Below are 144,179 nucleotides of genomic sequence, written 5' to 3' on the forward strand. Positions count from 1 at the left end.
GGTCAGGGACAGATATACAGTATGTGGATTGAAAGTTTGTATTTTATATGTATGTAACAGTATATTCCTCTTCATGGATTACTGCCTTGTCGTGGTGAAGGGGCTTGCGTAATTCAATGAAGCTATGAGCTATGCCGTGCAGGGCCACCCAAGACAGAAAGGTCATAGCAGAGAGTTCTGACAAAACGTGATCCACTGGAGAAGGAAATGGCAAACCAGTATCTTTGCCATGAAAACCCCATGGACAGTATCCAAAGGCAAAATGATATGACGCTGGAAGATGAGCCCCTCAGGTCGGAAGGCATCCAATATGCTACTGGGGAAGAGCAGAGGGCTAGTACTAGTAGCGCCAGAAAGAATGAAGCAACTGGGCCAAAGCCAAAAGGACGCTCAGCTGTGGATGTGTCTGGTGGTGAAAGGAAAGTCCGACGCTGTAAAGATTTTTTCTCCATAGGAACCTGGAATGTAAGATCCATGAATCAAGGAAAGCTGGACGTGGTCAAACAAGAGATGACAAGACTGAACATCGACATCTTAGGTATCAGCAAACTAAAATGGACAGGAATGGGTGAATTTAATTCAGATGACCATCAGGTATATTACTGCAGGCAAGAATCCCTCAGAAGAAATGGAGTAGCCTTCATAGTCAACAAAAGAGTACGAAAAGCAATACTGGGATACAATCCTCAAAATGACAGAATGATTTCAGTTCGAATCCAAGGCAAACCATTCAATATCACAGTAGTCCAAGTCTATGCCCCAACCACCTGTGCTGAAGAGGATGAAATTGACCGGTTCTATGAAGCCCTACAGCACCTTATAGAGCTAACACCAAAAAATGATGTTCTTATCATCATGGGGGATTGGAATTTATTTATTTATTATTTATTTATTTATTGGGACTTATATGCCGCCCTATCTCCCGAAGGACTCAGGGCGGCTAACAACAATAACATACAATAATACAGAAGTTAAAAGAAAATTAAATTAATGGCCCTGTAGAATAAATTAAAATTAAAATTAAAATAAGTTAAAAATTAAAGTTAAAAATTAAAAACATAATTAAAATCCCTGTCAGTCCAGGTCAGCCTGGTGGAAAAGGAGTGTTTTGAGGCCGCGGCGAAAGGACTGGAGATCTGGAGCCATCCAAAGCTCAGGGGGGAGCTGGTTCCATAGGGCTGGCGCTCCCACAGAGAAGGCCCTCCCCCTGGGGTCGCCAGCTGACATTGTCTAGCCGACGGTACCCTGAGGAGGCCTTCTCTGTGTGAGAGCACTGGGCGATGGGAAGTCGTTGCCGGCAGCAGATGGTCCTGCAAGTATCCCGGGCCTAAGCCATGTAGGGCTTTAAAGGTAAGTACCAGCACCTTAAATCTCGCCCGGAAGACAACTGGTAGCCAATGCAGCTCACGCAGGAGGGGTGTAATATGGTTTCCGTGGGGATGTGTTTGGGAGCAACTGCAAAATTAAATCCTTTAGACAGGACGTTGGTTTCGGATTTGGTGAGAATCCTATCTGAGATGTTGTGCACAGTTTGTTTCATGTGTTGCTGTGAGAGGGGAGGGGTTTGTTTCTGGCATTCTTTTAGTCTTCGGAGTTTATTGGGGTGTGTGTCTGTTTTGTAGGCAGTCTCTGTTTCAGCTCTCCAGACAGTGATTTGTTTGAATTTGTCCCAAAGTGTGGGGTGGATCTTGTTGCTGAGTTTGAGGTGAAGTGTGAGGAGGTCTCTGTTGATTTGGTCCAGGAGGAATCTTTTTGTGTGGAGTTCATTTCTGATTAGGGCCAGTTCAGTTCTTATCAGGATGCGTTTGATGGCTGCAGAGTTGGAGTGGAATTTCAATTGGAAGGATGTGGGGATTAAATTTTGATCTCGGCAGTTGCGTAGGAATGTGAGGTCACACAGAATGGAAGCTCTTCATACTTCGAGTTTTTCGTAGGTCCTAGTTAAATGGTGGATTTCCTCCCCGTAGAGGTAAGATATTTGTTTCCTGAGGTTTTCGTGGGTGTTTTTATGTAGATCTTTGGTCATTCAGGTTTTTCGCCACATAGAATTGGAGGAATCAGGGCAACATTTCGAGGAAATCTCATCCGTCATCCTCAGGCTGGTGACTTCAGCTTTGTACTTCTGGGAAAAGTGTGTGATAGTGGCTGTTTTTTCTTCTTTTTTAAACTGCCAGAGGGGGTGTGTTCTGTGGGTGGAGGCTTGGCTGTGTTCTGATTGGGTGGGAGTGTGTTTTGAATGGGGGCTGTGTTCTGATTGGGTGGGGATGTGTTTTGAGTGGATGGGCTAGTCTCAGCTGCCAGCCTTCGGCTTCGTGCTTTGCTCGCACAAGTTAATGTAACAGTATATTGTGATTCAGCACGAAGCCGAAGACACCAGCCTGAAGATGACGAGTGGGACACCCTCAACCCTACACGGGAAAAGACCAAGACCTATATACCTATACCCGTGAAAATCTACAAAAACATATACTATATATATATATATATATATATATATATATATATATATATATATATATATATATATATATATATACACACACACACACATGTTAAATATTTATTATGTTCTGGGGCCACATTACTAGCTGTTCAGGGCTGCATGCAGCCCATGGGATGTGGGTCGGACCCCCTGAGGTACATTATATTTCATTTCTATGGCTCTGGATTGGATGTTAACTATTTTTTTATTTGATAGTACAAGAGATTGTCTTCAGTCATATCAATACTAAAAATGTACTTTTTTAAACAATGGTGAAAATGGCTCAATAATTTTGCTATCATCAGCTATTGGGGTCCACTTGCTTATAATTGTTCAAAGAATAAATAAAATAAACTGCAGAAATTGTCTGTCACATTTGGCAAGGACAAACGTCTTACTTTAAAATACTTTCATTCTTCATTTAAATCATGAACAGTTAACTCATATTTTGTTAGAGATGGCCCATCTCAGACAACTTTGTCTCCCATTTCTGTCCTGCTTTGCAATGGTCCTTGTCTTCTACTCTCTTTTGGTGATCCAACAAGAACTGGGTCACTAAAACAAGCAGCTAACCTGCAACGCACACTCATTATTATTGCTTGATCCCATGGAAAAAGGGGGAAATCAAAACCTTAAATAGCAGTCTGTGGGCATAAATAAATTATGGGGGATGGGAAATAGTGGTAAAGTGCAATTGGGCTGTGCCATCTGGCTGGAGGAGGAAATTCAGGATAAAGTAAAAATTTGAACCACTAAGAGAGCATCTACCTCACCATCCAAAAATAATGCAAAAAAAAAGTTGCCTTTCCACATTTTCTGTGGAGCATGAACTAAGCTCATTTAACTGAAAGCTGATGCATTTAACCCCAGTTTGAAGCACTTATGCATGAAGTATACTTAACTTTGTATAAACTATGTCTAGTTTAACCTGAAAATATTTTATTTTAAATGTGCAGTAGTGTTTGCTGAGATTCACTCAATGCCAATTCAAAGATTAATAGTATATTGTTTCTCTGAACATTTGGAATCATATGTAAAGAGTTTTTATACATTTTGAGAAAACTCCACGTGATTACTGAATATGGTACATGTCAAATGAAATATCTGAAAATTTTATTCTCTTAGAAATTATAATAATGTAAGCAGCAGTAAACAGAAGCCAAATGATATGCTGTAACAGCACAAGAAGACAGTATAAACAAGTGGATTTAAAATCTTTATTTTGAAATTAAATTAAAAATTGGGGTAATTACAGTACAAAAATCTTTTTACCTGATTGATCGATACATCATGAAATCAATTGTTGTACATCTAGGAAATTTACCAATAGAACTTTCTTCAACTGGTGTATAAACCTTAATTTGTCGCATATGTGTATCTCTTCCATTCTGATGATTGGCTAAAACTGCAATCTGAATCATAAATGTGCGAATAGGTTTCTTATGGGTGTCTGTTAAAGGAACATGAATCCAACCACTTGGCTCCACTAATTCAAGTTGCTAGAAAGGAAAAGAGAAGTGTGTTAGGGGAAACAGAGAGAGAAAGAAATTAGTTAGAATTAGGTTCAAATTATTTCTTAGCATGGCAATAAAATTAATATCTAATCCTTCAGGAATTTGGCAGATACAGATACGTTATTTTTCAATATGCTACAGACACCTCCTTTAGTAAATATACTCCTGTACTCCCCTCCACATGGTTAATGAATTTACAAGTCACAAAAGGTGAACCTCTCCAATCCTTCATGTTGCATAACTCAAGTTGTTGCATTTTAATGACATGTTATTTTTGTGATACCAGGAGCATTAATACGCAAGGGTAAGGCAAAATTTTTCCCATGAAAATGGTCCTATTAGATGTTTGATGCCTTGTAAACAGATTTTGCAAGAAAGGCTAACAAACCCATATAACTGCATCCATAACTCAGAATTACATGTAGGATCTGTGACTAATTTTTCTAGGTATCAAAAATCAAGAATTATGCCTTCTGACTATTGTTTGTTCTGTGATATATTTGCAACAATATTATGTTGGTTTGCAAATAGTGCCTGTTAGCATGTTGCTTTTTCATAATTTAACCAAAATATTGAAAATTGTAGCTTTAGGTACAGTAGTACGTTTCATAAATCATATTTGGATTGTAAATACTGTTTTGCAACCATTTAAATTCATATAAGTGATACCAATTAGAATGTATAGCATATCCACAGGGATAGCCATGCTATAGCAAAGCATTAAAACTCAGATGTTAGCTGGAGAGAGGAAAGTGAGTCTTTTATTCAAATTATAAATCTAAAAATAAGATATTAATTAAAATCAGTAATAAAAAGATTAGTTTCTAAAAAAAGCATAATATTAAAAATAATAACATCCAGGTTTACTTAAAAGGTGTCATGTAATTCACTACAATGTGTATCTAGAAAGCTGGATACAGAATACATGAATCATTCCTTTTAATTTAAATTGATTTTTAAAAATTAGATATCATGGTATGATGATACTTTATTAAAATCAATAGAATAGTCACAAAATTGTATGGATCAGGTTTAAATTTATAATTAAATGAATGGAAGGTAAGTTTCCCATTGCCTCACAATCTCCACATCCACCTGCACTTCTTGAATGCTATCTATAATTGGTTAATGGATGGACTTTTAGTGGAATGGATTGGACAGGAGTCCAGAAGTCCAGCCAATTTTGAGTGATGTACTTCTCATCCAGCAGTCCCCAATCTGTAGCATCTGCTGGTGATGACCTATAAATCCCTAAATGGCTTGGGTCCGGATTATTTGAGGGAACACCTGCTGCCCGCATCAACTCCCCATCGTCTTTGTGCGCTCCCGCAGGGAGGGCCTTCTTAGGGTACCGCCGGTGAAGGACTGCCGGCGGGTGACTCCCAGAGAGAGGGCCTTCTCTGTGGGTGCGCCTGCCCTTTGGAACCAACTTCCTATGGAACTTAGGACTGCCCCCGACCTCCGTTCGTTCCGCCGGGACCTTAAAACTTGGCTCTTTGAGCTGTCTGGCCTAGAATGAGGGGGTTTTAATTGGGTTTTAAAGTTTTAATTTTTGGGCTTAAATTTAATTACTTGTTTTAAATTTATTTTAACTTTTGTATTGTATGTTTTAATTGCCCTGTAAACCGCCCTGAGTCCTACAGGAATAGGGCGGTATAGAAGTCAAAATAATAAATAAATAAATAAATATCTTCTTAAGCAAAATCCCCTGACCACCCAGAGATATTTTTGATGAATTATTAGAATCACTGCTAATGTAACTGGAGTTCCTCATTACAACCTGTGGCACCCAATCAGAAAATGCTGCTCACTTATCTATTTATTGCAGCAATTGTTCCTTGATATAGAAGTTTTACATTCAGGCTAGCTTTTACATTCTGAATTGTTTTAAGTCCCCTTATTTCAACTATTTATGGCAATTTATTACAAATTTCAGACTCAATTTCTCAATAGTGAAATAAAGTATTTTTCAGCCATTGCTCCCTAAATCACATTTTTTCCTTAGTTCACCATTCAAGTCATCTTTGTGCTCTTTGCTTCTGACTCTCCTTTTTTAGCTGTTGTTACATCCTCTCCAATCTACTTTTTGATTGGAAGCCACTAGAGTTAGCTGAAATATGGCTGGCTATTTAAATGTTGTGCTGTATTCTGTTAAATAAATAACTCTCATTTCACCTCTTCTTTGCAACACTGCTCTGTAGGGCAGAATTTATGCTGCAGAATACTATTCAGATTCTTACCAGAATTCTTAAAATTATGACTTTAATGGGTATGTTACTCTACAATACAACGAAGAGTCTTTTCTAATAGTAATATTATCATTGACTGACTGGTATCACCTATAATGGCAAAAATCAAACTTTTTCTCCAGTATTGGCTGTATCTTTGTTGACACATACGTATAGTTTGTGGGAAATGAATTCTTCTCCCGAATTTCACAACTTCTGATCCAGATCTCCCATATATCATAATATTAACTACTAAACCCAGTTTAAACATGCTGCTACATAATTTCAAAACTGGAACTGTCAACACATAAAGATGCAAATTTTGAGTGTCTGCCATTTCTTTGCTTAGGAAGGAAGAGAACAAGTTAATAGCAAATGATGTACTAATTCCAGCAAGAAAATGAAGCATATCCAAGAGAAACTTCAGAAATTCCAAGTGAGTCAAAAGGAAGAACACCACAGGAGAAACTTTATGAGAAACACAGAAGTTAGCTCAGTCAAAGGAGTTACTGTAAAAAGGCAAGCTCATTGGCCTAGAGAAGTAACGACCACCTAAGTAGGTGACTGTGTGGCCCTCAGTCACGTCCTGTAAATGGTCTAGATATGGCTAATTCAGAGCGTTAAATCAGAAAAGCTTCCTATTCGCTCAAGACACTAAAACAGACATTCCTGAATAGTCTACAAAATACACCCAGCCACAAATAAATGCCTAATGTGACTGTAACTTTAACAACAATTTTAAAGAAAACATTTAATACATGAAAGAACATTAAAATTAACAGTGTTATGGAAGGACATTGGTCAACACATTCCAATAAAGGAATGTTTTAAAGGAGATGGGGGAACCTGTGGTTCCCCATAAACTGGTAAACTATAAATTCTACCTCTCCTCAACATGATATAGGGCCAACAAGGCAGCTTAATAACTGTTTTAGAGAATGGGAAATTCTTTCAAACACAGAAGTAGGATAAAATGTTGTGAGTTGGCTAGAGTTGCCTTTTACAAGTTAGACAGCTGAGTACATTTTTAAACAAATAAATGGGATCGAGTATAGACACCTATGATTATGTATGTTGCTATGTACAAGCATAGCAGAAATGGTTGCATAATATATTTCCCATGTAGAAAAAGAATGTGATGTATCATATTGTGATATAAATCAAAATGTGAAAAGTATTAACGGTTAAAAATCCAATTTCCACAGAATAATTTCTAAATTAAGAAAATCACACTCCCCAAAGTGGTAACTAATATACACAAATACAATAATATATTTTAGCACTGTTAATTGAACCAAAGAAGAATTAAATCAACTATCAGCTAAGTTCTTGAGAAGTTTCGCCATGACGGGCCAGATGTGTCATGGCAAAACCATACCCACCCCATTGCCAGCAATGGAAAAAAGTCACGATACGTTGCTACACATCACGTGACATTGCGAGTTTGACACCCCTGCCATAGAGCTACTGTGTATGTGGTACCACTCTTTTGGATTTTAGCCATTATACTTTACTGATAACAGTGAGAGATACATATAATTCTTGTTTGGTTTAACTTCCATATATGATATCTATAATAGACTTTACAAGATAACAAATCAATAGTTAATTAATTAATCATTAACAAATAATAAATTTAATAAAGTTAGAAATTCCTGAAACGGATGTTTTAAAATCACATTTTTGTTCAAATATACATGGAAATAAATAGATATTGTAAACATATATGTGAACTTAATCTGGGACTATTTCTGTACTGTAATTCAGATATATGTTGCATATATCTTATCAAGGTACATTTAGGGGTTTCACAGTTATTACTGAAGTCTTTTCTTTGATGGTAGTGTATGATTAACTAGTCCAAATTAGGTGGACTTTGGAAAGTAAAATATAACCAAGTATTGCTGAACACAAAAAAATTAGAACAAGATTAACATTCACATAAAAGTACACATATACACAAATGACTGGCTAAATTTTAGACAATACCTCATACAATGATTTAATATATTTATTTTGCAGATGATACAGCCCTTTAAATGATTGTCATATTGGATTGTTTTAAGAATGACAACATGTCCGGTCTATTGGTTTTATGCTCTTTCAGCCAAGATCTGCAGACAAAGTGTTCTGTACAAGCAAAAGAATTTTGTAAACAATCATATTTGATAACTTGCAGCTTCTCCAGAGCATTATTCTTTAATTATTGGAATGAAACTAATGGACTGCACTCTGACCTAAAGTGGAACACAAGATAGGGTCACTATAATTTTAGATTAGGGCTAATTTTTTCATACAATTCCTCCCCCCACCCAAATTAAAGAGAGATGCCCATTTGCCTGAAATGGTATAGGGTTTCCTGCCTGAGCAGGGGGTTGGACTAGATGACCTCCAAGGTCCCTTCCAAATTATTATTATTATTATTATTATTATTATTATTATTATTATTATTATTATTATTATTATTATTATTAGTAGTAGTAGTAGTAGTAGTAGTATCTGTGGCTTACCTGAATATGAAAAAGAGCTTGATAAACAAAGCAAAGAAATATTGAAGTAGGATTCATGTCTTCATACAGAATATTCTTAAAGTGAATATAAAGATAAAACCAGAGACTTTTCTTTAAGGCCCAATGGACAAAGAAGTTGAAAAAAATTGGAACTTTGATGTTATATATGCTGACAGCCACAAACATGTTCTATGCAAAAAAATGGAAAGATACTTTAATTCCCACAATGGATGATTGGCTGCAAAAGCTGATGGAGTTAGAAGAGATGGCTAAATTGACTACTTTAATTAAAGAAAAGAATACAACTAATTTTGTATGTACTTGGAAATCACTTCTGGACTTTGGGCTTGAAGTAAACAAAAAATTTTGATTTTGAGTTTTGCTGATTAGATAGGTTTTTTGTTATAAAAATGGCTCATAATATTACTATGTAAAAGTAAAAAGATGAGATTGTATGTTATTACCTTATGCTAGTGTGCTAAAAAGAGTTGGAAGTCAATGCTTTTCTTTTTTATTTCCCCCTTTATCCTACACTTTTTCCTCTCCTATTTTCCCATTATTTTCATTTTCTTTTGTATTTTATATTTCAATAAACTAATACATTATTAAAAAGAGCTTGATAGATACAGTCATGACCGAAATTGTTGGCACCCCAGAAATTTTTCTAGAAAATCAAGTATTTCTCAGAGAAAAGTATTGCAGGAACACATGTTTTGCTATACACAGGTTTATTCCCTTTGTGTGTATTGGAACACAACAAAAAAGGGAAAATTGGACATAATGTCAAACAAAACTCCAAAAATGGGCCGGACAAAATTATTGGCACCCTTAATTTAATATTTGGTTGCACACCCTTTGGAAAAAATAACTGAAATCAGTCGCTTCCTATAACCATCAATAAGCTTCTTACACCTCTCACCCGGAATTTTGGACCACTCTTCCTTTGCAAACTGCTCCAGGTCTCTCTTATTGGAAGGGCACCTTTTCCCAACAGCAATTTTAAGATCTCTCCACAGGTGTTCAATGGGATTCAGATCTGGACTCATTGCTGGCCACTTCAGAACTCTCCAGCACTTTCTTGCCATCCATTTCTGGGTGCTTTTTGACGTATGTTTGGGGTCATTGTCCTGCTGGAAGACCCAAGATCTCGGACACAAACCCTGCTTTCTGACACTGGGCTCTACAGTGCGACCCAAAATCCTTTGGTAATCCTCAGATTTCATGATGCCTTGCACACATTCAAGGCACCCAGTGCCAGAGGCAGCAAAACAACCCCAAAACATCATTGAACCTCCACCACATTTCACTGTGTAGGTACTGTGTTCTTTTCTTTGTAGGCCTCATTTCATTTTCGGTAAACAGTAGAATGATGTGCTTTACCAAATAGCTCTATCTTGGTCTCATCTGTCCACAAGACGTTTTCCCAGAAGGATTTTGGCTTACTCAGGTACACTTTGGCAAACTGTAATCTTGCTTTTTTTATGTCTCTGTGTCAGCAGTGGGGTCCTCCTGGGTCTCCTGCCATAGCGTTTCATTTCATTTAAATGTCGACGGATAGTTTGCGCTGACACTGATGCTCCCTGAGCCTCCTTTGGAACTTGTTTGGGGCTGCTTATCCACCATCCGGACTATCCTGCGTTGCAACCATTCATCAATTTTTCTCTTCTGTCCACGACCAGGGAGATTCGCTACAGTGCCATGGGTTGCAAACTTCTTGATAATGTTGCGCACTGTGGACAAAGGCAAATCTAGATCTCTGGAGATGGATTTGTAACCTTGAGATTGTTGATATTTGTCCACAATTTTGGTTCTCAAGTCCTCAGACAGTTCTCTTCTCCTCTTTCTGTTGTCCATGCTTAGTGTGGCACACACAGACACACAATGCAAAGACTAAGTGAACTTCTCTCCTTTTTATCTGCTTTCAGGTGTGATTTTTATATTGCCCATACCTGTTACTTGCCCCAGGTGAGTTTAAAGGAGCATCACATGCTTGAAACAATCTTGTTTACCCACAATTTTGAAAGGGTGCCAATAATTTTGTCCGGCCCATTTTTGCAGTTTTGTTTGACATTATGTCCAATTTGCTTTTTTTCCTCCCTTTTTTGTTGTGTTCCAATACACACAAAGGGAATAAACCTGTGTATAGCAAAACATGTGTTCCTGCAATACTTTTCTCTGAGAAATACTTGATTTTCTGGAAAAATTTCTGGGGTGCCAACAGTTTCGACCATGACTGTATGCATTGGCCTAGAACAGTTTTTATCAACCCTAACAACTTTTTTTTTAATTCCATTTATATCCCGCCCTTCTCCGAAGACTCAGGGCGGCTTACAAGCTTAGCAGTAGCCTTCATTCTATGTATATGCCTGCTTATTAGGGCTTTCACACACACCCCAAGCGGCATTATTACAAAGTCAGCTTATTGCCCCCAACAATCTGGGTCCTCATTTTACCTACCTCGGAAGGATGGAAGGCTGAGTCAACCTTGAGCCTGGTGGGACTCGAACCTGCACTAATTGCAGGCAGCTGGTGTTACTTAAGGAGGCATTAGCCCACTGCTCCACCAAGGCTCTTAAAGTATGTGGACTTCAACTCCCAGAATTCCCCAGCAACACTGTTCTAGAACAGGCATGTCAAAGTGCCAATACATGGGCCGGATGTTTCAAGCTGAAACCACGCCCACCCCATTGCCAGCAATGGAGAAAAAGTTGCAATACGTCGCGCGACATCACAAGTTTGACATGCCTGTTCTAGAGTAACGAAACATAAATCTACAAACATTTCTCTTCAATTAATTTTGATTTTTCCTACTAGCATCAGAAAACATTCCAAACTGGCTGCTTTATTCTTCTCCCTTCCCACCCCCTTCTCTGCTATTTGGTTAACTGATAGTGCTACTCTGCACTAGATCTGTGTTATTTGTTTTGCAAAGATCACTTAAGAATATAAAATTTGTCCATTTGTCATTGGGACTATATAAGTGTAAGAACCCGGCATAAAACTGCAATCCCTTTTGAAATAATGTATTTCACAGCAAACTGCCAGGAATCCATTTTCCTCAAACCTTCACTTAGGCTTCAACCCCCATTTCCTGGTTTTCTTTGAGGATCCCCCAAACTACAGAAGAAATTTGGGGGTATGCATCAGACTGCAGTTGACATCAGGAGACTTCCCCCGCATGAGATTTTGGCACAGACGTTCTATTAGACTTAAATTAAACTTCAGGGAACAAATAATTAGTTATTTCCAAGTATTACATTGCATGTTATTTTTCAGTACTGTGGATTGAAAAGTCTCATGGAAAATAATTTTCTTATATTTCCAGTTTTTGCATATTCAGTTTGTCCTATTTTTTATCATTGTACAATTAAACAGAAGTAGATTCAAATTTCAGCAGATGAGAAGAACATTTTACTTCCTTATACAGGTATTTCCAGGGGTGGCATTCAAATATCTGAACAACCGGTTCTCTGTGTGGATGCCACTTCCGGAAGTCCATTCTGGGCTTGGGCAACAAAAAATTAGCTACCGGTTCTGCCGAAGTGGTGTGGACTGGCTGAATCCCATCACTGGGTAGTCCTCAACTTATGACATTCATTTACTGACTGTTCGAAGTTACAACATCACTGAAAAAAGTGACATAACCATTTTTCACACTTATGACCACTGCAGTATCCTCATGGTTGAGTGACTAAGATTTGGATGCTTGGCAACCGGTTTATATTTATGACGGTTGCAGTGTCCCCAGATCATGTGAACACCTTTTGCAATTTTCTGACAAGCAAAGTCAATGGGAAAGCCTGATTCACTTAACAACCAAGTTAACTTAGCAACTGCAATTATTCACTTAACAACTGTGGCAAGAAAAGTTGTCAAGTGGGGCAAAACCCACCTAACAAATGTCTCACCTAGCAACATAAATTTTTGGCTCAATTATGGTTGTAAGTTGAGGACCACTTGTACTAATATAACAGCATCCTACTTCATTTATAGTTTTTGTAAAATACAAGCTTCCAATTACATATTAATAAATAAAAAAACATAAGCAAAACAAAATATGACCCTGAAGTAAAAGATGAAATGCTATAATCAAATAAATCTTTGGAGATAGCATGCTATTTTTATTAACCTAAATGTTAGATTAAGGGGAAATCAGAAAGGGTGGTTCTATCCACTACATATTCTTCCATCTTATTCCATTGCACCTTGCCATTTTCTGTACAACTCAACACACATTTAAAAATGTTTATTTATAAAGACTAAGCATATCAATTGTATAGATGAGAAGGACAGCTCTAACCAGAAAAACCATATGCAAATGTTAAGTTCAATTAATATTTCATCGTTCAGTGCCTAAAAAATCAGCTGTAGGTAGTTTGCAGTAATATGCAGTGATACAAATACCTCAGCTGAAGGGTCACTGATGATCTACAAAATAGTAACAGAGTTTTTGTGTGGCAAAGCTGGTATTTTAAATTGAGGAGGGGGATAGGAAACTCAGGATTTTTTTTCTGTTTAGAGGGTGTTTTTACAATTGAATTTCAACTTTACACAATCTGCCTTGTTTTAAGAAAAAGAAAAAAGGTTACAAATTTTTAAAGGTTCTGTTAAAGACGGGGCTGCTGATGGCAGCCTCAGTGAAATGCTCTCTAGTTGATTTATCAATTGTTGTCTGTAACTTGTAATTAATGATTGTAACTATAATTTATGATCTATGATTATTACTTGCTGTTTTAATGTACACTGTAAGCTTATGCACCAGAGACAAATTACTTGTGTGTCCAATCACATTTGGCCAATAAAAAAATTTTTATTCCATACCATTGCATTCCATTCTAAATTAACTTGAAATTCTTATTTCATAAATGTAGCAGTCAAAGAGAATATTATCTCTCACCTTTATATCTGCTAAATTTTACACATAATAGGGTAAAACAAGCATTTTATATAGAACACTGTGGATTCACATGAAAAGATTCTCTCTAGCAATTCCTTTTGGTTTCGTTTTAGAATCAGGATCTTGAGCAATCTAAGGCAGTAGTAGTATTTCATCATTATCTCAGCAATAAATACAGCAACTGTATCAGAGAAACCATGTTTTTAAAACCTGAAGAGGATATCCTATATTCAAAGTATCACAATAAATTGTAATTGCTTGAATGTTTTCTATTCTTGACCCACCTACAAGTTATTCCATTATGATTATTCTGACCTGTAAATTATAACCACCAACAAATTTTTGCTTTAAGCAGGTCATTTAACAATAAGGAGATGCCGAAGATTGGAAAACACCATCTAACTAAGTGAAACCTAAGGAAAATGACATATTTTGTAAATAAAAAAGGCATTAATGGTAGCATTTTAAAATTACTTTTTCCTACATCATGTTAGGAATTGATGAACATTTTTATCTAAATACATATGTAACTGATCTAAACAATTACATTTAGATCATATTGTCAGACAGCTCTTTTTAAGGCCAGTGTCAAAAGTGCTTGATAAAATCTTTTTTTTAAAAAACAGAAGCTAAGGTATAGTTCATCTAAAATGAAAATCAAGTTTAACAGCTTCAATAGTTTATATACCAGTATTAAATTATCTTTCCCCCAACTACCACACACATATATACACGAGCATTTTTTTAATTTTAAGACAAAAACAGATTAGTAGAGCATTGTTGTTTTTTTCTGAGAAAGCGGAGGGGGGGGGGTTGAATATTTATTCAATCCTGTCACCTCCATTGGGCTTTTTTTAACCTTTTTTCATGTGGTAATGACCAGCAAATTTAACAATATTCATTACAAACTTCAAAATGTAAAAGCCAAAAAGACTCAAGCATTTTTTCCAATATTCCAAAGAGAACTTTTAAGGGGAAAAATGGTGTGTGAACAGCAGACACTGATGTTCACACAAGCATGCTGTATACAGCTCAGCAGGCGGTATTTCTGTTTTTATTGGATTAAGCCCTGGCACAATGGAGCTTCAATGTCATAACTACTTATTTCACTGGATTGCCAGCCTTGAAAACAACAGGTAAAAAGAAAATAAAGCCAAGCACATAAAGAGAGAAAGCTGCATCCTACCTATTTTTTCTTTTCAGAGAGTCACAAGCTAGAACGTTCTTAACTCTTCATTTCAAACTATATAATTTATAACCATGACACGAATAAGGAAGAAGCACAAAGCAGAAAATACAGAAACATAACGTTCCCGAGGTTCAGTTTACAAGGACCTCACACAAAGTTTTTTTTTTGCTTGCTAGTCTGCTAGGAACAGCATTATTTGCTAAAAATGCAAAAGCTGCCAAAAGCTATGGCCCATCTAAAGCAAACATATTTAAGATGGAAACGGAGAGCCAGTGCTGAAGGAAGCCAGAGGATAGTGTAATAAAATTTATCTTAACCCTGTAGAATAGGTTGCTCTTAAATAACTGTAAGCTGTGCTCAAATATCAACGGTCTGAGTTATGCAAAATGCATTTTGTTAATAAGGAAAGTAATTAGAAAGTTTGAACGTGATTAAGCTATTTCCCCTCCCCCATCTGTCAAGTTATTGGGAATTCAACACTAGTCTTGGTTCACATGATAGAACAATGGGAAAATTTTCCGAATGGTTGAATGCTAACCCTGACAAGTGTGGAGAGCCAACTACAATACATTATATGGTAGCATAACCTGCCACCCACGAAGCTGAGAGAACAGCTTTCAAACACATGCACTGAGCTGTAAAACCACAAAATCCCTTATTACATATTGTCTCTCTTACTTTAGGTGAAACAGACCATCATTTCCCCCTAATTACAAATCTAATGCATTGACTTTTTTTTTGCTAGCTTTCCAATCAACTAAATAATCGTTTTAAATATCAGGTGCAATGCAAATCATTGCTTTTCAAAGACAAAAACAATCGTCACCTTTCTGTGGCTTATAATGAATCTAAACATGTCATATTTGGGGTTCTCGGAACTTATTTTTTTACAGCAATTTTTAATTTATTTTAAAAAATAGATGCCTCCCCCTATTCTTTTCCAACCCAACCCACTTTCTTTCTATGTGATATTTCTTGAGATTTAAATAGACCGTGAATTGGAGTAACTTTATCTAATTCTGCTCTGTTGGAAAAAGGAGTATCTAATGCTATTTTTTTCATAGCTGTGAAGGATATGTAACTGCCATTATAAAAATGTTTAAAGGTAAATGATATTGATACGCCAATAGTTTACTAATATTATATAGAAAAGCTAAATTTTTACACAATGGATGCTTTCTTCCACTGCATACTGACAGCTTCACAAAAACAAAATTTAGGATACTCAGATGTACTGCTCTAGATGTTGGCTTGTTAGTGCAAAAATCAGGCATGGTTACAGAATGACAAACACACTCCACCCTCATTACAACAAAGTGCAATCACCAGCCAAACCCCCATTACAACAGAGTGTAATAACCAGCCAAACTTTGTTTTCGTCAAAAAATGTAGTACAAAAGTTAAGAGGGAAAAAACAGAAGGCAAACTGAAATAGGAGTATATTAGTCAACTTCTTAAAAATAGGTTCCAAGACAAAAGAAAATTTCTTAGTAAATGTTTTCACTAAATGTTTTACTAAAGCATTCATGTTTATGAAAAGAGCAAAAGCCCATTCAAACATTTAGTATGTGAATATTCGGTACATGATCTCCTAACCTCTGACTCATACATTCCAAGTTCTTAGAGGATGTTCCAGTTTCTTATGGAACTTTTTAACTTGTAATTTTGTTGGCAGAGAAAACTTGTTTGGTATGTGTGTTATATAGTGACAGGGTCAATGAGTCTAGTGACCTACTGATCATTCTGCCCAATAGCTCAGCAGATTGTTTGATTGAATCTATTGAAAGAAACTACAAGCTATCCACTAAGACGTAATTAATAACTCTAAATGCAAATTACAGCAATACACTATTCTGGGCATCACTCTTTACGGGCATTGCTTATAGATCAGAGGTCCCCAACCTTTTGGGCACTAGGGACCGGTTCCGTGGAGAAAGGTTTTTCCATGGACCAGAGGGTGCATGGTTTTGTGTGCTGCCTGCATCCCACAGATGGGGCTTTGCTTGTTTGTGCAGACTGGATGCTTGCATGCCACGGCCCGGTACCGGTCCACGGACCGGGGGTTGGGAACCCGTGTTATACATCATCAACACAATCTTTCTGGAACCTCTTATGCAAATCCAAAATCCTTTTGAAAAAATGTTACATTCTTTCTAGTCTTTCTAACTGAAGACTTATAGTACTGGGATATGGTACCTTTCAAAACCTGCCATCCTAAGAAGAGCTTCTCATAGATACTGAAATGCTTGTATCATATTATAAACTAAGCAAAATTTATGTATGTTTTTGTTCTGATATGAAAACAGGCAACTATTGAAATGTTACAGGATAAAAGATAAATATATCTGGATATTCCTCCCACCTCCCATGGAGAAAAATAATTGAAAATCTAAGAGTAAATATATTTTGCAAAGAATTGAAATTATTCAGAATGTGTCATAAATTCATTTAACATGAATACATATTGAATGAGAAAGAAGGCTTTTATTCCCAATGTCGAAAACAGGAAAAATTAAATTGTTTTTTATTATTATGGACTCTCCAAATAGACTACATGGTTGTATCAAGTATGCCATAATTAACAATCTGAACTAGCTGTAAATTTGAAAAATATGTCAATATATCAATAGCTAATTAACTCAATTACAACAACATGAAGAATAAAGCAAGGTTATATCCTTCTTTTTAAAATTTTACATAATGAATGGTCGTTGACATGATTATTCTGTCACTGTGTTAGGGATTTGAAGAGCCTTTAGATTCTTTGCATAATATTGTGGAAAAGAAAAATTAATATATAACCAAAAAACCCCAAAATTCTGACCTTTAAGAAAAGACTATTCATAACTGGTATATTAAATGCAATAATACTGAGCAAGTTTAAATGCCTTAGGTATTTTAGGTATTATCTTTTATTTCTCTAGATGCAGATACCACGGACTTGGCCCATCCCACCCCCAGTTTGATTTTAGATTTGCACATTGCCCCAAAACTAGGGCTTATTTTTGGGATAGGGCTTATATTAGGTCCACCCCCAAAAATCAAGCTAGGGCTTATTTTAAGGGGGTCTTACTTTCAGGGAAACACAGTAGTAGTTTTAGTCAGAAATTAATGATACAATCTAGATCCTGGTTTTTGTCCCTGTAATTCTTCATTCTAGTCTTAAAGCTGCATTAGATACATATCTGGGGTTAAGTATTTTTTCCCCTTTCTAGTATTTTCCTTTAAGTGCAGGGTCCAATTTTTTTCAGATAATCTGAGTATTGATCCATTAATTGCAACAGGAATTGAATGATCAGCTGCCTGATCTTGACATCATGGACAGAGAATTACTGATCCAAAATTATCCTGTTGGCTTTCATGCCTAAGGTGGAAGTAAAGGATTCAGTCTCCTGATTTCTTGCTTGGTGCCTTAGACACTAGACCAAACTGACTCAATCTGGGGTCTTCCACAATGGATATCAAATACCTGGACTCTACCCTTTGGCTTCAGTTAGGTTACATAATGCCCCAGTTGAATCCCCTATAATAATTGTGCCATATTGTTTTCCTCAAATAATTTTAGGGCAGCCAGAATGTAGACTAAAGGAAAATATGGCTGAGGCACTTACCTGGCAACCTGTGCCTTTCCAGAAGGCCTCTGCAGCTGAGAACCGAGCTATGGATTCAATCAGTAGCTTGGTTCTCAGCTGCACAGGTCTTTCCAGAAGGCCTCTGACTGCGAAATGCAGGCTGGAGCTCTATTTTCTGTTGTAGAATGAAGCTGTTCCTTCAGTCACACAAGAAGTGGGCCGGCTGGGCGGGGCTGTTGCTGCCGCAACAGCGAGATGAGTGGAAAAAACACCCCTCAAAAATAAGACCGGGTGCCTCTTTTGGAGGCAAAAAAAAGACCAGGTCTTATTTTTAGGTAAACACAGTATTTAATCCAATAGTCCTGACATTCCTGATTAACGGGGATATCAGCCAATCTATCTGGAAGATATCCACTTCAGAAAAACTGACAGCATATGGCCTCTCTAATTAGGCAATACAAAGGATGGGATATGACCAAACAAAAGTTCACTGGAGAGAATGCCTGATACTGGATTGCAACATGATTTCAATTTCAGTCCCCAAGGCTACATAATTCCTGAAGACCAACTTTTACCACAAGGTAGACAATTATCACTAATCCTTAACAAACTACAGATATTATAGAGCATTTGCTTTGATGGTAAATATCAAAAAATTCTCATCTATGTACAACTTTGCCTCTGTGACTCCCACACCATGCAGGATGTTGACATGTCCTGTTGCACCGTAATATCTATTAGAATTTATTAATTCAGCAATTCCCAGGCAGAAATGACCACTGGTACATCTCTTTATCTTCCAGCAATATCACCACCGCCCGTAACACAGCCAAACTGTGCCTTGCTTCTACAAGAAGCAACAAATAGTGTCCAATTAAAAAAAAACCTATGTTCCTTTGATATCTTTAAAATCTTCCCCTCTCCATTTCTTTTTCTCATAACTTTTAACTTTTTTAATTGCCATTTTTATGATGTATATAGAATTTTATGTATATATGTGTACACATACGGTCAAAATCCACAATAATTTTTACCATTCAGCTTGAACTGGCTCATATGTTAAACTCTGATACAGTTGAAGAGTTTTTCTAGTAGTCATCTAGAATACTGGATACTGGATAAAAAAAACAGTAACAGTTTCCTTAAAATAAATTCAAATCCCAATGAATCAATGCTCACATTGATGTAATTAACATACAATAGGGAAGTGTTTTTTTTTTTAAGAAAAGATCTCTGCAAGTCCTTAATCTAAGGTGTTTTTTTTCCCCCTCAGAGACTTCAAGTCAATCTAGATTTCTGGCAACCTCACGTATAGGTCCTCTAGTTTTCTTGGCAAAAGTGTTTAAGTGGTCTGTCATTACCTTCTTCTGAGACGTTTTTAGCTACTCAATCTAGGGCTGAAGGTGATTGGCCTGAAGTCATTCAGCTGACGTTCACGCCTACAAGATTAGAATTCTGGGTCTCCCCACTCCCAGTCCAATGTCTTGACCATTACAAACACAACACAAATAAATAAAATCTGTAAGAAGACCCACTAAATGTAGAGTTAAGGTGTGTAAAATGAATATACCCACTCTTTGTTTAGTGACACAGTCACTAAGCAGACAGTGTGTTCCTCAAATCAGAAGTGAAATGGTTGCTAAACAAAATGGTTGCTCACATATGACTGTGAAATAGAAAGTGTGAATGAATGCACGGGAAGATCATTAAATTCTTTCATACAGTATCCTGTGCTTGACTCATTTTTTTTCTCTCCCTCCCGCCAGAAGGTGGAACCATTGCTTATCTTTTCCTGAGCTGCTTTTCTCCTCAGTGGAGCACTTCCCTGAAAAGCACTAATACAAGTTAAGTTGATTAGTACCCTCAGACCAGCTTGCCCCCTGCCTGAAACTGACCAGGCACTAATCAGTTTCACAATGAAGGCTTTTGTTGTAAGGTGTATGAAGTTTGGTTTAAATGCAGGAATTTTATATTACTGTTATATTTGCAAATGGTTGCTAGCCAAGGTAATTGCTAAAAAGAAGTGGCTATATAACATTGGCCTGCTATCCTACACATCTTCCAGGCTATTCTACATCTCTTCCATGGTTGTATATAAAAGGGAGCGAGAGTTTTTCGCTTGGTTTAATCCTAAAAGCAGGTGCATAATTTCACTATAAATTACCAGTTTCATATGTTGAAGAGCTTTGTGTATGGGTTTCAGGCACATTGGGTAAATGGGTTTGCTTAACAACTGTAGTGTTCACCCAAGAACAATGGTATTCATTTAATGACTGCTGCAAAAATAGGTGTGGTAATTGTGGTGACCCACTTAATGATGGCACAACTTTATCAATTACAGTGATAAATGGGGGACTGTGATGCTTCTGCCCACTGGTACTTTCTGAGCAATGTGATTAGGATACAGTCATTTTCCCAACCCTCAGATTCCCCTTTAAGAGCCTTGGTGGAGCAGTGGGCTAATGCCTCCTTAAGTAACACCAGCTGCCTGCAATTAGTGCAGGTTCGCATCCCACCAGGCTCAAGGTTGACTCAGCCTTTCATCCTTCCGAGGTAGGTAAAATGAGGACCCAGATTGTTGGGGGCCATTAAGCTGACTTTGTAATAATGCCGCTTGGGGGGGGGCAAAAGCCCTAATAAGCAGGCATATACATAGAATGAAGGCTATTGCTAAGCACATTTGATTTGTGCTTAGATTGTAAGCCGCCCTGAGTCTTTGGAGAAGGGCGGGATATAAATGGGATTAAAATAAAATAAAAAATAACTGTAATTGCCAAAAGTTAGTGATATAGTTCAAATATTTTTTCAAGATTTTTTCTTGAATGTTTGAAAAGGAAAAGGAAATAACTCCATTAATATTAAGAAGACATGTACTGTAAAAAGAAACAAAAGTCAAAGTATTACCATGTTTTTAATTAATCCCTAAAAAGAAATTTTGTTGCACTTAACAGAAGTTAATACAGCTAATCAGCAAACAGAAGATAATAAAAACACAGGAGAATAAACTTTAGCAGATTTCGGGTATATGCCTCATATCAAGTACTACCAAGGAAGATCTAGGAATCTTCTGATGATATTACAGATAAATCATTTTGCCAAGTGACCCCAGCACAAACAATAACTAACAATCTGAATTATGCTTAGAGAAAATAAACCAAATTTAAATACTATTTTTTGTTTATTGTAATATGTAATTATTTATTGTATGTAATATGTAATATTGTTATTGTTTGTTTCTAATTGCCATGGTTAAGATTAACTATAGCTTACATTGGGTAACAGACTAAAATGTAATTAATCTGAAATAGAAGTTTTGAATCTTCCTGTGCTGTATGAGAAGATGAGAAAAGAGAGATCAATATAGAATGATGATAAAATCCAAGATATTCAGGCTTATTTTCATAACGTTAAATATTTTGGAATGTTAACCTTCTTTATTGAATTGGATTGTCTGTTCTTTTATGAAAAGGGGGAACTGAAATACAAGATGTTTCACTTTTAATTAAGTATGCAGAGTGAAAGAATGAGAACTAGAACAGAGCTGAAATCCTATGCATATTTTTTTTTCTTGATAGGTTGGACTGGGCAATATTATTCATAAAAATATGCATTTTCATTTACCTTGCTCTTTCTTCATGTTAGATAAATATAAAGAAAGTGAAAACCTATACAACAAAATGATCATCAGAAACTCTTAAGAAGACTCTTGTGATTACATAGACACATCCATTCAGTTTTCTTGACAGCTAGTGATTTTATCAGACCCAACATTGATTATTTGGGGGGGGGGGAGAGAGGGAATCAATCAAGATCAACCAGGTACTACCTTTTAATATGACAGTTCCAGTTCATAAATTACTGTTTCACAAGTGCTGTGATCTAGTAGTCTAGTCTCCTGTTTTAGGCAGGAAGTTGAAATAGAAGACCTCCAAGGTTCCTTCCAGTCATATGATTCTATGATTCTACTCCTATTAATTTGTTGTTAAAATGCAAGTTGTAGAGAGCATCAAAAATAATAGTACTTGTAAGATGTTTTCTCATAAGATGTAAGACTTCACATAGACTGAAATCAATTGAAAACAAGTATAGAAGCAATAAAAATCTGGTAGCACTTGAAAAAATAAACAGGATTTGACATATCTATGAAAGTTCATCTACTAAAATATAAACATTTTACATGCATGCATAAACAGCAGTGTTTAGAATACATTTTTTCAGATTTGTTCCCATTCCAACCTAATTGCTTAGCTTCTTTAACTAGATACGCTTATAGATAGAATGATGCTGGGACATGAAACCAAAGTAAAGAATTTAAAACCAAGAGTGACATCTAGTGGACACTGAATGATAAGAAAAAAATCAACAGAATTTTACGAAACATTTTTCTGATTTTATTTTAAGGTTTAAAGCAATCCTTTCAGAGATAGAACAAACACATTATTTTCCCTGACCCCTCCCTTTCAATTGAAAAATGTGCCCTTTACCCTTCTATTTTTTGGCGTGGTTTTCTAATATGTTGCAATTTTTATTTTGTTTATTTTTTAATTTTTTCTAGTTTAGTTATTGGAGAATCCAATCAGAAATGACATGCTCAACAGATAGAAGTTCAATTAGCTTAAGCAATTAAAATCTTTGACAGCAGTCAAAACCTTTTCATAGATTCAAAATAGTTATTGGTATACCACTAGTTTATGCCAATTATGAAGACATCACCAAAGTTCAGTACCCAAGTGCATGAGTGCAAATATCAGGCATCTATAAATAGCATCCTGAGACATTTTTCTCAAAATACAGCTTGAAATTGCAGCCTGTTCTGATACTAGGAGTTTCTGCAAAATAATTTATGATATGGTATGGCTATCAGCAGCTTAAAGATAAACAGAAAATTTGCTTGATTTAAACACAAGATCTTTTTATCTGTCTGCCTCCCTCCATGTCCAGTTAGCTTCTCAACCATTAGTTCTCTAAAACAGTATAAAAATGTAACACACATAGATGCAACAAGGGTATCCCTTTTTCCTGCTAACAAAGCCATTTCTTATATCTCCTAAAACTGCTATGCCATTCAAGCAACTTTCTGAAGCAGGATTTGCAGGATCTGATGGAGTTTTCCTGCTTTCCAAAAATCAGCTCAATTACCTGGACTGTATCCACTTAATTTTTTTACTTTCTAAATTTGCATTGTGAATATACAAGCACAGGATGTATTTTGGAAGGACTTATCTGTAAAAATTTTAAGGTATAAAGCATACGAACCCGAATTTCCTGAAGATTGTGAAAGTTGTTTCCTACTCTTACAGAGATTTTGCTTGGAGTGTAACTTTCATCAGATTTATAATCTGCATAAATGCATAATGTCTTCACAGTAGTTTTTCTTCTGGAATTAAACAATTGCAAAATCAAGATTAGATGAAATTCTAAGCAATTTTATTTATTTCATTATTCAAGATTTATAACATTAACCAAATATTTTTAATTTGAAGTTTTTAAAAATATAATTTAGAGTTATTCATATCTTTCAACTTTTATTTCATTCTGAAGAAATGTGTCAATAGTAAGCTGAACCTTTTTTGCATATCAAAAGTGGATGGAGTAAAAATACAATATTAAATTAAAACAGTGAAAAAATAATTTGTACTGAAATACCTGAGATTTTGTTCACATGAATTAAATTTAAAATATTAAAATACATATCTACATTATAATTATAAAAGCAAATGATAAATTATACTTCTTTTCAAAAGTTAGTATTTTTTTACAGCAATGATCACACAAAACAAGGCACATTTTCTGTTTTTATTTTTCAAGACTGATGAATATGTACAGTATTTCCCCACATATTCAGCTGTAACGCTGACCCACTTACCCATGAGGCAATGGAATAATCTTAATTTTAAAATATTTAAATCTGTTTTGTGGGCAATTAAACTATATTTCTCGTAATATTATTTTGAACCAATTCAATTTTCAGGAGGCTTCTTCTACATTTTCACAGAATTAAAAAAAATTAATTTTTTTTATTACATTTATTAACTTTATTTTAAAAAAGCCTCAGGACACTTCTAGGCTAAACAGTATATTTAACTAAAATATATTGAAATCTCACTTAACTGAAAGACTTAGTGAAGAGGTGTCTCTTATTCATAAAAGTCCAACAAACTGAAAAGAATATTATCCTGGTGATATAGCTAAAGGAAATATTATTTGTGTGACACAGGTAATTCTCAACTTACAACCATTTGTTTAGTGACCATTCAAAGTTACAATGGCACTGAAAAAAGTGACATATGACCCAGTTGTAAAATTTATAACCGTTGTACCCTCCTGTCGGGAGCTAAACTACCCAAACCCAAGCTCTATTCAATGACTCCTAGAGAGCTCGAGGCGCTGCAGAAGTTCATTGAAAAGAATTTAGCTAGTCCTGTGTAAATCCGGGAGAAGATGGGTCTCTACGCCTGTGTGTGGATTATAGGTCTCTAAACACTGTTTGTGAGAACGCCTATCCCTTGCCATTAATGAAGGACATGCTGGCTCACCTTTCCAAGGGTAAAATATTCTCCAAACTGGATTTAAGAGAAGCATACTACCGAGTTAGAATAAAGGAAGGGGATGAGTGGAAAATGGCATTTAATTGCCCTTTGGGGTGCTTCCAGTTCCAAGTCTTGCCTTTGAGAGTACAAGGGGTGCTCACAGTGTCCATGCAGCTGATAAATAAGGTTCTCCAGGAGCACATGTACAAGGGGGTTCTGGTGTATTTGGATGACATCCTAATATTCACCGAGACGGAGGAGTATATCAAATTGGTCAGAGCAGTTTTAAACAAGCTACATGCAGCATTCCTCTACGCCAAGCTATCAAAGTGCGAGTTCCACAAGGAAAACATTGACTACTTCGGTTACCGGATTTCCCACCAGGGGATAGAAATGGACCCAGAGAAGGTATGTGCAGTGTTGGAGTGGGCGCCGCCTCGCACATGGAAGCAATTGCAAAGCTTCCTTGGGTTCACGAATTTCTACAGACAGTTTATTCCCTATTTTGCCCAAATTGCCCTCCCCATCATAAATCTACTAAAAACAAAAGGGTGGAAAACCAAAACCCAGTCAGCAGTTGAAATGGACTATGGAGTGCCAAGCAACTTTTTTCGGCTGAGCCGGTGTTAAAATACCCAGACCCAGAGAATCCATTTGTCATTCAGGCAGACGCTAGCGATGTTGCGGTGGGGGGGCGGTGCTGCTCCAAGAAAATCAGGAGGGGAAATTGCAACCTTATGTGTACACATCCAAAAAGCTCACTGAAACAGGACAGAGGAGGGCAGTGTGGGAAAAGGAGGTGTATGTGCAATGGGCTCTGCTCACGTGGAGACATTTTCTGGAGGGGAGTAAAATCCCCTTTCAGGTGTGGACCTATCACAAGAAACCTGAAGCACTAAAAACCCCAAGGAAATTGTCCCCAAAACAAGCCCGGTGGTCCCAGCATTTCCACCAGTTTGATTTCTCAATTAAGTACATCTCTGGGGGAAATAACTTTTAGCTGATGCCTTGTTGCGGATGCCACAATACAATAGCTTAAGTCCGAAGTAATCAAACTCTGATGACCCCAAAACAATTAGCGGCTCCTGTAACCATAAAAGCTCAGGCAAAAAAAAATGAGGCCGGGGAGCAATGACGTAGAGGCTCCGACCACCAGAAAGGAAAACCTTAGGAAAAACCCACCTTTTAACAGCAAATCAGGGATCGAGTTTACAATAGCATTAGAAACTGACAAATGGTTCCTTAATCATAAGAACCTTTGCTCAATGAGGGACAAACTGCCCTGGGTAGGAGAAATGTTATACATGCCAAAACCCTAGAGAGTAAAAATTATGCAACTCTGCCACGACTCAAAAATGGCAGGGAATTTTGGGTTCGTGAAAACTCTCCATTTGACCAAAAGGCCATGCTGGTGGCCATCTATAAAAAAGGACATTGAAAGCTATGTGGCAAGCTGCCCCGTCTGCGCAGCGGCAAAGCGGAGAAAAGGAAAAACAAGAGGATTATTACAAGCGGTGGCCAGCCCTACAGCACCCTGGGGAGAGATCTCTATGGATTTTATAGTAGAATTGCCACTGTCATTTGGGTTGTGATGGACCTATTCTCCAAACAGGTCTACTTCATACCCTGCCAGAAGATTCCCACTGCTAAAGCCTTAGCCAGATTGGTTGTATTACATATATATCAGCTAGCTGCATGGGGCTCCACAATGCATTATATCAGACAGGGTAGTCCAGTTCACCTCAGAGTTCTGGAGAGCTTTTTTGGACTTACTTGGTACCAGTCAAGGACTGTCATCTAGTCATCATCTGCTTTGGTGTATCCTTTATGGGGTGTAAAAGGTATACCTCGGGGCCATCTGCCTTATCTCAGCGCGCAGGGAGGAACTGGAGAAGACCTAACAACTTTGAGAGGTGCCTGATCGGTTGCTTTCCCACAGCTCAATGTCACCTGTGGATTGGCCTGTTTGAACCAACTGGATGGACAGCTGGGGTTGGGTTATGGTTTTGCGGGTTTAACCTATTGATTTGGGCAGGAAGTCCTCAGATCCTGCCTAGCTTTCCTGCTTTCTGTACCTGCCAATAAAAGTTCCTTTTGAAATGATGCCAATTTCAAGAGTTCTGCTTTCTTGGTAGAGAAATGGAGGCAGGTCCTTACACAGGGAAATGTTCAATCTTTGGAGTTTTCTTTTTATATCATAATTTTCCTGCCTTGGTGTGTGTGTGTTTTACTGCTCCTTTACTGCTCTATGATATACCGTATCTATATAGTATTAAAACTGGTTCCTGCAACTTTTAACTGGGTGGGTGAAAGGGTGCACCCTAGGGCAAAACTTGTTGAACCAAGGTACCTCAAATGCGTAATGCATCCAAAATACCCATGACTCCCGTGGAACTTAAATTTGGCAAATTTTATAATACATTTTATTATATAAACATTATCATAAAAAAGTTTATGACAGAATACAAAATGTTATAAAACATTCCTATGCTGATATTTGATTGTGCTACAAATCTCTGAATGTATCCCAACTTTCCCAGTGAAGGCAGTGCATTAGAAAATTTGTCACTGTTGAAGGCTTTGAGGAATCTGAGGAAATATTTCTGAAAAGATGACCCAACAGGACACAGGTTGTCTAGTATACTACTAAAACTCTCATTCCTCTAACTTTTAACAGGGAAAAATGATGCATCGTAGGACAACAGCTTTTGAATTAAGGTGTCTCAAAAGGGCTAGTAAACTGGGGCCCATGACTCCTGTGGAACTGAAATTTAGCAAATTTTATAAAACATTTATTTTATTTATTTATTTATTTATTTATTTATTTATTTGTTTGTTTTTATAAACCGCCCTTCTCCCGAGGGACTTGGGGCGGTGTACAGAGTAAGGTAGGTATACAGATTGAAACAATACTGAAAAACATAAAACTTATTATAAAACTTATTATAAAATAGTTCATGATATAGTATAAAATGTCATTAAACATTTCTTATGCTACTGTTTGCTAATGAGAGAGTTTGGTCTAGTGGTTAAGGCACCAGGGAGACTGTGTCCCACCTTAGCCATGAAAATTGACTGGCTAACTTTGGGCCAGTTATTCTCTCTCAGCCCAACTTACCTTACGGGGTTATTGCGGGCAAAATACAGTAGGAGGAAAATAGAAAATAAATATGTTTGCTGCCTTGAGTTGTTCGTAAAAAAAAGTAATGTTTATAATGCTTATAAATATTTTTATTTTTATAAAAAAATAATAAAAATGAAAATAAATGAAATTTTTGACTATGCTATATAGTTCAACATGGACTATTTTCTAGGGAGATACTTCTCTGAATGCATTCCAACATTTCCAGTGAGTGCAGGAACATTAGAAGTTCTTTCATTGAAAGCAATGAGGAATCTAGTAGAGAAATACCATATATACTTGAGTATAAGCCGACTCGAGTATAAGCCGAGACCCCCAATTTCACCCCCAAAAACTGGAAAAAGTTATTGACTTGAGTATAAGCCGATCCGCCGTTCTGCAAGCCTCTGCCGCCAGCAGAGGCTCGATCCGCCATTTTGCAAGCCTGAATACACAGGAATACCCTGTGTGGCCGCGGCTCTCGGGGAAGCCCTGGCTGTCCGCTTCCTCGCTCCACGCTGCCATTCGGGGCCCGCGCGTTCCCCGGGCAAATCGCGGCGCCCAGCAGGCGAGGAAACACGCCCGCTCCAGTCGCCCCCCCTTCCCTCAGGAGACGCGAAGCAAGTGACCGCCCGGAGCTTACCGAGGACTTGCGCGCGGCCGAGGCTTCGGTGCTTCCAGGATCGCGCGCACCTCTCCCAAGCCTCCGCCGTCCGGAGACCTGCCTGCCTGCTTCTTTCCGCTGCGGAAAGAAGCAGGCAGGCAGGGCGCGGAGGAACGGAGACCTGCCGACGTTTGGGGAGGTTTGGGCGCCTCCCCAAACGTCGGCAGGTCTCCGTTCCTCCTGCCGACGTTTGGGGAGGTTTGGGCGCCTCCCCAAACCTCCCCAGGTCTCCGTTCCTCCGCACAGACCTGCCGTTTGGGGAGGTTTGGGCGCCTCCCCAAACCTCCCCAAACGTCGGCAGGTCTCCATTCTTCCTGCCGACGTTTGGGGAGGTTTGGGCACCTCCCCAAACCTCCCCAGGTCTCCGTTCCTCCGCGCAGACCTGCTGACGTTTGGGGAGGTTTGGGCACCTCCCCAAACGTCGGCAGGTCTCCGTTCCTCCTGCCGACGTTTGGGGAGGTTTGGGCGCCTCCCCAAACCTCCCCAGGTCTCCGTTGCTCCGCGCAGACCTGCCGACGTTTGGGGAGGTTTGGGCGCCTCCCCAAACCTCCCCAGGTCTCCGTTCCTCCGCGCAGACCTGCCGACGTTTGGGGAGGTTTGGGCGCCTCCCCAAACCTCCCCAAACGTCGGCAGGTCTCCGTTCTTCCTGCCGACGTTTGGGGAGGTTTGGGGAGGCGCCCAAACCTCCCCAAACGTCGGCAGGTCTGCGCGGAGGAACGGAGACCTGGGGAGGTTTGGGGAGGCGCCCAAACCTCCCCAAACGTCGGCAGGAGGAACGGAGACCTGCCGACGTTTGGGGAGGTTTGGGGAGGCGCCCAAACCTCCCCAAACGTCGGCAGGTCTGCGCGGAGGAACGGAGACCTGGGGAGGTTTGGGGAGGCGCCCAAACCTCCCCAAACGTCGGCAGGAAGAACGGAGACCTGCCAACGTTTGGGGAGGTTTGGGGAGGCGCCCAAACCTCCCCAAACATCGGCAGGTCTGCGCGGAGGAACGGAGACCTGGGGAGGTTTGGGGAGGCGCCCAAACCTCCCCAAACATCGGCAGGAGGAACGGAGACCTGCCGACGTTTGGGGAGGTTTGGGGAGGCGCCCAAACCTCCCCAAACGTCGGCAGGTCTGCGCGGAGGAACGGAGACCTGGGGAGGTTTGGGGAGGCGCCCAAACCTCCCCAAACGTCGGCAGGAGGAACGGAGACCTGCCGACGTTTGGGGAGGTTTGGGGAGGCGCCCAAACCTCCCCAAACGTCGGCAGGTCTGCGCGGAGGAACGGAGACCTGGGGAGGTTTGGGGAGGCGCCCAAACCTCCCCAAACGTCGGCAGGAAGAACGGAGACCTGCCAACGTTTGGGGAGGTTTGGGGAGGCGCCCAAACCTCCCCAAACGTCGGCAGGTCTGCGCGGAGGAACGGAGACCTGGGGAGGTTTGGGGAGGCGCCCAAACCTCCCCAAACGTCGGCAGGAGGAACGGAGACCTGCCGACGTTCGGGGAGGTTTGGGGAGGTGCGCGCGCACCTCCCCAAACCTCCCCAAACTTCGGCAGGTCTCGGACGGCGGTGGCTTGGGAGAGGTGCGCGCGATCCCGGAAGCACCAAAGCCTCGGCCGCGCACAAGTCCTTGGTAGGTTTTTTGTTGACTGGAGTATAAGCCGAAGTGGAATTTTTCAGCCCAAAAAGTGGGTTGAAAAATTCGGCTTATACTCAAGTATATACGGTATTTCTGAAATGATGACCCAATGGGTCATGGATTAGTGTGTGTGTGTGTGTAAATTGCATAAGAGATTTTTCTTTAAAAAATAGTAAATGCATAATGAAAAATATTGGAGCATAAATATTCACTACCTGAACTGGATGTTGACCAAATGAGGCTGTGATCCATCAGATTGCCAGTATGTTTCTAGATTATCATCTCGTAACTGATCCACCCCAAATCCTATTTTGAATATACAGAAGCAGAGACTTCAGTATAGCGTTCTTATGCAATCAATGTAACAAAACTAACTGTTATATAATCTATCCTACGATGCATAGAACCTGTTACATTTGGAAGCATAGAAAAATACTAGAACATTGAGAGCATCTATCTACCAGTACCTATATGCTACTAAAATTCTTATGTCTGTGACCTTTAACTGGGTGGAATGGTGGATCATATGGTGAAATTTACAACCAAGATATATCAAATCGGCTAACTAAAGAATAAGTCTAAAATGCAGGGCGCATGATCCACATGGAACTGAAATTTGGCCAATTTAAACATTAAACATTTATAAACCATTTCCTATGGTCAACTCCTGGTGTTTGACTATCTTATGCACTTCAACATGAGCTGCTTTCAAGGCAGATACATCTCTGAATATCTCCTTAAATTTTTAAAAAAATTTCTAGTACATTAGAAGCTCTTGTCATTGTTTTAAGGCATTGAAGAATCTGGTCTCTGAAATGATGACCCAAGGACCATGGGTTGTCTAATGGTAATCTAAAAAGCTCTTGCTAGTGAAAAGGAGTAGCACACATTCTATATTCCTGAATCATTTTCTTGGACACCAAATGCCTAAAACACTTAAGTTTGATTGTCATATTGATTTTAAATTAAATTCAAAAGTTACTTTCTACTTTTTAAGGGAGTTTCTGGCCTCTTTATAAACAAGATGCTGCTGCAGTTTACCTGGTTTACAAGATGAAAGAGACCAAACAGCTTGTGAACCTATTTCTCGAACAGTTCCTGTCCTTTCCAGCTGTTTTGGATCTGCACCAGGCGGAGTCTTGTTAGCAGTGGTCATTTTTCACTAGGAAAAAAAATTAAAAGTATATTTAAAATATTCCACATTCATGACAAAAGGAACAGTAATGAAAATGTTGAAAAGGTCTGCCACAAATGTAGAAATCTTTGGTTGAAATATTTTAGGTAACCTTCCTCCTCCCTCATTTTTTCCAGTGTTTGTCATTTTATGGACCTCATGGCTCATAATTGCTGCAGACTAAGAATAGCAACATATTTTTTGGGTTAATAAAAACAAGACCAAGAGTATGTTTAGGAATTTTTAATTTAAAACAAAATACAAGAGTGGAAAAAAAGGATTGAGGTTAATCATGCTTATAATAAATTCTTGCACAAGCTTACCAAGAAAAATGCCTACCAATCCATTAAACAGAGCTGGATATGGCTGTACTATTGGCTTATCTATAGTCCTCTTTACCCCCAAATTATTACTTTGGGGATTTTACTGCAGATTAAATATCCCACATAATAACCAATGAGGGAAAGAATCATCTAAATTCTATCCTTTACCCAAACACCTTGAATTTACTTTTCCCTTCTTCTACCACAATATCATAAAACAATTTGTCAATGTCTAAACCAGCGTTTCCCAACCTTAGGAACTTGAAGATGCGTGGACTTCAACTCCCAGAATTCCCCAGCCAGCATAGCTGGCTGGGGAATTCTGGGAGTTGAAGTCCACGCATCTTCAAGTTCCTAAGGTTGGGAAACGCTGGTCTAAACTACCCCTCCGAACCTCTGGACATGCATACAGGAGACCATAAAGTACAGGTAGGAAAGGACAAGAGTCCTGCTTATCATTCGATCAGACAATGTTAGAGTTCAACTAATATTTTTTACTAAAACCAACATTCAGTTTGAGCAACACAAAAGTTGTGGTAGAATCAGTGATCCATCATATGAGATTATAAACTAATCAGGATTACTCCTCAAAATCTTTTTATGGAAAAATTAAGGGATATTTCAGAACAAGTGGACTACAGACTATGCATAAGGATTGAAACTGGCAAGGTGAGAACTAGTGATTTTCAATTCAAGCAGAACCATGCAAACACAGAACAAATACATCCAACGTTCAAGGGCAGAAAAAGGATACGCTAAAGACTAAAAGCCTAGGATTTAAACACTAGGTTTGAGATATGCATACAGTTTGAGTGCTAAGTTCTAGGCTGATCTTTTGCATTTCTATTACTTCCTTCTTGTCTGCAGTAAGCAATTTTGGAATGCAGGTTTGAGTTTCTGGAGTCATTGTTGCCATAGCTAAATGGCTTACCGTAAATATTCTTCGTCACCCTCAGCCATTCATTCATGCCTAACCCTCAGCCACTCTGGCTCAGCACTCTTCATGCCCCTCTGTCTCACACCACCTCCTTCAGATCTGCCATGATCATCCCAGTGTCATCTTTTTAAGTGTCCAGTCAGAGGATACTAGGGTGGCCCCTTCTCCTTTTTCCACTGATCTTTCCTAGCAATGATTGACTTTTCGGATGAGTCAGCTCTCATGACATGACCAAAGTCTGACAGCCTCTGTTTAGCGATCTTGGCTTCAAGTGATATTTTGGGTGAGGTTCAGTCTAGGACAGACATGTCAAACTCGTGATGTCGCGCGACGTATCGGAACTTTTCCCCCATTGCCGGCAATGGGGTGGGCACGATTTCTTCATGACGTGTCTGGCCCACGGGCCGGCAGTTTGACACCCCTAGTCTAGGACTTCTTATTTTTGCAGTCCATGGGATGCATAATAGTCGCCTCTAATACTTCTTTGGGCTGCAGCACTGCTTTGGGTGGGGGGGGGCAGTTTAATATTAAGACTGCAATAATACACATATTTAACAAAATAATCTTATTCTGAGTGCTCACTGTGGCCTTCAAGTTCCTACCAGAGTAGAAATGGAATATATATCAAATAATAAGTATAAATGATGCTCTGGAAATTAGCAAGCCACAAGACCTCAGAAATCAAACAGATGCAAATTAAAAAATATATTTGTTTTTCCTTTCTATTTCAAATGCCCCCAAAATACAAACAGTTCCATAAATCAGTCTCTCAAAGAACCTGGACTCCACTAAGACGGAAACAAACATCTCACTTTTCCCAGAACATATAGGAGAATATATACATACTGTATATTTAGAACACACACACACACATATATATATAGGAGGGAGGGAGAAAGAAAGAAAGAAAGAAAGAAAGAAAGAAAGAAAGAAAGAAAGAAAGAAAGAAAGAGAGAGAGAGAGAGGAGAGAGAGAGAGAGAGAGAGAGAGAGAGAGAGAGAGAGAGAGAGAGAGTGAGAGAGAGAGAGAGAGAGAGAGAGAGGGAGGGAGAGGTCCTGGTATTACATTTATCAGGAAGAGTAAATTGAATAATACTAATTGTGAATATTTTTTACTATTAAAACTATAAAATATCAATGATATCTAATTGGGACTGTATATAATAATACTTCCTCAACTCGGAATTTTTTAAAAATGCAAATTATTAGAAACATGTAATGAAGATTGTTTTATTTTCTCTTCTAAGCTGAAATGTTTCAGAAGTTGCTCAAAACCTACTTACTGCTGAGATGTTCCTTTTGCCTCACTGGCACACACTTGACTAGTTGCTCTCCTCCTCTTTCTCTTATCTTTCTCCCCATCCCTTTTTGATCATTGGGGCAGTAAATTGTAACATAACTAGATTACTTCTATATATCATTAGTGTGAGAGAAATCTCATTAGTTGAGAAGCATCAATGTAGAAGAACATAAAATAGGACCTAGAACAGGAGATGTGACTTAATATTTTCCCATAGATAAAACTCGACAATGGGACTGTCTCTTAGCTCAAAGCCATTACAAGGCTAAAATGAATAATAGGCATAGTTCCATCCAGAAATCCATGAAAAAACAGAATTATCAAAAATGCCTATTTTTCTTATATAATTGATGATTCAACCGATTTATTTTATACTTGAAAATAATCAGTGATGAATTTGAGTATAACTAAAAGTTATAAAGGAGTCATCTGTACATTAAACATCACAAGACAATTTTTGCTGAAACCATAGCACATTATATTTTTGCTGATATTCATCTTTAATGTAAAAATAAAGTAAAATTATTCTTTGGAGTTAACTGTATTAATAATAAAAATTAACAGAAATGATTTATAAGATAATTACACAATGGGGAAAAAATCAGAAAGACCTTTAAAGTGTATTAATTACAGTTACTGGAGTGATTTCAAATATATTAATAGCAAGAACAGTTTCCAGTGCATTAGATCTTGTTTCCAAACTGTTTTTATATTATTTAAAATGTCAAGAATCTGTGGTTCGTGGCCATGTGTTCATTTTCTTTTAGAAAGCCATTCTCCATTTTAATAACATGGTCCTTTATTATTAAACAACGGAATCTTCCCATGACATTAATGAGAAAGTTTCCCTAGCCACAGGATTAGAAAACAAATATTTAGGAAGTCATAATCAGATCGTGACTTAACTGTATTACAGAAATAATACAGGTATTTGTAATTAGATTTCTGTATATGTAGATTATTGTTTACAAATTTGCTACATTCTGATTTATTTATACCTTCCAAAAATAATCTTTTTATAAGTAAAAAATGAGTTACCAAATAAAGCCACTATGATAGCAGATGAAATACTGTATATCAAAGACAGCCTTAAAGAGAAAGTTGTCCATAGATGAAGGGACAGAACTAAGCTTGATTTGGTATTCTAAAGATTTGGAGCCTTTGCTAGAATACCTTGTTCCTACTATAATCCAATATTATTGATCTTAACTAAGAGCCCCAAGGAAGTTCTTCTTAGTGCAGGATCCAAATGTTACAAATGAAGTCCTTTAAGAAATGCTATTAAGCGATTTAAAGGTTCATAGCAGCATGGAATTGTTTCCCCAAAATGCAGATAGTCCTCAATTTACAACTTCAATTGAGCCCAATATTTATGTTGCTAAGTGAGAAATTTATTGTGTTTTGCTCAAATTCACAACTTTTCTTGCCACATTTGTTAAGCAAATCATTGCAGTTGTTAAATTAGTAACGTGGCTGTTAAGTAAATCTGGCTTCCCCATTCACTTTGCTTGTCAGAAGTTTGTAAAAAGTGATCATATGACTCTGGGATACTGCAACTGTCATAAATGTGAGTCAGTTGTCAAGCATCTGAACATAAATCACATGACCATGGGGACACTGCAATGGTCATAACTGTGAAAAAGGGTTGTAAGTCACTATTTTCAGTGCCACTGTAACCTCAAACGGTCACTAGGTGAACTGTTTTAAGTTGAGGACTATTTGCATGCTTGTAACCATATGCAACTGACACAAAACTGCAATAATTTCAGATTTGCTAGTTACATTAGCATCTGGACAGCTACATTTACATCAGCAGAAGCTACCAGGCCACCATCAGGGACAACCATTATGTAAACACTAGAGAAATCTGTTTTGGAACAGTAGAGCATAGCACAGACCCAATTACTCTAGAAAACGTAACAAAAAAGGCAACATTGTATCTTATAATTTATTATTGTAACTATGATTTATGATCTATGACTTATCACTTTGTTATTTGTATGTAGGATGGGAACTTATGCACCAGAGACAAATTCCTTGTGTGTACAATCATCAGAATCTATTCTGTTCTGTTCTGTTCTGTTCTATTCTATTCTATTCTATTCTATTCTATTCTATTCTATTCTATTCTATTCTATTCTATTCTATTCTATTCTATTCTATTCTATTCTATTCTATTCTATTCTATTCTATTCTATTCTATTCTATTCTATTCTATTCTATTCTATTCTATTCTACTCTATTCATGCCTATTCTTCCCTGAAAATAAAGAAACAGTATTATTGTGTACTTAGTTCTACAGAGAAAATACCATCTCTTCTGACAATTGTACAGTACAACATTATTTAAATCAGCCGCCTTCCAGAGAGCTATTTCTCCTGGATTAAGTTTCTGCAATTCTTACCTACTTTAGAACTGAACCCAACTATTTGTTCAAGAGGTCCACAGTCTTTTTGTAAAACTGCAGGGAGACGAGAATTTGAGGACAATAATGTCCAAACTCTAGATCAGACATGTCAAACACAAGGCCCGGGGGCCGGATCCGGCCCACGAAGTGGTTTCATGCGGCCCGCGAAGCCATCCTGGAAACAGTGAGGGAATGGCCCCCACTGCCTTGGCCCTGGCCCAGAGACCCCCCTTCTGCCAGAGACCCTCAGATCTGTCCCACTCCTGCCCAGGCCCCCATAGGCACCCTTGATGCAAACGATGTAGAGCTGGCCATGCCCACCCAGTAGGCCGTACGCACTTTAGCCACGCCTACCCAGTAGGCCACACCCACCCAGGCCACGCCCACCTGGCCCCCTGAGGGCAACCGCAATACTGATGCGGCCCTCAATGAAATTGAGTTTGATACCCCTGCTCTAGATAGTGTCTCCTGAAGACAGCATGTGGCAGATATATTTTATACAGTACAAAAGATAAAACTTAAAACTCTTTGGGTAAGCCAAAATAATGGGGCAGAATAGAACTAATATGCAGAATATTGCCTTTGGAAACTTTCTCAAAAGTTTAGATATAATACTGAGGCTAAAGAAGAAAAACAGGAGAATATCATGTTCAATGTTACCAAGAGTCACTACAAGGACAAATTCAGTGAACAGTTACTGAATAGCTCCACTATCCACTAAGCAGTACAAGTCATAATGATCATGAGTGTTTCAGTCTTAATCCTTGGATGGTATATTGATCTAGACCACATGTCAAACATGCGATGTCACGTGACGTCGCGCAACGTATCAGGACGATTTTGCCATTGCTGGGAATGGGGTGGGCGCGGCTTCTGCATGATGCATCCGGCCCGCGGGCTGGCAGTTTGACACCCCTGATCTAGACAGTGTTTTTAAAAAAGGTATTATCCAGAAATATAAGGTTAGACCAGCCAATAACTGTATGCATCATTTGCAAGGCTTCAGAAGTTATTCCCAGCCATCTCCACGTACATGGAAATTTTAATTTTTCCCCCAATAAAACAAATGGTTATGTAAATAACAGCAGATTTAACAGTTAAAAATAAATACTTCTACATCTTCCATGTGCTGCAGAGTACTTTCCACACTTTCCGCATCAGGTTCATAGGATACAAAGAACAATTGGAGATCCATGCTTTCTCTGAGGTCCAGAACCTGAATTTGTCCAGGGTTGGCCAAGATCTACAGAATATCCAAATTCTAATTAATGAATCTTAATGAACTTCTTTAACTGAGATGTAGATAGCCAATAAAATGCCTTGCCAAATTGTGATATCTCCAGCACAAGCTGTCAATGGCATCATAACTAATTCACTGCAGATATGATTTTGTTTACAAACTGCAGGAAAAATTGGGTCCAATAGGCTTCAGCACTCATGGTAGAAAGTTCTTTTACTATTACAAATAACTCCACTGAACAGTCTTATGTAAATGAAATGGGGGAAATTGCTATTTTGCTGCCAAAGAATAAGGCCAAAATAAAGTTTGCAATTACTTGTATTTTTAGTTATCTGTACTTTAATTAACAGTCAAATTAATAATCTCATTGCAGTCATTTGAAATTCTAGAGTGGATGGGTTTCCATAATCTGGTTGAGGATACTTTGGGATATCTAATATCTAAATTATTTCTTCTACTTAAGTGAGATTTGATCTTAAATTTGGCTTCCCTATTTCAAGCACATTTTTTATTTATTTTTTATTTATTTTATTAGATTTATATACCGCCCTTTCCCGAAGGACTCAGGGCGGTTTACAGGGCATTTTAAAATCACACCAATACAAAATACAAAGTTAAAAGACAATTAAAAGATTAAATTATCCCTGAAAATAAAACCCCAGTTAAAATTCTCAGCCTCCGAGTGGTCCTCAAGGGCAGCCCCATGTAGAGAGCGTTGCAGTAGTCTAAACGGGAGGTCACGAGCGCATGAGTGACTGTGCGTAGGGCATCTCGGTCCAGGTGGGGTCGCAACTGGTGCACCAGGCGAACCTGGGCAAAAGCTCCCCTGGTCACGGCTCCTATATGATCTTCAAAACTGAGCCGTAAGTCCAGGAGGACACCCAAGTTGCGAGCCGTATCAACAGGGGGTAACACCTCACCCCCCCCATCATTAAAGGTGGAATAGTTTGGTTAGCCCGAGATGCCGATACGCAAAGCCACTCAGTCTTGGCAGGATTGAGATGAGATGTAAGCAACAAGCCCATCTGAACCCGAGAACCACATCTCAGGAGGAGGGACTCACTCCCACCAATCTGGACAATGGTGGTCTCCCGCGGACATAAAGTCTCCCTGATAACCACCACCACTTGAGGTGTAGTATATGACAAGAGGCATAATAATCCCCATAAATCACTATCTTGAAGCATAACCATTGTTCAAACAACATTCCTGCTAAGATAATGGAAGAATTTGATTACTGAGAATGATCTGGCCCCAAGGCCCTAAACAGATACATTTATACCTCAAATTAAAATACGACCAGTTTATGACAAGAGATATTGCAGATCATGGGGCAGAAACAGTGAAAACAATACCTGTTTTCAATTAAGTTCAGATACAACCTTCTTTATTTCTTATTCTGCTTTCTTATCTTTTTTATGTCTACTTCCTTACTTGCATGGCACATTCACATTTTCTATGTTCCCTCTGTATATTTTTAAGAATATGTATAGAAGCTACTTTGACAAGCAGCAGAACGTTTCAAGATCAAAAAGAAAAGTCCATTTGCCATGACTCAACTTCCAATCAACTTTACCTGGATGACTAAGAATCCTCATAGATTGATGCATTATATATAACGCCTTATTAACGTTGCTCCCTCTGTACCCTTATAGTATTCATATGGATTTGTGCACTTTAGTAGATACCAGGTAGAAAGAAAAATGCGCACGTGTAACCAAGCTACGACAGAGGCTTCTACCCTACTCTACCTTCCTTCCTTCTCCTAATGTTGCTTGTAACTTCAGTCAAAGCATCAAGGACGGTCCGCTTAGGTGCGGCATAGCCTCCGTTCTACAACACCTTTCTCCCAAGATGGAAATGTACGCTTTTTTCTTCGCTCTAAGCTTTTAAATACTTAATGTCTTTTTTAAAAAAATACAGAAGGCCATTTCAACTTTTCTGTTTTAAGAGATCCCTATACCAGGGGTAGGCAACCTCGGCTCTTTTATGACTCATGGACTTCAACTCCCAGAATTCCTAAGCCAGCCCAGCTGGCTCAGGAATTCTGGGAGTTGAAGTCCATGAGTCATAAAAGAGCCGAGGTTGCCTACCCCTGCCCTATACCGTGTGGAACAAGACTTAACGCCTGTTAACTGCCAGCCAAGGCGAAGATTAGAGAACCAAACGTTCTCTAACGTCCAATAAGTAGCACGCGATAGAAGACTTACGCGTCCCGCTACGGTAACAGCGCTACCTACTTTTTGGCCACGCCCTTCCTCTCTCTCCCCAAGTCTCGGTTGACTGATCGTCTAGCTCCGTCTCCTCCCCGCCACCCGGTCGCTAAGTGATGATGTCAGGCAGAGCGGCACCTCTCGCTTGCACTTCCGGCGTCTCGTCTCGTCTATGGCGCTATGCGTATCTCATCATAGACTTCATCTCTGTAGCGTGAGGCGCCGGCTCCTCCTTTAAGGGTGGCGGCCATTTTGGCCGGGTGGCAAGTCGGAGCACATTGTTCCCGGGTCCACCTGTGAGCCGCGGGGCCTTGAGGGTTTTTCATTCGTAGCCCACCCACCCCCCCGCTTCTTGTTCTTACCATCTCAGACGGGAGATCTGTCTTCTTCCCGCCTCTTCATTTTCTCTGGTAAGTGGAGCTAGCGGATAGTTGGTAGCTGGGCCCGATCCGCTCCTTCTCCGATCAGGTGGAGTGGGCTTGGTGGCTGTAGATAGGGCTGGCTGGGCCCCCGCTGTCCAGCTGCCTTGAGGCTTCTTTCCTGTCGGGGTGAAAGAGAGGGAGCCTCGGGTGTGAGAAGGTAGAACAGGGGTCTTCAAACTTGGCCCTTTTATGACTCGTGGACTTCAACTCCCAGAATTCCTCAGCCAGCAAAGCTGGCTGAGGAATTCTGGGAGTTGAAGTCCACGAGTCATAAAAGGGCCAAGTTTGAAGACCCCTGAGGTAGAACAATCCCTAATTTGTACTGCCGCGGTTCCAGTGACACCCCTTCTTCGTCTCCAGAGCAGGTTTATTTCTTAGCCCTTATATTATATTTCGCTTTCTGGTGTTGCTCAATCTAACATGCTCGGATGACCCCTGCAGCCCTTCATCCTCACAACAGCTGGGCAAGGAAAAAAACGACGGCCGCCAAGTCTCTCAGTAAACTTAAAACAGTCGAGTAGGCTTAAATTTGATTCTTCCCGATTCCAATCCGGCGCTTTTAACTACGACACCGCCGTGTGACGACCCCAGTTGAACCCCTTAACGCTTCTCTCTTGGTAAATTTAGGTCTTCTAAGTATGTAACAGAGAGAGAGCATTTATTTTCGACAAAACCCTTTTTTCAAGAACTGGCTTTTTTTCAAGACACTTTTAATCAGAAGGGTCCCCCCCCTGCTCCCAGCTGTGGCACCCTGGTTAGATAATGTCCCTTTTCCACTTATCTGTTGTCTTTTCTGATCCCAATGAAACCCTTTTGATTTGACCATCAAATCAATTTTTTTTTAACCTCTGCTTTTAGATATTTGTTTAAGCTTTGAATTTCTCTTGTGCTGGAACTCACATTAGTGAGTATGGTTTTGATACTATAAAAAGATGATCGTGGCAAAGTGTTAAACTCATGTTTGCTCACTAGAATACATAACTTGTAGTGTTCATATTAGAAATGTGGTAAAAGAGACAGCATAGTTATCAGTGTTAATTAGGTAGAGATAATTGGTGACAATATAATCCCTGGATATTTAAATAATTTTTCTTTGACCAGCAATGCTTATTAACATTATGAAACTGCTTTATGAGTCTTGTATTATGCTAATCATCTACAACAAGTGGCTGTAAACATTTGTATGTGAATGCTTCCCATATTTTCAGTAGTTTTAATAATTATGAACAGATAAATGTTGGCTGTTTGGAGATAATGTAAATTGGGGTTCAGCAACATTCTGAATTTTTAGAGAAAAACTGCTTTGGAGTTTGGGTGTATCTAGTGCAAGATAGCACCTGACAGGAACTAGTTAAATCAACACTATTTGGTGGGGGTTTTTTGTTGGTTTGTGTTTTTTTTTGAGATTGTGCCACAGCTGCAAATAGTAGCCACATGAACCCAAGAAAAGTTTATGTACCATTATGCAGGTAATAAGATGGAGGTTTGTTGTCACTGTGAGTTGGGGGGTGGGGTGGGAGCACGAAGGGAGGCTCAGCTAATCTCAATGTATACATGGTTGTACTTTGACAATAAAGGTTCATTCACTCTTGTTAGTGCTCTGAATCTGGTTTTTTTTTCAAACACAGCACTGCTCAGTACTTTGCTTAATATCAGTGTTATTTAGTTTTACAGTCCACTGATTATCTACAAAAAGTCATTTAAAAACTTACAAATATCAGTAAAATTACTGTATTGCATGAAAGTTCTATGTATTTTCTGTGGTGAAAAATTTTAAAGTTCAACTAGGCTATTGAAAGCACATATGTTATCTGCAGTTCTGTATACTTGATCAAATAGTACTAATTGGTTTTTGATTTAGACTTTGATGTCAGATACACTTAAGTGCTGTTTGAGCACCATATTTTGGCAGAATAGTGGCTATAAATTCAGTAAACAAGTAAATAGTTTTCAGTTTTAGGTAGTCCCAGTAGAAAAGAATATATGTAGCTCAGGATTGAGCTGTGCAGTCCCTGTTGCTTTCTAAGCTCAGTTTGCTTGAAGACATTTCATTACCCAGCTAGATAACATCAGGGCAACTAATGCTGCTGTGATGTTACCAGAATAGCTAGTGCAACTAGGTCAAATCATCAGTGCACTGAAGATGTTACCTAGTTGAAATGTCTGCAAGCAAATAGCCAAATTCAGAGAGCATCAGGGCTCCAGAGTTTTATGCAATATACAAAATGTTTTTTATTTTAATTATTTAAGTAAGTCTTATATTTGGAATAGAGCCATGAAATGATGACTGCCTTTTTTTCTTTTTATTGTGTATATCGTGTTCACTTCTCCTGAAAAAACTTACATGACTACAGATCTCATTCATAATTGGTCACATCTGGCGATAGGAGTATATGAGGGAAAAAAATATGGATAAGAACTACTTTTCAACTTTAAGCAGTCAGTTTATCAGATTAAATGGACATCAGCTATTGAAAGTCACAACTTAAGAATTGAGCTTTTTCAAAAACTTGTATCGTAGTTCATATATTGTTTGTATTGCTGGAAAGCAGATTTGTAGTCTGTGGACTTTGGTTTTAAATAGTGTACCACAGAAGGCACTGCCATGGAAGAAAGGCTAAGTTGATTTTAGCTTTTCCTGCAGAGATCAGTGCAAAAGTGAGATGATGCACCTTCTCCCACCAACCATGCTTGTTCTTTGGCTTTACTTTGTGTCTGGATCATTGATACCTACTTTTCTTCAGTGCTTCCTGGGTATTTATTATTTCTTTTGTTCTTTTATTCTAGAACCATCACTTTGGAATTCTTTGTGTATGTGCATGATCTGTAAATCCTTACTATGGCTGATAAACTAACAAGAATTGCTATTGTGAACCATGATAAATGTAAGCCAAAGAAGTGTCGTCAGGAATGCAAGAAGAGTTGCCCTGTAGTTCGAATGGGTAAGAAATGCGAGGTCACTAAAAAATGTAAAATCAGAAAAAAACCCATTTAAAATATTTTTCAACTATAGTCATATTTGTAAATGTGTATTCAAGTAAATTGATTTTTATTTTAAAATTGATTTTTATTTTAAAATTAAGAAATATGTGCTTAAGATACTTAAATTCAGGATTATTTGAGACTATTTACAGCGGTCCCCAACCTTTCTGGGTTGGCGGCCCAGCGAGGAGGGGGGGAGAGGGGATGGTTTTGCGTGAAAGAAACACATACATGTTCACACAGCTTCATTTGTGTGAGCGGCAGGCACACAATGCCTGCCACTTGCGTGAGAGTGGCTGTAAGCACAAGTGCCTGTCACTCACAGAAGAGGGGCTGAGAGCAGAAGCGCCTACCGCTCACGCGACAAGGGCTACGAGCGCAAGTGTCCACTTCTCATGCAAGCACCTGCCACTCATGCAAATAGGACTGCACATGCATGCACACTTACCTGCCGCTCATATGGCCAGGTTTTGAATGGGCTGCAGCCTGGGAGTTGGAGACCCCTGGTTTACAAAATTATATTTTGATCAGAGCTAATACTGCCCTGAATAATTCTTGTCCTTATTAATTTTTTTTATTCAGGAAAATTGTGCATAGAAGTCACATCACAATGCAAAATAGCATGGATTTCTGAAACATTATGTATTGGTTGCGGTATTTGTATTAAGGTATGGATCATTAATAATTGAAAAATACTTTATCTTTCAAATAGGGTGGTTCAAATATGGATACTTTTCCTTAACTCCCCCCCCCCCCATTGTTAGATGAGATGTCTTTTGTGCTGCTTCTTTGCTTGTCCTCCCAGACGTTCAAAAGACTGGTGAAAGGCTTGTATTTTGCATAAATGTAAACCACAGTTCAATGTTACACAATGCTCTTTTACCTTTGTGGCTAGGTAACAGGTGATTTAACAGTTAGTGAAATTGATTTGTCCTTGATTAAGTAGCTGATGCTGTGGCTTATGAAGTTAAATTAAGAGCAGTTCTGCTTCTTTACTTTTGTTTTTTTTTTTACCTTTTATGTGGGCACAGAAGATCTTCATTCTGAAACCAAAGCAGCTGTCTTTTTCTCACTCCATGCTTGGTGGTCGACTTTAATCTTAGTGTTGAATGTTATGGTAATACAAAATTAAACAACCAGAACATATCATCTAGCCAGTCACCTTGACTGTTACTGGGAGGTCATGCAAAAAGAAATGGGTTGGCAAACAGCATTGGCTATGGTTTTCTATGTCATACTCATTTTATTTATTAAGAATAGGTAGTCCTCAACTGACAACCATAATCGAGCCCATAATTATAGTTGTAAGTTGTTGCAGTTGTTAAGCAGGTCGCCACATGACTGGACATGATTTTATGACCTCTTTGTAGCAGTTAAGCAAACTCTATGGTTGTTAAGTGAACTGATTTTACCCAATGGGCATTTTTTGCTGGAAATGAGAAGTAAACACTTGAAACCAACAAAATATGTCAAAAATCACGTCCATGTGACCTCACAATGCTGCAAACAGCCCTAAAGGTGAACTGGTTGCCAAGTGCCCAAAATATAATCATGTGACAGTTGCGGGTGCAGCTGTCATAACTTCAAAATCAAGTCAAAAGTAGCTTTTGAGAAGACATTGTAACTTTGAATGGTTGCTTAGCAACTGATTATAAATCTAATCTGTAACCATTTTTAATGTGAACAGTAAGCCATAGTTAATGAATCATGTAAATGTAGCACATCTTCACACAACTTAACAAACAACAATTGAATTGGCCACTATTCCCTGGGTTTATATATTGTACTGAGCTAATAAAACATGATTTGCAAAACTATGTGCCTCAGTGAGAAACAATATGCTAAGTCAAACTCCAAAAAAGTTGGCACTCTTTGTAGCTTAGTTTGTGCTGAAAAATGGGATTGCTATTTAATATGGACGACTGCTTTTTGAAGAAGATGCATTGTAATTTACATTCTACAATGCATTGTAGAATTTGAGCTTTTAATTCTTGCTTCTTTGCCCTCCCCAACTATGTTGTAATGTCTAAATCATTAAGACAATTATTTTATCATTAAATCCTGTATATTTTTGGTATACTGCTTTGAAAATGAAAAATAAATATAAGCTTTTCATTCTACTTCTGCAAGCAGCTTCAAGATAAATTTCATTTAATATCTCCTTGTGGCCTATTATAGCTTCAGCAAAATTTATTTATTCAATTTCTATAGCCACCTATCTCAGTCTATTATCAACTGTAAAATTGTATCATCTTCATTATTGTTTAAAAAGAACTGCAGGTAAAATGCTTTGCTCTATAAATATGGTTGTAATCTATAAATATATGAACTCATTTTATTTTACAGAAATGTCCTTTTGGAGCCTTGTCAATTGTTAATTTGCCTAGCAACCTGGAGAAAGAAACAACTCATAGATATTGTGCCAATGCCTTCAAACTTCACAGGTATCTCTCTACTACAGTTCTTTAAAATATAATTGTGAATGTGAAGTAATGTGGATGTATATTTTATTTGTGTCCTTCTGTAAAGAAATATGGAAAAATTGCTTTGTAGTGTAAGTACAACTATGGGATAATTTATCAATATATTTATTAGATATCTACCTGGATTTAATTAATTGGATTTGGATGATTCCTTGCCATATTGCCTCATTCCTAAGAATGGTGGTAATTTTTGGAAACTATATGTACATGTTCTTTATATGAAAGAATTATTCTCTTTCTGTCTGAAGAAATATGACAAACATAATTACGTATTTTGTAAGTTACCAGCTTTTGTATTATCAGCAGAATTTTAACTGCTTTGTGGCTTTTTGAAAGGCTATCACCAGCAAGCAGTTCAGCCTGTTACAAAGGAAGTTGTTTGTTTTCTCTTGTAGGTTAAATGAAATCGACAAATAGATTAAGGTTACATTTAGTATATTCAAATATATTTAAATTGTATTTTTTATTAAACAATATTTTCAGGAACACTTGTATGCACAGCAAATGAAGTTTTGTTAAAAATTGATAATTCTCCATTTCTTCTAGACTAATATGAATCATTATTTAACCTAAATGTGGTAACTTTCATTATAAGCGCACATTTAGTTCTAAAGGTAATGAATAAAGTGATGGAACTGGAAAATAAACAAATAAATAATATTTTATTTTTTATAATATTGTTTACACTTTAATTACTTTATGAAGGTTGCCTATTCCTCGTCCTGGAGAAGTGCTGGGTTTGGTTGGAACAAATGGTATTGGAAAGTCAACTGCCTTGAAAATCTTAGCAGGAAAGCAGAAACCAAATCTTGGGAAATATGATGTATGTATAGTAACTATATAATGATCTAATAATTGCTTTAAAAAATTGTAAAGGGCATTGGAAATTGAAGGACAGGAGGAAGACCACTATTAACGCAACATTCAGATAAGCAGGATTTGCCCATTTCAAGAATCTAATTTGAGGAAATATCTCAGTGATGCCCCTCCTAGTTTACATGAAGATAAAGTGAGGGAGGGATAAAGCAAATCCAGACTTGCAAAATTCTGATATTATAACTACAGTAAAAATAGTATTGACCAACATGCCATTGGTTTCTTAGTCTGGTCCACCTTGTAGGGCTGATGGTGATGCTATTTTGAACTTGTGAGTGGATAGAAACTAGTAGAGCTTGAAAGTTTGCTGGTTAGCTTTCCCCATTAATTAAGACCCATTTAATTATCTTTGTTCTCCCAAGCCTTTGATCTTTGTTAATGCAGTTGGGCTTAGCTTTTCAATTTTGTACATGTTGATTTTACGTGCTGATTTTTAAATATTCACTCTGATTTTGTACTTTCATCATGTTTTATTATGACTTTAAATGCTTATGCCATAATTTCATACATGCATGATACCTAAAACATTTAATGTATTGAAATTTTACAAATATAAAATTGGGAAGCAACTATTTTTTTTAAAAAAAGCATCTCCATTTTGCCACAAACATTTCCATTTTATTTTTATCTCTTTCTCTTTCATATTATTTCCAAATCAGGTTTGCAATTCTTTGCTACCATTTTATATCTCCCATTTATTTCCTTGCCTATGCAGCTTAAAGGTAATCCTCACTTAACAGCCATTAGTTCAGCAACTCTTCACAGTTACAGTGGTGCTGAACAAATGTTAGTTATAGCTGGTCGTCAAGATTACAGCTGTTGCAGCATCCCCACAGTCACAAAAATCAGTCAACTTGCATTTATGATCACTGTGTGCTTCTACGCCCCCATCTGCTTATTTCCCCCACTATGTGTCTGTACTTTTGGCTGCTTTGCACCCCACTGCCTATCCTGTCAATCCCCACCATCCTAAGGCGATCTTCCCCACCTGCTAGCAACTAACTTGGACAGGTCTGCCTCATCAAATGGAGGAGGAAGAAGATGATAAAGGCCATCGGGGCAGGACAGAGCAACCAAAAGGGCAAAAGTAACTGTGATTACTGAAACCTGCCATTGCGAAGCAGTGCAGTGATGAAATGTTTGATCCCATGACTGCATTATTTAGTGACCAATTTTCCGGTCCCAGTTAAGCTCATTAAGCAAAGACTACCTGTATACGACAACTTAATTTGTACAGGTAGTCCTTGACTTACAACAGCAATTGGGACCAAAATTTCCATTGCTACATGATGCGGTTGTAAAGCATGATCCCATTGTTTAGCAATAGCAATCCTGTAGTATCATGTTAGTGGAGAAGCTGGCAAGAAGTTGCAAGTCCCAAGTGGCTTGCAACTTCTGTCCCAGAAGGTGTGTGAGTGAGTGAAGGAGGCATGACAAGACTTGGCTTTGTATACGGGAGGTGCAGGAGGTTCAGAGATAAGTTTGCAAGGGGGCAGAAATGGCAGGAAAGGGTGCACTGGGCTGTTCAAGTGGCCAATGCAGCACAATTTCAGAGGCTGGAAGAGGGTGCGCAGGTGGGGGAGACTTGCCCTAGTAACTGACAACCCTCCTTTTCTGCTTTCCCAGTGACCTTTTGAGGAAACCAATAGGGAAGGTCACAAATGGCAATCACATGATTGTAGTGTGTTGCAACTGGTCTTAAGTGCAAGCCAGTCACCAAGTGCCCAGATCACTATGACATGACCATGGGAGTGGTGTGATGGCCAAAACTTTGAGGCCCAGTCATAACTACCATTGGTTCAACACTGTTGAAATTTCAAATGGTCCTTAAACAAATGATTGTAAGTCAAGGATTACATGTGGTTTGCTTGCATTGACAAAATTCCTGTTTCGCATTTATGAAGATAAAGTGGACATTCAGAATTATACTCCTAACACTTTAGTAAAAGTTATCTCATACTTGCAAAATGAGATAAATCCTTGTTACTACTAGCATTTATATGTCTGCAGAGTTTAGAAACTCAATTTTCTGTGATATGATTTTTAAGTATTCAGTAGTCATGCCGGCCACATGACCACGGAGACATCCTCGGACAAACGCTGGCTCTTCGGCTATGAAACTGAGATGAGCACCGGCCCCTAGAGTCGGAAACGACTAGCACGCATGTGCGGGGGAACCTTTACCTTTACCTTTAGGTTAATATTCTTATATGTGTGGCTTGATATTAGGATACATTTCTTTAAGAAGTTAACTATTAGGAATATATGATGCTCTTTCTACATGTGGTCCATATGCAAAAGATGGGCTGACTTATATGTCTTGTAGATTAATTCCTTCTGAACAATTGCTAAAAGTTAAAAAAACAGCTAGTCACTTCTACAATCTAAAATATACTACGGGAGTGGCCAGTTGCTGTAATACCTGTTTTATGGAACCAGCAGTATTGATCTGAAAGGTATCACCATTTTGTCAGAACTTGGAGTATATAATCAAAGTAACCATTTGAGGTTTTATTTTCTGATCCATGGCTTTATTCCCATAAGCATTTATTTAAATATTTTGTTTAGGACCCACCTGATTGGCAAGAAATCCTGACATATTTTCGAGGGTCTGAGTTGCAGAATTACTTCACAAAAATTCTGGAAGATGATCTCAAGGCTATCATTAAACCCCAGTATGTGGACCAGATCCCAAAAGCTGCCAAAGTGAGTAATCACATATGCAGTGCTTGACTTGGGGAAGAAAGGGCTAGAAGGTCAGTTATGGGAATAAGAAAATTTTTCAAAGCTTCGTGAAAGATTTAACCCCACTTACATTTGTAGCAGGCTTCAGTTTTAGATAGTTTCTCCTGTGGTTTAAAAAAAAACTTGGTTGTTGTCTTATGACAGGGAACAGTGGGCTCAATATTGGACCGGAAGGATGAAACCGGTACCCAGACCATTGTATGTCAACAGCTTGGTAGGTGGTATTTTCATCACAAATAATTTTGGGAATGTTTACACAGTTACATAATACTTTTAAAGCATCCTATTTCTGTTTGAAATAAAGTACATTAGCTGCTAATTAAATATTGTAGATTATGTGTAAAATTTATATCTACCCTCATTTATTCAGAATGAAATCCTGTCCAGAAACGGGAGAGCTAAAGAAAATTAAACATGAAATAGGCTGAAAACAGGAAGACTTAAACATTTGCGTTTCCTAATCAGGCTGATTTCAGTGGGATTAAAATATGACTAAATCCAATTGAACTAAAATTATTTAAAATGATGAACTATACCAAAATAAATTTTATAAAATATTTGTAATGGAGTCCAAAACTGAAAGCAGGAATTCTAAATAGAGACATATTACAAAACAAACTTCTCCAGCAGTCTTATACCATTGACACTATCAGCCTTACCTGGTAGACCACACAGGAAACATGACCAAATAAATTAATTTTGCTTTATTGTACAGCTACATTAACAGAATATTGCAAGTGTGAAAGTACAATTTTCCTGCCATCGCCTTCATAGCCCGAGAATTTAGGGAAGGTCACTTCTGAGCCTCTTGCTCCACCCAGTATGCAGCTGCAGATTATGCTGTCTTATCTGATCATTCCCTAGGCAACATTTCTTCAACCCCAACTCCCAAGGTCTTTCCCATATACTATTCTAGATAGCTTGCTTATATGCCTCCTCAAAGGTTCTAGCTTACAATGTAATTTTCAGACAAAGAATATTACCTGTGCTTTTTGACTTGAATGAAAGAGCTACTGTATGTAGGTATCCCATTTCCAATTATTGCTTTGAAGTATTAATACCATAGTTTTGAATTCTACACAATAAGAGTATTGCAAAATCAACGTTAGATGTGATATAAAGGTAATCCTCATTTAGTGATCATAATTGGGACTGGCAATTTGGTTAAATGGTTGCTAAGTGAAACTGCAAGTGTGCTTATGATTTTATTTCATCTCTTCTTTGTTTTACAGACCTGCAGTAGTTGTAAATGGGAACATTAGTTGTAAAATTACTTTTTTGTCATCCCCGTAACTGCAAAAAGTTGCTAAAAGAAGCAATCACTAAATGAAGATTACCTGTAGCCCAGTCTGAGTCTGAATTGTTTCTGTGTAAATATGTCAGTGAATGCCTACATAACTTGGACAACAACTGTTGGTCAAAGTTGCCATTTGTTTATTTAGAATCAATCTTGAGTTCAGCGTTCAGACTGAACTACAACTGCTCCTTATAGCTCTACCAAAGTGAATTCTTGTGTTTCTGAACTCTGTTTTCCCTATCTTGGTTTACTAACTGATGTCCAGGCAGTCTTAAATTTCCAGGATATCAAACTTCAAATCAAATCTTTATCTCTAAGCTGAAAATTAAATTAAGATATCCAATTATTATTTTTTTCATATTCCACAAAATTGAGGTTTGAAGGAGACTTTCTGGAATTGTGAGATCTTGAAGGAGTAAAAACAGAAAAAATAAATCAAGAAAAATAGACTTTCTTTTACCAGCAAGAATTTCTGTTTAGGATTCAGTTTCATGTTAAAAATAAATGCAGTGGCCCTAACCAAGGATCATTTCTAGCTTCTTCCTTGACAGGAATGGTGAAGCACTTACATAGATGGGAAAATTTGTAGGCATGAACAGAAGTTATTTTAGGGAATTTCATAGAAATTAATATTTTTATATTGTCCTCTTCATATTTAGCATTTGGTGATATATATTTTGCTATTTTAAAAAAAACTATAGATTTATCTCATCTGAGAGAACGAAATGTTGAAGATCTATCAGGAGGAGAACTTCAAAGATTTGCCTGTGCTGTTGTTTGCATTCAAAAAGCTGATATGTATGTATTTTCAACCAAATATTTTATTTATTATTTATTTATTTATTTGTTTTTATAAACCGCCCTTCTCCCGAGGGACTCGGGGCGGTGTACAGAGTAAGGTAGGCATAAAGATTGAAACAATACTGAAGAACAATAGTCAAAACAAACTGGGACCCCAATTAGAGCTATCAGGCCAGGCCGGACTGCTGGAACAGGTAAGTTTTTAAGTCGCGCCGGAAGGTGCGGAGGTCGGGGGCCATCCGGATTTCAGTTGGCAAGCAGTTCCAGAGGGTTGGTGCACCCACTGAGAATGCCCTCCCCCTGGGGGCCACCAGCCGACATTCCTTGAGCGGTGGCACCCTGAGGAGGCCCTCCCTGTGGGAGCGCACAGGACGGTGGGGTGTTGACATTGGCAGAAGCTGCTCCCGTAGGTAGTCCGGACCCATGCCATGTAGGGCTTTGTATGTCATTGTTAGCACCTTGAATTTCACTCGGAAGGCAACCGGAAGCCAGTGCAGCTCACGGAGGAGAGGTGTGATATGGGAGTATCGGGAGGCCCCCAAAAGTGTCCGTACCGCTGCACTTTGCACCAGTTGAAGCTTCCGAGTGGATCTCAAGGGCAGCCCCATGTAGAGAGCGTTACAGTAGTCTAGGTAGTATTACTCTTGTCAGAATATTTTCATTATTGTTCTAATAGCTATGTCCTGGGGTTATGATATTAACTGAATAAGAGTTGTGACAGCTTTTTCAATATTGCTGGTATATAGGTAGTCTCAGTTAAAGACCACTCATTCAGGTACCATTTGAAGTTAAAACTGCACTTCATTATTTATTTGGCATCTGATGAGAATAAGACAGAAGAGAAGTAAACATACAACTGCACTGAATGAGTGGTACTTGCAACTGGTCCTTGAAGTTCTGGAAATCTCAGCACCCTTGCAGCCATGTTATTATAATCTAGGTGCTTGGCAACTGACTCACACGTACGATGGTTGTTGTGTCTTACGATCTTGTGATCATCATTTGCACCTTTCTCTGCCAGTTTTTCACAAGCAAAATCTGTGGGGAAGCTGGCAGGGAGACTGTAGGTTGCTCGTGCCTCTTTCTCCTGAGGAGCTCCACTATGGAGTATAAAATCCCAGGATCTTGTACTTTGTAGTGACTGCAACACTCCCTCTCCCCTGCAGCCACACTCATAAACATTTTGCTGAAAATGAATTAGTAATTTTGAGATTTATTGCACAAAAAGATTTATTTATGGGAAGAGGGGAACTCAATATATAATTTGGGAGTGTGGAAATGTTTATTACTATGTTTTTAACTGCTGCACAGAATATTGGAACTCGCATTTATAGATCTTTTTTCTACTTTTCCTTTTTATGTTTCTGTAGCTTTCTTTAATTTTAGGTAAACAAAATAATAATAATTATATTTAAAAATAGCCCCCAAAAAATCACAGTTCAAAGGGAATAATAGTGGGAGAGAGGGATATACATCCATCTCCTGATTCTCAAAGCAATAAACCATTCTAAGAAACAAAATACTAAATTAAGATTTGTGTGACCCATCAAAGTTGTTGTTATGCTTTAAACATTTGTAACTTGTGAAACCTAATGCGCATGCTCAGAACATCTTTGACTGAGTTTTGTGGAGTATTTTTGTCCTCTCTATCGTTTACATTTTACCTAACCATACTCAAGATCTATTTGTTTGACATCCTTTCACTGCTCACTGGAATCAGTCGTGTATTTTTTAGGGAAAGATGTTTTTTTAGCACTGATGAATGCCTGGCTTTTCTTTTCTATGGATAGCTTCATGTTTGATGAACCTTCCAGCTACCTGGATGTTAAGCAGCGTCTGAAGGCTGCTGTTACTATTCGATCTCTAATAAATCCAGACAGGTAAGACATTTGTAAATGGACTCCTAAAATGATGTGGGTTGCAGGCTTTTTTTTTTAATCCTTTTCGGAATAAAACTCTTTGAACTATTTCTGCTCCTTTTTTGTTTTTGTTTCTTTGACATTATCTGTAACTTTAACTCTCACCTCAGTGAGCATTATTTCTTTCCTTTTACAAACAAATGGAAGTAAAAAATTCTCAAACTAATGTTTTGTAAAATGATGTTGGTAAACCCTGCAGGATAGAAAATGATACACATTTATTTTGCACAAATAAAATATTATACCTTCTTATCTTTACTGAAACATATGAAGAAAAGCTTAATTCAAATCTCTGAACTTTTGGTTCTTTACCTTTTAATGTTTCAGATATATTATTGTTGTAGAGCATGACCTGAGTGTCTTAGATTATCTCTCTGACTTTATCTGCTGCTTGTACGGTGTGCCAAGTGCTTATGGTGTCGTCACAATGCCTTTCAGTGTAAGAGAAGGTAATTGTTATTCCTTTCATCTGTCCTGAATGTTATTTACAAAAGCCGTGATGCAGTGAATACATTGACATCCATTTATAAAACATGCAAGCAGTGTATGCCTGTATCCTAGGAAATGTGTTCTTATAAATAAAGGATAAAATACTTCTCACACATACTGGAATAGAGGTCAACTGCTATCAGCCTATTGGTTTGGATTACGTCTGGCTGAATTGAGAACACAGGTTTGGAGAAAAGTGATACAGTGATTAAGATATATTATGAAAATTAATTGTTGCCTCTTGCCCTTACTATGCATATGAAATGGTAGCTATAACTGTATAGTTCAGTTTTTCCTTTCTTCACTGTTTCAATAAAAGCTTACATGATATGTGCACTTCAAAATGAAGAGCTTGAAAATATCCCAGGGTATTATTTCTTTAGATGTACACATTTCCAATGAATACATTTAAAAATATTTGCAGAATTAACAAATTCTGATTTGCTTGTAGGTCTCTCCTTGCAAGTTTGTTCAGTTCAGGCTTTTATTATTTGACCTGTTTCACCAGATCAAAGTTACTATATTTGGAAGGCTAAGGAGGAATTAATGGTAGCACCCCCTCCCATTTTTTTAGCAGAAAATTGATTAAATTAATATTAGTTATTTATGCAACTTATGGAATAAATAAGCTTTAGTATCTTGCCCTGGAAAATCAGTAGCAGGATGCTTTAGTAAAGTGAAATTCATTTTCTATTGTCTTAGAATCAGACTAATCAGATATAAAGTGTTTTATATCCAGTGGACACTTCAGAGAATATTTAGTAAAATTTATTTGCACTTCCCTTGCTAGCAGATTGGAATAGTAAGTAATATAATTTGGGCACGTCTTTTCTGGCGTATAAGATGACTGGGCGTATAAGACGACCCCCCAACTTTTGAGATGATTTTCAAGATTTTTCGTCTTATACACCGGAAAATCAGCGAGCCCGGGAAGGCACGCCCTCCCCTCTCACTGTGGAGGAAGCAGGGCAGGATGGCATCATCCCCGAGGACTCCTTAGGAGCCAGGGAGCGATGCTGCCTCAAGAGGGAAGAGCGTCTGGCGGGAGCCGGCAGGGCAGTCCTGCACACGCGCGCACTCCCCGGCTGCTAAGGAGTGCTCCTTAACAGCCGGGGAGCGCACGCGTACGCAGGACTGCCCTGCCGGCTCCCGCCAGACGCCAGCCTGCCCTGCTTCCTCCACAGTAAGAGGGGAGGGCGTGCCTTCCCCGGCTCGCTGATTTTCCGGCGTATAAGACGACTGGGCATATAAGACGACCCCCCAACTGTTGAGGTGATTTTCATGGGTTAAAAAGTCGTCTTATACGCCGGAAAATACGGTACCACATTTTCAATTCAAAGCAGCAGAAATGTAAATTCCGGGGAAGAAATGGTGAACTGAATATGGCCCCACTAAAAGCTGAGCTGACAACTGCAGTGGAATGAAAAGCAAATAGATCCGTTCTTCATAATTCTTTTCTGGACAAGGAGAGGACTTGAGGTAGCCCACAAGTGCTCCAAACAGTTGCTCCTCATAAAGAAAACTGAAGACAGGGGTCTCTGGTGGGTTCAGAGCTTTTGGAGATAAGAGAATTGCCACCTTTCTCTAACAATGATCGGTGTCTTTAAAAGGACATAAGGTTCACATACTTCCTTTTCTAATCACTTCCAGGAATTGCTTGTTGGTTACTAGGAACTTTTGGAACACAATGTTTGAAAAGACCAGATGAATTTTTTTCAGTCCTTACCAAAAGGAGTTTAAATATAAGTTTAAGGACTTCAAAAATGTTTCTTGAATAAACAGCAAAAAAGGGATTAGAACTTTGATTTTGGAAAGTTACCAATGGACTAAATGTCCACATGGATTTGAAATAAGATTTTGGAATTAATTATAAAGAATCCTTTCGAGAATATGCTTTTGTTTTGAATTCTGTTAAAAAAATGATAGGATAGGACTTTGAAGGTTGGACACCAGAAGGAAATTACAGTTAAAGAAGAAACCTTAAATTCAACTTACAAATAAAAATGAAGCAAAATATTTTAACATTGGAGATACTAAGGATATATTTGAACAATGGACCCCAAAATTAGTTTTAAAATAGTGTCTGCCCCTATACCTACTGTGTTTAAAAGATGTTATAGAAGAGGAACAAATTTTACCTAACAAAATTGAGAGTGATCAGAAAGTGAATTTGAAAATGACAAGCTATAAGAGTGACAGAAAAATATGCTGCATTGGTCATACAAAAGAAACTGACTGAAGTCTTAATAATGAAAAGAGATGTACAAATAACATACCAAGACAGTGATCTGGGTAATTTTCCCATATGAGATTTACAAAAAAGGCTTGTTAAAGCTTTGAAGGATATAGTGAGAAGGGACAAAAAATAAAAAGAAAACAAGTTCAAGGATGTTATTTGAAGGGACTAAAGATCAAGATTGTTAAAAGAAAAATGAGATAATATAAAGTTGTTTGGTTTTTTGTTGTTTTTTTTTTTGATCAAGGTTATAGTGTGATGTTATCCCTGGTAACTTAAAGGACCTTTGCTGAGATCAGATGGCAAGGCTTTAAAGATTAGTTTATGGATAAGAAATGGGATATGGAGGAAGAGATCATTTGTTGTTTTTTAAGAGAAGGTGATAAGTTACTAAAATTGTTTTTATTTGTTGTGATGAAGGATGAAGTCATTTCTTTATATATATTTTCTTTTCTATATTTTTATTTTCTGCCCCTTCTATTTTTTCTTTTTCTAACTTGTGTTAGTTTTGTTTGTTTCAATTGTAACTTCTAATAAAATTACTATACAAACAGGATTATTAGTATGATTCTGGATTAATCACTATACTAAACACGCATAGATTCTTGGCTAAACTCCTAGTATTTGATCAAGACACTGAGAATTTTAGGGCTTTTTTTAAATCTATTGTGACAATTTCACAATAATACTAATAAAGCTTCTTTTCTTACAGGCATAAATATTTTCTTAGATGGTTATGTCCCAACAGAAAACTTAAGGTTCCGAGATGCATCATTAGTTTTTAAAGTGGCAGAGACAGCTAACGAAGAAGAAGTTAAAAAGATGTGTATGTATAAATATCCTGGAATGAAAAAAAAGATGGGAGAGTTTGAGCTGTCTATTGTAGCCGGAGAATTCACTGACTCTGAGATTATGGTGATGTTAGGAGAAAATGGTGAGTTTCAGATAAAAAATAAAATAAAATAAATGTCTGAGTTTTCATGAGAGGGCTCTGCATGCTTCTGATCTTATTTAAATGATATTTAGGGTTGTGTATTACTACCAGTAGTTCTTTAAAGTGACTCTTTCCTTACTGTGGAGAGATGTGTAATGTAACCATCTCCAAGGTAGTCTGTTTGAAGAATAGACATCTAGATTGCTTCACTTGGACCGACTGGACAAATCCTGTCAAGGTGATTGAAGCAAAATCTTAAAAGGTCATCTGAGGTGACTTTGATTATGCAGCTCCTGAAGAGTTTGACAGTCCTTGTGATTACTAACCCAGCTACCTTTTTATTAGATTTGGGCCCCTCTGAGGTGACGTGGCTGGATCTGTACGGTAGTGTCTGGTTTTGGGGGGGGGGAACTGGAAGTTCCACCTACCTTGAAGGAGGCAATGTGGTATGCCCTCTCTTCAGGAAACAGTCACTTGATTCCACAGTCTAGTTGTTGTCCAGTTTCTAGCTTCCTAGTTTTATTTCTGAGACGTAATGAGCTGCTTGTTAATGAGCTGGGTTGGAGGTAGTGCAATAGAGCTGGTTCTTCTCAATTATTCTCTGGTTTTCAGTACCATTCTCTATGGTTTCTTTCAGGATTGTTTCTAGGGATTAGGAAGGGTGGGCCTGTGTCATGGTAATTGTTTCTCCATGGTCACGTCCAGTCAGTGTGGACAGTAAGGCAGAGATTGAGTTTGAGGCATCTGATATATGAGGTACTTTTGCCCTCCTGTTTTAGCATCTACATGAATAAGTGGATAGGGTTCTATCAGTTCAGGACAGTATATTTACTGTCTGAAGACACTGCAGTTCTGCAGAGGGAGCAGCAGACTATAACAAATGTTACGTGCTTTGTAAGATGGACAGTATCAGCACTACTGATTTTTAAATATTTTTTTCCTATTTTTTAGGAACTGGAAAAACAACATTCATTCGGATGCTTGCAGGGCGACTTACCCCAGATGATAAAAGTAATGTTTATTGACTGATTCAGCATGCATTTATAAAAAATAATTTTCCATAACTTAGATGACATACAGTATATCTCTTTCAGGTGAAGTACCTGTTTTAAATGTTAGCTATAAGCCACAGAAGATCAGTCCAAAATCTACCGTAAGCTGCTTCATTTTTTTATTGTGATATCCATTAATCAGAGGTAGTAGGCATTTGGTTTGGAAATAGATATATGCACAAGTTTATATCAATGAATGGAACATTTCAGGAAAACTAGACCACATCCCAAGGTCCATGAATCTTTCAATATTCTGGAACACTGACTTAGAAAATGTTTGCATCACTGCAGAAATGAACTGGTCAGCATGGTCTGGCAGTAACATGGAATGTCCAGGAGTTCAACCTTAGGAATATTTTCACCCATAGCGTGGGTTCTACAATCTAGCCTGCCTTCCTTTTGTGTAAGACCTGGAAATGACTTCAGCATATATGTATAGGTTTTTAATTTTTTTAGAACTTTGAAGGTAATAATAAGGGCAGAAGTCCTCTGGGAGATTAAACCGGTCCTGTCTTTATTTCAGAATTTTTGATAGCCCAAAATGGCTGGCATTCCACATTTCTGAGATGACTTGGCTATTTTATGGTGTTTGAAGAATAGAGATAGGGAAGTTTGTCTCCTGTTCCTATTCCATCTGATAGTCACTAGATGTTACATGGTTATAGACTGTGTACCCTAACAGAAGTAGTAGAAATAACTATAGTAAATTCAGTGTATCTAATTCTAAATATGATTTCATTTGAATAGGGAAGTGTTCGTCAGCTACTTCATGAGAAGATCAGAGATGCCTACACACATCCACAGTTTGTGACTGATGTAATGAAGCCTTTGCAGATTGAAAATATCATTGATCAAGAGGTATTATTCTTGTGTTACTGTGGTTAGTTTCTGTGAAAATTCCCTAATTTACCAGCTAAACTTTTAAAAACCTGATTCTGCATTAGGTGCAAACTTTATCTGGTGGTGAGTTGCAGAGAGTTGCTCTTGCTCTTTGTCTCGGAAAGCCTGCTGATGTCTACCTAATTGATGAACCTTCCGCCTACCTGGACTCAGAGCAACGTCTGATGGCTGCCAGAGTTGTCAAACGGTAGGTTAACACTAGACCAGGCAGAGAGAAACATCTAGTATTTGAAAGTGATTGAAATTTATGAAAAATCTGATTGCAAAAATTAATAAAATCTGTTCTATTTCAGTTTCATTCTTCATGCTAAAAAAACTGCTTTTGTGGTAGAGCATGACTTCATAATGGCCACCTACCTAGCAGATCGTGTCATTGTCTTTGATGGAATACCATCCAGGTGCACGGTGGCAAACAGGTAAGGAGCAGGATGGATAGAAAAGAGAGAGCTCCTTATGCCATAATGAACTATTTATGCATTCTTATCTTACTCTTAGCCCCAGGAAGCAGGCAGTGATAAAACACTTCTGAAATCTTGCCATGAAAATTGCATTTACCAGGAGTCAATGCTGGTGTGTGTGTGTGTGTGTGTGTGTGTGTGCGTGTGCGTGTGTGCGTGTGCGTGTGCACGTGCGCAGACGCACGCATAATTACCATATGCATTATAAGGTCAATAAAAGGTTGACATTGATGGGGACAAATGAAATTAAAGGACTACATTTTTCTATAGTTTTATGGCTATGAAATTAATCAACAGACATTCTGATTTCAGTGATTCTATGCATAGATTCAAGATTGGATATTTTTAAGGAATATATGGATTAACTTACAGTTTACATAAAAGCTATTTATAATGATTTAGAAGGGGAAAATGAGTTTGTGTATAATATATGTGTGTGCAAATATGAGATGGGGTCAGATTGCAGATAGTCCTCAATATACGACCGATCACAGTTATGACAAACCCCATAAAAACTATGACTCAGCCCCAAAATTAGGACCACTGCAGCGCCCCTGCAATGGATCACCTTACAACAGACAGCAGAGATCCTGCAGTTCCCCCCTGCCTATCTTCCCCCCATATCCCCCATCTATTCCTAGCGGGCCTTAGACCCACTTCCCACCCTACTGGACCCCACACCCTCCTCTTCACTTACCTTGTGAAGATCTCCAGAGCTTGGGTTAACATTGAATTGTAGCTACTTGGAAAATGGCAGCTGCTTCTGGAATTGTGCCATAGGCCCGAGCAGCCAAAAATCCAAAAAAGTCAATGAAAAGGAGAGGAAAAAAAGCACTGTGAGCTTATGTGAGGGAAACATAGCAAGCTGTTCCGTTGCTGGGCTGCTTGATTCCAGAAGAGGCTGCCATTTTCAGCACAGCCACACTGAATTACGGCAGCCACTTCCAGGTCATGCCACACAGCCCAGCAACAGATCTTTTTCTCACTGGAGCTCCATAGATCTAAAGCTAAGTGGTGATGGGAGATGCATGATGAGGAAGAGGGTGGAACGTGTGGGGACCCCAGGGGATGTGAAGAGAAGCACAGGGTGCTTCAAGGTTGGGATACACTTTGGGAGGCCTGGGGCAGCACCAACACTCAGCCTGGCCTCCCCGGGCTTACCTTGAGACACTGAGGCATCCCACGCTCTGCATAATGACTCGCATCTAGGAGACCAGAGAAGGGGAGTCAGTCGTGAGGCAATAAGGAGGCCGTTGCATTAACAGCTGTCACGACAACCTCCAACCAAAATGGACAGGTTCCATTATAGTTGTGAGTCGAGGACTTTCAGTAGTGTTGAAGTCAAAACTGTGTCCATCTTCTAATTGCAGTTGCAGTAGTTAGAATTTCATATTGTTTGCAGTGATACATTAGCTGAACTCTCAGTTCAAAGAACTTGATTTTAGGTTGAGGTCAGTCTAGGGATCTGCTGCTAAGGAGAGAGATTAAGTGATATGGGGATACTCAAGGGGATGAGTTTGTGTGGATTTCAATCTGCTCTGAAGAAAGGCATTATTGAAAAGTCCGAAAGGTGCTTTTTCAAGAGGCAATTGGACTTCCTTTATTTTTCCTTGAAGACATTTCGCTTCTCATCCAAGAAACTTCTTGGATGAGAAGCAAAACATCTTCAAGGAAAAATAAAGTCCAGTTCCCTCCCTCTTGAAAAAGCACTTTTTGGACAACCATGACCTGGATGATTGAGAATTTCCATAGACATTCTTGAGAAGGGAAGTTAAATCTTTTGTCCATTGCCTTTGAAATTAATAATCAAATCACGTAAGGTGAACACTCTTCTGTATTAAGCAAAGATGTCGTCAAAGGATTATAGGAATGCTATTAGCGGTATTAGAGTGATTGTATTAGATGGGTATTTGGCTGCCATTGTGTAGATTAGGGCAAAGTGCTCACTGCTTGATTTCAATCATGTTTTTCTGTGGTTCCAACATAAAAAGAATAGGAGGAGACTTGACAGTAAGCTATTTGCCTCTTTCAAAAGAAGAATTTATTTGACTAGAATAAACTGAGCTAAAGTTGTCTCAGAGTTGTTTTAATTTACATTCAGTTAGCAGATTCTCATTTCCTAACTGTAGGAAAAGGAATACAGTTGCCTTTGATGGAAGAGCATAGAGCATATTTCTTAGTACTTTAGACTAAATGGATTCTAATGCAGATGTATCTTTATAAGAACAGAGCTGAGCACCACAAAGGAAATTTAGTACACTTAAGTAATTTGTTGCTGGGAAACAGATGTAGCCTTTTTAGTTTGCAAATTAAACTGTTACGTTGTTTGGGCATGTTTGGGCACAAATTGGAAGGTCGCTGATTTGGTATTTCCACAAAGTGGAAGATGCTGGCTAGATGTTGAAAAGGCTTTAATGCCAGTACTTACACAAATCAGAATGATGGAAAATTGTTCTCCACTCCTTCCTTTCAAGGTTTGGGAGGTAGTTATTTTCTAATCTTTGTGTAAGAAATATTTGAATATTATTACAGCTCACATGCCTCTCTGCCAACCCTGCAATTGATTTGCACTTGGACCATTTCTTATTTTTGCCTCCAGTAGTGGCAATTCAGGAAGGGGATGGTTGCTTCCTATATTATGTCTAGGGACAGGAAAGATCTCCAAAGTCCCCTTTTAGCTAGGCTGGAAAAGCTCTGCAGGCACGTTTGGAAGCTGGGTAAAATCAATTCAAAACAGAATTTTACAAGCCTAAGCAAAATTAGGCTGGCTTATGTGTCCAGGTATCCTTTTCTTCTTACCTCCTTTTTCCCTTTAGTTCATATCTCAGGTATGCATTGCCCCTAAATAGTTGCCAGCACAACAGATTTCTGCTGGACTATAGCAAAATGCCTTACTGATGAATCCAATTATGTGTGCTGATTATGTCCAATTATGTGTACATAAATACTATGTAGTAAAAGTAGCAAACTGTAGATGGCTTTCATTCAATTAGAAAAAAATATTGTCTAAAAATGTAATAATTGTTGCCAATCTTCTTTACAGTCCTCAAACTCTTCTGGCTGGTATGAATAAGTTTTTGTCTCAGCTGGAAATTACTTTCAGAAGAGATCCAAACAACTATAGACCAAGAATAAACAAAGTAAATTCAATCAAGGTAGGAATAGCCATGAGAAATTTTTTTTTCTCATACATATACCATCTGCAAAATGTTGGATGGTGGTAGTAGAGTGGTTTTCTGTAGTTATGAATGAAATAAGCTCATTAATACTGTTTTTCCCTCCCTAGGACGTGGAACAGAAGAAAAGTGGAAACTACTTTTTCTTGGACGATTAAATGAAAAATAGTGCATTGATTTAGAACATTGAAAACTTTCGTTACATAAAATACAATCAGGTTTTAAAATATAATGCTCATTCCAGTGGTTAAAGAGTAAAAATGATGCTCTTTATATAACATTTACTGCCTAAAAGCAGTGTTAAGAGTACCAATTTTTGTGCCTGATAAGGCCATCTTTTGGGTGTAATATTTCAAAACAAAAACAGCTGATGTCATAGAAAGAGACTGTGTTTTTCACTGTGGATTTTGGTTCAAATATAACTTATTAACATACCAAATGCTGGCATGTTTCCAATTTTAAGTTTTGTAGCTGTTTTCTGTACAGGATGGTTTAGAAAAAGGTCTTCATACAAATTACTATCATAAAACCTGCAAAACAAGAGGTTCATAAATAAATGCCCATATAAATCTACAGCAGTTGTTTTTAAGGTTAATGACTCAGTTATGATTAAAATGTGTATAAAGTCTTGAGGAGCAAGAGTACTGGTGAGTTCATACTCTGTTCCTGCTACCCAATTGTATATAGTGTAATACAGAGGTGAGTAAAAATTATAAACAACATATCTAATGGAATTTCATTAGCCATTCATTTCACATATCAACAAATATGGCTTCTGCTACTGATGATTTGTGTTCCATATTTTGGAATTCTAGTACATTTGATTCATAATCAGAGTGAAACTGTAATGCTTGTAATGGCTTAGAAATTTTTTAGAAACACAAGATTGTAAGACTTACTGATTTAAAAAACACATTCGAATTAATATCTAGAGTATTTTACAAATCCTCTAATAATGTGTATTTTCACTAGATTAGGTTTGGAGTTGTATCTTCTTATAAAATCCTAAAAGGTTTACTGAAAAAACAATTATATACAAGTGGCAATCACTTAACTATTTTTCAAACTTAGATGGCATTTATTTATTTTATTTTATTTTATTGGATTTGTATACCGCCCTATTCCCATTGGACTCAGGGCGGTTTACAGGGCAGTTAAAACCATGAATACAAAAAATAAAAACAATTAAAACAAATTAAATTCAAGCCCCAAGAGTAAATCTAAAACCCAGTTAAATTAAGAACCCCACAGTCTGGACCAAATAGATCGAAGAGCCAAGTTTTCAGGTCCCGGCGAAATGAGCGAAGGTCGGGGGCAGTCCTAGGTTCTGTGGGTAGTTGGTTCCATAGGGCAGGCGCACCCACAGAGAACGCCCTTCCCCTGGGAATAACCTGCCGGCATTCATTAACCGGCGGTACCCTGAGAAGGCCCTCCCTGTGGGGGCGCACAGGACGATGGGAAGATGATGCCGGCAGCAGGTGTTCCCTTAAGATATTCCAGACCCAAGCCATTTAGGGCTTTATAGGTCATTACCAGCACCTTGAATCTCACCCGGAGGGCAACCGGAAGCCAATGCAGCTCACGGAGAAGAGGTGTTACATGGGAGTATCAGGAAGCTCCCATCAAAACTCGCGTGGCTGAATTTTGCACCAGTTGAAGCCTTCGGGTGGTCCTCAAGGGCAGCCCCATGTAGAGAGCATTGCAGTAGTCTAACCGGGAGGTCACGAGCGCATGAGTGACTGTACATAGAGCATCTCGGTCCAGATAGGGACGCAACTGGCGCACCAGGCGAATCTGGTCATAAATGCTGATGTGTCGCTATGCAATATAGTTACATGACATTGTGCTTTACAATGTTTTACTGACAAATTCCAGTTCGTTATTGACAATGAGCAAGAATTAACTGTATTTGGTTAATTTAGAAATAGCTTTAGTTCCATGGAATCTATTTTTTCTTAAGCAATCTGCTAGGTTCACAGTTTATTTCCCAGTTTCAGCTAATAAAATGTAATAGTTCAAATACTGCTGTTTTAGAGACCCTATTTCCCTTTCATTGAGAAACTTTTTAACTTGCCATCAGTCAGTAACAGAAGCAGCAGTTACTCAGATAATTTACTTGCAGGTACCATTTTTTATTGGAGGAAAACTCAAGATTGGCTGCACGTCTTTGTAAATAAAGGATTACACCAAGCTCCTTTTCTACAATTCAGTTGTAAATTTCATATCCCATTTCATTTTGTTTTGTGAATAGAACTTTGACCATATCAAAATATGAATATGAAATATAAACCAAATACAAATGTACAATAGATATAAAGAAAATAGGACATTCATAGTAAGTCATCACATCTACAGTCCGATATAAATATTCCATTCTCTTCAAAATAGCCTTACTGATGTGCAGGCTCATTCCCTGCAAAAAGTTTCTCTCCTAGGTGCCCTAGATTTTTTTAGCTTTTAAATAAGAATCTACGTAGCGTTTTATGCAGAGTACAGTTTACAATCAAAAAGGATATATCCAATGTCTGGAGTTGGTATAGACTTATCTACTCCAAGATTCATTTCAGATCGACTGTCTGTTCCAATAAAGGGCCATTTGTATACTCCCATGGTTCTGCACCATATGCAGTCATTGGAACTATTTTGCTATTACATACCTTTATGATTGGAAATAGAGGACTCGGGTAGCTATGATTCATGAGCTGCCTTATGGCATAAAATCTGTAGCTCTTAAAAACTGGTCTTAAAATATGGGAGCCAGTAATCTGTTTCTGCAGAAAAAGATTCTAAGTATAGATACAACTTAATTGATGTGTTCTCTATCTAGGCTCCAATTATACCTAGCACACTTCTCCAAAACAACTGCAGATAGTCCAGAACTTTATGACAACAAATTGTGCCCAAAAATTGTGTTGCTGAGTAAGACAATTGAGTTTTGCCCTATTTTACAACCTTTTTGAAACCACAGTTAAGTGAATCTGGTTTCCCCCTATTGACTTTGTCAGGTTGCAAAGTGATAACATGATCTTGGGACACTGCAACTGCTGTAAATATATGCCAGTTGCCAAGCGTCCAAATTTTGCTCACATGACTAAGGATGCTACAAGTCACAAGTGTGAAAAAAGCAACACTTTTTTCGGTGTTGTAACTTCAGATGATCACTAAACAAGTGATTCTGCATTGAAACTACCTGTACTTTAATTTTGGACTTACTGATATTCAGGTAGTTGAGTGCACAGTATGAACTAAACCTGCACAGCAGGCTTCTCAACCCTATCCTGGATATAAGGCATTAATATTACTGCATCTATGTAAAGCAAATGTCAATTTTTAATTTTAGGCATATGCATATCCATTGGAGTTTGGGACATTGTTAATATACAAATTAAACAAAATGGGAGCCAGAATACATCCTTGTCTGACCTTTTAATTGATACTAATTTTAAGGAATTACATGACCCTGTGTGTAACTAGGTATTAGCTCAAGTATAATGCCTTAATTAAAGAAATGAGTCTCGGATCCATGTTCAGGTCCATAAATTTCTTCCAAAGAAGGTGCCTATTTATTGAATTAAATGCTACACTAAGGTCTATAAAAGTTGTAAAGAGTTCGCTCCCTTTAGCGAAATCGAAACCTAAATCCAGTTTGCTCTTTGGGTAGCAAGTTCTTTTCAGTTATCCAGTCCTCAGTGTTGTATAAAAGGTATTTGGTAATTTTTACGAAAAATGGAAAACCTATCTGCATCAGGCCCCAAATATACCCACATTTATTTTGTCAAAATTAACATGTTAAGTCTTCATAAGACGAAAATATACCCGTATGAAAAACTGGATTGCAAATATCTGAGAACTGATACGCACTCTTGAGTTTTTAGATTAGCCTTGCTACTCTTTGGTTGATGCTGATTACCCAGATTACCCAAAACATTTATTACCATATTTTGAAGTGGCCAAATTTCACTCTAGGTTATTTTTAGTCTAGTTCCTCCATTTCAAATGCTGCTGCGCATGTCTCTAGTTAAGATCTATACTGTGTAACACAAGTTCCTAAAAGCTTTAACTAGTAAATTTATTCAGAATCCACAGGAAAGTTTAGCTGTTTCTTAAACTGCAACCTTTCATTTGTATATTTTACCTACCATAAAAATGAACCTATAGTACAGATAGTCCTCAAAATATGAATGTAATGCAGCCTGCCAATTCCATTCGTAACTTGAGGGCTTGTAGGAGTGAATGGTGTATCTTGAACGCGATCGCTCCCTGCTTTTGCCCATGCATTTGCTAGTCGAATCTGTGGGTTAAATGCACATGAGGTATCTGGGTGGGGAAAGGTATAGGAGGGGGGCCTAGTACTGGAACAGGACAAGCCCCCCCCGAAACCCATTAATATACGTTATGCTTCCCGACTCCGGCCCTGCAGAACCAGACTCGCCTTGCAAAGATCTGTCTCTTCCCTGCCACAGTTTCTTTGTCTTTGAGAAGAGAGCAGGACAATTTCCTTTCCAGCCTACTGGATGGGTTGTAAATGCTTTTCCTGCCAGGAGTCAAATGTTCTGGTGGGCGTGATCTCATGTAATTTCAGACACCCATTCTTTGTAAAAGCGGATGGGTGCCTGAAGTCATACAAGACCACAGCCCCCAGAACTTTTCACTCTGGGCACAAAAAGCATTTCCAAGCTGACTCTCCATCAAAAGGCAAAGAATATGTAGCAGAGGAGACAGAGATCATTGCAAGGTGAGGCCGGCATGGCTGGAACTGAGTGGGAAAGCAGCTGGGAGCGGGGGGGGGGCTGGGAGCGGGGGGGCGAGAACAGGGTGAATGTTGCAGTCATTCGTAAGAGAACAACTGCCATGGTGCTGCATTTGTAATTTTGGGACTTGGGTCATAAACACTACAGGGGTGGGGCTATTGTGTAACTTTGAATGGGCACTAAGTGAATCCCTTGTAACTCGGGGATTACCTGTACATTTTTTTCTGTCAGAACACAAGTTGACAGGATCAAAATTTTGATAGTTTAGAATGGAAATATCTCTTTTTTTATAGTTGCCACACCACTGGCTTCCTCAGATAAGCTGTATTTTGGAGGAAAGTGCTTGATGACAGTTGTTATTAGTTGCGAAGTCGTGTCCGACCCATCACGACCCTATGGACAATGTTCCTCCAGGCTTTCCTGTCCTCTACCATCTTCTGGAGTCCATTTAAGCTCACGCCTACTGCTTCAGTGACTCCATCCAGCCACCTCATTCTCTGTCGTCCCCTTTTTCTCTTGCCCTCAATCTTTACCAGCATTAGGCTCTTCTCCACTGAGTCCTTCCTTCTCATTAGGTGGCCAAAGTATTTGAGTTTTAGCTTCAAGATCTGGCCTTCTAAAGAGCAGTCAGGGTTGATCTCCTCTAGGACTGACTGGTTTGATCGCCTTGCAGTCCAAGGGACTCGCAGGAGTCTTCTCCAGCACCATAGCTCAAAGGCCTCAATTCTCTGCTTTTTAGTGTGCTGTCTAGATTTGTCATGGCTTTTCTCCCGAGGAGCAAGCGTCTTTTAATTTCTTGGCTACAGTCTCCATCTGCAGTGATCTTGGAGCCCAGGAAAATAAAATCTGTCACTACCTCCATTTCCTCCCCATCTATTTGCCAGGAATTGAGAGGGCCGGATGCCATGATCTTCGTTTTCTTAATATTTAGTTTCAACCCAAGTTTTGCACTCTCCTTCTTCACTCGCAACAAGAGACTCTTCAGTTCCTCTTCACTTTCTGCCATTAGAGTGGTATCATCTGCATATCTTAGGTTGTTTATATTTCTTCCGGCAATCTTAATTCCAACTTTGGATTCCTCTAGCCCTGCCTTTCTCATGATGTGCTCTGCATATAAGTTAAATAGGCAAGGCGACAGTATACAGCCTTGCCAGACTCTTTTCCCAATTTTGAACCAATCTGTGGTTCCGTGTCCAGTTCTCACTGTTGCTTCTTGGCCCACATATAGGTTTCTCAAGAGACAAATAAGATGGTCTGGTACACCCATCTGTTTAAGGACTTGCCACAGTTTGTTGTGATCCACACAATCAAAGGCTTTAGCATAGTCAATGAAGCAGAAGTAGATGTTTTTCTGGAACTCTCTAGCTTTCTCCATGATCCAGCGTATGTTGGCAATTTGATCTCTCATTCCTCTGCCTCTTCTAAATCCTGCCTGTACTTCTGGTAGTTCTCGATCCACATACTGCTGAAGTCTAGCTTGTAGGATTTTAAGCATAACTTTACTAGCATGAGAAATGAGTGCAATGGTGCAATAGTTTGAACATTCTTTGGCAGTGCCTTTCTTTGGAATTGGAATGTAAACTGATCTTTTCCAATCCTGTGGCCACTGTTGAGTTTTCCCAATTTGCTGACAAATTGAGTGTAGCACTTTTACTGCATCGTCTTTTAAGATTTTGAATAGCTCAGCTTTAATACTGTCACCTCCACTAGCTTTGTTGTTGCTAAGCTTTTCTAAGGCCCACTTCACTTCACATTCTAGGATGTCTGGCTCGAGGTCAGTGACCACCTCATTGTGATTATCAGGGACGTTAAGCTCGTTCTTGTATAGTTCTTCTGTGTAATTTTGCCATCTCTTCTTAATCTCTTCTGCCTCTGTTAGGTCCCTGCCATTTTGGTCCTTTATCATGCCCATTTTTGCATTGAACGTTCCCTTCATCTCTCCAATTTTCTTGAAAAGATCTCTGGTCCTCCCTATTCTATTGTTTTCTTCTATTTCTTTTCACTGTTCATTTAAGAAGGCATTCTTATCTCTTCTAGCTATTCTCTGGAATTTTGCATTCAATGACAGTAAAGGAAGGCTATTATCAATGTTAGCAAAAATTCAAGAAAGGATATAAACTAAATTAGCCTAAAGGCAACTGTGTTATCTAAGCTTCACATTCTATCTATAATACCTATGTATACCTGTGGATTCTTCCAAAAGAATTGCACTTATTTGCACTTCTGGGAAAATGGACTACGGTAATTGATTATAATATATAGGAATTTCTGCCTTAGAGGGGTACCAAGGAGGGGAAACATGGTATTATTCTGGAACAAAGGACAGAAGAGCTAAGTTAGTTGAATTTTCAATGCACAAATTATTTCAGTTGATGACAAAATGATAGTATTCATTACTTTTTGTTTTACCAATGGTTTTTTTTAACAAAATAGTATTTAAGATTTCCTTATGTTTCAGGGACCAGTGATTTGAGCTGCAGGTGTAACTTTTAATTAGTTTCAGTCCAAAATTTAAGTCACTTCTGGTATAGTACACACAGAAGTAGATGCATAAGCCAACAGTTCAAATCTATATCAAAAAGGGCAACTATTTAATTATACAACAAGTGTATATTAAGGGAATTTACCAAGTATCACTCAATTCCTCTGATCAAAAAAGTTATGGTAAAAGTAATCACATTTTACACACACACACACACACAGCTGTACACAAATTGGTTTTACAGAATAGAAAAAATGTAGTATATAGATTTGCAACATCTCGCAATACCATAGGAAAGCACATAGAATGACAGTGTGAAGTTAGAAATCTCTCTATAATAACTAAATTGTTTTTAATTACACTTTTTATCAATGAAAACATGCTGAACAACAAAAGAAAAAAGCCTCAATAACCCACAGTACAAGACAAATGCTGTTTAATCTATTTCATACATCTCTCCTATAGTTCATTTAAGGAATTTTCAGTGCAAAACTATCTCAAAGGTTCATTTGTAACAGTTGTAAAATTATTTTGGAAATGCACAGCATCTACTTTTGTTTTATATACATATTTTCGCATAGGCACTATTAGTCATTCCTACGTTAGGACTCCTTGGAAGAATTCATCACTACCCATGTGGTATTTGGAGTTTGATTTTTTTAAGTAGTTCAAGAAATACGTGCACACACACACACATTATGAATAAAACACAGTAAACCATCTTAAGACAAAAATAGTGATTGCAAAAAAATAAGGTATTTTAAATGAAGCAAAATGAAGTCTCACATTCAGGTTTCACAAGTTTTTTGAGATGAAAAGCTTTGGATTGGAAGCATATAAAAAATGAAGTCTAGTGATTTGAGAGTCCTCAGACTCAACATACCATAGGCTATGCTATACAGTGTATTTGCTGCATTGTTCTTTTATCAGGTATGAAATAACCATAGTAACTTTTCACTATAGCCTCTTTTTCTTCCCTATCACAAACTTAAATCTTCGTGGGAAAAATAAAACTCAAACAAAAACACACTTTTTATGTTTCAAACACAAAGCAAAATAGTTTTTATCAATTGCCAAAAGTTATAACTAACCACTTAAATTTCTGAAAGGCCCCACATCTTTCCTTTGACAAAACAAAAAACATTTTCTGATCTTTAAGAAAAGCAGAAATATATATGCCTTGAGCATATATCTCAGCATTCATATGTATGTTGAATGTCTAGATTTTGATAGTTAAAACAATTGTAGCCCTCGGTGACTATCTCCCATGTTTGATCTTCTCCTCTCATTCCGATATGGCCTCCCTCTGAAATTGCGGTGATAATGCGAGCTTTCCCCTCTATTTCCGGTAGATGACCCTTTCCATGGTTCCTCATTTTTTGGATACTGATAGCCTCCTCTCCCAGGTAGATAGCTCCTTTCACTTCTAGGTCGTCTACCACCACCACAAGTCTGATTATAAAATTGTTTTGATCGGCCGCTTCTAAGCATATCAGATACTTCATGCTCATCTTCAGAGCTCTCTTCCCTTGCCCTTGGTACTCTACTTTCCTCCCCACTTACTGATATATATGCATTAGACTTGTTACTCTTTTCTTTATGGCCAAGAACATTTTTAAATTCAGATTTTGAAGTTGATGTTTGTCTCCTGACATCCTGCGTTTCTGTGGGAGAGACGTTTTGGAATCGAGATTTTGTTTGTGTAGTAGGTAGGATAGCAGGACTGGTCTGCTGATCTTTAGGCACTCGGGCTGAGGTTTTATTTAGGATATTACATTCATTCTTGATGGCAGTTTTAGGGAGAGGTATGCCTTGGAGATTTCTTTCATTCTTGGCTTTCTGAAGTGGCTCGGCACACTCAGCAACTGGAACTGAAGAAGTTTCCTCCTCAGACAAAACTGTATCATCTCTCTTGGCCTCAGGTGGCACAACTTCCCTCAATCCAGAATTTTCAATATAACTTGGAACAGGATAGCCATACCAAAATTGAGGGAAAACTGATGTAAGTGGTACAGAACCTAAAAATGGATTCTGCCCAAATGGAGGTTGTGGAAATATATTTTTACTTCCTAGGGACTCCTCATAATCAGCTTGTAATGCTTGTGTTGGATTCTCAGACTCTACGCAGACAAGTCCTTGACTTTCAGGCACTTGGGTAGCATGTATAAACAGGGGCATGGGTGAAGACATAGTATCAGTCTGCAGACTTTGTCCATTTATTCTGATGCTATTTGGTTCATGGAATGGACCATCTATTTGTTCATTTTCATTCTGAGTCAAAGGTATCTCCTGCATCCAAGGATGATGAGAATACATTGTGACTGGCACCTTTGGGTACATTCTACAGGCATTCAGGTAAGCTTGATGCAGAGGGTACAAATATGTGTGCGGCGCCCACATGGGATAACTGTATGCCTGAAGAAACGCAACAAAGACAATTTTCATTACATTTTAAAAATAGATCAGATTATTATTTTATAAATTATTACATTTTACTGCATTGTTTTATTTCATGCATAAAATAATTGTTCTGGGCTGAAGATGTACTCTTATAAATAATTACTAGTAACAATTATATTTCTTACAAATATACCAACACTCTTCATAAAAGCATCAAAAATCCAACAGCACATGCTCTGAATGGGCACATATGCAGAAAAGCCATGGGGGCTATGTTGAGAAGATCCAAGTCATGAGGTTTCCATACAATTCACAGCAGTAGACAATGCTATATTCAAGATAATGTAAAACTAAAGCTTGACTCCTATTGATTTCATTAATATCCTTTTGAAGTCTTCTTGACAACTGTAAGGAAGTAGAAAGCTGTTGCCTTCTGCTGAAATGCTTTTTTAAAAACTCTCCAGTCTAGCCTATAAGACCTTAATATTTTCTGGAGGTCTCCCTCTAAGCTCACATAACGCTGGCCAGTTTCCAACATTAACTTTATGAACATGTTCTAAGCATTGCTTAGTTTATTATTCTTCCATGGTAATATATATTTTAATTATATATGTGTGTGTGTGTGTGTGTGTGTGTGTGTGTGTGTAGGCTAGGGATAGACATCCTTGTGCCTTCCAACTGTTTTGAACTACAATTTCCATAAACATTGTTAAGTGGCCATGATGGATGGAACTAATGGAATTAATCCTAAATATCCAGAAAGTAATAGTCATCTCCCCTGTGTTAATCAAAAACAGTAAACAGCAAACAGGATTATTCCACTGCCCTGAGCTAATGTGAAATAAACATGTAGATTATAATGACTAGTTATATAAACCAACTTTTTCTACAACATGGTAACTTGGTAACTCTGTTGTAACTTTTTATTTGTAAAAGTATATTTAAAATAAGTCACCATTTTTCTTGTAATATAGCTTGGAAATTTTTAATGACAGAAATACAACAAAAACTAGGGACATATTTCTAGAATGCTGGCAAGCTGTTCTGTACAGCTAGTTTGGTATAGTGGTTAAGGTGTTGGCCTAGAAACCAAGAGACTGTCAGTTCTACACCTCCTTTAGGCATGAAAGCTGACTGGTGACTTTGTGATAATCAATGTCTTTCTTAGCTCAATCCATCTCACTGAGTTGTTGTTGGGAAAATAGGAGGCAGGAGTATTAAGTTAAATTCATAACCTTGGGTTTATAGTGAGAATACCTATGGCTAGTTATTCTAATATTACAGTTTTTAAACAATATTTTCAAAATCATTCAACTTTTTGCACAATTCTACAAAACAGAGAATGTTGATAATTACCTTTACGCCAAGATTGAAGAAAAATCTGAGGATATTTTTATCTTCATGAAAAGAAACAAAAATATTGTTCAATTTATGTATATAAATTAAAACAAATTCAGCAGTCAAAATGTGTTTATATTGCTAAAGCTTTACAGTTATATTGGTTTATGTGTTATTGCCAATACAATATAGAAAAAAAAAAGAATTAACCCAGCTCTTCAAAAATAAAATGATCTATTATATATAATAATCACAGTATCATCTATGTTTCTATGAGTTTTTTTTAATAAAGGCGTGGGAGAGATGAAGAGTTAAGCACTCACAAATAGCAACAACCTTGCACAAATCACTGATGGAAGATGCTTTGATTTCTTTCACAAACTCCAGAATATATATTTTATTAATATTATATACATAATGATTCCAGATCATATATTGTCCATCATGGTTTCATTTGTAAAGTATGTTGTTTTCTAGATCAAACTGATCATATAATGCTAGAAGTGGAATATAAACTTAATCTCCACTTTACACTCATCAATGTAAAAGTTGGAGTAAGGAAAGGAGACATTAAGGACAAATTAATAAAATGGTAACTTGGAATAGCACATTAATTTTTTCCTCGTAGTTATTACTTGCACTTTTGGTGATCTAAGCTATCCAATAAAAATAAACATCAATTACATATTTAGCTGATCTGCAGCCCTTATTTTTAAATACTTAGGAAGTAAGTTATGATCAGAATCCTTTTGTCAAGCTTGTTTCAATTACCAAATGAAAATTTAGCTTTTCTCTACATTTATGTTAAAACTGTAAAAATAGATAACTGAGACAACTTCCTTCATATAATAGTCATCCTCTTCATGCTTATTCCACTTTTATGGAGTTTTATATAGAGAGCAACAGTTGAAACTACTATTAGATATACAGCATTTCCCACTACTGTCACCACTTACACACACACACACACACACACACACACACACACACACACACTTCATTTGATAAAGAAGGGACAACTTTTACCATTTGGCAGATCTTCTCCTGTACCACACAAGGAATATGGAGAAGTAATAACACGTTCCCCCTTTTCATTTATTGGGAATCCTGGGTACAAGGGATCCTGATAAAGATTCAGTGTTTGAGGCATAGGTATTAAAGGCTGATTAACTGCTTGGAGTGTTACTGGAATGGAGGTTGCCTGACTCAGAGTTGAATCTAGTCCAATGGTTGATGTTGGTATCACAGAGGACACAGGAATCTGGGATGGAACACCTAAAATATAAACAAGGAAAAACACAAACTTAAATCTAAGCAACTGAAAAAGAAGCTGCTATTCTCAAATCATCCATGACAGGCGGAGAAAAGTACAAATTCAACCAAAACCATTACTGAAGGCCCCAAGCATCAGAATGTTTGCAGAGCAGAGGGTGAAATGAAGTACAACATGAGCAATACTTGGTTTTTCAACTGTGAAATATGGCCTTTTTGGATAATTTCTATATTACTTTTATAGTTACTTTTATTATGTACTGCTATGAATGTATTTGAAATGCAGAAGCGTGTGTGTGTGTGTGTGTGTATGAATAAGAAACCACAATATCAAGCATTTATGCGTGGGTGCGTGCACACGCACACACACATGTAAAGTAACAGACGTTATTTTAATCTGGCCTCTGAATACCAAATATTGGTTAGTATAAAAGTGCTAACAATCGTCTATGGAAAAACCAGTTTAGGACTAAAAGGGCTTTTCTCCTACAAACCTGTTAATCCGTAGTCTATTGACTCACTTGACCAAGCGGGCATAAGAGCTGGTACAGAAGGCACAGTGGGAGGCAAATGTATTTCAGGAACAGTTGGAGATGGGGTAGCATTTATACCTGATAAAGGTTCCTGTAAAAATAATATGGACTTTTAATTATTTTTAATCATTTTTAATATATTTTAAATTAAAACAATCTAATTCAGTTTTAAAATCAGAAAATTAATTTCGCAATTTTATAGCCCAATTCTTTGCTCAGTCCCCTTAAGTTGAACCTGTCTTGCCTTCCTGGAACTATGCAGGGAACATGGGCAAAACATCATTGGCAGCATTTGCATTCCATGATCAGTTGCATATAAAACATCCTTACTGCAAGACAATTTAAGGCAAATTAACAATACACATTACACAGTCCTACCATCTTTAATAAGGGCAACTCAATCTGAAGTAGCTTAATATTCAGTCTCCCTTCCCACATTTTCATTGCTCCACCCAAAAAATATTTTAAAAATATTCTATTTAATTAGATCAAGAATATATTTTCCAACATGCAGCCAATTTCTTGGGAAAAAGAAAAAGAGGGAGAGAGAGAGAGAAAGAAAGAGGGAGGAAGGAAAGAAAGCTTCAGTTGCTCTGCTTGACTCCAAAGGCATTCACAGTGAACAGTGTTGAATTTGTCAAATGTCAGAAATCCAATAAAGCTACAAGGTTGACAGACATCTGATGTGGGACTTGGTAGCCTATTAGACATACTAAATATCCTTAGTTAAGACATGTTATTGGCTTCTGGTTTGCACGCGCAGCGCTTGCGGACATGCAGGAAGAGTTCTCTCCCTGCCATCCAATCCTTTTTCCTTGGAGGACCCTGAAAAGGGTCAAAAGTCACCCTGGAGAGGCAACCACCATAAGGAGGCCCTCCCTGTGATCGCAGAAAGGCAGCAGCCCTCCTCTTGAATCCGGAGCAGCTCTTTTGGCCCAATGAAGAAAAGATCGGCCATCAACATGGCTGATCACTAAGGCATTCCCTGCCAAAAGCCCAAAGCACCATCTAGCACAGCAAAGCAATCTGGAGGACCTGGGTGAGACCGTACTTTTCTTATTCCCCTAACTACCTTCCTGTGGGACTTTTCCAAAAAATTTCTTCCCCCTAAATTTTGAGACCGGCGGCTGCATACTTGGGGAATAAATTTTAAAGCCTTAAAAGAAATCAAATGATTAAGCAAACAAATTAAGCAATCTTATTTGTACTTACTAAAAAGCTTCTATTTTTGTGGGGACCTACCACCCTATTTCCTGCTTAAGCTGTGAATTAAGGGGGGGAAACAGACTAATTGAACAAAAGCTTTCTATTAATCTGGAAAAAGACTTTAAATCTTATTCTATATGGTATTGATGACATCTTGTGGAGAAACCTGGTACAGCAAGTAAACTTTTTTTAAAATTGTGAGAGCTGACTGAATAACATTATTTAACATTATTATTGACATTATTTTCAAAGACAAGAAAAGAATTGGGAACACCTGGCACTGAAAACAATCTTTAGGAATATTGGAGGTGGACAATTATTGATTCTTATTAAAATAGCCTCCATGAAAGACTCATCTACAAACATCAACGAAATGGAAGAATATATCCCACCACTTAATTACAAACTGATTCTTGATACACTCTTGGCAATGACTGAGCAAATTAAAGCCAAACTGCAAGATAAGTCTGACAGCTTAAAGCTACCAAATCAAACTTTGACCCTAAATGATGAATTGACAATCCAAAAACAAACTGAACAAGTAGAAACTAACACTAAGATAGGAGACTTTAAAGAACAACAAACACAATTTACAGAGAACTTTGAAGCCCAAACCTCAATCTCAACTATAAAACCTACAACTCAAAAAACAACAGTACCCGAAGAAAGCAACATTAAGAGGGAAGATATTAAAGGCCTTCAAATACAGTACGTTGAGGACCCAGCCAATCAATTGATAACCATAACATCAGTTACTACTTTTAACCTAAGCCAGATGGAATTGGAAGAAGAAAAAGACCAGACTGAATTAATGACATTTACATTACACCAAACATTGAAAATTGAGCTATTAAAGCAACTCTTCAATGACTACAAAGGGGACATTTTCTTTGCAAAACTGGATTCAAACAATGTGTGTAGGAAGAAAGGGAGACACATCTGAGAATCTAAAGGCACCAATATGGAAGCTTGATTGGCACAAAAAGAAGGCAAGAGTTAGATTTTAAAAATTAGACTTGTCGCTTTCTTGGGATTTGTAAGAATAGAGCTTAACAAAAAAATAATAATGAGCTAAGGGGAATCCTTAAAAAATATAAACTGATTTTATATTTAGTATTAGATTGTTAAGGGAAAACAGAATTAAGCTATTAGAACATAACTGAACTATATTATAAAATTTGGAATGATATAATAAAAGACATTATTTTAATAATGATGGATGAATTATTAAGATGACATATAGAATATACTTGTTGCAATGATATATAAACTGACCTTATATTTAACTTTAAGGGAAAAGAAAGTGGGCTATTAGAATTGATTTATATTATATAATTTGGAAGGATATAACAAAAGATATTTTTTAATAATTGGTGAATTATTTAGATGATAAATAGAATTTACTTGTAAAAATAAGAATGTATTGAAATGAATAATGGAAGTTCTGTAGACAGGAGAAATACTTTTTATTGAAATAGGGAAATGTGGGTTACCCAAAAATTAAGGTTTTTTTTTTCTTTTTTTATATATCATAGGCTATTCCAGGATATTCTATTGCAATTAGGTAAAAATTAAAAACAGGATATGGATATATATAAGTGAAAATATATTGAAAATTCTTCTAATTCATTATGTCACAATTAGAAATGTATTAATTCATTTAATTTGATTATGTCAAAACTAAAGGAATCGGAGAGGGAATCTTTGTTGACGCAACTTAAGCTATTTACAAATAATTTGTTATTTGCAATTGTTTACTTTTGTACCCAACCACCGTATTGCTTCACAAATATCTGAATGTAAAATTAAAAAATTAATAAAACTTGTAAAAAAAGACACATTATCTTTAGTGAATAATTTACATTATATATTCTAGCAATTCTGACAGGATTGTTGCAATGTATTTTTAATAATTGTATTCAAAATACCAACAGAAGAAATATGAACTTCAACAATTTGCCTAAAACTCAAGTTTTAGGCAATTAATGTAATCTTTCCCCTGAAACGGCTACATAAAGTTAAGCATACATCTCTTACTTGCTCAATCGGTAGTGAATGAATATTTCCATTGCTTGAGGGAGATGATATACTTGCAGCAGCTATATCCTTCTTAGTGTCCTGCAAATTAAAAAGGATATTTGATGGTATCCATTTTGCAAAAGAAGAAAAGATGCTTCAGGATGCATCAGAGTGCACCATGCTTACCTTAGACATTCTGGGATCCAACTTCTGATCTGCAAGAATCTGCTCAAGATTAGACACTGCAATAATGTGTAAGAAAGCAGCAAAATTAATGGAATCACAAAATATCGGAAAGCAGGTATTGCAACTTTCAGATGTTACGAACTTCTGTATCATCTCTAGCCAATATAACCAACAACACGGGAACCTGAAATTTAATAATATGGAATGGCATAGGCTTATTCATCCATGGTCTGAAAATACACCAAGATTTTAGGGTCTCCAAACCCTCGCTAGTAGTATTCTTTTACTACGTTATCTCCTTTACTGAACAATATGTTAATATATTTAATATGAAAATATATTGGTTGTCAATCCAAAGGAAGCCCTTTGTTCTACCTTTGTTCATACCTTTCTCATCCTTTGCATCTTTATTTTTTGTCACCTGTTCTTCCTTCAGGTTGTCGATTCTTCTCCCATTAGGAACTTGGGGTGTTTGCCATGCAAAGGTCTCATTAGTCTGTGTAGCTACTTGAGACACAGGTGGATTCTGAAAGAATCAAATATGAACTGAGGGAACTCCTAATTTTATATGAAAGTCCTGGTAAACAAGAGCCACAAAATCCTTATACTCAAAATTTAGGTTAATATGTTCCTATGAAGCCTTAATAATTTTACCAAGTTGCCCAGTAAGATGAGGTAATCTTAGCAAAATTAATTTTCTTCACTGTTCTTTTTCTTAAGAAAAATAACAGGATACCTCAGATATTGTGTACTAATAATAGTGCTAAGAATTATAGGCCTAAAAATTATCTTCTTCCCTCTAATTTATATTATTATTAAAACTCTTCTGTTTCTCACCTTCAGTGGGCGAAAAGGTGCATCATAGGGCAACAATTTTCTCAAATGGAATAAGTTAAAGAATGCTTCCAAAATTTGTGACCCACTATTCCCATAGGATTGAAATTTCAAAGATTTTCAGACCAGCTGTATTGGCAGTTGTGGCTGCTACAGCACTGCCACACCACCGTCACACAATCATGGTTTCCAATACTACCCACCAGCTTCCCACAAGCAAAATCAATAGGAAAGCCAGCAGAAAATCAGAACTTGCTCTAATTCCCACTACTTTACTACCTGCCCATTATCTGTTTAGGTAAGGAAACATCTTTGAAATAATGACCCAAGAAATTATGGGGCATCTAGTATGCAGTTAAAATCCAAGTCAGGTAATTTCCCTAAACTGAGAATGAATTATTAATCTCAGCAACAAAATGACTAACTGTTCCTTTGAACTTCCTGGTCTTGAGTACCAATGCAAATAATTTTTCCTGTTATTTGCACAATGGTAAAACCTGAAGAGCTACAATTTTAAATGCTTTTCTTCCTTAGTTTAGCAAATATTCTGCATCACAAAATTCCCTCTGATTTTTAAAACCGCAATGAGGAACATGAGAAAATACTATTTATTAAACAAAATACTACTCGAAAAGAGAAATACCATAAAATACTGAATGTGTCCAGCCTATGAACAAAACAAGGAAGATCAGGTTGTGGTTATGCTCCCTTCACCATACATAACTTCATTGTAATAAATATCTGAAAACTAATTTCTGCACAAATTAATGGATCAGATGAGTCTTGTGAATTACTAATATTATAGTGTAAAATTTTTCTTTGCCCCTACAGTAGAACGTATTAGTGTATATATTTCTTGGATGGCCGCATACTTATCCAATCTCTTTTGTGCTTCTTAAGTGAGGAAAGAATGATAATATCTAATATCTAAAAACTATTTATAGTTTTAGGAACGCAAAGTGTGTTGTTAGTAACCCTTCTCACTTATTTGTCTGGTTATCAAACTGATACCTCAATTTAATAATAATAATAATAATAATAATAATAATAATAATAATAATAATAATAATAATAAAGGTAAAGGTTCCCCCGCACATGCGTGCTAGTCGTTTCCGACTCTAAGGGCCGGTGCTCATCTCCGTTTCAAAGCCGAAGAGCCAGCGCTTGTCCGAGGACGTCTCCGTGGTCATGTGGCCGGCATGACTAGACGCCAAAGGCACACGGAACGCTGTTACCTTCCCACCGTAGTGGTCCCTATTTTTCTTCTTGCATTTTTACATGCTTTTGAACTGCTAGGTTGGCAGAAGCTGGGACGAGTAACAGGCGCTCACTCTGTTACGCGGCACTCGGGATTTGACCCGCCAAACTGCCGACCTTCTGACAGACAAGCTCAGCGTCCTAACCCACTGAGCCACCACGTCCCTAATAATAATAATAATAATAATAATAATAATAATAATAATAATAATAATAATAATAATAATAATAAAGTTGGAAGGACCTTGGAGGTCATCTATTCCAACCCCCTGCTCAGGCAGGAAACCCTAGAGCATTTTGGACAAATGGCTGTCCAGTCTCTTCTTAAAAACTTCCAGTGTTGGAGCATTCACCACTTCTGGAGGCAGGTGGTTCCACTGGTTAATTGCTCTAACTGTCAGGAAGTTTCTCCTTAGTTCTAGGTTGCTTCTCTCATTGATTAGTTATTAGAGATGAGTCTAAAGTCATTAATATGAGAGAGCTGTCCAGTATAGTTGCGTAAGCTAAGTTACATAAACTGTGCAGCTCTTAGATGCACTGGCCTCCAATATGTACCTAATTAAGCTGGATGCTGGTGCCAACATTGTCTGAAGGATTCCCATGTTCTGAAAAGAAAACATTTTAGAATTTGGTTTATCTTATTAGACATCTTGGGATTGGTGCAGAATGTCTGTACTATTCAAGTGCCATACTACATATCAGATTCAAGTGGCAAAGCAAAACATATCAGGTAATATTTCAGTTGTGAGAAAGACAAACTCTCTTTCATTATTCACTGGAACAGAATAATGTACTGTGGTCCAGAATACACCCAGTCCAATGACAAACCCAGCACACATAACAAAAGTGCAGGGAAAGCTTCTTTATCCTGGAATTGAATTTCATAAAGTGAATTAACTTCATTTACAGCTTCTTTCTCTTTATGTTCCTCTGGAGAAAGACCAGCATTACAATTCTTGTTTGGGTGGTCCAATTCTTGCACTGTCTCGCAATCGGTTTTTCTGGGGGAGAAATTACATATATTAAAACTGCAACAGTTTCATCACCCTTTTAAAAAGTAGTAAAGATTTCCTTTGTCCGGTTGTGTCTGACTCTGTGGGGTGGTGCTCATCTCCATTGCTTAACTGGGGGACCCAGCATTGTCCAAAGACACTTTCATGGCCATGTAGCCAGCATGACCATACGCAAAAGTGCACGGAACACTGTTACCTTCCCACCGAAGTGGTACCTATTTATCTACTCGCATTTGCATGTTTTCAAATAATAGTTTGGTAGGAACTGGGGCAAGTAGTGAGAGCTCACACTGTCGTGTGACAAGTTCAACATCTTTAATCACTGAGCCATCACACCCCTCCAGTACCCTTTTATGGCATTTCAGATATTCATTTGTTCTTGTTTTTAGAAACTGGTATCCTGGTTCTGCATGTACAATGTGTGGTAGCCAAATGGTGCTTCATCTGATGTTGATTGCTTTGAACTGCCAAATTGCTGGATTAAAAGCTAATCCTATCTTTCAAATTAATCTAAAACTTTTTTATCACTGGAAACATATCTTCATTTAAAGCAAAAATGTTAATATTAAAACCTGTGTTTACACTTCTGCTAATTTAAGGGGTAAATCTAATATTCTGAATTATGCCTTGCTTTAAAAACATTTAGTTTCTCAACAGAAAATCTAAGGAGAATAATCCTATCAAAAAGTACATCAATGTATCAAAATTGCAACATATGTTCATTCATACATGGTGGCAATGACACAAAACTCAGCAGTTCTGGAAGATGAATCACCACAGAAATATACAAATTTTAAATGTTGACTTTCCATTCCTGCCAGCTTTTTTTGGTTAAGCATCACCAAATCATATATTCTTACAAAAATATACTGATTTTTCCCCACAAAAAATGCATTTAATTTCTCCACTAGAGGAGAGACAGAATATGTGAGTATGCCTCAATGTCAAAAAATAACGATGTAAAAAACCCCATCTGGCACTAATCTTAACATAATTTGGAAATTGTTAATTGACTATAATTTTGCATGTACATATAGTTCTCAATTAACGAACATTGAGGCTGAACAAGTGGCACTTATGACTGATTCTCAAAGCTCCAGCTGGTCCAAGCATCCATCCAGTCACATGACCATGATCTGGGCATTTAGCAAGCACTTGCATTTCTGACAATTGCAATATTCCACAGTCCCATAATCACCATTTGCAACCTTCCCTGTACACTTCCCATAAGCAAAGTCAACAGGGAAGCCAGCAGTGAAGTTCGCAAATCACTCTGTTAAGTCATTCACACATTATCCACCTCCTGGCAGCAGCCACCCTCAGCCCTACTGCATCTTGCAGGTGACCACGCGTTCTCCCCCTCCTGGCAGCAGTCCCTTACCTGCCTGCTAGTCTGCATACAAGGCATCTGGGACTCCCTTAATTACTCACAATCATCCCTTAACAAAGGCAACAAGGAGTGCCATAACTAAACTGTGGGGTCACGTGATACTACACTTTATAACCACATTACTTAGCAACAGATATCCAGTTCCAATTATTGAGGACCACCCATACAATTCTGCATAATCCAAGTTTAGGTTTCTCTTAACAAAATGTCTTCAGTCTTTAGATTCTATCTGATGTCTGTCAGGTGCAGAGAACCAGGAACACTCACTGAATGTAAAGCACTGAGGAGTTTACTGCTACCTATAAACAAGAATTGGGTCAATTAACAGTCCAAGCTGAAGTGACACTAGACCAGGATCAACAAAATTCATGGCAGGGACTTGTCTTGGGTCTCTTGTAGCTGTGCAATTATTCCAAACTGATGACACATTTAACCCCGTCTTCCAGCTCTGCCTGCTTATCTCCTACATGTCATAACACTTCAGACAAATAACTTTGGTTCCTTCAATTTTTCTTCACGTTAGCTAGAAATTCTTGTTTCGTCTCATTATTCTATTAAGTCCTATCATTTTTGCTGTTTTTGTTAACCTATGACTTTAATAACAGTCTTTAAAGAGTCAAACTGAGATATGATTAGATCAGCTTTAATTTATTAGTAAAATAATAGAGGAATATTTTCTCGTCTTAGTATTTTATAATTTCCTATGTAATTTTTACATTTTGTAAATAATTATTTTTCTCTTCTATCTTCACTCATAAGTATTTTGAAAAAGAAATTCAAACTGAGCCAAAATGAAATGAAATAAAGCAAAGAAAGGGCCATTAGTAACTCCTCTTTAAAATGTCAAGTTGTAGACAAAGAGCATGAGATATTAGTCACCTAACAGCTTGTAGAGGATTTCTGCCTTGAGTTTTGAGATGAGCAGAAGACTTTTGAGAAGACATCCCCAAACTGGGCAAGTGATGCTGTCTTGTGATTTGCATTCGAGGAGGCAGAACTGATGTAGTTTTTATTAGCTTGTTTGGATTTTTGGATCCACTGCAATCTGTATCTGGAAGACATATTTTTCATCAGTTAATCAAAAACAGATCAGCAATCAAGTCAACAGAATTCAAATTAAAAACTCATACCAGTCTGAACATTTTGTCCATGCACCGAAGTTGTTTTTTTAATTTTCTTCCCTGGTACTGTGCTCCAGGTTTCCAAAGGAGTTGCCTGTGGAAGAGGTTTAAGGTTTCTTAGCAGAACTGAATGCCTGATGGAAGAAAGAAGAAACAAAGTATCTGTAGTACAGTAGTTCACTGTTGCATTGAAGGCATTAGTAAAACCAAACAGGCTGCCAACAGAGGTAAAGGTTCCCCCGCACATGCGTGCTAGTTGTTTCCAACTCTAGGGGCCGGTGCTCATCTCCGTTTCAAAGCCGAAGAGCCAGCGCTTGTCCAAGGACGTCTCCGTGGTCATGTGGCTGGCATGACTAGACGCCAAAGGCGCACGGAACGCTGTTACCTTCCCACCGTAGTGGTCCCTATTTTTCTACTTGCGTTTTTTACGTGCTTTCGAACTGCTAGGTTGGCAGAAGCTGGGACGAGTAACAGGCGCTCACTCTGCTACGCGGCACTCGGGATTCGACCCGCCAAACTGCCGATTTTCTGATCGACAAGCTCAGCGTCCTAACTCACTGAGCCACCGCATTATGGAACATAAGTTTTTAATTTCTGTTTATATATGTGTGTGTGTTGAATTTACATTTCTATAGCACAATAGAGGCATAGTGGTTAAGGGAATAGATTAGGAACAGGAGACCCAACTTCTAGTACACGCTTAGCTACACAACAGGGTTGTTTTTGTGGAAGAAAACTGGGAAGAAGGAATGCTATATTTGCCATACTGAATACCTGAATGAAAGGTGGGATATAAATCAAAAAATTAAATCACCTTCACGTTGCTCTTAGTGTTATTTTAACACTTTAAGATAAAGGAAATGATATTAAGGAATAATAAGATGATCAAGAATTAAAACTGCATTTTAAACAGAATTCCATGTTTCTTTCAAATAGGCAAGCAAAAGGTTAACCCACTCCAGTGTTTCACTATATTTCTTTCCAGTATTGCATTGCTATTATTAACTGCAAGAATCACAGTTATAGCTAGTGATGTTTTTACTTAACTTGTGCAACTGAAATACATTCCAGTAAGATAAGCAATCTCTGCTATTTTCTGAAATGCCATGCCCTCCCTCCAAAATTGGTCGACTCCAACTTTTGTCGGTTTTAAAAACACATATTTTGATTGGTTTTTAACAGTCGGATCTATATTTAATAGTTTTTCACATTTAATAATTTTACTATTTATTTCACTTAATACATTTTACTATGCTCTTATTGTTTTTAAAAATAACTCAAGGTGGTGAACATATCTAATACTCTTTCATCCTCCTATTTTCCCACAACAACCCTGTGAGTTGAGGTGAATTGAGAGAAAGTAAATGGTCCAAAATAACTCAATTGGCTTTCATGCCTAAGGCAAGTCTTCTGGTTCCTGATGCCTTAACCCACAGGTCTGCAACCCGCGGCTCTGGAGCCTCATGCAGCTCTTTCAGCCATCTCCTGCGGCTCCCAGTCCTCTGCCATGTGCAGTCCAAAAAAAAAAAAGTGGGACTAAAAAAGTTCAACCAATCAATTCAAATATGCAGGGTAGGTGCATATCTCGCCTTGGCTCCACTCTTCAGTCAAATCCTGTTCTGCGCATGTGCGTATGTACGCGCATGTGCACACATTTTTTGCGGCTCCCAGTTTTTCCATTTGTGAGGGAACCGGTTCAGAGTGGCTCTTTCACTGTTTCAGATTGCTGACCCCTGCCTTAACCACTACTTTTTAACACAGTTTCATCATTTCCTGCTAGACTGGAGTTTTATATCTGCCCCAGTAAATGAAATTGTTAGCGATATAAAAGAATTACTAAATAAATTGCCAGAATTTCCCAATAATTTTGCATTAAAAGTATTTCTCTGAACATCATCAATGTAATTTATTCATTTTAGTATCTAACATTTATAGTTGCATAATAAATATTTACTATCACATGCAATTACCAAAACACTGTATTTACTTCTAAGAGAATATAAATTCAGTAATTTTGGGAATTACTTAAATATTAAGAGTGTTATTTAATGGAAATGACACAATGCATCAAAAATATATAATCCTTTCAAGAATCTCCAATTCAAAACACTTTAGCACTGAATATTTATTATTTATCTACAAATCTCCATCCTGCCTTTTTAATGCACCACTTACAAATGTTATTATCTGTTAATCTTTCATCAATATTTTGCCAGTCAGACAAAATCTGACCAAACAGAAACCAACAATATTCCCTTTTGGATAGCAAAATGTGTATATTTTGTTTAGAACATTACATTGATATATTATTACAGAGTTGGAAGGGATCTTGTGTGGTCATCAAAAATTTATGTCTGACCTCCATAAATGCTTCTAATATGTGAAGTAAGAGAGTCTATTACTTCACAAATTAGGCTATCCCACAGTATTTACTATTCCACCATTTATCCTAAGGTTACTTACTTAACACCAAGTTCTTCCACAAAAACAATAACTGGTCCATCTGCAGGCTGGACTTCTTGAATGTGAGCATTGTAATACCTTCCACTGTGATCTAAATATACCTATGGAGTAATTAAAATAAATTATATGCGAAGGGAAATACAGGAAAGAGGTTTATACGTTAGGAAGGTTTTTTTAATCCCCTCTAATTTTAGTGCAATACAGGTAATTCAATGATAAAGAACGGTGAGAAATTCAGGAGAGATTAAATAAAGTATTTCTTTAGTGATATAACACTCTTAACTTTTGGAATCAATTGCCACAAGTTGTGCCAATCCCAGTTCCATATCAAGCACAATTTAAGTAACTGAAGATGTGATTACCTGAGAAGCCCTTCTGAAAATGTTCTTATTGCCAGAAGCTTGGCTAGTAGGTACATGAAAAAGGGACCTTCTGTGTGGCCCCAGCCCATGGAATGTGCATTTTTGAAAGGGTATGTTTGATTCCCATTTCTTCAGTATTTAAAAAAATCATAAAAGTGCACCTCATTCACCAAGATTATGTAGAATTGTTTTAAAGACTGTTTGCTAATTATTTCAGTTATATAATTTCATTGTTCATATTATTATTATTTATACTATTGTTGTACATAGCCCTGAATTTTAAAGAAAGAAAGATGAGATACACAATTAATATTAATTAAAATAAAATATTAAAATAAAATAGTTGCTCCGTGTCAACACAGACCAACATTTGCTGTTATACCTATGCTGGAAAACTATACTTTGCTTGAAACTAATCACTAATTTAATCCAAATGCACAAGAAAAAGCAAGACAATGAGTAGCAAATATAGAATGCTCTGGACTGGGAGTTATCACCCAGGCAAAGTGAGAAAATGAAGATAATAAACAAATGGCTGAATCAGAAACGGAGCACAAGATAATAGGCCAAAGTAGCACAATGAAATAAACAATAGGCTTATCAACATTTCATCCTACAGAGTCAGTGCAAATTTAAGTCAACAGCAAATTTTCTTATCCCTATATCATCATGCTTGCTCCAGATACATTTCTGTCTTGCAAAGCTGCTCTTAAAACATATATCCCCGATGGGGGAAAATGGTAATCTAAGTGAAACACTATGCATGATACTGAAAAATGAAAGAGCTGTTAAGCAGAGTTACTCAGATGTAATGACACCTACTTTACATTTATCTCCAACTGAATACTGCATGCCAGCAGCAATAGAAAAATCTTGTTTTTGCTGATCTGCAAGCACAAAAAGAAAATGCATTATAGTATACTCTTAGGTGAGCACAAAAAGATACTCAGCTTCCTCTGCCTATCTTCCCAGAGTAAATGAATTCAGCATTAGTCCTTACCTATTTTTGACTGCCGCCAGACTTCATATTCAACATTTCGGTAAACTAATGGATTAAGGGAACGAAGAACCTTTCCAGGCAAACTCATAACATTGTGAGATTTCCCATGTGTATGAAGCTATTGTGCAAAAGGATAAAGAATACTTAGAAAAACAAGTGAATGATTCTATACAGGATATAAAAAGAATTTGAAGCAAATTCAAGCAATAGTATATTTATTATTAAATCAAAACTTTACAAACTTATATACAAAGTAGAGAACTTCATGTAAAAATTTCTAAATATTATTCAGGATAATTGTTAAAAAATGTAATAGCCTTATATTTCTGAGTTGATAAACATGTAATGCAAAGCGTATCAACTGCATAACTCACAAGATATCACTGATTAGCCACTTCAATATTTTCTTTTCTGATTACATCTGGGTAAGCTAATTTTTCCTGAAAGGCATGTAAAGAAAAATTTGCATGCCACAAATGCTCAAAGCAATTTGCAGCATAATCCTTTATGTGTTAATTCAGTGGTTCCATCCTACTGAATGTCTTTTGCACTGTAATAGGAGTTTGCTGAGAAATCCAGCCTTAAAACATAATTACTATATGGGCTTTATTCTCATTAATTTTAAAGGGATTAAATTTCTCTTGCCTTCCCTTTAATCTAAAGTACTGTTTCTACCACTTTATAGATTAGTACAGCCTTTTACAGTTAGGTTTAACTCTTTAAATCTTTCACAGTAATAGCATCAGCTGCAACGTATTATATTTAGTCCTCACTTAACAATGGACCACAATTTCTGTTGCTAAGTGATGCGGTTGTAAAGCATGGTGTCACATGACTATGCCACTTAGCAGTCGCAGTTCCAGGAGTCCCCCATTACATCTTTAAATGTGGACTACACGGATCATTAAGTAAAATATGACATGTTCATGACTTAAAACTTCCTGCCAGATTCCCCATTTACTTTGCTTTCGGGAAGCTCAGCAGGGAAGGTTGCAAATCATATTCCCATGACCATGGAATGCTGCAATGATTGGAGATCCAGGCTGACTGCTAAGCATCCAGATCATGATTGTGTGATCAGAGGGGCACTGCCCGTTGGAACTTTAAGGACCAGTCATATGTACCACTTGCTCCGTGTCGTCAAAAGTTAGAACAGTCACCAACTGAGTGGATATTAAAAGAGTGGATATTTGTACATTCTTGTTCTGATGCCTTCCTATGTTCACAATATTATACTTATCTAATTCTCAGATAAAGAATTCCAAGATGTTCTTATATTAATAGCAGATCTACCTTATGATATTCTCTGAATCATATAAAGGTAAAGGTAAAGGTTCCCCCGCACATGCGTGCTAGTCATTTCCGACTCTAGGGGTTGGTGCTCATCTCCGTTTCAAAGCCGAAGAGCCAGCGCTTGTCCAAGGACGTTTCCGTGCTCATGTGGCTGGCATGACTAGACGCCAAAGGCGCACAGAACGCTGTTACCTTCCCACCATAGTGGTCCCTATTTTTCTACTTGCATTTTTACGTCCTTTGGAACTGCTAGGTTGGCAGAAGCTGGGATGAGTAACAGGCGCTCACTCTGTTACGTGGCACTTGGGATTCAATCCGCCAAACTCCCGACCTTCTGATCGACAAGCTCAGCATCCTAACCCACTGAGCCACCGCGTCCCTCTCTGAATCATACACTGCCCTTTATAATTTCTCTATAGATGATTTTCGGATATTGATCTTTTTTCTCTCCAGCACTGAATATTTTATATATGAATACTTTAAAAAAGGAATTTTTACCATCTGCTCTTTCTCTATACCTTGTTTAGATGGGTCTACCATCTTTCCTAAGTCACACACAACACTGTATGACCAGAAGATGAAACTACAGAATTTATTTTATTTTATTTTTACTTGCCAGTAAGGCCCATAGGCTCTGGGGTACTAGATCTCTTTCACCTACTAAACATATTAAGAGCATACCAAGTAAATTCTCCTAGAAGATAGATAGTAGCAACTTTGACTCTAAGATACAGTAGATTGCAAAAATTCAACAAGTTAATATAATCACCCAGAGTCACACTACATAAGAGGAACAGCCATAGACATTGAATAAATAGGTAAACAGACTGAAATAAAATACCTTCTTGCCGTTTGTATAACTTGTTACAGCCTTTTCACTTCTGGACAAAGGAAAAGATATACAACAAAAACATTTCAAAATTAAGCAAGAACTCTGTTTTCATATAAACGATCATTATTAGTGTTTACTCTTATGAAAGAAATAAACTCTGAGGAGCACAGGGATACAGTGCATTTCACTCTGAGCAGCTTCAACAGAGTGATATTCTATGAAGCCAGTACTAACCCATTGTGACCAAATTAAACATACACAAACAGTTTAATATTAAACTTAAAAATTATTATGGACAGGGACAGCAAAGGGAGCTTATGCACCTCAGTGGTTCATCTCAGCAGTTCATATATAGTCCCCATACAATTAATTATGCCCCCCAACCCCACTGGCCATCTTAAGTGTTGCTGACTTAGTGGCAAAATTCAGCAATTATTTAATCATTCCAAATTCATGTTTTGAGGGCCTTCCAGAAGGCCAGCAGGGTTGAAACCAGCCTCAATCTCAGGGGGTGAGAATTTTTAACCCTCTCCAGCTCACAAGTTCAGCTGTACTGCCTTTCTGTATTAAATCTGATACTAACAGAAGAGATACTGGAAATTAACACAATTTTTTTTATCATCTTCCTAAACTACAATCTTTATATGTGAGTCACACATTTAACACATTTGAAAGACAGCAAGTGAGAGAAAGCATAGCTGACTCAGGAATTCTGGGAGTTGAAGTCCATGAGTCATAAAAGAGCCGAGGTTGCCTACCCCTGGTCTAGCTTTAAGATCATATCCTATGCATGTGTTAACTGAGCAACTAAGGCCTATGGTGTCAATAAAAGACAATTGATTAGCTTGTAGTTCAGCATCTTCAGTATCACCGTTTTAAAAAGGAGCAGCAACCTATTTCTTATTTGCAAACAATTAACATTCTAGCCATACCGAACATCACTGTGAGCTAACTGGGTTTTAAAATCAAAATGCAAAGTGTGATTCTGAATCAAAAATTGTTTGTTTAATATTTATTTATTTATTTATTTTATTATATTTATATACCGCCCTTCTCCCGAAGGACTCAGGGCGGTGAACAGGGCACATATAAAAAATACAAAATACAAAAATTAAAAAAGAATTAAATAGTAGCCCAGCTAAAACAATCAATAACAATATAAAAATCCCCATTAAAACCCCAACATATCCCCCATCAGGCCAGGCCGGCTTGTTCAAATAAATAGGTCTTCAGATCGCGTTGGAAGGAGCAAAGGTCAGGTGCCATCCGGAGCTCGACCGGCAGCTGATTCCATAAAGCCGGAGCACCCACAGAGAAGGCCCTCCCCCTGGGGGCCACCAGCCGACACTCTCTGACCGGAGGCACCCTGAGGAGGCCCTCTCTGTGGAAACGCACAGGGCGGAGGGAAGTTGACGCCGGCAGCAGGTGGTCCCCGAGGATCTTACATATACTTTCTACATATGCAATCTATCAAGTTGTCAAGAACTATGGTTGATGGAGACACATAGGTTGACTAAAAGAAGGATGTAAGATTGTATTCTTTGTTGATTAATAAGAGTGAAATAAGGTCCTAAAGAACCATACAAAGCACAAGTATTGTAAGAAGGGAGAATTAATCCCCTGTACCTCATCCTTTCCTTTGAACAATACTGATTTCTGTAACAATTTAGTCATATTATTTAGTCATATTATTTGGCACCTGGCAGGTGGTACGCGACCACCCTAGAAAAGTGGTAGTAGGGGAGGGGAATGAGCTGAACCAGTGGCAGCACCACACAAGCCTGAGCGAGAGATGGCTGGAGCTGCAGGGCTGTCAGGGCTCAGCAGAAGTGCCAGGATCAGCGCCAGGCTCCAGCTGGAGCTTGGCACTGATCCTGGCGCTTCTGAGCCCAGAAGAAGCGCCGATCAGCTGGAATGTTGCAGCATCTCCAGGGATTTACATTCAGATGCTTGGCAACTGATTCATATTTATGACTGTCACGGTGTCCCAGGGTCATGTGAAGTGACCAAAACCTGCTGCAACCACCCAGCAGATGGGGGAAATAAAAATCAAACCCCCCCCCCAACTCCCGCTGCCAATCCTCAACAGAAATCCTGACAACAATGAAAACCTCGGACAGGAGGAAGAGCGCCGCCGGGCAGGCTGGCAGGTGTCTTGCTCGACTGTGGCTTGGGGGGCACTTTTTTCAGTGCCATTGTAACTTTGAACAGTCACTAAGCGAACTGTTGTAAGTCGAGGACTACCTGTACTTCATCACTTTTTTCCTTTTTTTTGTCATCAAGTTTTTGACACCTTGCTATGCAACTGGTGGTATTCGGATGTTGCCATATCCTAAAAGTGGTACAATGGGTGAAAAGGTTGAAAAGCCTTGATTTAGCTGATGTATATACAATGCTCTTCTTCAATCTGACACTTTACAGATTTCTTTGAGGTGAAATTCCCGTAATACTCAGTAAACATGATAATGTGTGTAGTTTCGAGAAAAACATTCCGCATACTGTTTTGCTTTTCTGTACATTATTCTCTCTGTAACAGTAGAATAAGTTGTATCTGACCTACCATTGTTAACTTTAAACACACAGGCTTACTTACTCTGGATCTTCACCCTCCGAATCAGATTCTTTGGTGCTCCCTCTGCCATTCTTAATCAAATCACCATGACTCAGTTCTTCTAAGACTTTCTTCACCTCAACACCAAATACTTTTTCGTATAGCAATTCATACAAAATAGCTAGTTAAGACACAAAACAAATACCAATAGGCATTAATCACAAAAATATTTTAGTACAAGTTAAAAATTTTTAAAAAGCTCCAAAAGGGAATGATGACAAAACTGAGCACATTTTAAAGTTAGACAGCAAGTATAATTTTCCAGAGGTTAAGCAGCCAGCACCCTTCAAAAATTATTGCAGCAGTGATTTGGGGAAGCAATTACTGTATTTTCTGGCGTATAAGACTACTTTTTAACCCATGAAAATCTTCTCAAAAGTCAGGGGTCGTCTTATACGCCGGGTGCTGAAAATTTAGGGACAGGGCTGGCTGGAAAACCTGGAGCGGATCTCCCATTTAGTCTGCGCAGGGAAAGCAGGACCAATTGGAGAAGAAGCTGCAGTCTGTGATTTTTTACAGGGTTTATAGGGTTTCCTGCCTTAGCAGGGGGTTGGACTAGATGACCTCCAAGGTCCCCTCCAAATTATTATTATTATTATTATTATTATTGTTGTTGTTGTTGTTGTTGTTGTTGTTTAATCCACTTGCACTGTTTTATGTTTACATGTTTGATGACAAACAGCCTTATGTTTATAAGTGACAGTTTTCCTACTAAGTACCTGCATGTCATAAGCATTTGAATTAAAATTACCATATTAAAATCAAATCTGATGTTTTTTAATTTTTATTTAGTGTGCGTTGGAAGAGGGGTAGTCTTATACGGCGAGTATAGCCCAAACCCTATAATTTAACAGGAAATGTAGGGGGTCGTCTTATACGCCCAGTCGTCTTATACGCCGGAAAATACGGTAGACTTATACATGTATCCTGTTAAGAAATCTATTAATACTGTACAGCATTTAGGTGTAATAGGGAAATTTTATTCTTATTTTGATTTACAGTACATGCAACTTTCTGTGCATAAGTCACTCAAGGATGTTAATAATTTAAAATAAAATGTAAATAATTAAAAACCAAATAAAAATATTTAAAATTATTATAAAAGGTAAAGGTCCCCCGCACATGCGTGCTAGTCGTTTCCAACTCTAGGGGCCGGTGCTCATCTCCATTACAAAGCCGAAGAGCCAGCGCTTGTCCAAGGACATCTCCGTGGTCATGTGGCCGGCATGACTAGACACCAAAGGCGCATGGAACGCTGTTACCTTCCCAACATAGTGGTCCCTATTTTTCTACTTGCATTTTTACATGCTTTCAAACTGCTAGGTTGGCAGAAGCTGGGACGAGTAACAGGCGCTCACTCTGTTACGCAGCACTCAGGATTTGACCCACCAAACTGCCGACCTTCTGATCGACAAGCTCAGCATCCTAACCCACTGAGCCACCGCATCCCTACAGAATTATTATAGGGGCAATCAAACTATTTTATTTGATTTTAATTGTATTTTATTTTAGATTATTAACTCCCTTGAATGATTTATGAGAATGCTGCAAGGAAGTAGAATTGAAAATGAAGAGTTAGATTTATCCTTTCCTAAAAAGGGAAACAGAGACGGCTAATTTGTATAGGTTAATACAAATATTAACTTCAATTATTTTGATAAACCTCAGCCTATCTTCAGGACTTTTCATTTCCAAGCAAGGAAAATAATTTAAGTTTGCAGCATCAGATCTGAGACCTGGGGTATCAGATCAAATATTTAAAATATGAGTTTCATATCCTGTTCATCTAAAGCAGGGGTCCCCAACCACAGGTCGTGGCCCATTACTGGGCCTTGAGCCATTTGGAATTGGAGTGCGGAGTTGGTGGATAAGCGAGTGCCTTCATGTGGGCATCCCCATTTGCGTGAGCAGCGGGAAGCACGTATATGCACACTCCATTTGTGTGAGCTGCAGGCATGTGTGCCCACCACTCACACAGAATCATCCTTCCACCACCAACCCGCTGGTCCGTGGAGCTGAAAAATTTAGGAAACTCTGATCTAAAGCAATTCCACAAGTTTCAATTTCCATTTCCCATACCATACAGCATTTCCTGGAGCACTTTTTGAAGAACCTAGTATGCAAGATAATGGACTTCAGAGAGTTCTTCAGCTCAAAACTTATAACCCAAACTCATTAAAATGCAAATAAATTTGTAACTTTCTTGAACTGTGTTTTTCCGGATTTTTTTATTGTTATTTATTTTATTGTTATTCTCTCTCACTGTTAATTAAACCTACCATTACAATTATAGACTGATCATAATCAGGTGAATCCGTCCTCCTGGATTCACGACTCAATTTTGAAGACCACATAGGAGCCGTGACCAGGGGGGCTTTTGCACAGGTTCGCCTGGTGCGCCAGTTGCGTCCCTATCTGGACCGAGATGCCCTACGCACAGTTACTCATGCGCTCGTGACCTCCCGTTTGGACTACTGCAATGCTCTCTACATGGGGCTGCCCTTGAAGACCACTCGGAGGCTTCAACTGGTGCAGAATGCGGCCGCGCGAGTTGTAATGGGGGTCTCCCGATACTCCCATGTAACACCTCTACTCCGCGAGCTGCATTGGCTTCCGGTTGCCCTCCGGGTGAAATTCAAGGTGCTGGTTAACACCTATAAAGCCCTACATGGCCTGGGTCCGGGGTATTTGAGGGAACACCTGCTGCCGGCATCAAATGCCCTTCGCCCAGTGCACAGGGCGGGTCTGCTCAGGGTCCCACCGGTAAGAGATTGCCGGCGGGTGACACCCAGGGATAGGGCCTTCTCAGTGGGGGCGCCTGCCCTCTGGAACCAGCTGCCAGTGGAGCTGAGGACTGCCCCCGACCTCCGGTCATTCCGCCGGGGCCTGAAGACCTGGCTCTTCGAGCTCTCGGGCCCAGGCTGAGGAGTAATTTATTTTAATCGGGGTTTTAATTGCACAGGGTTAGTTTAATTTTTTTTATTGGTTTTAACTTTTGTATTGCTGGTTTTTTAACTCCCTGTAAACCGACCTGAGTCCTCAGGGAAAGGGCGGTATATAAATGTAATAAAATAAATAAAATAAATAAATTTCTTTGTCAGTAGGCAAACGTATAAAATCAGCAGGGGATCAAATAATTTTCCCCCTCACTGTCTAATTTAGGACGGATAACTCAAATGCAGGAACTCATCTTAATACGTTTTATGGATACCCAGTGCTTTTTTTTGTAAAAGAAAAAGGTGCCGGAACTCACACGTCATACAACCCACCTTGCCTACCCTACAAGGTTCCATCCAAAAAAGGTGCCGGAACTCCGTTCCAGGCGTTCTATGAGAAAAAAAGCCCTGTGGATACCTACCACAAGGGCTATTAGGGCATCCAATTAACTTGTTATTCATCATTTGTTATGTTAGTTTACAGAAAACTAGTTTATTTTTTGTTTACTTTGTTAAATTTATTTGCCACCTGTCTCACTATGGGGCTACTCTAGGCGGCTTACAAGAATAAAAAAAGAGAAATGAAAAGAAGTGTAAACGTAACAGTAATAAAATAATAAAACAATAGAATAAACAATGAAAAAGAAAACAATGATGCAGCGACATTAAAATGAAAGGTAGATGGGTGGGGAAGTAGGGAGCAAGTAGGGAGCAAGGGAAGTGTAGTTTGCCATTGATCCAACAGCCACCTGCAGTGTGAAACGCCTCCACGGGGTTCACAGGCCAACTGGCAGAGCCAGGTCTTCAGGCTCTTACAGGATAGGAATGTGGAAGCAGATCTCACCTTGGAGGGTGGAATGTTCCACAGGGTACGAGCTAGGCAGAAAAGGCACTTCTGGATCCCAATAGTCAGAGTTCTTTGACAAATGGGATCTGCAGTAGGCCCTCTTTGCCAGCATTTACATTTTGGTTATATTTTTGCCTGTCAAAACAGCCACCCCACGATACAGAAACATGGAGATATGTGATGGGTTCCCTCTGATCCCACACTTTGATCACATCTCAAAGTTGATATATCATATTAATACTTACACTGACAAAGCGCAGCCTTGATTGTGTAGTCCATAGGATAGACAATATCATAGTGATTGCTATTTGAAAAACACAGCAATATCTAAAAAGGAACATAAGAACAGTTAAAATATAATAGCTAGCAAATTTACACAGACAAATTAAAGACTAGCACAGTACTTCCTATTATCACTTCTGCAAAAACCTCACAATTCTTCAAGTTACATGAGTAGCGAGATCTATTACAGTAGGACTCATCTTACCTTATTGGGAAAGCCATTTTCGGTTACATAAGAAGGAGTGTAGTTTGGTTCCTGATATATTATAAAATCTTTTCTGGAAAATTTATAAAGAGAAAAACCATCTATAAATACACAAGTTTCGTTATGAAATGAATAAATAAAAATAGCATAGACTGATCTTGACAGGAAACGTGTATGAATCTTTGTTTAATAAATATATGTAATTCAAGAAAAATATCTTGTGAATTCTGCAAAGGCAACACATAACTATTAACTGCAAAACTCAGGTCAAGCACCAGGAATTGGCAATGGCTATTAGATGGAATAGGACTGCTTAGCAGAACCTGATATTGTCTCCACTCCTCACTCAGTACCAAAGTTTCCCCAAATCTGCTTCTAATACTTCCATGTCTGTCTTAAAAATTGTCAATTAAGAGCCAGAAGATAAATAAGGTTCTTTGGCTGTTTAGCACAGTAATGCCCTTGCTACGTTTATTCTGCAATCTTCCCCAAAGGACCTACTGAATTTGGTGATCAACCCTCAAGAAATCATATAACAAGCCTAGCCGCACTAATCACACACCATATTCTATTTTCTGCCTTTACACAATGCTTGCTATGCCTCAAGTTCCCTAATTTCTTCCTTAAACAGAATGTTATGTACACCACTTTGGTTTTACTGTATACGTGCATCTGTATTTCCTGGCAATGTTATTAGCTTATATATTTGAGCAGTCTAATAAAAATAATCAACTCTAGCAGCATTTTGTACTGGGAAAAGGTTTGTTGATATGATTCTTCCTTTATTCCTATGTTCTGGCCTTGCTCCCCATGTTTCTGGTTGTGAGACCCTGTTTCTGAAGCTAGGATCAGTTGGAATTGGAGCTGTTGTACCAGCTTCGCTGCTGTATAGCAGCCTGTCTAAACAGCTGAAGGCCACCTCAGAGCTGGCAGTGGAGTTCCACAGGCTTATGATCCTGGAGACTTCAACCTGCCATTCCTGGGTTTGGCCTTAGAAGCGGCCCAAGTCCATGGCCACATGGGCCTATCCTAGATCATCTTGGGTCTGACTCGAGGCAGTCAGTGGTCACACACCAGTTACGATCTTTTTGTCGGATCACTGGCAATGTGAACTGATGGGGGAATCTATCACTATCCCTTTGCTTTCATGGTGAGATCATGCCCTGGTGTCCTTGAGACTCTCTTATGCTGCCCACCTGGACCCATTTGAGCAGTACGTCCCCAGCATTTGATGGACCCAAATGGATTCCTGAGGGAACTGGTGGATATCCCTGGGGGTTTACTACAGAATCCTGCCAAAGCTCTGGTTACGTCGTGGAACCAAAGAGCGGCAGAGGCTTTGGACAGGATAGCCCCTAAGCATCCTCTCTTGACCCATTGCTCAACTCTTCCTGGGGTTCACACAGGAGTTATAGGTTCTGAAAAAGAGAAGAGAGACACCTAGAGTGCTGCTGAAGGAAAAAAGGGATGAATCCACTTGGACACAACTTAAGAGCTGCTATTGAGGCCTACCAGAGGGCAATAAGAGTGGCAAAATACCATTATTTCTCTGCCCTTATTACACCTACAGAGTGTTATCCAGTGACCCTGTTCAGGATCACCCAAAACCCCCTGGGACAGAAGAGCTCCTAAAGATAGCCTGAAGTGACCATTTTCAGGGCCATGCAGCAGAAATTATTGAAAACTGATGGACAGAGTCATTGGATTCACTTGAACCCATGCATGGTGGAGGTCTATTTGAGCTGCCTGGGGAAAGATCTTAGCCAGTTATTGGGGAACAGCTTCACCCTATTGGACCTGATGAAACAGTCTTCAATGCTGTCAGTGCAACTATCTGTCAGTTAAGATTCCTATTCCTTCTGTTTGGTGGAAGCCTCCAGGTGGATGACAGTCAGGTGGATCCAGGCTGTGATAAATTTTTCACTGCAGGAGGGGATATTTCTAGGGACCTTTTAAGGAGGCCTTGTTCTGCCCCTTCCTCAAAAAATATATTTTGATCCCATCTGTCTGGACAATTTGATAGATAGAGAAGGTGGCTGCCTGACAACTTTAGAGGGTCCTGAATGAAACAGATTATTCCACCACTATAAAATAAAATTGATCAATTTGTTTGTATTTTTCTAAAAACTGCCACATTTAAAAACATGCATTATATTGGTTGAGCATTATTCTTTTGAACCTTAAAGAAATGTTTCTTACTTGAACATAAGAGAAAGGGCACTTATTTCAACTTGTCCAACCCATTCCTGTAATAGAAAAAGATACTGTGAGTAAATAATCAGTAACATGTCAATAACCAGTGAAGTGCCAAAAGGATATTTAAGGACCTTTAAATCACTAGCAAGCAGCAACAGTTAAAACCTTGGTTTAACCTTTCTCAAATACAAATTATAGGAGTTATGACCCAAAGTGTAATGTAACGTATCTCAATGACACCAGGTTGGGAAAAGGTTACTTAATTAAGGATCAATGGATTTGCATATTACAACTAACCAATATTAACATTTTAGTAATTCTACAGAAGTTTTCATGAATTTTTAATTAAAATCAATTATTTCCATTTTTAGCATATGCTCCTTATTCTTTATGAAGTATGGCTGCCTGGTATACAAAATATCCTGCCCCAAAAGTCTTAATCCATAACCTTATAAGCTTATTGAATCCTTCAATTCCTGCATGCTTTGCTTACACAGGGAGAAATCTATCATAACTAATTCTATTTTTGGTCTCCTTTATAGTGAGGGCCCTTTCCAACAATACAACCAGAGAACAAAACAGACTGTCTCTAAGCAATTTAATCAGTGAAAATAGTCCCTGACTTCAAATTCCAAAGGCTACGTTTATATGTGAAACAACAGTGAAAACTCCACAGTAAGCCTTAATGCATAATGCAAAGTATTAAAAACATTGGCCTTGTCTCCACCTCCAATGATGCTGCAGTTCAAATATGGGAAGGGTCAACTGCATTCTTATCCTTGCCCAATAAGCAGAAAGAAAAAGTCAAAAAAGAGAAAGAGGCAATATACAAAAATGCCAAAGCAGATATGTATTAAATATACCCCCTTGTAGCCTGGCACTGATGATTTATTAATTATATTAATATGAAAAACAGTATTCCAGACAGAACAATAGCACATTTTATTCTAGTAGTGGTGGCGAACCTATGGCTCGCGTGCCAGAGGGGGCACTCGGAGCCCTCTCTGTGGGCACGTGTACCTTGCTCTTTGGCTAAGTTTTCACAGGAAAAAGCCATTTCTCAAGCCCCTTCCTAGCCAAAACAAGCCTCCAGAGCAAGCGCACAGTTTTCAGCTTTGAATTACATCAAATCTGACACCAGAAACAGACTAACAGGTGACCTGAGTGCTGCATGTGTTGCTCTCAAACTTACAAAGTATAAGCCAAGGTTAGACAAATTATCAGCATGCATACAACAGCAAAAATCACATTAATTGTTCAAAAGCTTGCCAAATGCAAACTTTTACCTTTCAGTAAAAAGTTGTTTGTATCATTGAAAGCTTTGTTATTGTGTTTTTCTTTTAAGACAAAAGATGTTAATGTATGAGTTGTTTTTTCTAAACTAAAACTAAACTAAAATTCAGATTAAATTGCCATGTTGGCACTTTCCAGGAAATAAGTGGGTTTTGGGTTGCAATTTGGGCACTCGGTCTCTAAAAGGTTCACCATCACTGTTCTAGCACCTCTATTCTTCTGGTTTATCATCTTCTTTGAGAAGCCAACAAAAAGTAATTTTCAGCCATTACCAAAAGGAAGCAGCTCAACAATAACTAAACTTTGATAATTCCAATTACCATGAACACCAGAGCCAGATTAATAAGCTCCCTAAGTCAGTATCACAAGTGGACTACCATTCTTCCTATTTTAAATTTCAAGAAATTTCCTACAAGTTTTATTGCTCCCATCCCCAATTCTACCTGTAAAGCTGGATGGAGAAGGTATGGATTGTTCGGTAGGTTGCATCAACAAATTGAGTAGTGTTTAATGTTTCTACAATACATATAAGGCCTGTGGCTCTATACTCAGTTCCCAAAGATCTCCTACAAGGTTTTGAGAATGGAGGCCATCCTCACATTAGAAGAAAAGCTGTTCTATATGAGGGAACTGCCACCCAGAGCACCCATTGGACTCCTCTGTTCACCTCCTGGTAGATGGGACACAGTAAGTGCTCTCTGACCATCCAGGTTGGATAGATAAAAACTATATAGGAAATATGGTCTTGAAGATACCCAGGAATTATTAAATAATTTTATCCTGATAATAGATTGCTATACTAATTACCTTCAATTGTCTTATTATTTCTAATTTTCCAGCAAAAACAGTTTATTCACTCAGTCATATTAAGTTCCTGACAAGAGAAAAGGTATGCCAAGACCCATTTTACTGCTTAATGAACTATGTCACTAAAACATGGTTTGGTACATGGTTCCTTAAGTTTTCATATGCACTATTTATTAGTTTTGTGTATCATGTGAGGCTTGTCTTTCTTTTGCTTTATGCAAGCTAAAATAAACAAATGGCTGTAAACAAATCTCTATTTGCAGGAAATCTACATGTTCTGTGCAACTTCAAATGCCCCCCAACACTTGAAGTAGTGGGTACAGGTAGTTCTCAACGTACAAGAATTAATTTAGTAACCATTTGAAGTTACAACTGTACTGCAAAAATTGACTTATGACCATTTTTCACACTGACGGTTGCAGCATCCCCAGGGTCACATGATCAAAATTTGGACACTTGGCAACTGACTCATATTTATTAAGGTTGAGGGGTCATGGGGTCATGGGATCACCTTTTGTGAACCTCTGACAAGCAAAGTCACTGGGGAACCAGATTCTCTTAACAACCATGTTACTAATTTAACAACTGCAGTGGCTCATTTAACAAATATGGCAAGAAAAGTCATAAAATGGAACAAAACTCACTTAACAAATGTCTCACTTACCAACAGAAACATTGGGCTCAGTTGTGGTCGTAAATCAAGGACTCTGTAGTCACCCATACATTTTACTTTTTTAATCATTCTTTGAAAAACTGTTACATGTAATATCCAAAGAAAGTTCATTTACTCTGCCAGATGCAGTCCTTAGGGCAGACATGTCAAACTCACATCACGTGACGTTGTGAGACGTATCAGGACTATTTTGCCATTGCTGGCAATTGGGGGTGGTGTGGCTTCCAGATGACGCATCCGGCCCACGGGCTGGCAGTCTGACACCCCTGCCTTAGGGGAATGAGATAAACCGAATGTTATATATGTAGTTAATTTGACAGCACATACCTGTGGATTTTCAAGACGCTTCAGATATTCCTCAAATGGCCCCTCTATAAACTGTAAAGCATCAAAATAAAGAAGCATTAACACTGTGCATTAACACAAGTAAAGATAATAAGGCTCACTTCTGTAAAGATTTGATCAAGGATTCTTACTTCTAATCTTCAAATTGTGGAGACTTACTTGATTTACTCAGAAGTAATACTCCAGAAATTATAGATATAGCTTCTGAGTAGCATCTAGGAATGTACCAGGCTGTATGTTAACTTCGTTTCCATAACTGCAGGCTGTTAATTCAGTGGCAGATATTGGGACACTGTGGAAAAGCTCCAGATTGTTTACAAACTTAGTGACTTTCAGATGTAAATGGACTTCAAATCCCAGAATTCACTATGGCTAAGAATTCTATGAGATGCAGGTTGCATATCTGGAAGTTCTCAATGTTGATAATTGCTTCACTACTGAAATTTCAAAATTTTGAAATAATGCATATATCTCAGATGCATCCAGTTCTCATGTTTCCATATGCCAACCTAAGTGAATACCTTTATATTAACCACATTTCAAGATATATATATATACACCATATAACTATATTGTTAGAATATGTTTACCACTTGTACACCCAGAACATTCTTAAAATCTAATGAATCCTAATGAGTCCCAGAATGTATACAGCTTCATAAAAGTAAACTAATGGTTGATGAAAGCCTTAATTACTCTGGTGCTCACCAAATGCTTTGGGCTAGAATCTTCATATATCAAAAACAGCACTGCCACTAGGCATTCTAAGTGGAAATTGTTGAACTTGAAATTAACCACATTTGGAAAGTATAAAATTGAAGAGTCTTGGGATGATGCATATTAGCATGTAGGAAATAGTTTTACTGAAATTGATACGGCATGTATCACATTGAACTGGATTTCATCTATGATAGTTAAATAAACCATGATTAAGTGACAAGTAGCTGAATTTACCCTACATACTAAGCCATAAAACATGGTTTAAGAACTACAGTATGCTAAACCCAAAAAAGCAAACCAGACCATGGATTTTTCATGGGTATGAAAGACAATGTCCAGGGTTAATTTCTTCCCATAAACCTGTATGATTTATTTAATATGTTTATATATTGTCTTCTGTCCATTATAAATCACAACACTGGACACAAGGAATAATCAATAAGTGGTCTGTTCATGCAGTACCCATAGATCCTCTTAGCTGAAATAAAATGATGATGGCTCATGGTTTGTCATAAGCAAATTGACCATGCTTTTTCTCAGAGCATAATGGTAAAAAAGGAGATGTTTTTAAAAGGTTCAGAATGGCTTTAATAGTTATCCATAATATAATAATATTTTTACCGCTTCAAATTTCTCTCTGTTTTTCCACAGATAGTTTATACAGGCCATCCTAACATCAAGATGCTGAGTCTGCGAGTGGAAAACCTGAAAAAAAAAGTTATTAAAAAAAGGGTTCCAAGTTTATGTATATTTAGTTACAGATTTAAAATCTAAGAGATTAAAGTTGTTAATTAGAGCTAGAATTCAGCTTTAATTATATATGCAGATAAAGAAGTAGAGTAAATCCTGCAAATTTCAAAATAAGCTTTCAAAAAAATGATTATCTTTATTTAAAATAACATATCCAGAAGAAACCATCTGAGTAAAATCTATATTTTGAAATGATAATTTTTTTATTTCAACAATATTTAGTTGTTTTATTTATCTAGGAAATTAAAAAATAAAATGACCTCTTATTCTTCAGAACTGAGGCGGTCCATTCATCCACCGTGCAGGTTAGCAACAGTTGTATATTTCCAGTAAAACTAAGTAAAAGTCCTAATTCAATGAGACCATGAACCTGTCCCAAATCTATTATTATTCCACATGACTAGTCATAGAAATATCTAGACCTACAGTATATATTAATCAATTTTAGCCCTTTTCAGATAAAGATATGACAGAATTACTAAAGCACAAAGCATACAGTAACGCAAAATTTCAAGAAATATTTGAAACTTTAAAGTCTCTAGTTCAAGGATCAGATGAAGATGAAGGCACTTAAAAACTACTTATTCTTTATAAAATAAAGAGCAGTTGATACATGTTTTGCCTGATTGATAATGAATCTATGAGCCAATATTGAGACAGACTGATATTTAATTGGTATTGTGTTTTCAAAGCTACAGGACATTGTTTTATTATGCAAATCCTTACAAAAATTCCAGTGCCACAATAATGGACAGGTTTGTTTACTGTTACTTGTTTTGAATATCCTGTCCATGAACAGTTTTTAAGATCTCCAATTTAGATACTCTTTAAGGTCCTGGATTTTGTTTTTTCTGACAGAGCAACACTTCTACTGATTATAACCATTTATACAGATATTTCTCAAAGTACGACTGACCAGAATTTCTATTGCTATGTAAGATTGTTAAGTGAGTGTCAATTTTATGATCTTTTTTGCTACAATAAAGTTAATCACTGTAGCTGTTAAGTAAATCATGCAGTCATTAAGCAAATTGGGTTTCCCCCATGTTTTGCTTGTCACAAGTTGGCTGGGAAGGTTGCAAGTGGCAATTACACTACCCAAGGATGTTGATGTTGCAGCTTTCATAAATACATAATGGTTGCCAAGTGCCCAAATGATAAACACATGCTGTTGGGACATTATGATATTCTTAAGTGCAAAGGACCAGTTGTATGTTACTTTTTTCAGTGCCACTGTAATTTCAAAAAAAATGCTAAATGAATGCTTGAGTTGAGGGCTATGTATACACAACTGCTGCTCAAATCCCTGACATGCATTATTTTACAGTCATTTGGAATGCAGCTATTTCCAAAGAATTAGCTATACTGGCCTATTATACCAAAATTAGAATCTGTGGCATCAAGGAGCTGGCTGTGTTCACAAAGTCTTCATACTGTTAATTGAACCATGGTTTATTCAATCCAATTTTCTGGATTCTCAAAATACATTGAACCATAAACTAGTAACGCCAGCTAAATTCACACAAAATTTAGTATAATCTGATTGGTTAGACTGTGCTTTACTGTTGGGTTAACCTGGAAACAATGTTTCTCCTTTAGAAACATTTCTTTTATTGACATTTGAGGAGGAACCAGAACTACCTGACCAAATCTATTGCAGAGATAGGCAATATTCTCCTATTTAAGACTACAGCTTCCATAATTTCTGTTCACCGAGTGTGTGCTGGGTTTACAGAGTTGGAATTCAAAACAACTACTAACTAGAGGAAACAAAGTCGCTTACCTCATAAATTCCAGAAAGGAAATGCAAATCAAACCAAGGACTTCTTGATGAATATTAACTCTTCTTGGGAACCATCCTAAACTATCTCAGAACTGATAAGTCCTCTGATCATCAAGTACCAGTTTCATATCAAAATACAATGTTATGTGGGTAGAAGTGAAAGTATATCAATATTTCCTGCCTTTTTAAAAAGTGCCTAATCATTAGGGCTACAGGAAGCTAGCCTAAATTAAAGAAGCCCTTGGGGCATCCATTTATTCAATAGGCCAAACTTTTTTTTTAAATCCCATTTATATCCCGCCCTTCTCCGAAGACTCAGGGCGGCTTACAATCTAAGTACAAATCAATGTGCTTAGCAATAGCCTTCATTCTATGTATATGCCTGCTTATTAGGGCTTCCCCCCCCCCCCCCCCGAAGCGGCATTATTACAAAGTCAGCTTAATGGCCCCCAACAATCTGGGTCCTCATTTTACCTACCTCGGAAGGATGGAAGGCTGAGTCAACCTTGAGCCTGGTGGGACTCGAACCTGCAATAATTGCAGGCAGCTGGTGTTACTTAAGGAGGCATTAGCCCACTGCTCCACCAAGGCCCTTGCAGGCTGCATTTAAATGCAGCTTGAGTCACACTAATACTCTGCAAGTTTGTTGAGCCACAAGAAAAACAAAGCTGATCAGCTTCAATAAGTTTTGTATTTTAACAGCAAAGATCAAACGCTTGGGATTCCCCCAGCATTTTCTCTTGTTTTGCACTGTGCCTATCGTTCACGCCCTATGTATTCACAGTGAAATTTTTAGACTTAAATGGGGCAGAGTGCAAAATAATCTCTCCCCTCCCCCTTTTTTTTCCGGGCCAACAAAATGAATCTCTCTTTTTTTTTTTTTTGAAGCAGGAAACAGAAACTTAACGGCAAAATAACTTTCTGGGTGCAAAAGCAAGATTTCAGTCTTCCAGGGGTCGGCAACCTCGGCTCTTTTATGACTCGTGGACTTCAACTCCCAGAATTCCTGAGCCAGCATAGCTGGCTCAGGAATTCTGGGAGTTGAAGTCCACGAGTCATAAAAGAGCCGAGGTTGCCGACCCCTGTATGAGTTTCCATCCCGAATTTTCTTTCCCAGGTTGTTGTTTTTTTCCCCCTCCATAAAACGGCTACACCCTAATTGCTCCCCTTTCGCCCTTTTCAACTAGAAGGTGAAAACTTCCGAAGGAGCCGTCTCCAGTGTGGCAGCCCCGCTCAGCCAAGATCTCCTCCCACGCCAACGGGGGATTTCGGTCTGCTGCGGCCTAGGGCGAACCAGGGATGGCTTCCTCCCCGATCGATTTCCAGCCGTTTGTTGGGGTTTTTTTTCCCCCACAGCCTCTCGTCTCCCACCGTCCGCGGAGAGCGATGGGAATTGTAGTGTATGAAGTTGGCAGAGGCGCCCGACCAGACGTTTCCCCCCCCCACCCCACCCCGCGCTCCCGCCCGGCCCTCCGACCCAGCCGCGGATGCGGACGGAAATCCGCACTTTTTACCTGCTCCGCCACCGCTCGAAAGAGGCACGACCCGTCCTTCGCCACTCGCTTGCGGTACAATCCCTGAGATCGTAAGTAGCCGTCCATGGCAGCCTCGGCAGGGCTCCCCACGCCGTTGCCCAGGCGGCTCTGCTCCTCCTTGCTGCCGGTCGCCTCCTCCATGTTTACTTCTTGCTTCTCTTAGTTTAGCCCCACATGGTTGAAAAAGAAACTAAATGGGTGCGTAAGACGTATGTAAGATCGGCGTCGAAAGCAACCCGCCGGGAAAAAGCTGTCCGAAGGCGAGAGGCGGTTGCCAAGGTGGCAGCGGCTGGAGCAGCGGGAGGCGCCAGGCTCACGTTTGCAGGTCGCATGTGGGGCTCTTTGCACCGGAGACCGCGCGGGTGGCTGCTTTTTCCTCGGCCTCCTCCTTTGGACACCCGCGCTGCTCCACTAAACCCAGCGCGCCCTCCTTCCCCAGACCAGCTCCCCAGGGCAGCTTTGGCGCACCGCGCCGCTTCCCACACGGAAACGAAACATGTGGTGCGTTTCCACTGGAACAGGCAGCCTTGAAAGTTTGTTTTCACTTTCAGAGCCAGACCGGCACTCGAAGGTTTTCTGGGAGTTGTAGTTCGACTCCAAGCAGGAAGTGACGCGCCATGAAGGGAGGGGCGTCGATCCCGTCAACTTCTTCCCGCCTTCCCTGGCGCGCTTCTTACCGAGTGGGAAGCGGGCGGGCGGGCGGGCGGGAGCTGCTGAGTTGTTTGGTGACGTTGGTGCTTGCTATGATTGCCTTCGTCTGGTTGGCCAGAAGACGGAGCTAAAAAGAGCTGTTTGCTTGTGTACACACCGCGGAGCCTTACACATGACTTTATGATAACTTTATTGTCACTTTGACTGTACACCAATCGGCATACATCAAAATGAAATTGCGTTGCATACAGCTCTCAAAGGGTCACCACCTCCGATATATACTCCTTGTTCGGGGCCCGCTCAAATTTCACATTGTCCTTTTTAGTCTCTAGGGAGTGAACGATGGCAAACAGGACAGATGGAAATGGGGCTCCATGTAGATTAGCCCTCAAATTCGCTTGTATTCTGACAACCTCGCCTTCTTTCCTTTTTCTGATCCTGACTCTTTTCCTTGAAGAGGCCTTGCTTCTTTTTGCCCCTGGAGGATGCTGCTGCCGCCGCCACTAACTCCTCCAAAAGCTTCTCTCTCTTCCTCTGGGCCTGCTGACAGCCTCATCCAGTTCCTTCGCCCCATAAGCTCCAGGTCCTCTCCTCCTCTGCCTCCTCTGGAAACAGCCCTGATTTGCAGTAGAATCCATCACTGGGCCAGCAGTCAGATCTTGCTGCTGGTAGAACAAATTCAAACAGCGCCAACGACTTTTAACGGTCTCACCAACAGTTCCAAAACAACTAGCAACTCGCCATGCCAGCAAAGATTGTCGGTGGTATGTTACCTTAGTTCAGGGGTCGGCAACCTCGGCTCTTTTATGACTCGTGGACTTCAACTCCCAGAATTCCTGAGCCAGCTATGCTGGCTCAGGAATTCTGGGAGTTGAAGTCCACGAGTCATAAAAGAGCCGAGGTTGCCGACCCCTGCCTTAGTTCTACCATGTTGCTCAAACACATTAAAATCTTCCTGATCATGTGGCCTATAGCCCTTACTATCCCTCCCAAAACTATTCGCCTCCAAGAGCCAATGCAGCCGCAGCCATTCCAGGCGCCGCCATCTTAGAACGTGCTGTTGGCTTTCCATAACATGCTTTCCATAACGTGCGCATCCAAGGGTAGCTCAAAAAAAAAACCAAGGGTCTATTTCAGCGTTTCTTCACCTTGGCTGTTTGAAGATATATGGATTTCAACTCCACGCATCTTCAAGCTAGCAAGGTTGACAGACACTGATCCAGATACATGGGAAACATTGAAGAAAAAGACAGCTCACAGCTGTCTTCCTACATTTTTTTTTCTTCCATTCAGTCATGTCTGATTTGCCTGCCTGACAAATCCCTGCAGTTTTCTTGTCGAGTGTAATTCAACAGTTTCCCATATTTGCTTCTACAACAACTAAAGAGGCTAGTAGTTAAATATTTTAAATTGTAGTTTTCTTAAGGCTACTTATTTTCTGCTCTTTAAAGCATACATCATAACTCACTTCGGGAAAATAGGAAGTGTTGGTACGTTTGCTACCTTGAATTATGTATGGAAAAAAGGATAAAAGCCTAATAAATATAGTGTATAATGCTGTATAATGGTCATGGTTATGTAATTTAGGGCCTAGGCCATTATTTTTTTGCTGATTTAAAGTGTGCCCAAGTGTGGGTAATGGGGCTTCCTTCAAAATACGTCCTATATAGAATAATACTGAAGCAAGTAGGACCAAACTGTTTAATGGGGTTTCCAATTAAGCTTGTGTGGAGTTGCTGTCTTTGGGATAGATCTAGTTTCAGAATGTGCATATCGGGGAAGTGTGTCAAAATCTTGTTGCAAGCAGTATCTAGGAATAGGACAAGTGGGAATCTGAACAGATATATCCCAAAGAAACTCCACATTATTCTCAATTATGCTGCCTCAATGAGTCTATCTTGGGGAAATGTAAAGTGGACAGTGGACCAAACTTTGCTAACACTCTTGCAGTCCTGCCATAGTAAGTAATGGATGAAATACCTTAATACTAAACAGACCCAACATTTATTGAGTGTTGTGTAGCTGTGATGACCAAACAAAAAAGAACAAATAGCATAAATAAAATTATTTATTCCAAAACCTCCAAGAGCCTTCCTTTAAGAACATTAACTTTTTACATCACTAAGTCAAAGTCAGAGAAACCACATTAGGATATGTATTGTGTACCTAATATCTACTGTACAAGTTGAAATTGCATGCATTCAGGGAGTGAGTGCCTGAGATATAACAACTTATTCTTATGTAAAGATTAAAGAACAGATCCTTAGTATTGGCTCCTTGGATCTGTGACCCAACTAGTATATGTATATGCCCATGTGTATATAATTTTATTTAAACTTTTAAACAAGATAAAAATACAAACTAATATAAAGTAAGGAAGAAAAAAGAAAGAAATCAAAGAAAAAGCAAAAGGTGCGAGAAAAAAAAGTTGGAAAAAATAGGAGAAAAAAGATAAAAAATTTCCAATATTCTTCACAGGAGTTGTAAGTATAAATATCTTTGACTTCTCTTTGTAAAGTTACATCATACTACTACTCTTTCTATAATCTATCCCATCTTGTCATCAAAGCCATAAGTCACAAGTTCACTTTTTTCATTTTTATTCAAAAAGCCTATAACAGGATTTCAGTCATCAATAAATGTAAATAATGTTTTTTTCTCTAATCAGGAAGTCAATTTATCCATTTCAGCAAAACCTGTCAACTCAGCACAGTTTAATTCAAATGTCTGTAAGCTATTTTAACTTCTGTATGCATTGAGTTCAGTACAGAAACCTTAATTTTAATATAGTTCCTTTTTTCTTGTGATTGATTTGTTCACCATCTGGCTTGATAAAAAGTTTTGAAGAGTTGTAAATCTACCTTAGGTTATTTCCAGTGGCCTAGCTTTCAAAGTTTTTCATAGGGCTAACACAGCTGGGTTTTTTTTCTTTTCATACTGTTTCTATAATACTTTATACACTCTAGATGGCACCAAAGTCCTACAGAGTAGAGCAAAAGAAAAGAAATATAGTTTAAACTCTTTAAATGTAGGAGTTCTTTAAGACAAATAATACTATGTTTTGGTTCTGTTATTTAATAAAACCTCAAATATATTGATGGTTATATCATTAATACAAGAGACATTTCTTTTGATTGCTGTTTACTTTTTATATGTACATACTTTAAAATGCTCAAACCAGAATAAAGCATGCTATCATATCATAAATGTACACAGTAGCAAAAGAGAATAATTGGTAATCATATATAAATTTTGTATGTCATCAATTTCTCAACATAGGCAACTTTAAGATATGTGGCTGGGAATTCCAGGAGTTGAAATTCACAAACGTTAAAATTGCCAAAGTCGCTTGGGGTGTGTGTGAAAGCCCTAATAAGCAGACATATACATAGAATGAAGGCTACTGCTAAGCTTGTAAGCCGCCCTGAGTCTTCGGAGAAGGGCGGGATATAAATGGAATTAAAATAAATAAAAATAAAAATAAAATAAAGCAAGCAACCTTTGAAGCCAGGGTCTGCACTTCAGGGTAGATTTCTTTTTCTTTTCTTTTTCTCTTTTAAGGAAATTTGCAGGGCTGTTTTTCTCATAGAACACTCAGAACGGTGTTCTGGCACCTTTTTTGCAAAAAAAAAAAAAACAGCTCCGTTATTGGCTTTCCTAAGCCTATTGCAGGGCTAGGCAATCTTGGCTCTTTTTTATGACTCATAGATTTCAACTCCCAGAAATCCTGAGCCAGCCATGCTGAGGGGAAAGGGAGATGTTTCCAAGCTGAGCCATTGTGGCTCAGGAATTCTGGGAGTTGAAGTCCTTGAGTCATAAAAGAGCCAAGGTTGCCTACCCTGCACTAGAGGAGGACATTAAAATTATTTACAAGGTTACTTCTTTAGGAACTAAACTTGTAGAATCTAAAGCAGCTAATTCAAAAAAGCCAACAAGAAAGAACCTCACATTTTTCATCTGCTTCTGTCTTTTGGAAGGTAAAATTAGATAACAAAATAATCTATTTCTTACATTAACATCTCTGCAATGAAATCAAAGGTACAGTAACAGGAAAGAAATGAGAAACATTTTTCTCATTGTAATATGTCTAATTTAGCTGATTCTAGAAAAAATAGTATCTTTTGTACACTCTTGAAAACTTTTGAATCTAAACAATTCTTAAGAATGAAATATTCTTAATTTGGACTTTACTTTTACTGTTTGGACTGTTGTGTGTTTTGAAAAATAGATTATTTACAATCTAGTTATGTTGCACTTCAGTCTTTAAATAATTAACCTAGTATATACATAACAATATATGATGTTTTCCCTGGTGAGCTTAACATCAATAAAATAAATTTCTGGTGGTATTATTTGTATAGTAAAATTTTGTCCAAGCAGTGATCATGTTACATATGTGCATAAGTGTAGTCAGTAGCATATGCCTTTTTAAAAATATCAGACATGCAAAGAAACAAAAATAAGTCCAAAATATCTGTATTACATCCAGAAATGCCAACTTTGCAACCAATATTTCTCATCCATAACTATGGCACCCTAAGGATACCTGCATATATGCAAATGTTTCTCTGGGATTAGTAATGCAGCAGGGATTGCTTTTTCCTTCCAGTAACATATACTAGTTTATTGCATTTGGCAATTATACTAAAAAAAATAAATCTCATTGTCAACCAATATAATTCATTTAATTTGAAATCAAGTGAAAAATTGATTTAAATTATTTTATTAAAACAAATTAATGGCAATTCTTTTATAAAAAGTTGCCTCAAACAAAATGAGTTTGACATGCCTGCTCTAGATAGTTGAATGCTCCAAAATAAATTCTAGACCAGGCCTGTACATGCAGCCTACCAAGCACCCTTGGACAGAGCACAGACTTTTTTTTAAAGTAATAAAATCACCACCACTGCCCTGAAAGTCATGTTGCCTAGTGCCTCCATGGCTTACCATGACCACGAGCTCCAACACTGTAGATGCTCCTCTAATCACCAAATCATTGATTAGCCCACCAGCATTCCTTTGCAGACAGACCACAAAGATTTTTAATTTATCAGTGTGGGCCTTTCCCTTCTACAAGTTGCACAGATCTCTTCTAGATTTTCCTCTTGCCTTTCCGAGTTAACTCCTTCGTCTGTCAGTGAGCAAGAATTGACTTTGTAGGGAAGCATATTATCATTTGATGTATATTTAACATATGTTCTACCTTTATTTACCAATTATATAATATTTGTATGCAATCCACATGGCGAGGTTTGGGGAAACTTACAATAGAAAAAAATATATTTTTAAAATCATAAGATTAAAACATCGCGTGGCCCACACCGCCTCCGCTGCCCGCACCGCACAGCCCCGCCATATAGAGTGGGCTCTGCTGCTCCCACAGCACCAGCCGCACCGGCTCCAGCCCCAGGGGGGGAGCCCGCCGTCAACACCCTTCGCACGTGTGACTGCAGCAGCACCGCCCCCCCACCCACCCCGCCTCCTGCACCCGCCAAGATGAGAGTTCTGGCACCTTTTTTTTTAGAAAAAAAGCACTGGAAATTTGTAAGGTGTTTATGTCAAAACAATTTTCAGTTTTTGTTTGCACAACATGAAAATCACTTGTTTTGATGTCCAGTTTGATGGTTCCATCTGGTGACTACAAAACTAAATTGCCTTGAGGACAGGACTTATACTATAATTCTAGAGCCTGACTACTTGCATCTATCCCTTTTCTAATATAAAACCAGCTTAGGACTATGCCTACACAATATTTAATTTTACTTTGTATTTGCCTCATACCTTTCTAATGTCTCTGTATTTTCTTTTACTTTGCGATGCACTGTGCTATGCTACGATATGCTTTAACAATGTTTTGGCTATATTCTAGTTAAATTATGCCAAAGAAGCAAATGAAATGTCCAGTCCAAATAAAGTCAATTAACAATTTGTTGCTAAGCAATCAGCCTTCAGCAAGTGTGAGAACAAAGGGGTTAATAGTAAATAGCTATGACTCATTTTTTGTTTTATCATTAGTTTGATGTAATCATAAACTCCTTCCCTGTAACCTTGGTATCAAGTCACTTGAAATTTCAAGATTATACAAATTATAACACTGCTTTTTAGATAATAAAACTGGCTATTTAATAATTGTTATAATAATTTTCCAGAAAAGAGTTTTGTGAAAAATAATATCAAACTAACTATAAAACTACAAGCCTCAGGACTTATAAATTGTTGACATTGTTAAGTCTTTTTGGCTAAAATCACATGTACTCAGTCATTTATTAACCAGACAAGGTAGTCACACAAGCAAATACTGATCAAATCATTGAAATAACAATATTGTGATCATCTGCCCTATATGATAAGAAGGAACATTGTTTAGGGTTTGAATTGACATTTTGTTTCCAATTTCAGAATGAACTACTGCATTAATGGCAATTGTGATTTGTTCGACCATGTGGATCTTTTCTTTTTTCCATGTCTATCATTTAAAAATAATAGCTTTAATTTTTTTCACAAAACAGTGTAGTTTTCTTAAGCTACTTCACAGACTGTATTGTTAAACATAGTTTGCATGCAAAAATCAAATATGCACAAATGTGAAGACAGCTCCAATGCTATTAACAAGAAATATGGCATGAAGTAATGAACTGAACAGTTTTCTTAGGCCATTTTGTAGAGAAGAAATTAAAGTCAAGCCACAGGCTAGCTTCAGTAGTTCATTCAACTGCATTTTGTCATATAGGTAATCCTCAACAACTACAGCATTCACTTAACAACCACAGTGTTTGCTCAATAACTGCAGTGTTCACTTTACAACCACCCAAAAAATGTTTGTAAACTTGGGCATGGTTATGTGGTGATCTGCTTAATGACCATTACAACTTACGACCACAATTGTAGTTCAATTATGGTCGTAAATCAAGGACTACCTATACTTTTACCTTTTCTTTTAGCTCTTGACATGACTAATCCAAAGCCAATGAATCTTTCATGCTTTAAAACAGGGGTCTTCAAACTTGGCCCTTTTATGACTTGGTGGACTTCAACTCCCAGAATTCCTTATATTACTTTATATTATGAGCTAGTATCATAATACAAGATTGTAATCTGTCCAGACCAGCCATGCCAATGTTTATAGCAAGAAAAGCTCAGACAATATAAAGAATTAAATGTATATTTTCTTCTTCATTCACCTTTTTAAGCAAATGATATAGCACATAAAACAAATTGGGCTATCTTTCCCCAACCTGGGACATTCCACATGTGTTGGACCTCCAATCCTACATTTCCTCACTAGAATGGGCAAATACATGCTTAGTAGACATTGTAAGAGCTTGGGAGTCCAGAGTGGGGAAGGCTTAATTAGTTTTTGCTTCTGTTCTCATTATTATTTTTCCTAATTGAATTAAAGTCTGAAAAGACTACTTTCTAGTAATCATACAGGAATAAGATTTTATAATCAGATGTGTTCATAGCCATCTCTGGTTCTGACTTTGTTTCAGCTTCTATTTCTATTCTAACCAGTGCTTTAAAAAAAAAAAGGTGCCGGAACTCTCATCTTGGCGGGCAGGCAGGGGGGGCACTGCTGCGGTCATGGGTGTGAGGGGTGTTGGTGGTGGGCTGCCCCCTGGGGCCAGAGCCGGTGCAGCTGGTGCTGTGGGAGCAGCGAGGCCTGCTCTATATGGCGGGGCTGCATGGGGCGGAGGTGGGGCAGGCCAGGCGATGCAGGGCGGCCACTTAGGCACACAGGGCGAGGCGACGGTGGCACAGGTCCAGCACCAGGTAGGCCACCAGCCTGGCTGAAATGGGTGAGCACAAGGAAGGAGTGCACATGGACTCTGCAGAACCCACCTCCCACTCCTTGTCCTCTCTTACTTACCTAGTTGAGATGGTGTAGTTGGGCAGCAGGGAGGGATGCAAAGTTCCTGCCAACTCACCTTCACTACAGACAACTTGCCGGTGCAACGTTTGCCGGCCAGGTCTTTTGGCATGCTCAGCTCACACAACTTTGCTCGCACAAGTTAATGTAACAGTATATTGTGATTCAGCACGAAGCCGAAGACACCAGCCTGAAGATGACGAGTGGGACCTCGTCGAAACGTCGCCAAGACATCCTCAATCCTACATGGGAAAAGACCTGAATACGCCAAGACCTACATACCTATACCCGTGAAAATCTACGAAAACATATACTATATATATATAGCTAGACTTCAGCAGTATGTGGATCGAGAACTACCAGAAGTACAGGCAGGATTTCAAAGAGGCAGAGGAACTAAAGATCAAATTGCCAACATACGCTGGATCATGGAGAAAGCTAGAGAGTTCCAGAAAAACATCTACTTCTGCTTCATTGACTATGCTAAAGCCTTTGATTGTGTGGATCATAACAAACTGTGGCAAGTCCTTAAAGAGATGGGTGTACCAGACCATCTTATTTGTCTCTTGAGAAACTATATGCAGGCCAAGAAGCAACAGTGAGAACTGGACACGGAACCACTGATTGGTTCAAAATTGGGAAAGGAGTCCAGCAAGGCTGTATACTGTCGCCTTGCCTATTTAACTTATATGCAGACCACATCATGAGAAAGGCAGGGCTAGATGAATCAAAAGTTGGAATTAAGATTGCCGGGAGAAATAACAACCTAAGATATGCAGATGGTACCACTCTAATGGCAGAAAGTGAAGAGGAACTAAAGAGCCTCTTGTTGCGGGTGAAGAAGGAGAGTGCAAAACTTGGGTTGAAACTAAACATTAAGGAAACCAAGATCATGGCATCCGGCCCTCTCAATTCCTGGCAAATTTATTTTATTTATTTATTTATTTATTAGTTTTTATAAACCGCCCTTCTCCCGAGGGACTCGGGGCGGTGTACAGAGGAAGGGAAGGTATACAGACCGAACAATAAAATAATAAGAAACACTAATGCACACAAACTGGGACCCCAATTAACGCTATCATGCCAGGCCAGCCTGCTGGAACAAAAAAGTTTTTAAGTCGCGACGGAAGGTACGGAGGTCAGGGGCCATCCGGATTTCGGTAGGTAAGGTGTTCCAGAGGGCTGGCGCACCCACTGAGAATGCCCTCCCCCTGGGGGCCACCAGCCGACATTCCTTGAGCGGTGGCACCCTGAGGAGGCCCTCTCTGTGGGAGCGCACAGGACGGTGGGGTGCTGACATCGGCAGAAGGTGCTCCCGTAGGTAGTCCGGACCCATGCCATGTAGGGCTTTGAATGTCATTGTTAGCACCTTGAACTTCACACGGAAGGCAACCGGAAGCCAGTGCAGCGCACGGAGGAGAGGTGTGATATGGGAGTATCGGGAGGCTCCCAAGAGTGTCCGTGCCGCCGCACTTTGCACCAGTTGAAGCTTCCGAGTGGATCTCAAGGGCAGCCCCATGTAGAGAGCGTTACAATAGTCTAGGCGAGATGTCACAAGGGCATGGGTGACTGTACGTAAGGAAACCAGGTCTAGATAAGGCCGTAGTTGGCGAACTAGTCGAACCCGGGAGAAGGCCCCCTTGGTCACAGCTCCAATGTGGTCTTCCAGGGAGAGCTGCGAGTCTAGGAGGACACCCAGGTTGCGGGCCCTATCAGCCGGGGGAAGTAACTTGTCCCCAATGTTAAGCAGTGGGACGTTCTGACTCTCCTGGCTTGCCGGTACGTACAGCCATTCAGTCTTGTCCGGGTTCAGTTGAAGCCTGTTTCTCCCCATCCATTCCCGGACCGCTTTCAGGCAGCGGGACATCACGTCTAGGGCATCACTGATATTGTTAGGAGTTGAGATAAAAAGCTGGGTGTCATCAGCATACTGATGGTACCCTACTCCAAAACTGCGAATGATCTCACCCAGCGGTTTCATGTAGATGTTGAACAGGAGAGGCGAGAGGACCGACCCCTGAGGGACTCCGCAAGCGAGAGGCCTCGGGGTCGACCTCTGTCCCCCTGTCAGCACCGACTGCGAGCGACCCTGGAGAAAGGAGGAGAACCAACGTAGAACCGTGCCTCCCACTCCCAGTCCCCTGAGGCGTCGCAGCAAGATACCATGGTCGATGGTATCGAAAGCCGCCGAGAGGTCTAATAAGACTAGGACAGAGGAATGGCCCCTGTCCCGGGCTCTCCAGAGATCATTCATCAGAGCGACCAATGCCGTCTCCGTGCTGTAGCCCGGCCTGAAACCCGATTGGTACGGGTCTAGATAAACCGCTTCATCCAGGATCTGAGGAAGTTGGTGCGCCACCACGCTCTCAACAACCTTCGCAAGGAAGCGAAGATTGGAGACTGGACGAAAGTTATTCAAAGAGGATGGGTCCAAGGTGGGCTTCTTGAGGAGAGGTCTCACCACCGCCTCCTTCAAGGCGGTGGGGAAGTGACCCTCACTCAGAGAAGCAGAGATGACCGCTAGGAACCAGCCTCGTGTCGCCTCTCGAGCTGTATAGGCCAGCCAGGAAGGGCACGGGTCCAGTAAGCATGTGGAGGAGCTCAACCTTCTCATAATCCTGTCCACTTCCTTAGGAGTTACAGGATCAAATTCTTCCCAGATGACGTCGACAAGACTGTCCATGTCTTGTTCTTCCATCTCAGCCCAGTTGGAGTCCAGACCAGTTCGAATCCGAGCGATTTTATCCAGCAGATATTGACCAAATTCCTCGGCTCGACCCTGCAAGGGTTCCTCCCTCACCTCTTGGTTTAATAGGGAGCGAGTCACCCTGAACAAGGCAGCCGGGCGATTATCTGCGGACGCGATGAGGGTGGAAAAGTAGTTGGATTTTGCCACCCTTATCGCAGCGAGATAAGACCTGGTGAGGATTCTTAGTCGCAATCGGTCGGATTCGGATCGACTGGACCTCCAACGGCTCTCTAGGCCCCGTCTCCGACGCTTCATCTCCCGGAGCTCCTCGGTGAACCATGGGGCTCGCTGGGATCTGCGCCGGGTCAGAGGCCGCAAGGGTACAACTCGGTCCAGAGCCTCCGTGGCTGCCTTTTCCCAGGCTTCCACTAAGGCTTCTGCCGAGCTGTGAGCAGGGGGTGCATGCGAGTCCCTAAGCGCTGCCTGGAACTTATCAGGGTCCATTAGGCGCCTAGGGCGGTACCATCTGACTGGCACCGTGCACCCACGGTGGGGGGTGGCAAGGGGGAAGTCTAGCCGCAGGAGGTGGTGATCGGTCCATGACAGGGGCGTAATAGTTGTGGCACCCCCACCGACATCATCACGCCACCGTCCAGACAAGAACACCAAGTCTGGGTTGTGGCCTCTCTCATGAGTCGGCCCAGAAATTATTTGCAGCAGGTCCATGGCCGTCATGGAAGCCATGAACTCCCGAGCCAGTTCGGACGATCCTCCCAGGGACGGTAGATTAAAGTCGCCCAAGACCATGAGTCTTGGGAATTCAACCACCAACCCTGAGAGGACATCGAGTAGCTCGGGTAGGGCCGCCGCTGCACGATTAGGTGGTAGGTACGCCAGCAGCAGACCCAACTGCGCCCCTGGGCCGAATCTCAGTAGGAGAGACTCACACCCGACCATCTGAGGGACGGTGGTCTCTCGCGGGCTAAGGGATTCCCTGATGATAACTGCCACTCCCCCGCCCCTCCCATGAGCCCGGGGCTGGTGCAGTACCTGGAAACCTGGCGGGCAGAGGTCTACCAGAGGAACACCCCCCTCTGGGCCCAGCCAGGTTTCCGTGATGCAGGCCAGGTCCGCATGCTCACTCTCCACTAGGTCACGAATGAGGTGAGCTTTGTTAGCTGCGGACCTTGCATTCAGGTAGACCAGCCTTAGCATGGGAGGGTGCGCACCTTTGCTCCCGGGTCCTCCGGGGGAGAACAGAGGGTCGGAGCGTCTCACCGCCTGTACAGAGCGGAGATGACACTCCCGGTGACGATACGGCCCTCTGTCTGTGCACCTTCTGCCATTCCCCACCATCCTAGGGATGGGACGTTTGTCAGTACGCCACTGGGTGTTATCGGCGACTGGTCCTCGTTGTACGCCGTCGCGAACGGCCGTGGGCCTGGCATGCGTTATGGTGGCTGGAAGGTGTGCCTTTCCCGCACAACCATAGTCTCCTCCCTCCCCCCTCCCTAACCCCACAAAAAACTTAACTAAGAATTTAATCAGGGGCCTCTTGTTGGGCTTATGCTGGAGGCCCCTGACCCTGCCTGGCCATCTCTCAGAGGCCCAGTGGTTGGGTCCGTCATCAAGATTGGATGTGATGCAGGCGGGTCGCACCCAGGAGAGTGGGGAACCCCTGAGGGCGTGCAGTGCTATGCTAGAGTATTGAACGAGCATAGTCACAGGTGGATCCGGGAAGGCTGTCCCCCGGATGGTGAATTTGCAGGAGGGTCGAGTCGGGTAGGTGCGTATCTGGATCGTCGCCCTGCCACTGCCACTTGGCCGGGCGAACCCCCAGAAGCAGGCCACTCCTCATCCTCTCACGATGGGTTGTGACTCTGCTTCCGGAGGTGGTCCAGAACGTACTCTGGGTGAGGCATACCCCATAGAGCTCTCACCTCTATGGGGTAGCAGGTGTAAGGCCCAGCCACTCTGCCACTGTGGCTAGCACCCAGGCCCGTTATGTCCTGTGGGGAGAGAATGGGCAAAGATGGGTGAGAGTGGGCAGAAGGCAGGATGGAGGGATCCATTAATTGGCGTCAGCTCCGGTGGTTCAGCCGCCCCAAACAGTTCTCTCCCTGATCCTCTGGGCGTTGCTCCCGGCCTATTGATTGAGGACCGTCCAGAGCGTGGTCTCCCAGAGGTACGGGAGTCCCTGGTGTCATGCCTCTGGTGTTGCTGTCTCCGATCAAGGTGTCTCGAGGAGGTGGCTCGGGCCGTCGCCTCCATTGTCCAGCGTCTCCTTTGGTGTGAATCTTTCGGAGGCACCGCCGTCCAGGGGCAGCCCACGGTGGTCGAGACGCCGCACCGCTGTTACTAGCGTCTCTGTCAGGGCCTCTGTCAAGGCCCCTCGGAGGACGGTCGACCAGGGCCCAGAGTAGCTGCCTCACCGCCCATGTCTTCGTTGCTGCCGCTACCGTTGTAAAGCTGGTCTGCGGCGTCTCCTTGAGGATTGTTGCAACGGCCGTAGCGGTACAGGGGGCGGGTCGAAGATGCCGCGCCGTCAGTGCTACCGCCGCTGTCAAGGCCCATGGGTGGCGAACGACTAGGCCTGGAGAAGATGGGGAAGAAATGGAGGTAGTGACAGATTTTATTTTCCTGGGCTCCAAGATCACTGCAGATGGGGACTGTAGCCAAGAAATAAAAAGACGCTTGCTCCTTGGGAGGAAAGCCATGGCAAATCTAGAAAGCACACTAAAAAGCAGAGACATCACCCTGTCAACAAAAGTGCATATAGTCAAGGCTATGGTCTTCCTAGTTGCAATGTATGGCAGTGAAAGCTGGACCATAAAAAAGGCTGAGCGCCAAAGAATTGAGGCCTTTGAACTCTGGTGCTGGAGAAGACTCCTGCGAGTCCCTTGGACTGCAAGGCAATCAAACTGGTCAGTCCTAGAGGAGATCAACCCTGACTGCTTTTTAGAAAGCCAGATCCTGAAGCTAAAACTCAAATACTTTGGCCACCTAATGAGAAGGAAGGACTCACTGGAGAAGAGCCTAATGCTGAGAAAGATTGAGGGCAAGAGAAGAAGGGGACGACAGAGAATGAGGTGGCTGGATGGAGTCACTGAAGCATAGGCGTGAGCTTAAATGGACTCCAGAAGATGGTAGAGGGCAGGAAGGCCTGGAGGAACCTTGTCCATGGGGTCACGATGGGTCGGACATGACTTCGCAGCTAACAACAAAAGTGCTTTACAGCCCTCTCTAAATGGTTTACGAAGTCAGAATATTGCCTTCAACAATCCGGGTCCTCATTTTATTGATCTCGGAAAGATGGAAGGTTGAGTCAAGCTTGAGCCAGTGGGGATTGAACCCCTGGCAGTCAGCAGAATTAGCCTGCAATACTGCATTCTAACCACTGCACCACCATGGGTCCAATGATCCAATCATAGATAACTATCAAAAAGTCTTAGTGTTTGAAGAAACTTTGAAGATCCTATGCATGACACCGCCACATGCAAAATTCAGGAGCATCAACAGGGCAACCAGAGAGTAAAACTATATATTGAAGAATTCAAGTTGGTTGCAGCAGATGGCACAATTCAGATGTAGTCTCGATAAGACTGCTAATGAATTTATCAAGCAGGGAGTTCCGTAGATCCTGGATCAAATTTACAGAATCTGCATTAAAACTGACTCAAATTTAGAAGACACCTAAGCTAACTCCAATGGTCACAGGCTGCCAACTCCTCAACTCCCATATGCAAACCTCGACCCCCTTGCACCAATTGAAGAGGATCAGGAGGGAAAGAGCCCATGCAAATAGGCAGCTAGGCAATCCCCAGCCACAAAAGAAAGGCAGATGCACAGACATTTGGCACTCTGTTTCTACTGTGGAGAATCTGGGCTCATGGTCAAGGTTTGCCCTTCTATAGCACCCAGGACAGGAGAAAGACATCCCACTCACACTTCCAGTGAAAGCTGTCCTGAAAAGAGGCTGCAGAATCAGGGAAACAACACCAGTCCCTCTGATCCTTGTGTACAGGTGACAAGAATAAACTCTTAGTGCTTTAAACTCAACTCCTGTTCCTGGTTATTTGTGCCTGACACCTTGCCTAGCAGAAAATGTAATGGTGTGAGAATGACACAGGAGAAGAATGATGCTGTGGTCAGATAAGAGAGGGCACAGGAGATGGTGGGAGATTCGTAGTTTCTGTTGTGATTCAGGGTCAGCCTGTGGGTCCGGCAGCCGGGTCGGATGACTCGGATGACTCAGACGAGGGGGAGGAGGAGGGTGTTGAAGACGAACTTGCTGATGATGGCTTGGAGGCTTCGCAGAGCCCCCAGCCAGGCCCCTCTTACTTGGTGGACACTCAGCTGCGCGAGCCCGATAGTGCAGATGATGATGACCCACAGCTGGCCCTGTTCAAGGACGCCCGACACAGGAGGCAGTCAAGCAGGAGCAAGCAGAGAAAGGCTGTGGGACTCCTCGGAAGGAGGCACAGGGCGGCCACGCCCTGAACTCTAATAAAGGGAGTGTTTGGGGATGGGCTGGTTGCTGAAAGCAACGGCTCCGTTTGAGGATCAAAGTTCCGGTATCTTGTTTCATGTTCTGTTGTTTGTTTGTGTATTAAACTTGGCAGACGTTTTCCAGCCTCAGACGCTTTCCAGCCTCTGCCGTTTGTACAGGGGTTGCCTTTCTGCAAGGCCGGTAGCAGGCTGGTACAGAACAGTTTCAGACTTGCAAAATTCTGTTGATGGAGTCTTACAATCAAGTAGAATTAGCTCATCTGTCATGTTTCCTGCTGGTCTACCTGGAGAGGCTTCTCAGAGAATGAGTCTAGTTCTGTCTGTGAACTATGGCAGCATGCATACCAATTGTACCATGGTTGTAGAAGAGGCAATTATTAAGGAAGCAAACAATAAGAATATGAGGACAAGCAGATCTTTTTTCTACTCTTTATTCATGTATTGAATTTATGTGTGACTGAATCTTCCAAGGAGTTCCAGTACTTAACATTTAATGATTAAAATTCCATGGTATAGAAATCAAAATATCTACAATAAGTAAGAACACGAGTTGCATTTAAACATAATTCAGTAAGAGCTGAAGCTCTGTATAAAAAGGCAACTAGTTTATGTCTCTTACCTATAACTATTTAAGAAAGTGAAAGAATTTGTATTTTTAAATACTTTCACAAAATTATTGAGAGTAAAAGATGCGTGCACCCTAGTTATTTTCATCACTGCATTGACTAGACTCCTTGGATTTACAGATATCATGCCAAACCAATCAGGGTTTTGCCTATTTGTTTATTTAGCATAATACAACATAACTTGTTTTTATTTTTTTTAACAAAAGTGAACTGGAAATGCAACAAAGCAGTGTTGGATGACTTTCTGTAGAGATGATTGAATCTGCAAAGGATTTCCAATAACTGTGACCTAAGCTTCATTTTGAGAAGTTTTGGCTACCATTTCTAAAGAATTCCAAAAATTGTTACAAAATTGAAACGTATTATTTGACCAAAGGAAATCCTATTTGATACATGGCTGGATACTGCTGATAGCAACAAAATTTAATAACAATAATACCAAAACCAGTTTTCTATTAAATCTCAATTCAATACATTCTGGCCCTCAGACAAAAAAAAGTTTATCCAAGCCTAACTTACTGATTACAGTTATGCTTTAGCATGATTCATACACAAATATTGTTTGTGGTTTCTTGATTTATTCCTGATCTGTTTCTGTGTCCTGCCAAAGTTTGGAAGATGTTCAAGGCTAGAGAAGCTAAAAAAGAGAAACAAATGCAAGAATTACTCATACTAGCCACATGTATTTTGTTGCTCTGCAATATTGCTTTATAAAAGTGGTGAAAACAATGGCTTATCATGACATATTAACTCAGGGAAATGGATCTTGCATGCTGAGCTATTCCTAATACTTACTTGGAGCCTTTAATAATTTTTTTATTATTGTGGAATTATTGGTTTGATACAGTATTATTGTTCCTGTTTTCAATATTGGTTTTTATAGAATTAGAAAGAGCTAATATGCACAAAAATAATCTTGAGGTTCTTTACTCCAGTTTTCAATTTTAGAATTTTAATGGAGCAGAAATGGCATTCCAGACCTTTATACATAAGCACAGCCTGCAGAAGATGATGAAATAACAGAAGGAGAAGATGAAATAGCTGTCTTTCAATAGGTGTTTTCCCTATCTGCTGCAGTGAGAGGCACAGAGTAAAATGATGTAATGATATCAGTTGCACCATTCTCTCCCTAATGAATAACCTACCACACCATGGATGATCTCACTTTCCATTACTAAAATTGCATCTGTAAGCCACAAGACACTGATGAAACTTTGAAGGATTTAATAGCCTATGATCCCAGTTTGTGTAGCTAACAGTTAGCTTTTCAATAGCCAAATTACCATGTACTGTATATGAGCAAGATAACAATATGTACTTTGATATGCTGATAGGGAATAGGATGAAAACCATCACAGGTTTTCAGTTGTCTGTAATCTTGTAAGAAAGTCACACTTTAGGGTATATTTTTTTATCTCTCACTCTTTTGGGAATACAAATCTGGGGCTATTATTAGTATGTACTGTATATCTAATCATTTTAGCTAAAGCTCTGCGACAACGTAAGAGAAAAGGTGAAGCTTCCATTTCAAACTAAGGATAGATGTTTCTATTTCTGTTCCATTTCTCATTTTCCAGGAAGACATTGCTTAAACACAATAGGGCAGTGCTTTTCAACCTTGACGACTTTAAATGTGTGGACTTTATTCAACTCCTAGAATTCCCCAGCCAGAATTCTGGGAGTTGAAGTCCACACATCTTAAAGTCTGACATGTGACTGAAAAGCAAATGCCTTTAAGGTTATTACTGAAATACAAGTTATCTTAAAACTAGAACCGTTTTTTTTATAAAACCAAACTATTTTCCTGTGGTGGCTATGGAACTGTCAACTTTTTTCTTTCTTACTTACTTTTGTTTTATCTGACTTTTCATTTTACTTTGTTCCCTACCCAAACTTGTACTCATTTAAGATGTAGTTTCCCAGCTAAAAACACTTTGTTCTAGTTGCTAAGCTACCAAAGAGATTCTGGCCCATTCCAAGTTCCTTTTCCTTGTTCCCTGCCCCCAGTAGTTCTCTGCATGCAGAATGTAATATTCAAAACTGTTCCAGAAATACAACATTAGTAAAACTAGTTCTGATCATTGCAAATATATGTTTTTATGTTGTAAACTGTTCAGAGTCGTTGGCACGAGATGAGTGGCAAATAAATTTCATTAAATAAATGTTGGAGACAGCCCTATGATCAACTTCTTTCTCTCCCCCAAACCTCTTTCTAACAATGTCACCTTTTGAAGTTCAGCTGATGTTCTCACTCAGTGCACAAACTGGAACTGTTGCCCCGTGCTTCATCCACTTTCCAACTAGTCTTACTTGAATCCACTTAAAGAAATAATTCCTGGGACTTACAAATTTGTGATTTGCTTAAGGGGGCAACTGACTGGCGCTTATCCAAACAAATTAAAAGGTTCTCTGTAAACCACTTTGTTGTGTTTCTTTCAAGCTTTTCTTCTTACCATGCCTGGCACCTCTTTCTTTGAAAGCTGCCAAAATGGTTTCTCTTACCTGTTTTGTGTGCTAATTAATTCTTCACACATTCCAGGAACATAGCCCAGAAGGATGAATTCAGTCTTAATGATGTGACTCTTGTGTGGGAAAATGCTATTATGTCTCTCCTCATTATTAGTCACAGACTAGCCCAGCTCACAGTTTAGCTTCCTTAAAGTTGGGTCACATTTTGTAAAGTTGTGTCACTACCAGGAAGAAATAAACATTTTTTTTTATTTTTGTATACAGTATATGTACCAAACCAAAAATTGGACACATTTTGTTTTCTTAACATGAGCTAAAAAAATAAAATGTCTTCTTCATACTGAGTCAGAGGGTGGGTGTGTTCCCATGTATTTCTTTATTATTACAGTTTATATGCCACTACATTTCCAAATACTTTAAATGAGTCACAATTAGCCACATATAGTAACATAACAATATAGACAACAGTCACCATTTGGCTCACAGCTGAATATCGTTAATTTTTACCTTGACTATCAATGAACTTAATGTTTAGTGAAAGTTGGACTTTGAAGAAGCAAGGTAAGAGTGTTGGTGCTTTTGAATTTTGGTATTGGAGAAGACTTTTGAGAATACTATGACTAGCCAAGAAAACAAACAAATGGATCATCAAACAACATAGAATTCTCACTTGAGCTACAAATGACCAGACTGAAATTATTCTACTTTGGACTCATTATGTAAAGACCTAGCTGTCTAGAGAAGGCAGTAAGACTGCAACAAGTAGAAGGAAAAATCCATTCAAACTTTGTCTCTGATTATCTGTAATCTTCAGTAAATTCTGATTATACAAATATTCAACCACTTTTTCCCAGGAAATTTCTTGACATTTGTATAAAGCAGTATGATTATATTTTTTTTACATATTTGCATTATCTGTTATTATAGTATTTTCTTTGTGTAACTTTAATGTCACTTTCTTTTCTGAACATGAACACAATAGATAAAATGTATAAACTTTTGTTGAAATCAGAAACAGGAAGAACAGATAAAAGAATGTATGATAAAGTGGACTAAGAATTTTGCTTATAATATACATATGAACCAATGGGAAATATGTGGTTAAAAGGGTTGAAATGTACTTTGTGTTATGATCTTAAACAGAATTTTAGTAAAATGATGTATCATTGATATATAACATCAGAGAAATTATCTATAATGTATAAAGGCACTTCAAATGTACATTGAAAATGTGAACATAAAAGGACATTTTATCATGCTTACTGGATATGTAAAAACAGCTTAAAATGGATTTAAATACATACTTTGATACAGAATATTTTAAAGGTCGAGGGACTTCCGGTGGCTCCGCAGCGACGGAGGGAGCCTTCCCGGGCTGCCCGCGGCTCAGCTGGTGCTTTTTCGCCCGAAACAGCGCCGATCAGCTGTTCGGGCGAATCTGAAGCCCCCTCCTCGGGAGAAGAGGAGGGGGTGAGCCCCCAGGTGGGGGTTGAGTTCTCCGGGGCCGCCTGAGCTTGGAGCTTGGGCGGCCGAAGGATTGAACTCCCCCGTAGCCTGGGCTGCTCCCAGCTGACCAGCGTCTCTGCTCCGGACTTTATGGAGCAGAGCCAGGCGTCTGCGACCATCCCTGCTTGAAGGAGAGACTATGAAAGGGAAAGAGCAGGCAGAGCAGTACAAGAGGGAAAGATGAAGAGATGAAGAAGATTTTATTTTACTCTCAAGCTTGATGGACTTTGTTTAAAACTTAAAGTGAAAGTGCGTCACAATTGTAAGTAAAAGATGGCGGCTAAACCTCCCCCTAGAACTTTTCGGAGTGCTGGAAATTCTCCGGTGCAACAACAATCATTGCTGCAGGCGTTGCATTCTCCTGATGTATTGACATCGAAGGATCTTGAAAAACATACCCAGTTAATTTTGGAGTCAATGGGTGTTAAATTTCTACAGATGGAGGAGAAATTGGAGAAATTGGAGCAGAGAATGGAAGAAAGGATGGAACAGAAACTTAGAGAAATGAAGGTAGACATTTTGTCCTCAGTGCAAAAAGTTGCTAAATGTGTGGAGGTGCTGGATGATCAAGTGCAAGACTTGATTCAAAAGAATGCTTTATTAGAAGCAAAAGTATTGGAAATTGAAGATTTAAAAGACAAAATTGACAGTGAACAGAGCTTGGCCCAATTTTACCAGATGCAGTTTGCTGTGAGAATTAGAGGCCTAAAAGAGGATATTAAGGAAGATTTAAAGCAGCTGGTTTCTGAGGCTTTTGAGGGAGTATTGAACCATCCAGCATCTGAATTAAAACAAGGTATGGACAAAGTGTTCCGTGTGAATTCGTGGATTGCTAAACAGAGAAAGTTGCCTAGAGATGTGGTGGTTTATTTTGTAAAAAGGGAAATTAGAGATGAAGTTATACAAGCTGCCTACGATACCAAAGTTGTGATTGCTGGTCAACAAGTTTTGGTTTTAAAAGAAATTCCTCCAAAGATTTTAAAGAGAAGGAAGGATTTTATATTTCTTGTGCAAGAGCTCAAGCAAAGAGATATAAGGTTCAGATGGGAGATCCCAGTTGGGTTGAGCTTCATGTATGATGGCAAAAGATACTGTTTGAGTAATGTGAAGCAAGCGCATGATTTTTATAATAATGTCTTGGAAGTAACCCCATCAACACTTCTGGAAGCTGCAGAGGGATCTGGAGAAGGAGAACATCAAGAGGATGAAGATGCACAGATAGACGAGAAGGGTACAGGAGGAGTTCAAGCTGCAACTCTTTTGGATGATCTTAGAGAACAGAGGGTGACGCGTGCTGCCTTAAAACGCTCAAAAAAGAAAAAAAAATAAGACCAGTAGAAATCTATGGAACTTCCACAAAATATTTATAGTTAAGTGGTAGTTGTGTTTTTTTAAAAAAAAAAAAAAGTTTTGGGATGCTATCTATGGTAATAGATTTTTTTTTTTTAATTTGGAATTAATGGACAACTTACTACAGAGGAAGAGGAAGAAAGTTTTGTGGGTTAATGTGGGTTAATTTGTGTAAGAACTATTTATTAATGTGCAAATGAGAATATGTTAAGGTAATAGTGAATTGTGGAAGAACATAGATGGGAATGATGCTAGTTTTCTTTTATTTTAGTTTTTTATATATATTTAGTATTATTAAGGATTGGTTTACTATATACAAGCTAGAGAGTGATGGATTTTAGAGTTTATAATTGTTAGTATATGATTGTTTATGATTGCCTTTTAGATATATACCTTGTATTTTGCTCTGGGAAGTCGGGGGGGGGAGGGGGAGGAGGGGAAGTGGAGGGGGGGAGGTAGGGGAGGGAGGAGGGGGAGGGGGAGGGGGGGAGATAGGGGGGAGGTAGGGAGGGGAGGAGGGAGGGGGAAGGGGGGTTTTTTTAAAGGAAAATTGTATTTTATAAAACTTTTCAATAAAAAAAAAAAAGAATATTTTAAAGGTCAATATTCGATTGAAACCAGAACTTTCCTTTTAAGACTAATGGATAAACAGTCAGAAAAAAGCCATGGAAGATTATTTCAGCATATGGTTACTGCAGCAAGAGATGGAAAGGTCCCACACTACCCACTATGGAGGAATGCTTGGTGAAGTTCACAGATCCTACTGAGATTGATAAATTAACTTCTTTGATTAGAGAAAAGACATTATCTACATTTATTGGTAACTAGTAGCCTCTTATCAACTTTTTGCATAAAAATGAAAAAAACACGAACTTGTGACATGGCTTTGATGACAAGGCAGGATACATTATAAAAAGAAAAGTAGTGTGATATACCGTATTTTCCGGCGTATAAGATGACTTTTTAACCCATGAAAATCACCTCAAAAGTTGGGGGGTCGTCTTATACGCCCAGTCGTCTTATACGCTGGAAAATACGGTACTACTTAGAAAGAGGGAAAAATATGATTACACTTACAACTACTGTGAAGAATATAGGAAGCCACTTCTTTGTATCCTTTTTCTTGTTTTTCTATTTTCCCACAACTTTTTTTCTTTTCTTGCACTTTTTGCTTTCTCTTTGATTTGTTTCTTTTTCTTATTTCTTGTTTTGTATTAGTTTGTATTAATTTTTATCTTCTTTTTTAAAAGATTCAATAAAAATCAAATTAAGGGAAAAAGAAGAACAGAATGATCAGCAGCATGATGGATAGACTTGGCTACAGTAGCAATGAGTGCACCATTGGAAGAACTGAAGGACCAGATTGGCATAGATTATCATGGAGAAAATCTATGTGGCTGCTAAGAGTCAACACCAGCTTGATGGCACATAATCAATCAATCAGTGATCAGCAGCATCCTCTGAGCAGAGGGTAGGGGATCAAAACAGATGACAGTTATAGCAGAGTGTTTAAAACCCCACCCCTTTGTCCTTGCAATGTTGATACATGTGCAAAACAGCACACAACCACGACTACCATCTTGTTCTGAGCACTCCAGTTGATAGCATTGATTCTCTTGACATATATAAATATTAAGTTGGACATAATGCTGCTTTCTTAGTTTTTAGTTGTGTGTACTGTACATGCTTGAGCTTACACAGCTATGTATTTGAGGGTAAACCTCAGCCTTATGTGACACTATACATGACAATCTTGTTTATGGATATATCTAAAGCAGGGGTCAGCAACCTGAAACAGTGAAAGAGCCACTCGGAACCGGTTCCCTCACAAAAGGAAAAACTGGAAGCCACAAAAAATATGTGTGCATGTGCGTACATGCGCACATGCGGAGAACAGGGTTTGACTGAATAGTGGAGCCAAGGCAAGATATGCACCTACCCTGCATATTTGAATTGATTGGTTGAACTTTTTTAGTCCCACTTTTTTTTTGGACTGCACATGGCAGAGGACTGGGAGCCGCAGGAGATGGCTGAAAGAGCTGCATGCGGCTCCAGAGCCACGGATTGCAGACCTGGGATCTAAAGTAATGTGTTCTATATTAAATACTTTTATAATCTTGCTAAAAATGTAAATCTTGGGGCTATATCAAATTTTTGGAAAATAAAAATGTTTTCCATTGTAACCCTTTGGAAAATGTTAGTCATGATGATATTGCAGAAGTTACATATATCGCTTCCTATAGACAAAAACCTTGATTAGGCTCACAGGGCTGCTACAAAAGTTGATACCAAATTTTATTTTTAAATGTAGGGTAATGGAAAATTATTAAATACATAGGGAATTATTGTAGAATTCTCTCTCTCTCTCTCTCTCTCTCTCTCTCTCTCTCTCTCTCTCTCTCTCTCTCTCTCTCTGTGTGTGTGTGTGTGTGTGTGTGTGTGTGTGTGTTTTATTCCTAGTGACTTCATGGACAGTTCTATGCAGTCTTCTTGGCAACATCTTCAAGTAATGGTTTGCCACTGCCTTTTTTCTAAGACTGAGAGAAAAAGATTGGCCCAAAATCACCCAGCTGCCTTCATGCCTAAGGCAGGACTGAACTCCTAATTATAATTGATTACTTTGATTTACATTAATTTTGAGTTTTTTACTGAACTTTTTTGGAACGCCATTCAATGTCATTCAATGCTCATGCTATTCAAAGAGTACATTTGGCTATTGGCCCATATAAATTTGTACATCCCTGTGTGTAGCAAATCAAATTTGCACAGATATACTCATTTGTACACCAGATTAATTAATCTGAATAATCATGGCCTCTTGTTCAGGAATTGCTTAGGAATTTAGAAGTCTTGACTTAATGGGTGGATGTGGACAAATAACCTTTCATACAGTTAGCTAGTTTAGTCCCAAGCCACCATTTGTGGCCCAGTAACAAATTCTGTTATGTCTGGTTTATCCATTGTGCTAAAATGTTCATTATGTTGTTTCTTAATCCATCCATTATGGGTTATCATTATGTATGAATCTGGCAACTTTTGCTTGCTCCCCAAGGTAGAAAATCAAACTTGTCTTTTTCATGATTGCATCTGTGCACTTTTCCTGGCAGTATTATGAAGTAATTTCCTTTGCCGCCTTTGGGATGTTTTTCAGATTACTAATCTACCAATAGTTCTCTAATTCCCAGGTGGTTTCTACAAACCTGGTCCAAAACCTATGATTTTAAAAAATTCTGGCTTAGCATTATTATTATGAAGTCAGCCATTGTCTCTGACAAATGGCTGCAATTAGAGCATAATATATTGAGGAAGTCATACCTTTTTTTTAGTTTCTTAATCGTAAGTGCTGTTTTGGATCCCGATCAAGACCCCTATCCATATATATTTATCTCTTGCCTTCATGGAGGGGTTGGAATGTATTATTTTTCATTTGTTTTGTCTCTAAAATTCCAAAGCATATATTCAATCTGTACTTGGTGGCAGTAGAGCACAGGAAGTAGTGCAAAGAATCAAAAGCATTAAAAAATAACTCCTTGCATATTTGCTTCTTCCTCAGGACCCAGTGGCTCAATAGAAGTGATGCAGCCATATATGTTTTACTGGGATTGATATTCTGCTTCCTCTAGTGCAGCGGTGTCAAACTGCTGGCCCACAGACTGGACACGTCATGCGGAAGCCATGCCCACTCCATTGCCGGCAATGGCAAAACTGTCCTGATACGTTGCACAATGTCGCATTACGTCGAGAGTTTGACATGTGTGCTCTAGTGGATTGTACTCAATATGGCTATTTCAATAGCCTTTGTAAAAGTAAAAAAAAATCCTTGAGCTGATCTTCACTCCTGATGACTTTGTTGATGACTTCATTGAAGTTTGAGACTTTTTTTTTAATGTATTAGTCATCCCAAAATTTGTTTTGCAAGTTGTGCAGCCTGTATATTTGAATGACTCTGCTTGTGTGGCAACCCCATAGCCAACCTCCCATATGCTGACATTCAACTCAATGCGTGCAAATCCTTAGCATTTCTAAAAGTGTAGCAATTTTTCTTAATAAACTTATTAAGGAGTTTAAAATGTTTAGGAGAATAATAATAGTACCAATAGTAATAAGCACATTGGGCGCAATTTCAAAACAAATGGATCACCACTTGAATACCATTGGCATTGCTAAAAAAAAACACCATCAGTCAATTGCAAAAGGCAGTTTTACCTATAACACACCTTGAGGCAATATCTTTAACATCACCTCTGATGGTTTCCACAGACTCCAGCTGGGACTATGAAAAAGAGCTGGCTCTGGGGACTTTGGAGGGAGGTACAGAAGAGCACCAGAAAGTCGATGAGGTCTCTGAGCCAGGAGTGGAGAGGCCAGGCACAGCAGAGAGGTTGCTGGAGGGGTGACCAGATGAACGGCTGGTTGAAGAAGGAAGAGAGATGCCACTAAAGCTGGAGAGCTCAGAGGCCCCACTGGCAGCATAGGGTGTGCAGCAGCAGCTGGCCAGCAAGGATGAGTAGAAATTGCTTCCTCCACCTGATCCACAGACGCATAGGTTTGAGCAGAGGCAGACACAAAAGAGGTTGGCAAGGCTACTCACAAGGCGGCAGCCTCACCCCTCCTGATGAGCTCACAAGGCGGCAGCCTCGCCCCTCCTGATGAGCTCGTACTGGTGAGCGCCTATTTAATTGGATGAGTGGAGTTGGGGGTTGTTGGAAACAACTTCCCATTCTCCTGCTGTGTGCATGCTTTGGTTTCGTGATCTTGGTTTTCTTGACTTTTTTTTTCTTGACTAATTTGAGGGCTAATCCACATGGAGCCCCTTTTCCATCTGTCCTGTTTGCCATCGTTCACTCCCTAGAGACTAAGATGGACAATGTGAAATTTGAGCAGGCCCCGAACAAGGAGTGTATATCGGAGGTGGTGACCCTTTGAGAGCTGTATGCAACGAAATTTCATTTTGATGTATGCCGATTGGTGTACATTCAAAGTGACAATAAAGTTATCATCATCACTTTAGATTGCATTGTGATTGACTGTGGGTTTGGATCTTGGACTTGCTTATGGATTTTGGACCTTTGCCTTGCCATCCAGACTGGACTTGGACTGTGCACTTTGTATTTGCCTTTTTTCCTTGGACTTGGTAAGTTTGTACCCTGACCAAACAGTGTTGGGCTTCCTAAGACTTTGCAAGTGGGTGCGAGTGGGGTTTTGGGGATTCACATTAGGGGGTTTGGATTTGCATGTGGACTGAAATAAGACACCATCAAAGATCAACATCTGCCTATCGGAGGTCCTTGGGAAGGACTTGACAGGTGGATAAAAATACCAAATCCAGTCTAAACACTGTCTGACTATGTGACCCACCAAAATAATAATACAAACACTATTTAGTTGTTCCTAATTCACATTATAAAAGAGACCTTTTCAGTTTTACACTTCTTTTCAATAGCTTTGAAGATATCATATATAATTACGTAATCTAGTATTTATTTGCCCATTATAGTATTGCTAATATTCCATGCTTCAGTAAAAATACTACTATGAATTATTATTTTCTCAGTTCAGATTACAAGGTGATCACTAAATACAGAACCGTTGGCAGAAAATATTTATCAGGTGCTACAATGGATCTTGGTTTGTAGTATAAAATGTCTAAGATCATAAGAAATATTTCTTTGTAAGGATAGTATAACAAGTTTATTCAAATACAAATCTGAAAAGTAGTGTTTTTCACCCAAATACTCTTTGGCTACATTTTTTAATTCTGTAGCATATTAACATATATAAGATTCTAATAATAGATACCTGTGGTTGCTATTTATTTAGTCATAAGTCTGAATAGTAACCAATTCTCAACAACTTTGGGCCTAATACTAAAAGTCAACACCAATATGATGGTACATAATCAATCATAATAGAGCTAATAGATGTTTTGTAGGCAACCTTTCTTCTTAATCACAGCATAGGAATAAGTTATAGATCCCATCGTTATATCTAAACATTAAAACACAAATAGAAGAAAGAAAAAAGAGCTTTGGGACCTATTATATCCACACTGGAGTGGGAAAATTCTTGACGCATAAATTAGGGGATATGTGTGTTATCACTCATAGCAGGAAATCATCATGGAAAAAATGCAGAATAACACTGGTATACTGTACATAATGTGCTTGTGACACGGTTGTTATAAGTTATATAATTTGTATAATTGCCCTGATGATACCATGACACGCACTGTGTCATCATGAACTGGGTGATCAAAAAAATTAAGTGCTACTGAACTTATAATATTTCTGCACATGGACAACTATTGGCTCTTCATACATATTACAGGGTGCTTGCCCAAACTGGAGACAATGCAGGAGCTTGGAGGCATCTGTAGTAACCCATTTTTGTTGACTAAAGCAGCATCATGATGTCATGAGACAGTTCTTATGTACACGCATGCAACATTGCTATGCTTATACAAAAATGGCATTATTGGTCTCAAACCAGCATAATGCTGCTTTTGTCATTTGACACCTTCTGAATCCTGCTTGGATGAGAGTGAGATTAGCAATTTAGTACCTTTTCTACAATCTAATGACTACAAGGGGCGCTTGCTGCTAGGAGTGCTTGCTACCCATAAGAAGTGGGAATATAGAATTGTCTTGCATTCAGCAATTACACTGCAATACCTGTCTCATACTATCTATGGACATCCATGCCCACAGCATATATCAAGTAGGATATAAATTTGGTGTTCCATATTTCTCTATGAAGATGCATTTGAGCAATATGCAAAACTATTGAACTGGGATTGCTTCTTTTCAGATTATCTTCCCACTTTATATCTACCTCCCTCTGATCTTCTCACTAACATATGCCCTCTACATCTGCTTTTCTAGTGCAGCTGACTGTCGTCAGAACTTAATGGGAAACTTTGTTTGAGAAATGTTATTGCAGGCAGAATATCTTGGAATTTTATCATTTCAAAAATTGCTTTTGGCCGGAATATCTACCCCAAAGAAGAAACAATGTCAGACACTAAGTGGCTATGGTTTGTGTCTTGCGATTAGTACTAAGCTATACTTAGTTGATAAATGCTAAGATATAGCTAGCATATTATATTAATGCATTCCATGGCTGGATTTACATGGGTTTGGGATTATTTATTTATTTATTTATTTATTTGGCACCAACCTGAAGTATACAACTCTGGGTGGCTAATAGTAATTAAAAATTATACAAAAGTATGTAACAATAAAAAAGACAGATTATCAGCACCAAGATAAAAACCAACAACTCAGTGCCTTGCTAAATACAGTAGGCTATAATAGCTTGGCTCACACTTCAAAGAAGAGAATATGTGCAATCAAACAAGATTACATCATAGATTAGTACGATAGGCAAATCAATCATATCCTATGTTTGTATGACGTATAAAAAAATCCACTTAAAACTCCATAGGGATGCATTAAAATAGCTCCCTGAGTCTCTTCAAGACAAGTGAGTATGTGGCTGACATGGGAATAAGCTTATCTCTGAGGGCTTCAGCAGCCCATCATTCACAAGGGACATGGTGGAAACTAGAATTCAGAGGCTTTCCAGATGTTTGTGATAGAAAAAAGCATGGTACTAAACTTGTAGGAAATAGAGTAATTAAGAAAGATCTATTCTAAACAATGTAGAGAAAACAGGGAAGGGCAGGGAAGATGGTTTAAAGGCCCTGCATTCACATGAAAACTAACCCCAGGAGAATGGTGGACCAGATGAGAATTTCCTGGAATACAGGGTCCCATTGACTGCGGAAGTATAGTTAAAGCTGGTAAAAGAGCAGCACTGGATTTTAAAAGTTTAAAAAAGTCCTTTTCTTAGTAAAAGAAGTGATAGAGTAGGAAGACATATACTCTGTAGTAGACATGAGAAGGCTTTTGTATTGTGAAAATTTCCATAATGTATGACATTTGCTGGCAGACTAAAAAGAATGTCAGGAAAATCTTATAGAAGATGGCTAGCATGATAAATGATGATTGCTTCAGTGCTGTAGATGGCATAGTATTCTCCATTACACTTTAGCTAAAATGTACTTTGTTACATTTATGGCTTTTTTGATCTGTATAAAGATCCAGCTGCTGTGATACAAAGGAAGATAAAATAAGCCCACAATTACAGAAAGCACTAAAATATCTTAACCTGGAAGTGTATTTTTTTTTTCTTACCATTTTTCCCCACTAGTGCAAGCTCCACTTTTTTCAGATCAACCAGATGTTGATCCATTTGTTGTGACAATAATTGAAGACAAGACTAGAACTCATTCTCCTGGTTTCTAGCCTGGTGCCTCAAGCACCTGATCAAACTGGTTTTCTGTATGTTTTGTTATTATTTATTGATTTACTATTATAGCTACCCATTCCAGAAGACTCTGAGTGGCTTACAAATTCAAAACCAATAAAAATAGTTAACACTACAACACCATAGTAGGCACCCCTGATTAAAACAATTATAGCAATGACAAACCAGACCAGAAGTACCCCAAATAGGCCTGGGATCAAAGCCAGATTTAACAGCTTTGCAAAAACCATGGTGAGATGGCACTATCCATATATCTGGAGAGATGCTCTTCTAGAGGGTGGGGGCCACAACAGAGAAGGTATGTTTTCTCAGTCTCATAAGATGATAACATGATAAAAAGTGAGTCATGGTGGATTGCATGAAATGCTTTTTCTATGTTACAGACTTAATGTTGTAAGTCTAAATGAATCTGAACACATGTGATCAAACCAAAACATTTTCTGCAAGCATGAGACAGGATGCTAAACTGAAAACCTAAACTGTGTGGACTAGCTTGTGTAACAAACCCAGTTTTGTTACTTTTTCGTATTTGATGATTGTGTTATAAAATGTCCATTTGAGGTCAGAATGGGAGAAACGTATGAAGGCCCTCTACACGGGGAAAAATATCCACAAGAAGCAATAGATTAAAGAATCAACACAATCACTTGATACTACTGCTAAAACTTATGGAAGGCGTGCTGTATATTCTGGCTTCCAAATAGTTTGTGATTTAATTCCAAACAGACGGGAACCTGAATTGACCTTGCCTTGACAATCCAGGAGTTCCAAATATTCCAGCCAGGTTGCCATTCAGTATAATTCAGCATCAATGTGCCAGAACAAATGGAATAATCACATATTGATTTTGGAAATTCTGTGTAAAGAACAGATTTGTGGCAGGAGAAGTGAATACGATGAGATGAATATTACCACAGAAAGCCAGAAGTTTAAGAAAGCAGCTACTTAGACTGGACTTCAAAATTTGGCCTAGAAAACCTGTAAGTGGAAAAAGGGACATTATACCAGCCAAGGTAAAATTTGTCCATAAACTATAACACTTTTCTATTAGGAATGGACACCGAAGAACATAGAAGGAACAGTTGCCACTTATGCAGCATCTGAATCAAGAGTGGGTCACCTTATGCCTTCAGCTTTCACATAAACCAGGGGTGTCAAACTGCTGGACCACGGGCCGGAGCGTCACAGAGCAACCGCGCCCATCCCATTGCCGGCAATGGGAAAAATTCCGAAATGTCACGCAACGTCACAAGTTTGACATGTCTGACATAAACCAATCCAGCCACTGAGCATCTTAAAATCCTGTTCTGTAGTCTTGTTCTCCTCTTTACTGTTCCACTTTCCAAGTTCCTCAAATGTGCCTTTCTTTCACTCCCCAGATACACATATAATATTAAGCCGTAGAGTGGCTTGTTTGATTTCACTTTAGCATGTTGTATGAATTGAGGCACCATATTTGAAGCTTAGCCAGCCAGTTCTAATTTAGCCAGTAACTCAGTTTTAAGCATGAATGCAGGATTTAATTTGGTTGCAGGTTATCTGGGGGAAGGGTAGGTAGCCTAAAATTAAGATTTTAAAAAAACCCTTTAAAAAGAAGTATTACCCGTATATACTTGAGTATAAGCCGACTCGAGTATAAGCCGAGACCCCTAATTTTACCCCAAAAAACTGGAAAAAGTTATTGACTCAAGTATAAGCCGAGGCTGGGAAATGCAGCAGCTGGAGGCTGGATCCCCCGAAAGACGTCTCTGCTGAGATGAGAGAACAGGGTGGCAAGCCGCCGAGAGAATGGGGCGGTGGAGTGCTCCACCGAGAGAATGGGGCGGCTTGCTGTTCTCTCGGTGCAGCACGGCAGAGGCTGGATCTCGCGAAAGAAGTCTCTGCCAAGAGAATGGGCGGCAAGCCTCCACCACCCCATTCTCTCAGCGGAGTGCTCCACTGCCCCATTCTCTTGGCAGCTTGCCACCCCGTTCTCTCATCTCAGCAGAGACGTCTTTCGGGAGATCCAGCCTCTGCCGGGCTGCACCGAGAAAACAGCAAGCTGCCCCATTCTCTCGGCGGAGCACTCCACCGCCCCATTCTCTCGGCGGCTTGCCACCCCGTTCTCTCATCTTGGTGGAGACTTCTTTCGGGGGATCCAGCCTCTGTCGCCCCCTTTTCTCAGCTGGGCTCTGCCGAGATGAGAGAATGGGGCAGCAAGACGCTGAGAGAATGGGGCAGTGGAGCGCTCCGCCGAGAGAATGGGGTGGCTTGCTGTTGGCGCGGCGTGGCGTGGCAGAGGCTGGATCCCCCGAAAGAAGTCTCTGCCGAAAGAATGGGCAGCAAGCCTCCACTGCCCCATACTTGGCGGAGCACTCCACCGCCTCATTCTCTCATCTCAGCGGAGACTTCTTTCGGGGGATCCAGCCTCTGTCACCCCCTTCTCTCAGCTGGGCAGCTGAGAGAAAGGGACGGCAGAGGCTGGATCCCCCGAAAGAAGTCTTCGCCGAGAAAATGGGTGGCAAGCTTCCACCGCCCCTTTCTCTCAGCGGAGGCTTGCAGAGGTGGCGGCGGAGCTGCGCGCGCAGCTCTCCAAACCGCCGCCGCCCGTTTGGAGAGCTGCTGCCTTCGTCCATGTTTGACGAAAGCAGCAGCTCTCCAAACTGGGGGGGTGGAAGTTCTTTTTTTTTGTTCACTGGAGTATAAGCCGAAGTGAATTTTTTCAGCCCAAAAAGTGGGCTGAAAAATTCGGCTTATACTCAAGTATATACGGTATTTGGTTCCCGAACTAACCTCTCTATTTTCCTCCAAGCCATCCTCTGAATTAAAATTCCACCCTAACTAAACCACCTAATTCATGGGGAAAACACTTCCTTATTAGTTTAGTCCAGTCTTTCCCAAGCTGATACCTTCAGGTATTTTGGATTACAATGCTCTGAATTTCCAGCCAGCAAATTGAGATTTTCTCCCTACTTGTGTGAATACAGGTAGTCCTCAACTTAATGGTGAAAAATGCCCATTTGGGAGGGTGGACTCAGACTTACAGTATGACCTTGGGATTTATTTAACAACTTCACATGTTGTTTCCCCCAAAACTTTGCCTTCTGAGCTGGTTTAATTCGCATTCCTTTATTATGAGGTCACAGAGAATGGAGACTGATTTGGCTAGAGCTATGCAATGGGCTGTCTAGGTCCATGATGCCTCTGGACTCCTCCCATATCACCTACTAGGCTCCAGTTGGTTCGATGTATCCAAGACTCTTAATTTAAAGTTTAAATATAAACATTGTTCTTCAGGATTGTTTGAGGTAGGTCCCTCCCCATATAGTCATCATAGGGAATCTCACTAGTTGAACTGGTAAAAGGGAACTATTTGTTTGTTTCTTTCCACAGCTGCCATTTTGTTATCAGTTACCCCCCCCACACACATCATTTTGTGATCTCAGAATTATAAAATGCCCATATCACACACACACATGCAAACAAGATTATCCATCCCTGCTTCATGGAACGGAAGAATCCTCAGTGCTGCATTATTGGCAATTCCTTAACACAGAGAATATTCCATTGAAAACACATTTAGTTCAGATTAAATGTGGAAAAGGCCAGACTGGACTGTTAATTCTGAAGATCAATGGAAAAAATGAAATGTCATTGAAGGATTATTTTGTATTACGGTATTTTAAGGAAAATATTAAAGAACCAATGGCCATTTTGGCTAGAAATTATAAAGGTTGTAGTCTGGCACATGTTTTTCTTGTTACCTTCTGGGAGGAGGCTTTGTGGTATCCGAAGCAGAATATCCAGATTCAGTCACAGTTTTGTTCCATACAGTATTAACCTTGTGGACTCTAAAGCTTCCTCCATGCATTATGTATTCAAGATGGACAGTGATTAATATTTATATGTTACTTATATGTAAGGGTATATAGGTCTATACATATGTTGTTTGTAGTATGCTTAAATGTCTGTTATGCATGTGTACACTTTGAGAGCAAGCAACTAAATTTCATTTTTAATGTGTGCCATTGTACCCACAGTAAAAAAAATGACAATAAAGGTCTGTCTGTCTGTCTGTCTATCTATCTATCTATCTATCTATCTATCTATCTATCTATCTATCTATCTATCTATCTATCTAAGTCCTCCAATAGGATTACATTACAATATAGAAATATTTAGTTCATTATACAACATTTGAATGAATGGGTATAGCTCATTATTTGTAGTCTAACAATGTAATCTTATAAATATTACTCAGAAGTAACCCTTTTTATGTTTTCTATTATTTTATGCTACTAATGTTGATATATCTTTACTTTATTGCTAAAATTACTTAAGAAAAAATGAAGATAAACCATAAAAGTTCATGAAGTTTGAACAGCATCTTGGCATGCATTCTACTGGTCCTTGACTTTGATGCAATATTATGATATACTTAAACAAACATTCCAAATGCATTATTGTAACCTTACTTATCCATAATAGAATATCTCAGCAAAATTGTTCTCCATCGTGTACACATGGATAAGTACACAAAACTGTCTGCTGAATAAGACTGTGATAATGACACATATTTGCATTTGTTTAATAGAGCTTCCAGTATTTGGGGGAGTATCTCAAATCTACTGAATGACTCAAGATACTCCAGTTAATCCTATTATCTCTGAATTTGCATACAGATGTGGAAAAACACATGGGGTTGGAGAACTCCGTAGGAACTTCACAGCTGCAGGGACTTAAATGAATAGAGTCAGCATAAACTTTTATGTTCAGATGCTTCCTCCCTTTGATTAAAAAAATACAATAAAGGACACATTCCAACAGGAAGCTTCATTTAAACATTTATTTGCATGTTACTACTTTTGCAACGCTTCTATTCATAACAGTATGGTTTGTGTAAGATAATTTTCTAATACATAATGCCAAATACAAATGATGTATCAACAATACTGATTTGTAATAACAATGAATAAAGATTAAAAGTTCATTACAAACATATTACAACAGTATTAATAAGAAGAGGATGATATTTCCATCACAGGGAGATTTCATTGCTGATTTTACTATTTGTTTCTCCTATGGCCTGCTCCTTTTGTTTTAGAGAAATCTCACATTTCTCTCCTGCCCTGTCCTTCTTGATTCCAATTTATTGTTCTATTTCTTTTACATCTACATCTGTTGAACACTAGAATCATCAGGGTGATTTACACTTACAGCACGGGCAGCAAGGAAAAAATTGTCTTTTCATGCAGAACCAGTTAGCATTCCAGTCAAAAACAAAAATGCTGAAACACAACTACCTAATCCTATAGCATTTCCAATTTGAGAAACAGGTAGAATGTTTCTCCTTTTAAAACAAACTAAATAGATGCAGTAGGTTTGCCTGTTGTTCTAAGACTTAATATGGTTTATTGGTTTTACTTTATAGAGAGCTGCAGGGCTTTTTTTTCTCATAGAACGCTCAGAATGGAGTTCCAGCACCTTTATTGGATGGAACCTTGTAGGGTAGGCAAGATGGCTTGTAAGACATGTGTGAGTTCCGGCACCTTTTTCTTTTACAAAAAAAGCACTGGAGAGCCCAGACAATATAATAATAATAATAATAATAATAATAATAATAATAATAATAATAATAATAATAATAATAATAATAATAATAATAATAATTTAATTTGTATACCGCCCTTCTCCCGAAGGACTCAGGGCGGTGAACAGGGCAATACACAATAAAAATAGAATACAAAAATTAAAAAGCCATTAAATATTATGCCCATAAAATTAATACATATTAAAATTAAAACTATTTATAAAAACCCAACCCCATCCCGTCAGACCAGGCCAGCTTGTTCAAAAAAGAAAGTTTTGAGATCGCGCCGGAAGGAGCGAAGGTCGGGGCCATCCGGAGCTCAACCGGTAAGCGGTTCCAAAGGTCTGGAGCGCCCACAGAGAACGCTCTCCCCCTGGGGGTCACCAATTGGCATTCTTTGATCGGCGGCACCCTGAGGAGGCCCTCTCTGTGGGAGCGCACTGGACGGAGGGAAGTTGACATCGGCCGCAGGTGTTGCCGTAGGTAATCCGGACCCATGCCATGAAGGGCTTTGTAAGTCATCACTAACACCTTGAACCTCACCCGGAGAGCAACCGGTAGCCAATGCACCTCGCGGAGCAAAGGTGTAACATGGGAATATCGGGAAACTCCCAAGACAACTCGCGCGGCTGCATTCTGCACCAGTTGGAGTCTCCGGGTGGACCTCAAGGGCAGCCCCATGTAGAGAGCATTACAGTAGTCTAGACGAGAGGTCACGAGCGCATGAGTGACTGTGCGCAAGGCATCCCGGTCTAGATAGGGCCGCAACTGGCGGACCAGGCGAACCTGGGCAAAGGCCCCCCTAGTCACAGCTCCAATATGCTCTTCCAAAGAGAGCTGTGAATCTAGAAGGACCCCCAAGTTGCGGGCCCTATCTACGGGGGGGTAATAGCTCACCCCCCATGGCCAATGATGGAATAATCGGAATTTCCCGGGATGCCGGCATGAACAGCCACTCAGTCTTGTCAGGGTTGAGTCGAAGCCTGTTCCTCCCCATCCAGACCCGGACCGCCTCCAGGCAATGGGACATCACATTGAGGGCATCACTGGTTTATAAATCATGGTAAAGGAATATCTATGTGTGTAACCTAACTGATGGTAACTTATTCTACCAAGTATAACTTAAATTATCAATTAGCACTTACTAATAGATCTCCCCATCTTGAATTAAGTGTTGCTAAGTGTAATCTT

General features: G+C 39.1%; 3 protein-coding genes across 5 annotated transcripts; 1 reads left to right on the top strand and 2 right to left on the bottom strand.

Moving 5' to 3' along the window:
* Positions 1–3,691: 3,691 nt before the first annotated feature.
* On the bottom strand, positions 3,692–40,033 carry ANAPC10 (anaphase promoting complex subunit 10). 2 transcript variants are annotated; one of them, XR_014493064.1, is made up of 6 exons: positions 39,947–40,033; positions 31,368–31,488; positions 30,542–30,632; positions 23,649–23,769; positions 22,252–22,455; positions 3,915–3,981 (listed from the first exon to the last, which is right to left on the bottom strand). XR_014493064.1 is itself a non-coding variant. In XM_083367792.1 (5 exons), exons 2-5 carry the CDS (start codon positions 31,480–31,482, stop codon positions 3,751–3,753), a joined length of 558 nt encoding a protein of 185 aa, XP_083223918.1. In that variant the 5' UTR covers positions 31,483–31,488; positions 39,947–40,033; the 3' UTR covers positions 3,692–3,750. The 2 variants fall into 2 exon arrangements, 1 of the variants encoding a protein (XP_083223918.1); XM_083367792.1 differs by lacking the exon at positions 22,252–22,455 and having other exon boundaries at positions 3,692–3,981.
* Positions 40,034–40,144: 111 nt separating this feature from the next.
* Positions 40,145–63,262, top strand: ABCE1 (ATP binding cassette subfamily E member 1). Its single transcript, XM_083367086.1, has 18 exons — positions 40,145–40,329; positions 43,129–43,283; positions 43,906–43,991; positions 45,670–45,767; positions 46,512–46,629; positions 49,251–49,388; positions 49,572–49,641; positions 51,426–51,522; positions 53,316–53,405; positions 53,772–53,893; positions 56,882–57,103; positions 58,055–58,114; positions 58,198–58,256; positions 58,903–59,013; positions 59,100–59,242; positions 59,349–59,471; positions 62,557–62,668; positions 62,800–63,262. The coding sequence occupies exons 2-18, from the start codon at positions 43,181–43,183 to the stop codon at positions 62,845–62,847; spliced, it is 1,800 nt and encodes a 599-aa protein (XP_083223212.1). The 5' UTR covers positions 40,145–40,329; positions 43,129–43,180; the 3' UTR covers positions 62,848–63,262.
* A 5,860-nt stretch (positions 63,263–69,122) lies between these two features.
* Positions 69,123–107,963, bottom strand: OTUD4 (OTU deubiquitinase 4). 2 transcript variants are annotated; one of them, XM_083367764.1, is made up of 21 exons: positions 107,404–107,963; positions 103,978–104,061; positions 102,619–102,669; positions 99,522–99,568; positions 97,323–97,395; positions 97,081–97,162; positions 93,035–93,173; positions 90,451–90,490; positions 88,317–88,434; positions 88,139–88,203; positions 86,955–87,055; positions 84,501–84,625; positions 84,250–84,421; positions 81,809–81,968; positions 79,264–79,402; positions 78,877–78,932; positions 78,700–78,789; positions 75,427–75,556; positions 74,687–74,935; positions 73,679–73,719; positions 69,123–72,337 (listed from the first exon to the last, which is right to left on the bottom strand). In XM_083367764.1, the coding sequence occupies exons 1-21, from the start codon at positions 107,563–107,565 to the stop codon at positions 71,156–71,158; spliced, it is 3,306 nt and encodes a 1,101-aa protein (XP_083223890.1). In that variant the 5' UTR covers positions 107,566–107,963; the 3' UTR covers positions 69,123–71,155. The 2 variants fall into 2 exon arrangements, with proteins under 2 accessions (XP_083223890.1, XP_083223891.1); XM_083367765.1 differs by having other exon boundaries at positions 69,124–72,337; positions 78,709–78,789.
* Between the last annotated feature and the right edge of the window lie 36,216 nt (positions 107,964–144,179).

This window comes from Vipera ursinii, assembly GCF_947247035.1.
Source record: "Vipera ursinii genome assembly, chromosome: 7".
NCBI lineage: Eukaryota > Metazoa > Chordata > Lepidosauria > Squamata > Viperidae > Vipera > Vipera ursinii.

Coding starts and splice junctions, on each gene's coding strand:
- OTUD4 (XM_083367764.1), bottom strand. CDS start 107,565: ATGGAGGAGGCGACCGGCAGCAAGGAGGAGCAGAGCCGCCTGGGCAAC. Junction 84,626..86,954: donor GTGGAAGAACTTGGTGTTAA/GTAAGTAACCTT, acceptor TTCTTCCATCAG/GCATTCAGTTCTGCTAAGAA. Junction 73,720..74,686: donor AGGAGAAGATCTGCCAAATG/GTAAAAGTTGTC, acceptor CTTTTCATGAAG/ATAAAAATATCCTCAGATTT.
- ANAPC10 (XM_083367792.1), bottom strand. CDS start 31,482: ATGACCACTGCTAACAAGACTCCGCCTGGTGCAGATCCAAAACAGCTG. Junction 30,633..31,367: donor TCTTTCATCTTGTAAACCAG/GTAAACTGCAGC, acceptor TATTCAAAATAG/GATTTGGGGTGGATCAGTTA. Junction 23,770..30,541: donor TTGGTCAACATCCAGTTCAG/GTAGTGAATATT, acceptor GTTTAATTCCAG/AAGAAAAACTACTGTGAAGA.
- ABCE1 (XM_083367086.1), top strand. CDS start 43,181: ATGGCTGATAAACTAACAAGAATTGCTATTGTGAACCATGATAAATGT. Junction 43,992..45,669: donor GTTGCGGTATTTGTATTAAG/GTATGGATCATT, acceptor TTTATTTTACAG/AAATGTCCTTTTGGAGCCTT. Junction 62,669..62,799: donor ACAAAGTAAATTCAATCAAG/GTAGGAATAGCC, acceptor TTCCCTCCCTAG/GACGTGGAACAGAAGAAAAG.